The sequence below is a fragment of the Nannobrachium achirus genome (assembly GCF_963921795.1).
Source record: "Nannobrachium achirus genome assembly, chromosome: 16".
Lineage (NCBI taxonomy): Eukaryota > Metazoa > Chordata > Actinopteri > Myctophiformes > Myctophidae > Nannobrachium > Nannobrachium achirus.
The window spans coordinates 61,743,230-61,887,408 of NC_137823.1; the positions used below are offsets into that span (position 1 = coordinate 61,743,230).

General features: G+C 42.2%; 5 protein-coding genes across 6 annotated transcripts in view; 3 read left to right on the forward strand and 2 right to left on the reverse strand.

Moving 5' to 3' along the window:
- Positions 1 to 14,620: 14,620 nt before the first annotated feature.
- Positions 14,621 to 25,212, forward strand: katnbl1 (katanin p80 subunit B-like 1). Its single transcript, XM_080745108.1, has 10 exons — positions 14,621 to 14,746; positions 16,336 to 16,463; positions 16,578 to 16,615; positions 17,406 to 17,691; positions 19,630 to 19,745; positions 19,843 to 19,893; positions 22,333 to 22,422; positions 23,213 to 23,317; positions 23,912 to 24,005; positions 24,756 to 25,212. Exons 2-10 carry the CDS (start codon positions 16,347 to 16,349, stop codon positions 24,786 to 24,788), a joined length of 930 nt encoding a protein of 309 aa, XP_080601234.1. The 5' UTR covers positions 14,621 to 14,746; positions 16,336 to 16,346; the 3' UTR covers positions 24,789 to 25,212.
- A 2,495-nt stretch (positions 25,213 to 27,707) lies between these two features.
- Positions 27,708 to 33,557, forward strand: emc7b (ER membrane protein complex subunit 7b). Of its 2 annotated transcripts, XM_080745110.1 has the most exons (6): positions 27,708 to 28,100; positions 29,778 to 29,897; positions 29,998 to 30,136; positions 31,503 to 31,583; positions 32,596 to 32,747; positions 32,778 to 33,557. In XM_080745110.1, coding segments are annotated over exons 1-6 (753 nt in total). In that variant the 5' UTR covers positions 27,708 to 27,840; the 3' UTR covers positions 32,779 to 33,557. The 2 variants fall into 2 exon arrangements, with proteins under 2 accessions (XP_080601236.1, XP_080601235.1); XM_080745109.1 differs by having other exon boundaries at positions 32,596 to 33,557.
- Positions 33,558 to 42,718: 9,161 nt separating this feature from the next.
- Positions 42,719 to 44,248, reverse strand: chrm5b (cholinergic receptor, muscarinic 5b; the record flags this gene model as incomplete). Its single annotated transcript, XM_080745083.1, has 1 exon — positions 42,719 to 44,248. The coding sequence occupies exon 1, from the start codon at positions 44,126 to 44,128 to the stop codon at positions 42,719 to 42,721; it is 1,410 nt and encodes a 469-aa protein (XP_080601209.1). The 5' UTR covers positions 44,129 to 44,248.
- A 1,270-nt stretch (positions 44,249 to 45,518) lies between these two features.
- aven (apoptosis, caspase activation inhibitor) lies at positions 45,519 to 100,231 on the forward strand (the record flags this gene model as incomplete). Its single annotated transcript, XM_080745084.1, has 6 exons — positions 45,519 to 45,788; positions 50,132 to 50,306; positions 93,288 to 93,358; positions 96,318 to 96,413; positions 98,118 to 98,466; positions 99,555 to 100,231. 6 exons carry the CDS (start codon positions 45,519 to 45,521, stop codon positions 99,809 to 99,811), a joined length of 1,218 nt encoding a protein of 405 aa, XP_080601210.1. The 3' UTR covers positions 99,812 to 100,231.
- Positions 100,232 to 103,209: 2,978 nt separating this feature from the next.
- Positions 103,210 to 144,179, reverse strand: part of ryr3 (ryanodine receptor 3) — a gene marked incomplete at both ends in the record, with an annotated part of 321,079 nt that continues 280,109 nt past the window's right edge. Inside the window, 24 exon segments of the mRNA XM_080745085.1 lie at positions 103,210 to 103,305; positions 104,666 to 104,717; positions 104,838 to 104,938; positions 107,259 to 107,323; positions 108,945 to 109,101; positions 111,286 to 111,420; positions 113,426 to 113,572; positions 114,629 to 114,689; positions 115,793 to 115,920; positions 123,557 to 123,599; positions 124,608 to 124,738; positions 131,188 to 131,409; positions 132,982 to 133,068; positions 133,178 to 133,333; positions 133,851 to 135,124; positions 135,463 to 135,544; positions 136,154 to 136,258; positions 136,936 to 137,064; positions 138,251 to 138,339; positions 138,790 to 138,903; positions 142,009 to 142,082; positions 142,259 to 142,335; positions 142,857 to 142,936; positions 143,918 to 144,017. Of these exon segments, the coding sequence (XP_080601211.1) occupies positions 103,210 to 103,305; positions 104,666 to 104,717; positions 104,838 to 104,938; positions 107,259 to 107,323; positions 108,945 to 109,101; positions 111,286 to 111,420; positions 113,426 to 113,572; positions 114,629 to 114,689; positions 115,793 to 115,920; positions 123,557 to 123,599; positions 124,608 to 124,738; positions 131,188 to 131,409; positions 132,982 to 133,068; positions 133,178 to 133,333; positions 133,851 to 135,124; positions 135,463 to 135,544; positions 136,154 to 136,258; positions 136,936 to 137,064; positions 138,251 to 138,339; positions 138,790 to 138,903; positions 142,009 to 142,082; positions 142,259 to 142,335; positions 142,857 to 142,936; positions 143,918 to 144,017 (3,705 nt within the window).

Here is a 144,179-nt window from a genome sequence, read left to right on the forward strand (position 1 = left end):
ATCTCTGATTGGCCCATAGGTTAAGTGTGGAGGAGTGGGGTGGACCCCCCCCCCCTCCCCCCCCACCTGGGTAGACCGCAGCAGAAAGATAGGCAACAAGGGACGCGACCGCGTATTTCCCGGTGAACCTAAGCGCAACGGTGGGGGCTTGGGAGTGTGGGGAACACGCACCACGACTATTGCTGATGATGGAGAGGTTAATTCTATAGCTTAGCCTTTATGTATTGAGAATGAGAGCCGAGGCACTCTTGCCGATTTAGTAAGAGACTCGTCACCAATTGCAAGATATTTAAAAGTTATTTGGGGCCATGATGATAACCTTTTCTTCCCACAACTAGACTAAGGATTTATATTGTCTGTGTTATTGTTTACAACCAAAATTATTCACGTGTGGCAAGATCGCGGTTCCACTAGTTTTTAGTAGGCTATAGTGTATGCTTAGAAGCCTTTTCAGAAGTTAATTTAATGTTTTCCATTTAATGATGTCCTTTATTAGTTGTTTTTCATAAGCTCGCGACCCTCCTTGCCCATCGGCCCCCACCTTTGCGCACAGGTTCACCGGGAAATACACGGTCGCACAAGGGACAGGGTTTTATAAGAGGAGATTGGCCTCATTTTCAGTTGCCAAAAGAGCCCGAGGCGATCTGTTCACCCCAAGTTACCTCTCCAAACAAACTGCGTGTGGTAAGAAAAAAAAGACACAGTGTACACACTAAGAAGATTCCTATAACAGACTGATGGCATCGCTGGACCCTAAGTGGTCTCTGGTTAGTCTGGAGGCCCCTGTGGTTGTTTGGTCTCGGTGGCGCGGAACCTCCAGACTGTGTGTCAAATGACAGAGAGGTCAGAGCGGAGGTCGATGGGCCGAGAGGCTGAGTGACCATAGTGAACTGAATCATACCAGTGGTTCTCAACCTTGATGAGATGCATCAGGCCAGCAGTTTTCAACCTTTTCTCATATCAAGATCCATTATTTAGCCCCGTGGTTCTCAAACTTTGAAATTTGAATGTCTCCCCTTAACTTTGACAGTGTACAAATGGAACCAAATGGACACTGTCAAAGTTACAGACTTGTAAAGGGTTAATTTAGACCCCCATAAAGGAAACTAGAGAGTCCCCGAAATCCACTTTGAGAACCATGATTTAGCCCAATCTGCATTTGAGAACTACGGTACCCCCATATGGGATTTAGTCTCTCAGACCCAAAACGTAAAATATTTGGTTGTTGTTGGATAATAACTCCATGATGTATTGATGTGGTACATAGGAGAGATAACAGTGTAGATTTCTTGTAAATTAAGTAATACATATGTTTAACTCATTCTGTGCCTATCCCGAACATGTTCGGGATATGTTCAATCCAAAACATTTTTTTTTTTATTAATTGACTTACCCTGAGCTGCTTGTAGAGCCGTGGGTGGTCCTGGCTCGTCCTACGCTAGCCAGCTAGCCATTTTACATGGTCCGACGATATATTCCATTAAAAATGGTTTAAAATACATTTTTGAGACCCCCAATGTTCACCGAATGTTCAGCGCCGCTTCCGGAACGTAGTCCAGTGTGCCTATCCCGAACATGTTCGGGATTTTTAATGAAATGAATAAAATGATCCGAGGCCTTCTGAAGCCTGAGCCTAAATTTAAAATCCAGTGGTCCAAATCCTGGGGAAGCCATGCCGGCCGTGAGCCGCGAACGTAGCCGCGAATCGCCGCCGAATCCAATGAAAAACCACATCTTTGGAGGCCCATATCTCTGGATTGTGTTTTTAGGGATGTGGCGCGAGGTTTATTTACGGCGAAATCGCCGAAAAATGATCTTTAAAATGACAAAATGGGAATAGCTATTCTGTTAGCATTATCATCCGGGACCTTTCCATGACGTGCACGAACGTGAGCACGCGCGTCACTGCAACGTGAGCCCCCGGATGCTAATGCAGTCCCCTATGGGAGAAAGTCTGGCATTCTTTGGTGCCCTCTAGGGGCTGGCACTGGAAGCGTTAACAATGATTTAACTCTTGAGAGCGTAAAATGAAACCAAATGAACCCGTAAAGGTCCGTTATGGTTTTATTTTACCCTCTCAAGATTTAAAGATCTTTAAGTGTCCATTTGGTTACCAACTCTACATCATTTAGCTGGAGACCACCTGGAACCCCCTCAGGGACCACTGGTGGTCCCCAGACCACTGGTTGACGCAATGTTTCATCTCTGGGACCACAATCTACAGTAAACTGTAACATTGTCAATGATAGTTTAACTCCCAGAGTTGCAGTTAGAGTTAACCCATTCAGAACGCGTACATATTATTGTGTATCATTTTGTTATGCTTTAACTATTGAAAAATAGCAGATATACAAGCTCACACTGCGAGCTTGTAGATCTGCTATTTTTGAAAAATCGTGAAAATTTGAATTTTGACCCGAAGTGTCTTTTGAATCCTTCTAAGATTCTTTTAAAAACCTATGTTTCTATGTCAGCAATCTGGCCAGCCATCGTCAAAGAAAAGGTCCTTTTCACTTAACTGGAGCTCAGTTAGTCTGTTCTTGAGACACTACTATGTCAGTGGTTCTCAAACCTTTTCATGTGAAGGACCCCCCAAAATGATATTTATTTGGCCACGGACCCCCATCTCAAAATATCTAGTTCCAGGGACCCCACCAGAAGCAAAATCTTAGTTACAAACGTTCGCTTTGAAAATACATATATTCAAAGATTTGCACACATTCTCACGACTTTTTCAAAAATAGCGGATCTACAAGCTCGAGCTTGTAGATCTGCTATTCTTCACTGGTTAAAGCATTCAATAATTCTAGGCCTAAATGGGTCCATTTGGACCCCCGGTGGTTCCCAGACCCATCAGTCTCAACATTGGACACCCTTAACAAGAGGCAGAGATGGTCTGCTCGCTTTCACGTGAAATAAAAGAAAGTGGTCACACTGGGTTTTTAATATGAACAGGTCACCTGTCACACTAGTATATACTCTATGTTCCTCTGTGACCAGCAGCACTCTGACATCACGTTCCTCCACCACGTTTTCCCCTGGCCTGGCTGTGTGTGAGGCACAGAGGCAACGTGCACACGTGCACACACTCTATAACACACTGTGTGTGAGGCACAGAGGCAACGTGCACACACTCTATAACACACTGTGTGTGAGGCACAGAGGCAACGTGCACACGTGCACACACTCTATAACACACTGTGTGTGAGGCACAGAGGCAACGTGCACACATTCTATAGCACACTGTGTGTGAGGCACAGAGGCAACGTGCACACGTGCACACACTCTATAACACACTGTGTGTGAGGCACAGAGGCAACGTGCACACGTGCACACACTCTATAACACACTCCATGGAAACTAAAATCTGCCTCCGAGGTGAGTTGCGGGTCTACTTTTAATGCCTTTAATGCAGGGCCCATATGGGCAGCTTCAAACTGAGACCCCTGCTCTGCTGTGCACATTGGAGAGAACCTCACCCAGATGAACCCCCTAGCTCTGGTCCAGAGCGTCAGCTGCAATGACGCTCTGACAGACTGCTGGCTAAAAGACTAGACCAGGATTTCTGTTCCCCTACGAGGGCTCAACTTCAGTCAAAATAAACAAAACTACTTTATATATACTCACCTATCCAAAGGTAGTTTTCCATTGTTGAAAGTCTTTTCTCCGCACTGGTAAATCTCTCAGCACCCCATCCACTCTGTAAAATACATTATTTTTGTCATGAAATAAAGCGCATCCAACTCGACCGTCACTTATTTCCGGGTTGTGTCTGCGGTGGCCACTGGGCGGCTCGAGGTGGGTGCGTTTTATATCATGACAAAAATAATGTATTTTACAGAGTGGGTGGGGTGCTGAGAGGTTTCCCACCGTGGAGAATAGACTTTAAACAACACAAAACTACCTTTGGTTTGGTGAGTAGTGAAGTAGTTTAGTTTATTTTGACAGAAGTTGAGCCCTCGTTGGGGCTGAGAAATCCTGGTCTAGTCTTTTAGCCAGCAGTCTGTCAAAGCGTCAATGCAGCTGATGCTCTGGACCATAGCTAATGACCCCCCAAAGAAAATGTCTTAACAGCGCCACCCTCTTTCCAGACAGTGTGTATAAGAGACTCCCACCACGGCTGAGAAAAACCTGCCCCCATCGCTGAGATGTGCAGAGGGACAGAGGAGCATTAAGCGTTCGTTTCGGTCTGTGCGATGACCTACTCCGTCCGCTGTGGCTTGCCAACTCTGAAGGCGTGCTCGTTGCATGCGTGCACTCGCTTGCCTTGCGTAGCCTAACTGCTCGGGCTCGGGCATGCCTCCCATTAAGCCTCAGGGCCTCGGTGTCTGCGTGCCTGCCTTGTTGTCAAGTGGTTTTAAAAGGTCATGCATTGGCTGTGAAAACCTCGCACATACGCAGGATGTTGAGTGCACCAAAACAAGTGCTCCCGTCCTGAGCTCAACCGTGTGTGCGGTTGGGAATCGCTTACACGCCTCCAGACAGGATGAGAGGTAACGCACACTGAGACGCTATTTTTGGTCAATAGCATGCCCTTGAGTTATGGCCGACCAAAGTACAATTTTGGCAAGTCTGAGCAGCCCAGGAAATATGATATAGAATCCTCAGATGAAAAACATACAAATTAAACAGAAACCCTGCCTTTTTGTTATTTGGTTAACACACTTGCCGTGAGAGTCCATTAGTAAATTTTCATTGGCCAGCGTTTGTGTTTATGCTGTGGTTTGCTTATTGTGACCACGTATCCTTCAACCGTGTTACTATTAACCATGTTAGTCTGCTATCAACCACAGGTATGTTTTTGATTATGTTATTTTCCCCAGTAGCTATGTAAGTGGTCAATAGGTATCCGAAAGGAGGTGCAGATTAAGCAGTGATTGATTGATTGATTGAAGACTTTATTAGAAGTTTGCATAGGAAAAGGTACAGTTTCATGACGGTACAGTTCACTGGTACAAGGTCTACTAAAAGGAGATCCATGAAAAGACTAAGCTTATTTCCACAGGAAACCATTGAAGTATCTCATATAACATTGAATGACAGACGAATAGAACACAGTACTATGCAGTAGATATGTAAAGAAAAGAAAAATGAGAGAACAAAAAAAAGAGTCTAAACAGTAAGTAAGTAAGTAAGTATATACAAAGAAGGGGCAGGGGAGGGTAGGGTTGGGCTAGGTTCGTTTTTTTTTTTACCAGTTGCAAACGGCTGCTGCCTGTAAGTTTTTCAGGGCAATTTTAATAGATAGTCACTTGGTTTCCTGGGGGGAATAAAATGAAAAAAAAAAAAAACATGGAACTTTTTAAACCAAAGGAGGCTTGAGTGACAGCCCGAGGTCAAAGGTGAAAGGTGAAGGGGTCAGCTAAGGTTCAGGGTTACGGTGTAAGAGCATGCTCGTGACAGAGATGAGATGCTGTGTTGCTGTAATTAGATTACAGACACCTTTTCCCCTTCGTCATGCTACTGTAGAAAGGCCAATGGCGGACGCTCCCATCAGACACACAGCATGCAGCAGGTCAATTTCACAGCTTCTTGTTCCTTCCAAGAAGATCAGCGCAGATGTAGCCGTCAACGTTACGCTTTGCATGCTGCAATACAAGTTTATCCAATAGCTTTATGATATCAGTGTAGATTTTGTCGACTAAAACTATGACAAAAAATGTTCGTCGACTGCATTTATTTTACTGACGAAAACTACATAAAAATGAAATAAAAACTAAGCTAGGATGACTAAAAATACCACTAAATATTAGGGATGGTCCGATCAGGTTTTTTGGAACCGATCACCGAGCACCGATCACAAAAGTTTGATCACCCGATACCGATCAATCACCGATCCGATCAAGTTATTATTTATATATTATTTATACTTTCTAAATGTTAATGTTTTAACTTTAATTAATTAATTCACTCATGAATTCATTTATATATTTGCCTTATAGTTATTTACTAGCATTACTATGTATTTATTATCATAGCAGTAACTAATTATTCCTTCAGCACTGTGGAAATCAATACCCCAAAATGGCCTCAAGTGGGCATACTGAACGGCTGGTTGATCGGATGCATCGGTGAATTTACCTTTTGATCTAAACCACCGATTATCGCCGATCACGCTTTGATCGACCCGATCCGATCCATTGCCGATTGATCGGTAACATCTCTACTAAATATATTGACAATTTTGTCAACAAAATAGAAACTAGACTAAAATGTTAGGGAGGGACTAGTGGAGAAGAGTCATTTTATGTTTGGTTGCTCTCAGGTGTTGCGTGTTGAAAATAGCAGATCTACAAGCTCACAACGTGTCGCGAGCTTGTAGATCAGCTATTTTCAGCACACAACCAAGTGTAAAATTAGTCATTACGATGCCATCAATGCCTGCCAAAATACATTTCAGTTGACTAAATCAACTGTAGATTTAGTCGCCTAAAGTCTTATATTTAGTCAACTAAAATTAGACTAAAACCAAAACTTTTCAGGTGACTAAATTATGACTAAAACTAAAAGACATTTTATTCAAAAGACTATGACTAAAACTAAATCAAAATTTTCTGTCAAAAACAACACTGTATGATATGTAGACCTTTTTTTATAATTAGTACAGTCCCAAAGGCACACAAAAAGATTTGTTCAAACCCCATAAAGAATTGCTGTCTATAGAAGCACACATCATAAAAGTCACCTCACAAGCGAGGATCACATTCACAGCGTGTCTGGTAGTATACTACGACCCATTCTCTTTTTGCTCCGTGAATTACCGTTCTCTGTGAAGAGGTTGTAGGTCCTCGGGGACGGAGACTCTGGCAGCTTCCTGACTGTATAAAACCCTCAGTAAGACCATCCAAGCCTGTCTGAATCCCGCAGCCACTGGGCAATAAGACTCCCAAGCAGGGGTGTCTGTCGCACCAAATTCTGGGCCCTGGGTACAAGGATTCACTCACATTTTGTGCTTTAACTGTTGAAAAATAGCAGATATACAAGCTCGCAGCGCGGCACCGAGTGCCGCGCTGCGAGCTTGTAGATCTGCTATTTTTGAAATAATCGTGAAAATGTTTGTCTTTGAATATTTCAAATCCTTCTAAGGTTTTTTGATAAAACCATGTTTCTATGTCAGTGGTGCTCACACTTTTTCATGTGAAGGACACCCAAAATGATATGTATTTGGCCACGGACCCCCATCTCAAAATATTTAGCTCCAGGAACCCCCCAGAAGCAAAATTTTAGTTGCAAATGGTCGCTTAAAAAATACATATATTTCAACGATTTGCACACATTTTCACGACTTTTCAAAAATAGCAGATCTGCAAGCTCGCAGCGTGGCACTCGGTGTCGCACTGTGAGCTTGTAGATCTGCTATTTTTCAATAGCTAAATAATGAAGGCCCCCCCCCCACCTTGGGCCCTAGTAACTCAGTTCCACTTTCCCCCCCAGTGTGACACCCCTGCTCCCAAGGCCAAACGCCAAGCCATGGTAACACGACAGATGTAGAGCGCCATCTAGCGGGAGCAAATGATAAACGTTTGTGTACAGGGAGAGGATGAAGCAGATGCATACCTTTCAGCATCTGTTTGCTGTAAAAGGGCCAGGCCACCTACATGGAACGCTGTGTGTGCCAACTCCATGCAACAGCATGGGATATGCCCCTCAACTAACCACCCCCCACTCCCTATAAACTTGAGGCTCAAATAAATCAACGCTTCATCCCACACTTACAAACAAACTTGGCAGAAAAACGAAACCAGGCTGTCCAAGGGACATGCGACACTCACTGTGAAGAAAAAAAGAAGGAAAAAATGCATCCTGTGCTTTGTGGCATTTTCGCACATGTTCTGAGGCTGAATACCTCTGTGGGTGATGATTGAGAATGCATGGTTCCTAGAAAGGCTATTCCCTCTGCATTTCTAGAAAGGCTATTCCCTCTGTATTTCTGGAGGCAGATTCATAAATCTGTCGGATGCATAAACTTTTCATATTTTGTGTTGCATAATCTGCCTCTTGTTCACATGACGAATTCCATTAATAAAATCAAAAGCAGTCTCTAATTGTGTACAGGCATGCGCTGCATGGTAGCTTTGTGTCCACTTCCTCCCAGAGGATGGAGGAATGAGACTTGAGAATAGAATTTGTCGTCAGATAAACATCTAAACAGGGGCCAAATCTAAACAGCTTCAACTCTCAACTCTCTGATCATTTGACGAAGGCTAGAAACATTCTCACAGTCAAACAGATGCCTTGTGTGTGTGCTGGACAACATTGCCTCGAAACAAATATTTCAGCAGAGTTGTGTGTAGAAGGTGTCCTTGACGTAACCTCACAAGAATTCTCTAAATAATTGCTTACATTTGTACACTAGTGTAGAGCAGCATATCTCTGCTGTCAGGCCAAAACCTCCTAACTCCAAAATGTTCATTTTTGGGAAAATGTGCTAATGTGGAGTTAGGAGGTTTTGACCAAAGGGCGTTTAACTACTTTTCATTTGTTCAATATTATTTTAACCAACACACAGATATAAAGGGTGTTCAATAGCCCTGATTTATGCCAAAAAAAAATCTAAAACCTCAAAAATGTAGGCCAGACAGTGACGAAAAAACGGTGTCTTTATAAAAGATTTACACAAAGAATAGATGATTTATTGGTTTTGAATTGTGGACCCAGCCAGGTAATGGTCCCTCTGATCACTGCTCAGTGGGACAGAGATGGGGCAACTCCCTACTTCTGGGATTCGGCTTCTGACTCCAATGGCAGGAATATTAATAAGATCCCTGCCACCTTCCCCTTTGCAAGGTCTCTTTGCCAACCTTTTGATTTCATTAGCCCTTAGTTACAGTTTACAGTTTAGGCATTTAGCAGACGCTTTTAATCCAAAGCGACTTACAATAAGCAAATAAACATCACAATAATAAACAAGATTAAGTGTCAGTACATCAACAGCAATATAACAAATGTAAATGAATATCTATCTAGAAGAAAAACTATATAATCCGTAAAAAAAGGTTTCTAAAAACCTAAAAAACAAATGCTAATTAGCTTCATGTATGGTCATTGATTTTTCCAGTAGTGCTAAGGGTTTAGGTGGAGTCTGAAAAGGTGAGTCTTCAGTCCTCGGCGAAAGCTAGCGAGTGAGTCCGTTGTTCTAAGTGCGACAGGGAGTTTATTCCACAACTTGGGGGCCAGGAGGGCAAACTATCTCGGACGAGTGGATTTTTGCCCTGGGGTTTTTAGCGGGGGGTCTGTCAGCATCCCTGTGTTGGTTGATCTAAGTGCACGGGTGGGGATGTAGGGGTTGATCAGGTTTTGGAGGTATGGAGGAGCCATACCTTTGGCTGCTTTGAAGGTCAGCATCAGAGTTTTGTATTCCGTGCGGGCCGCAACCGGAAGCCAGTGGAGGCTGCGGAGAAGGGGAGAGACATGTGAAAACTTAGGCTGGTTGAAGACCAGCCTAAGTTCGTGGCCTCAAGTCCTCCATCATCACGGCAAAGAGACTCTCAAAGAATAGAGTCTGTGTGTGCGAGGCACCTCTCAAGTAGCCTTATGTAATGTAAACACAATCACCAGTATTAAGCTCTGACGGCAACATTGCTATCATTATTCACTGCTGTCTTGATCTTAGGTTTGCAAAGGGATTTAGCTAAATAAGAGAGGGGAGAGAAGGAGAGAAAGACGGAAAAGAAAGATCAAGCTAGCTAGGGCAAAGTTGATTGCCTGCAGGGGTGGACTGGGGATCTGGCATACCGGGCATTGCCCGGTGGGCCGACAATAAGTGGGCCAGTGTGCAAATTATTTTTTCCCCCGAACAAAAGAGGACAGATCCGAGCACTCAAAAAGGTTTAAAAAAGGAGGAGAGCGGGTGTAAAAACTGGGTACTTTATTTCATAATAATAAGAGCCAACATGTTTCGACCTCTCTGGGTCTTCATCAGGGCATATATATGCTTATTTTTGCCCCCGTTTTAGGATAGTTGTAGTTGTAGTCCTTTTGGGGCTGGGCGGCCGCTAAGTGGAGACGGTCAATCCTTCAGTAGCACCGGCACACAGAGCAGAGAGACATAACATGATTGGCCCACTGGCTTGTCTATCAGTTGAATATTGGCCCAATCACAGGCTACTGTGGACCAGGAGTCCCACTCAAATATATAATAGCTGATACAAGCCCACAACGTGTTGCTGCTTCGACGTGAAAGAGAATCGGAGCAGCAGGAGCGGTTTTGCAGTCGCTAAATCGCACTGTTGTGAAGAAAAAAGAGTTGGGCCGGAAGGCAAAGCTCTCTGTCTACCGAGCAATCTTCGTTCCTACTCTCACCTATGTTCATAAAGTGTGGGTCAAGACCGAAAGTATAAGGTCGCGGGTGCAAGCGGCCAAAATGGGTTTCCTCAGACGGGTGGCTGGTATCTCCCTTAGAGATAGGGTGAAGTTCAGTCACCCGAGAGAGACTTGGAGTGGAACCGCTTCTCCTACACGGAGTCAGCTTAGGTGGTTCGGGCATCTACGGATTCCCCCCGAGCGCCTCCCTAGTAAAGGTCCTCGATGCACGTCCCACTGGGAGGAGACCCCGTGGCAGACCAAAGACCAGATGGAAGGATTATATCTCCAGGATTATACCTGTATCTCCAAACTGGCTCGGTATACTCCCTGAGGGAGTGGAGGAAGTTGCTCGGGATAAGGAAATCTGGAAGTCTCAGTTGGAAATGTTACCCCCGCGACCCGATTCCAGATAAGCGGTTGAAGATGGATGGATGGATGGATGGATGGATGGATGTTGGATTCTCCCTGGTCGTTGTGGGCCGGTCTGGACCAAGATGCCAGGGACGAATTTATGTCCCAGTCCAGCCCTGATTGCCTGCATGTCCAGTGGTCTCCCTTGAAAAAGAAGGCATTTATCATAGTAGTGTGTCTGTCCCTGTGTTGTGAGCTCCTTGCTCCAATAAGCTAACAACTATTGTTCTTCCACGCTTGTAAAGTTCTTCATTACTACATTTAGATCCTCATAGATCTGAATCGCCGACCAAAGGTACATTTTTTGCAAGACTGAGCAGCCCATGAAATATAATCAGATGATTATTGTTATCAGATTAAAAACATATGAATTAAACAAAAACTCAACCTTTAGTTCCATCCCTGCTTTTTTGTTATTTGGTCAATACCATATAGACTGTCTGTAGTCAATACACGTGCCGTGGGGGGTGCATCAGTACATTCTCATTGGCCTGGACTTTACTGTGATTAAAAGTACATGCATGCCAAGATTGCAAAGTTTGTTTTGAAAGGTTTCACTGCAAGTCGTGGTGCTTAGTAGTAATCACATCCTGCTTACAAAGTCTTAGCCTTGCCTAAATATGGAGGGAATTTACTTCAGAGACTTCAGAAAGGAAAATCCAGCTCTATTTGAAATACTCTAACAAGCATTCTTTTTTTGTTGTTTAGTCTTTTCGTCTGGATCAAAACTTGCCATAGCAATCCTTGTTAATCAAAATCTCCTTATACTCTTATGGACTTCCAGGCGGTTGCCTTTGTGCGAGAAAATCTAATGTAACAATCTGTGTTTGATTCTCAATTTTATTGAAAATCTTTTATTGTAAGACATTCCTCTCATTTCATGCATTTTGCAATGTTGAACTCATTATCCAACAAGGCAATCTAATTGCTACCGAATGTGTGAAATCCTACAGGAATCAACATCACTTTGACACTACCATAGTATGGTATAGACAGCAAATTATGTATAAATTACATTAAAACTGTAGTTTGTATTATTGGTTATTTTTAAGAATGGTTATGTCTATCGGTTTGTCTATCCTGCAATCACTATCATCCCCAAAATAAACTACTGATTGGATTGCCATTGAACTTTCTGTGCACCATTATCAACACCAGAGGATGGTGATTTCTGGAGACCTAATGCATGTAGGCTATGCATACTACCCGGAGGATTGCCCCTAATCATTTTTGTGAGCCAATAGCTTTTCCTGTCAAGCCAAATAGCACCCTCAGGCCAGCATTTCCAAAGATACGGATCTCAAAATCTAACAGACAGACAGATTGTCATGAAACATAATGTATTTATCAAGGATTAATCCTACTGATTTTGCTGACCCTAGTATGGCGTTTACTTTAAGGCAGATTCGAGGAAGAACCACATTTTGATGATCCCATGTTTTTTTCCCCCTCTAGCGCCACCCATTGGCCAGTTTCCAGTTGAGTGTAAGGAGCAGCCCAGACTCTAGTGACAGGCTGACAGCTGCAGTAGCAAGGCTTTTAGACTCTTGTCTTGTTTTCAACTTGAATTGATGTATTAAAGTACCCAGAACATCTTTTCTGAAGTGGTAAATATTACTTGCATCTGCCCTGTCATGTGTTTGTTTAGGCCTATTTGTGCATACATTTTATATCCACATCACATTATATTATAAGATAGTTTTTATAGCAACTTTCTTTTGACTTGTCTCCATTGAGTATGGTTTAGTATGGTTGCTATAGGCAACAAACTATAGAGGGTATGCGCTTGCTTGACATCATACCAGGAAGTTATGATGGAACGCCTACTTAGTGGCAAAGAACTACTTTCTGGCCTTGACAGCCCATAGGCCTACATCCAAACAGAAAAGTCCTATCTGATTGCATTAAACAACATTAAATTATGTTAAACTCATTTTGCCACTCACTTCGCCACTCGATTTGCCACTCAATATGCCATTCACTTTATGCATGCGTAGACCCTCTATTGTTCTCAGCGACTCGCATCAGTGCAACCACACTTGCACTGGAAACAAGCCCTTAGCCCTTTGTGTTATCCTTTTAGCATCATAATCGTACCTCTGTACTAATAAAGCATTAAATCAAAAATATCAAACCCAGTATACCCAATACCAAACATAGGCTACTAGAAGTCTTAACAGAATATGGGAAATATCTGGGTATCAAATTAATGATTCAAAATCTGAAGCAATGATGTTAGGACCTTGATAGCTTGCTGTTTTTCAACAATAAAGATTTTTTTTTAAGCCAAGCAAAATGGAAGAAAATAAAAATAGATTTGTAAACTGCCTTCAAATCTAGAAAGAACATTATGTTTACCATGGAGGGAGAGATTAAGGAATCTGATAGCCCATCTAGGGCTCATCTGTGACATGACATAGTGTTAAGGAGAACTCCTTATAACTCGGACTATGGACCAGAGCTAAGGATACAGAACCTGCACAGGAGTGACTGTATCCAGCCCAATGTCTTCCATAGTTTCTTGAAGGTCATGTTAAGAAACATATTGATCCTGTTAGAATAAGGATTTTGTGTTGCCTGTGTCTGTGATGCCCTCTGTAATTTTCTGTAAATGCTTGATCTCTGTTAAATACGGGATGCAATTTTTGTTTTGTGTGTGTACATGTGTATATGTAGGCCTGTGCCCATATAAAAATAATTACATAATGGATGAAAAATGGAAATAAAGGTAAAGTGCAAAAAACAAACAAACTAAAAAAGGTATACCAGCAGATGGCAGCATAATACAAATTACTCTGTTGTCTGCACCAATGTACCAGCCAGCATGTGTTTGATTGATTGAAGACTTTATTGTCAGTTTGCATAGGAAAAGGTACAGTTTCATGACGGTAAAGCTCACTGGTACAAGGTCTACTAAAAGGAGATCCATGAAAAGACTAAGCTTATTTCCACAGGAAACCATTTAAGTATCTCATATAACATTGAATGACAGATATGTAAAAAAATAAAAAAATGAGAGAACAAAAAAAAAGGAAAACAGTAATTCTAAACAAACAGTAAGTAGACCTATATACAAAGAAGGGGCAGGGGAGGGGAGGGTTGTGCTATGTTAGTTTTTTTTTACCAGTTGCGAATGGCTGCTGCCTGTAAGTGATTTTTCAGGGCAATTTTAAAGGATGCTAGTGATCCACACTCCTTTATGGCCTTCGGTAAGGCTTTCCACATTTGCTTCTGTCTTGCCCATATGAAGACTCAAGAGATACCAGACCAATTAATGTGTTGTATGATGATCATTGCTTCAGAAAGGATATACTGTAGCTGCATAGACATATTGTGTATTTGAGCCCTTTCTGCCTAAACCATGTTGTTAAAAAACTGCATTGGACTAAATCAGCACTGAGGCATTTTTTTCCCTTACAGTATTTTTTTATGGTCAAAAACTCAAAATCAATTACTAAGTAGTTTCTCAAAGTGGGGTCCGGGGACCCCCGTGGGTCCTTGGAGTTCCAGGGGGTCCCTGCGTAACGATAGTATGGAACCAAATGGACCCTAATGGATCCATTTGGTTCCATTTGTACACTCTCAGAGTTAAATTATCATTGATTTTACAATAGAAATTGGGGTCCCAGAGATATAAATGCCATTAAATGTAGCCTGAATGCATGTCAAACTGGGGGTCCTTGATTTTATTTTTAAAATGATTGGGAATCACTGCTAGAGCCGTAAAATAATATATTCTCTTATGGGGGTCCCTGGCATATATTTTCCTAGACATGAAAAAGTCTGAGAACCACTGCACTGCCATAAATAAACCGCTAGATGTCACTAAAGCTCTATATAGCTCTGTGTCATCACCGTCCGTCATCAATCTATCCCACAATTCCTGTTGTGTTCATTTGAATGGCAAAAAGTCGGAAAAGGGCCAAACAACAACTAGCCTAGAGGAGAAGATAGTATTTACCGTTGTTCACTCGCATTTTGGATTAACATACACCAGAGGAGACTGCACGGCATTTCACAAAATGAGACGGTTAGTATTATTAGTCAACGGCATTTAGCTGAAATTGTTTAACCGTTGGCCTAAAGGAAACGGCACTGTTGAGAGAAAGCATATGTTTCCTGGCTAGGATGCTAAGTAGCTAGCATCACGCACTACAGAGGCCTCCTCCTGTGTTTATCCTTCATGGTTGAACTTGCACAGCCAGATTGTCCGGAATTAAAGTTCAGTCTGGCTTCGAACACGAGGCTATCAGATATGTCACACATTGCAGAGTTAAACTTGGTTACACCTAACATTAAATAATAATACAAAAATAATCAACAGCCTGTGGAACTATTAAGTGATATTTAGGTGTAGCTCGGGGGCTAATGCAGGTTATGATGCAGGTCTAGCAGCAGACCAGCAGTAGCCAACGCCTCCTGCGACTAAAGTATTTATTTGCTTTGTTTGTTTACTAATGTTTATGAGGTAATATTTACTTTTAGGGAAGTATTTTAAGCGGTTCCGGCAGGGCACCATCATTATACCCTGGCCAGCAATAACTGACATATTAAAGGCAACGTTAGGCCAGATCAAGACGTATAACTTATCACTTTTGGGTGCAGTGCTAACCAATGGTGTAAAGTAGTACATTTACTTATGTACTGTAGGGCCTACTACAATTTTGAGATATTTGTACTTTACTTGAGTATTTCCAATTTCCAGTACTTTTACTTCTACTCCACTATATCTTCTTGGATCCAAATATTGTACTTTTACTCCACTACAATTGTTTGAAAACTATAGTTAGGCCTACTAGTTACTTTGCTGATATAAATTATGATATTTTAAAACATACATAAACTGCACTTTAGCCCTATTTTATACCTTGGCTATTTGAAAATAGCCGATCTACAAGCTCACAACCCGTGTAGATCTGCTATTTTCAAACATTTTGTACTTTTACTTTTAGTACTATAAGTACATTTTGATGCCAATACTTTTGTACTTTTACTCAAGTACATTTTTAATTCTGGACTTGTACTTGTAACAGAGTACTTCTACAATGCAGTATTGATACTTTTACTTAAAGGGGCACTCCAACCCTTTTCAACCTATCTTCATATAATAGGTCCTCATGATAAAAGATCACAATTTTTTTCTACTCAGTTTGGGTCTCATAGGAGAGCTGTGGGTGGGTCAAATCCTTCTACCAGTGACATCATCAATGGGAAATGCAAGCTAATAGAAACTGCAGGCTTTCTATTCCTGAAAAAGTTGCAATGTTAAAGTGGAAGCCATTGTTCTCGTGATAATAAAAATCTAAATATTTTTTTTCAAAAATATATATATATATATATATTTTTTTGTCAAACGATGATGTCACCGGTAGAAGGATTTGACAGCTCTCCTATGAGACCCAGACTGAATAGAAAAAAATTGTGCTATTTTATTATGAACATTAGTGAGGACCTATTATATGAAGACAGGTTGAAAAGTGGTGAACTACTCCTTTAAGAAGAGAATGTGAGTACTTTTTCCACCACTGACGTTAGGCCAGATCTCTAGACGTAACTTATCAGTTTTGGGTGCAGTGCTAACTAGAAATTTGCCTGTGACTTCTTGTCTGTCCTACAAAGCGTCCCCTATTATGGCCGCAGGAAAGTATAATGGGCTACAGAGGAAATCCCTTGGTCCCAACCAGGACACATCCCATGCCTTTCTGCAACCCGGCCTGCATCTTGATGCCAAGAAGAACATGAAGGAGGTGGGCCAAATCTGAATAGAAAACATTGTTTTACTTACTATTGTTATGCCAAAAAACCTTTGAAGTGGAATAGAGACTGTTAGTGTGTCTTTATGCCCTATCCTTTTGTTTTAGGTGGATAAGTTAAATAAGGAAGAATTAGATAAAGACGGGTGAGTCTGATCCACACCTGTGGGGATCGTCTAATCATAACATTCATAATCACCATCTGTCTGTGTCCCGCAGATAATCACTTTGTCAGTCACTGGTCCACCGAGGCACTTTTCCATAAGCATACGCACCATTAGGGGTGGGCGATATAGGAAAAAATACAATATCACAACATTTTTCCAAGCTGTATCACGATACATGATCTTATCACGATTCTTTTTCCATGTTGGTTTTTATGGTTATTTTTCAAGTTACCTAACAGTACCACCACCTACAAGGAAAGTAAAGCTAAAAGAAAAACCAGTAAAGCTAAAAGAAAAACCAGTAACAGACTATTTATACCAGTGGTCCTCAAAGTTGGGTCCAGACACACTCTGGGTTCCTTTTGGGAGGTGTAAATTTGACCCTTACAAGTATGTAAAAGACCCTTTGGGGTCCTTTTTGGTTTCATTTGTACACTGTCAGAGTTAAGGGGAGACCTTTTTGGGAAGTTCGGGAACCTACTGATTAAGACCAAAATGCAGGTTTAAATGGATTCTGCAATGAATCTCTGTAGTAACAATTCAACAGGATTTTTTCATAAGGCTCCCTCATTGTATCACGATATATACGATATCTCTGAAAAGGCATATCGTGGAGACATTGTATCGTCTCAATGATATTTATCATCACCATATCGCCCACCCCTACGCACCATGGCAATGTCTCTGGCATCTTCAAATGTTCTATGTTCTATATTTTGTATGTATGTATAATTTCAGTTTCTCATTCGGTACGTCTTTGACTTGATAGGTTTGGAGCGGAGTACAAAGTACACGGACCAGGCAAAGTGAAAAGAAAGTCATTGTGCAAGAGGAGAGGGCGTACGTCTGCGGTGGCGAGTACGGGGCTTCGCCGCCAAACGATTCATACGGACTCTACCTCTGACACCGGCATGGCCAACAAGGAAAATGAGCTGACCTGCTCCGAGGACGTTCGGGCCGTACACTACAATGACAACTGCGCCTTTCCTGTGATCTCTGCCGAGACTCCCAAAATGGCAGGGGCTGGCTCCAAGTATGGTGACTACTTTGCAGAGGTGAGACACATTTTGACTGAAAAGAATGTTTTTATTTGGTATCATGAATCAGCAGAGTATATTTTTTGAAGGTGTAAAAAAAAAAGAATTGATTGCATATTTAACTAGGGCTGACCCCCAAAAATTGAATATTCGAAGCTTCGTTCGATGGCACAGGATTCAAACTTGAAAAAGAGAGTTGAATAATCGGCCGTTTTTCCTTTGGGGGGCTGCGGGGCCTTACCTTGCGCCTCACTCCACTCCAGTGCAGCGTCGACTCCTCCTCTCACACGTGTTAACATTAACAACAAGCTGACAACAACAAGAGCAAGCATGAAGCCATGAGAATGGTCACCGATAATTAAAAAATAGAAAAGGCAGCGCGCTATCACAGATAAAGCCCCGGACACCAATGTCTAAGTAACATCACCCATGCAACTACATGCGATGCTTTCACACATCTGTGTCAGCCTCCAACAACAATGTCGGTGTAACACCCATGCATGCAACTGTCCTCCACAGGACACAGCTTGTTCTTTATCAGGAAACGACAGCGAAAATTGGATTTCACAAAACAGACCCCGTCACCCGTCGATCCCGCTTTAAAGGGAAAAGAAGAGCTTAAAACCAACTTGCTATTGTTACGTGATGTTGATGACAGGTTTATATCCGATCTGCAAGCTCAAAACCTGTCGAGTCCGGCAGGTTTTCTGGCTGTGAGCTTTCGGTTGATGAGTGGAACTTTATATCAGCCGTCTTTACACAGACACACTGCAGTGCAATTATTTACTATAAAATCTACTATTACATTTGTGTGTTTACACATTGGGAGTTAATCTGTTCTAGGGCTCGCGAGTCGCGCTGCTGCTGTTGCATGATTATTATGTCAATCCTACCATACTGCAAAAAACACATTTATTATAGAAAACATTTGTATCATATTCTTGTTCTTCCTTGTTGTTTTCAATGTGCAAATAGGGAGCTTTATTATGGGGAAAAAACAGGTGTGTTTTCCCTTTTTTAATTGGGTAAAATAGCTAATTTTTTAACACATTTCCTTAACGGTTATCCCCCCCCCCCCCCCCCCCCCCCTTTCCCCGTCGCCAACGTTCGATCGTTTTTTGGCTTATAAACTTCGACTTTAATAAATACAATCGAAGGTCAGCCCTATCTTTAATGTGTCTGGTGGGACAAGTACATTTCTGTTCAACTTTTCCTAAAAAAAACATCTGCTTGTCCCAGATTATCCTCAATGTCCACCATGTCCCTCATTAACTCATACCTCGCGATCCCCATAGAGACCGTAGATTTCCCGCTGTACCGCGCTGCCATGCCCGTAGAGCCCGCAAAGTTTAATTAGCTTTAATCATTATGAAAGGATTAAAAGTATTAGCGCAGATTTTCGCTGATTCTGGCTCTTTAGGCCCGCCCCCCTAACTGTATCCGGTCATTTCCGGTCTGGACCGGATCCAGCTTTCCGTATCCAGTCTGAGCCTGGGCCATAGTCCCGCCTCCATTGGTTTACTGTGTAACAGAAGTGGAAGCTACTGGGCGATGGAACTCTCGTTTTTCAATCGGATTTTTGCGTTTGGAAACTTTGATCCAGTCTCTACACGCCTGGATTATGATCCCCGCACATATCGTGCGTTTTGTGCGCGAACGTGTCCACGTGTTACCATAGCGCACAGTTGGCTTTTTTCAATGCTTTTTCATGTAAACACTGGCTGATAAGCAGAGATACAGCGTGGCAACGGATATGTCTTTTTCAATGGGGTTTTTTGTATTCGAAAGCTTGTCACCGAGTCTAACGTCTACTAGATGAGTCGCGCACAGATTGTGCACGATGCGTGCGCGTGCCCACGTTAAAAGGTAAGGACAATTTGGCAGCTGCTTACTACAGCTATGTTTAAAATGGCAGAGAAAAAGTTAACCTGTGCATTGTTTGTTTTACTTCCAAAGATATCAATGGACCATGAAGCTATGAATCATGTTCTTTTTGAAAGGAAACTTCGACTAAACGTTGCTCTGACTTTATGGCGACGAAACGCCAGTGAATTAGTCGCTTATCTAATCAGGTAATTCATGATGTTTATCTTTTTCTTCTTTTTTTGTGATGTTTATCCTTTAGACAATTAACTTGCTTCATATTCAGTTTTTGTTTCCTTTTTACAGAATTCAAGACACAGGTGTTCTCCTCGATTGCCTACCTGTCTTAACAAAGAAGTAAGTCTGAGCTCACTTTAATAATGTATGCTTTCATGTACTATTGTAGCTCTTCTATTTTTATTTTCATTGTTTCATATTAAATTGCCATCTCCCGTACCCGGCACTGATGCAAAAACTCAAATCCCCATAACCTCACAACCTCATAACTTTTGTTATATTGTGCATGTTGAACTCTCCTTGCATCTCACTGTATTCAGCATAAATTACTTATTGTAAACTACATTAAATGTTGTTGAACTTTAGTTGAATCTACGGTTATACAGCTTCATGGACATGATTGATGTCTTGTCCAAATGTTGTTCTTCATATATTTGGTCCTCACTAAGGTGCCGGCTACACAGAGCTGGATATTTCTGAAGCTAGACATTTGCTAGACATTTTTTTGTGCTGTTGGGGCTTGCAGCCACATGAAGCTGGATATTTTGGCCGTGAAGCTGGATATTTTTGAAACCGGATAAATAAGTGGAGACATTGAAAAATATCCGATTCACTCAATCCGTGTAGACATGGAATCCGGATATCTCTGCAAACTTTACTGTGTGTGTGCTTGTCCCCTAGTGGAGGTCTGGGGACTCAGATTATTTTAGACCTAGATATCTTTGTCGTGTGGATATCTGAAAAAAATGGATATATGAAATATCCAGCTCCGTCTGGCCTAGGCCTAATGCTCTGCTCAGTGGACAGTTCAGAAACCTAAATCCAAGCTAATCGAAACGGATTGCTTTCTATTCCTGGAAAGTTGGCAAATTGCCTAATGATGATGTCACTGGTAGGATGGTTTCTGAAGTGTCCACAGCCCTCATACCGATATAATATTTTCTGGTTTTGAGCGGTGCTCCTGGAACCAACATCTGGCTTTGTCCGGACCCCCAAAAATCTCTGGTCCCCAAAGAATTCCGGGCTCTGAAGCGTGGCCTACATCTGGCCTAGATATGGCCTTAGATATGGGTTAGGGTTAGGCGCGTGAGGTTTGTGGCAGATAAATCATTCTTTTTTCGCGGAGCAAGGAAAATACATCTTGATGCTTGTTGTTGTTGGTATTTGAAGAAGTGTGGGGAAGGGGACACTGCTGTAATTTTCCAGCGTGTTTGCAAGCGTGAGTGTGCCACGTGATCACAACATCTTGGTATAATAGGGGCAGGTAAATGAATTCGGTAGGCAAGCAGCTGTGGTGTAACTAACAGTCCGCCGCGTGATCAGCAGTGCCCTATAGTATAGGTAGTGTAGCAAATCATTTTGCATGGAATTATACCATAATACCATTCTATGCTTTATTTTTGATACACTACCTGTCTTTGGACATTACTCATAGGAGTAAGATACTCATTATTGTACTGAATGACTTATATAGGCCTGGAAATTGGTTTAAATATTCTGGAAACGTTTTGGAAATTCATTGATAAAAATGTGTGCTGTGAACCCTGCATTGATCATTGGTCACTTTGATTGGCAGTTTTGCCGAATGCTACGAGGGCTGCTGGGGAAACTAGACGACAGGTATTTCTGCCTCAGTGCCTAATTGACCCCATGGACAGTCATTAGGGATCAATATACTGTTTGAACATGATGCTCCGTAAAGCTTTAAACCAAATGAAGTATGAATTTTGATTAGCACAACTGTTACTGAATAGAAACCAGGCTATACTTACTTTTATTTTCAACATATTGACATTGAAATAAAACTGGATTTTTTTATGTCAGTATTTTCGAATCAAAATGTTGTAACTGTTGTTGTCGATTAAAGGGGTACTTGAATTCAGCAATGAGGAAAAAGGGGGTACTGACTGAAGCCCAAGAAGTTTGAGAACCACTGCTTTAAGCATAACCATAATCATTATCACTCACCGATTCAGGCTACTACTGTAGCATTTTGATGTTCTTTTGATTGGGAAGATATGCAACACAAGTCCTCAGCCATGAATTGAACTCGGCGTGTATTTCATTTTGATATTTTGTTTGTAGTTGATAGGGCTGTCACGATTATGCCATTTTACATGACGATTCATTTTCTCTCAAATAATTGCGATTAACGATTTAATTGTGTTTTTGTCGTTGACAATTACATTTCTGTTTGGCTTTTAGGCTTTGAAGTTACACATGGTAGATATGACACATAAGCTAAATATACAAAGAAATTACTTGACATATTTGACAACTTTATACTTAAAAAAGAACATTGATAGTGGAAATAGCAGATCTACAAGCTCACAACACGTTGCATCGCTACGCGTTGTGAGCTTGTAGATCTGGAGACATTATTTTGACATGGAAACGATTATGACGATTATGAAAAATAATCATGATTATGTCAAATAATCATGATTAGACGATTATGTAATAATTGTGACAGCCCTAGTAGTTGATGCATAACTGTCTGAGCCACCGGGGGGGGCTTAATAATATTCTAACTTGAGACTTGTGTTGTTGCCTCTCCAGCCTTCAAGATGAAGCACCGTGTTTATCACTAGGCTGCTGTATCGACCTGCTGCCACAACTGAAAGTGATTCTCGGCAGTAAATATGAAGAGTAAGTCTATTCCATGTGTTTGAGTATGTGTCATCAGCGACTTCCTATACTGTAGCTTAGTTTGTTTTGATGAGTTTCTCTATGAAAACTGTCACTTCTTGTCTGCATATCTCTGTAGGTCACGCCTGACACTGTGGTTCCCCTGACACATCACTGTGACATCACAGGTCTATGGGTTTGTCGCTCTGACATCACTGTGATGTCAGGGGAACCACTCTTAACAGAATGGGTTAGCCGCTCTGACATCACGCACTGGCTTCACTGTGATGGAACACTAACAGAAACCCTTTTATGCCCATATATGAAGTTCCCGGATGTCACCAATATTAAGCCCATATCTAACAGGACTTCATATTGGAAAGCCCATATATGGAGGAAACATCGGCCACATACCACACTAACAGAAACCATATATGGCCAAGACAGCCCATATCTGTGTGGCTGGTTCTACAGACAGGGATCTCCAATTTTAAAACCTTTTTTTGGGGTCCCACTAGCTGCTAGCACCTTCTATCCTCACAAAGTCATATGTGAGGATATGACTATGACATCGACACAAAGTCGATGTCATAGACATCATATGACTTTCACATAACAAATAACTGAGTAAGCATGTTTGGGCTCTCTCAGCATATCTCCATATACAGTACATGGATCTCCATATATGGGTACCAGGGGTCTCCATATATGGATAACTGGTCCGATATACATCACTGGCCAGATGGCAAAGAATTGGCGCATGTAGCCCTGAGGCGTCTTACTAGTCTATTGTGTTTTGTTTGTTTGACAGACATATAATTGTTGGTTTACACTGGGTCCAGTCCGTCATCAGGAAATGGTGGCCTGAACTTTCCACAAATGGCAAAAGCCTGCAGGACCAAAGCTCAGAGGACAGGTAGGTTGTTTGTTTTATGCTCAGAGGACAGGTAGGTTGTTTGTTTTATGCTCAGAGGACAGGTAGGTTGTTTGTTTTATGCTCAGAGGACAGGTAGGTTGTTTGTTTTATGCTCAGAGGACAGGTAGTTTGTTTGTTTTATGTTCAAATATCACCAAAAGGTCATTGCACAATTTCTCCAAGAAGTTAATGGACCCTAGTGCTGATGGTCTGGCATATTGACAACAACAATAGTAGTTAGATTTTTGAGGTAACCAATGGAATCTGTTCATTTAGGCATAGCATGATAATTGCATTGCAAATGCATAGGTAATCCGACTAATTGCATTGATCAGTAAAAGTATTTTATCGTTGCAATTTAACCACTCAAATCCTAGCATCCTTATTCTGACCAAGTCATTATTTTGCAAAAATAGATGAAAATTCACAAACATTAAAGATCTACAATCTCACAATGCAGATTTGAAGTCTAGTCAGAAACAATCTCTGGAGATGATTGATTTTACAAATGAAATTCCACACATCTATGACTTATTAACAGCATAGTGTTTGTTCAGCAAACATCGAGTTAACATTTTACATTCCTGATTTCAGAAATCTTGAAGTCATGAAGCAGCGACTGAAGGACTTATGGACAGAGGAATCGCAATTGTGTTTAGTTCCAGGAACTACGGGGGACATAGCCAAGGTGAGAGCGTTACTCCTGTCACGTTATTTATGAAAGCTGTGTGATAACATAGTTCATACAAATTTCACATAGTCACCATCAGCTTTTTACCTGGAACCAAGCAGCTAGAAGTCACTCCTGTCAGTGGAAAACATTTGAGTGCTGCCACAATCCAAAACCATTGATGCATGTCCTGAATGACCTAAAAAACTGCAACATTTTATTTTTTATTTTTTAACATGGATCTGAATGTAAAAGACATGGTTGGTTTTGTAATAGGGATGGGACGATAAGCGATATTGTCGTTTATCGCGATAATCGCATCGTGGAGATTTAAGTTATCGTGATATCGTCCTCCATCATGCACTGGAATCAATTCACCTCTTATTTGCCGAGCTTCATATCCAGTACCGTTTAAATCCTCTTTGCCAAAAAATAGCCGATCTACAAGCTTGTAGATCGGCAGGATAATGGATTTTGATTATCATGATAATATCGCAAATCGCAATTTCTTTTGTCACAATAATCGTGATATAAAATGTTCATATCGTCCCATCCCTATTTTGTAATTGTTACAGATCATTTGTATAATTACGTGTAATGTTGTATGGTCTGTACATACAGTACAGTTAATCCTAACACATCATGACAAACGTATAGCTCGCGGCAGCTTTTCAGCATGTGTGTGCGTGCATGTGCGTGCGGGCCTGCACACACACAATTACATTTTACTGGCTGTAAAGATAACTCTCCCCCCCTTCCTCTTTTTAGGCTATTGAGTCTTACCTATCACAACTGTGCTGACAATTGTCAACGTAGCACTGAGGACGTGACCACTACTGCCTGAAGATGGCTGTCTTTTTTTAGCTGAAATGGACTGGTTCATTCTTCCACTCAGACCTCTTGCTAACGGGATTGATGAACTGATCACAATCAGCCAACTCCCTCGGTTGGAGAGGAAAACGATGAAGAAGCAGAGCCAGGGAGCCTTTCTGCAAAAACCAAGAAATCATTTTGCACAGTTTTGCACCTTGGTTCTTCTGACTCATGAACTTGAAACTGCACCGGTCTTAAGGTTTCTTTTTGTTTTGTTTTATGTTTTAGTTTATCTTTATTTTTTATCAAATACGTCAGTCTTAAGGTTTATTTTTGTTTTGTTTCATGTTGTTTTTGTTTATCTTTATTTTTTATCAAATAAATTTGATGAAAATCATTCATCAATCTTCAAGTGTGTATGTGGTTGTGTGTTGATCGTATTGTTGTGCTAAGCGGTGGTTGGACAAAGGATAAGGATAATGATGATTTGGCTGAGCCGTACATTAATTGTGGCAATGATACAGGACAGACATGACTGTACTGTGCAAATATTAAATGGCGACAGAGTTGTTGAAAGAGCCAAATGAAATGTCACTGACACAAAGACCTTGTAAAAATCAGCAGTGTGTTGCTGATGGACCCACATCACGTCACAGGATGGGGATCAGTATTTGATGCCATGTGAAAACCCTTGGAAAAACACATGGACAAACACACATGTCATGAATTGGAGTGGTTTGCAGTGCACCGCTCAAAGGTACAGGCAGAGTAGTTCAAGAGGAGAGTAGGGTCACGCTTTGATTTCGCCGCAGACCGGAAGTGTTGTCGTTGGAGCCTGGTGACATTCCTAACAAATGTCTGCTGCTCTTCAGCCTCGTCCACCTCCATTGTAACCGAGGCATTTTCACTCGCTGTTAATTAAGTAGATTAAATCACGCCTTTTCCCCCTTTTAACGCATTCACAAGCCTCTCCAAGTTATGCAACATTATTTCACGTATCGGCTCTAGTTAATGTTTCTCGTAAAACAATTGACTTTATTGGCTTTAAAATGTACTTGAATTAACTTGGAGAGGCCCGTTAATGGGAAAAGACTTTAGTCTACTTGCCAGCGAGTGAAAATGCCTCGGTTACAATGGAGTTGGACGAGGCTGAAGAGCAGCAGGAATATCACCAGACTCCAGTACGATATTAATGGTAACGGGGAGAGTGTTTTCTGCAGGTCTTTCAGTCCGAGTGTATCAAAGGGTGCGTTCGGAAATGTGCACCGGGTCTGGTTAGGGTTAGTTTTAGGCATAGTTTTATTGAGGTTAGGGTTGGGTTATGGCATAGTTTTACTGAGGTTAAGATTAGGTTTGGGTTTAGGCACTCACTACACAGAGCACACACCCGGTGCGCATTTCCGAACGCACCCTTTGATACACTCGGACTGAAATACCTGCGGAAAACACTCTCCCAATGGTGACGTCACGTCCGCTTTCCACACTTACGATGGGAGTCGACGTAAGTAAAGTGTCAGAACTCTCTCATTCTATGGGTCTGGGTACAGGGGGCCTTCAACAACGGGTCATTATGGGACCTCTGTTCAGACTTTCTGTACATCATCAGGCCTTACAGTAGTGACCTAGCCTAGCTCAGCTAGACATCCCCAGCCATGTCAAAACAAGGAGGGGATATACTGCAGTTAGTTAGCTGCATTAGTATATAGGCTGGCCCCAGGCTGGTAGTGACCTACCGTGTGCCAAAACAACCTGTTCTAATCTAGAGTATACAGAAGGTCCAGGGGCCTTGGGCATTGGGCAAGAAAGGACAGCAAAACTAAACATTAATTTTGGCCTGACCTATTCAAAGCAGCCCTTAGGGGCCCCTTATTGCTCAGGACCCTGTGTCTCAGTTGGCCCAATATAGAAGAGGGCCCCCCAGAGTCTAGATTAATAGGCCTACTACATTGATAGATAGGGCTGTGAACTAAACTCATTCGTTTTTATTATAATTATTTGTTAATATTATAATCCTAAAGGGGAGGGGACCGGGACGCATTTCATTTTTTTATAACTTGGTCTTTATTAAGGCCCATTCTCACTGGGCCAGATAAACAGAGAAGAAAATTACATTTCTCCATTCAATTGGATGGTAAGATACAGATAGAACAAAATATCTGTCACAGATATTTTTTATCGGTATCTTACCATCCACTTCAATGGAGAAATATATATATATATATTTTTCTGTTTATCTGGCCCAGTGGGAATGGGCCTTTACGGATTGCACTTTTATACAAAAGACATATCAAGACATAAATGGTAAATGGTGCATTTATATAGCGCTTTTAATCCAAAGCGCTTTACATAGATTGTGCATTACATTCACCCATTCACACACACATTCATACACCGGTGGCGGAGGAAGCCATGCAAGGCACCAACCTACTCACCGGAGGCAATTAGGGGTTCAGAGTCTTGCCCAAGGACCCTTCGACATTAACTCAGGGGGAGCCCGGATTCGAACTGGGAACCCTTCGGGTTTTATACCCTTCGTGCTCTAATACCAGTTTCTCTACCCCTGAGCTATGCCGCCCCAGACATACCATCCTAAGCAAATAAATACAATTAAACCACAAATTAAATTTGATAAAAATGAATCAAAATACAAACATAGAAAACGAAAAGAAAAGTACAACATTTACAGGGGTTCACATTATACTCTTTCTTATATTTACATCTCTCCTTTTTTGAATTTATACAAAAAACATTTCCCCCATCTTTTATAATAAAGTATTATAAACTTATTATAATGTTTTTGTCCCCGGCATTTTTTTCAATAAAGCTTTTTTTTTTTTTTTCATCAGTGACGTCATTACGCATTTTGGACAGATCCAGCTGATGCTGCAACACAGCTAGCAGAGCAGCTGCAGTCAGTCGGACTCAACCACAGATAGAGGAAGGAAAACAAACGGCCTGGCGTCGACACAACAGGCCTAATAGATGTTATATTAGTCACACATAACGGTTATTATTTGTGATAATACAACAAACAGCGAGGATGTTGCACCGGGCCAGAATAGCGCCGTTGTTGTGTCTTTTGGTTCAGTCTCTGGTGGGTCTGGCGTGCTGTTTCACCGACATGGAGCAGCCGGGGCCCGCTAGCAGCAGCAGCAGCACCGGGGTACAGACCAACGGAGGGCCGGGGGGAGACCGCTTCAAGATCGAAGGCAGGGCCATCGTCCAGGGCGTCAAGACGCAGGACTGGGTCTCCACGGCCCGGATCCTGGTGGAGGGCGAAGAATATGTGGGCTTCTTGAGGTGAGAAGAACCGTCGTATAGCGAACTACTAAACATCTATGCTGCTAGCCACCAGGCTAAGCTAGCGTTAGCTTCGTTAGCATTGTGTTGTGTGTGTATGACTGTGCTACTCTGTAGCAGGGCTTACTGTCTTTATTCATTCTAAATCAGTGGTTTTTAGAATTACTTTATCACACTTTTACATGGCAAGGACCCCAAAATGATACGCCCCATAAGAGACGATTTTTATGGCTCTAGCAGTGATTCTGGTTTTAATTTCAAGGACCCCCGTCCCCCAGTTTAACATTCGTGAGTAGCCGCAAATTGCAACACTAGATTATTTTATACTCGGATGAATCTAGGGTTGCAATACCTCCCATAGGGATCCAATGCATGAAAACAGTTTTTTGCTATCTGATTGTATTAAACGACTTCAAACTCACCAATATTGTGGCTCTATGGAAAGCTTGGAATTTACTCTTGCTATCTGCAAAGTGTTTGTTTCTGAAGATTCCACCGTGGAATTGTTATGATTTATTTTCTGTCAATAAAATCCGAGCAGCCATGTTTTTTTTTCTAAGTCTTGAATTTAGGAAGCGCTCGTCTTCTATAACACCACGTCCCGCTGCCTCCTGCATTAGGCTATGTGACAGAACCAGCTGGCACACAGGACTGCTGAGTGACTTCCCACGAGCGCTTCCAAACTCCAGCACTTAGAAAAAATAATCACCCGAACTGAATTTATTGACAGAAAATAAATCATAACAATTCCACGGTGGATTTTTCAGAAACAAACACTTTGCAGATAGCAAGAGTAAATTCCAAGCTTTCCATAGAGCCACAATATTGGTGAGTTTGAAGTCGTTTAATACAATCAGATAGCAAAAACTGTTTTCATGCATTGGATCCCTATGGGAGGTATTGCAACCCTAGATTCATCCGAGTATAAAAAAATCTAGTGTTGCAATTTGCGGCTAATTCGTGAGGCAATAGCTCCATGAAACCATAGCATGAAACATTCGTGAGGCAATAATAGCTCCGTTCATGGAGCTATGAGGCTACGGATTCCCTTGTGTCAGGGACCCCAATTTATGTTGTAAAATCAATGTTAATTTAACTCTTGAGAGTGTACAAATATAACCAAATGGACTCGTTGGTTCCATTCGTACCCTCTGAGTTACAGACCCATAAGGCTCCATTTGGGTCCTAGATATCATTAGCTGGGGACCCCCTGGAACTCCCTCAAGGACCCCACTTTAAGAACCAATGTTCTAAATATAAGATTGGCTGTTAGCCTTGGATCAATACTATCATAGATATCTTGACTTGCAAATGTCAAAATCGATAGGTCTTGATCCAAGGCTATAGATGTACATCTCTGTAACGCTGTCCTGTTGATTTGTTGATCTCTTGTATTGCCATTTTTGTTAAACTGTAATTTTTCTACCTATTTGATCAATTTACACTTCGAAAAAGAGACTTGAGTCTTAAAGTGGTTTTACTGGTTAAATAAACCCAGTGATATCTAATTCAAGAGTGTACAAGTGGATTCTCAAGGGTACTTTTGGTTCTTAAAAAACAAACAAGAAAAAAATATATTCAAAGTCATGCTTGCATAATGATTGCTTAGTGAGGATATTAAATTGTCATGAATCGTGACAATGAAACCTTTGTGGGTTTTTTATGTATTTTTTGCAGAACGGACGGGAGTTTTGCTGTGAACGATGTCCCTTCAGGATCTTACGTTGTGGAGGTTGTGTCGCCTCAATATAAATTTGAACCTGTACGTGTGGACATAACCTCCAAAGGGAAAATGAGGTAAGGCTCATATGCAAACGCAGACAGTCTGGTGTGTCATTTTAAGCTATTCTGCTGTATGCTTCAACGCAACGTGTCCCTAAACTGCAAGCCATTATAGGGCACGTATCGTGAACTACATCAAGACCTCTGAAGTCATCCGCCAGGCATATCCCCTCCAGGTCCGGTCCAATGGCCCACACACATACTTCATGAAGAGGGAGACCTGGGGTTGGACAGACTTCCTCATGAATCCCATGGTAAATATTGACATTGTATTTACTTTCAAGTCATTTTCTGTGTAGTTTGTATTGTTCATCAGTGGTGTAGAAACAATTAGATGTTCACATGGTCATGTTGGCGGAGGAAGGCTGTTCTCATCTTTGTCAGGACCAATACAGGGCCGGCGGCAGCCCACAATGGCTGAGGGTGCTATGCTTTAAGAGTGAAGGATACCCAACTCAAATCGGCCAGGTGAAAACAAAAGGCTAAATTTGCATACCAATGGGAGTGTGTGCCAAACCGGTTGTGGCCAGCCAATGCTGATCTACTGTATTATAATGTAAATTTCGGTTCCCTGGCCAAAATGAGGGTGCAAAGCAGGCCTCAGCAGCACCCTCGTAGAACCGGCCCTGGACCAATAGCGATGGGCAGTTTGATTTTCCATTGTGGTCTTGTAGAATACCTACCCAACTGATGTTACTGTTGCACTGGGTGCAATGCTTTTGCTTGATTGCATAGCAGTAACCCCTCCTTATTTTTTAAGATTGTACACATCTCAGCATTATTAGGTTATGTAAAGGAAGAGCAACATGATGGCAAGATCAGAGAGAGGGAATGATCTTCAACTCGGTTCTTGAACAGAATGTTTGAGCGGTGTGTCATTGGCCCATGTCACATTTATTTAAATGTAATTATAATTTGGCATCAGGGCTTGTATTCTAGCCTGTCACCAGCCCTGGTAGCAGCCTGCTACATTATGATTGGTTTTGTCACTTAGCTTCTCAGTCTGGCAAGCCTCCCACGTATTTCCGAACGTCACCTGTTATGTAGGTGACGTTGTTGCTGATTGGATGTTGTTCCAACGAATCAGAGTAGGGTTAGGGTAGCTACGTCATCAGCCAGCAAATACACAGTGGTGTATTTGTCCAGAAGCAGTGGTTTCTTGGAGATAGGACCCTTCCCTAGCCAGACTGAGAAGTGACGTGACAAAACCAATCCACTGAACGTAGCATACTTGTATTCATCAAGCACCTGAGAATCACTGTTGCTGAGCTGTGATTGGTGTAGCAGTGTTGGCTGAGCTTTGACTAACTGGTCTTGTTTTGGGGGGGTCTGTGATTGGTATAGCAGAGTCAGCTGTGTAGTTTGCTTTAGTAATTCATGTCACAATAATCGTGACATGAAATTTTCATATCGTCCCATCCCTTTTCTGCAAAGCCGAACACCAACAATAGATTAAAAAGTCTGTACTTGGAATATGATTTATGTAGATACATTTGTGTTGATTTTTCTCCTAGCTTGGTGTACCAGTTAATGTTGTCATTCTGTCGGCAGACTTGGCATGGATGCTCACGGTCATGCGTTTCCTGTTCGTCTAATTGCTTGTTTCCATTCCATCCACAGGTTATGATGATGGTTCTTCCACTGCTGATCATTGTCCTGCTTCCCAAGGTTGTCAACACCAATGACCCAGAGATGAGAAAGGTAAAGACCTCTTTGACTCGGTTATAGACGGCAGAGCAAGAGATGAGGAACGATCCGGAAAGGAAATAGATTTAGAAACAGATGAAGCACAAGGTCAGGTGCATGTCAGCTGATGAAAGACCTCCAGAATTTAGACACAAATGTGAAATTGATTGAAAAAACAGAACCGGAGTCAATTGATGGAGATGCAGATATGAATTCTGACAAGACAGCCAAGGAAAAAGCAGTTAGAATGGAGAAATTATGATAATGTATTTAGGGTTTGTTTACTGGCAAAACATACTTTTATGTTGAATAAAAAACAGTATACAGTATTTGTGCAGCCATAAGCCACTCCAACCAATCCCTGAAACGTGTCAACCTCGCAAATTGCTTTACCATGACTGAGGATTGCAGAATGAATGACTTAACGTTTAATAACTTAGTCTTCAATATCCTCTAACATTGTTATTAAACAGTCTTGATAGTCTTACATTTTAAGTGCTGATCTGAGACAATATTGCATACCTTTTTGGTGGAATCCTATAGAGATGTGCCGATTGATCGGTGAGTGATCGGTATCGGTCGATAATGCCTCTATCGGCTTTCATCGGTATCGGCTTTGCCTCTATTGGCTTTGCCGATCTACACGCTAGATCAGCTATTTTCACAATATTTATCTGTGGGACTGAATGTAACCTCAGCTTCAACTCTTATAAGTTGGATACTAAAGGACCTCAGCATGCAATCTCCTAATGTCTATACTTAATATGCAATGTCAATGTTTTGTAAGAAGAATCATTATATAAATGCTGCTACAGTAACACAATAAATAGAAGAATTTATGGATTTGACGCTGTGATCGGGAATATCGGCAGATACTGATTCCAGTTGATCGGTGATCGGCATCGGCCCCAAAAATCGCAATCGGAGCATCTCTAGTCTAGAATCCTATATTGCAAGCAAGCACAAGAGTACTTATATAGTGACTACAGTATAGTGATGGTTTCTTTCTTTACACCCTTCTCTCTAGGAAATGGAACAGTCCATGAACATGCTGAACCCCAACCCCGAGCTGCCCGATGTCTCTGAGTTCATGACCAAACTGTTCTCTGGTGGCTCAAAGGGCTCCAGCAAGCCTGGCGGCAGCAGCAAGGGAACCAGGCCGGCTGTGAAGCGGAGGTAGTAGTACTCTACCACCTCCTAGTTCTGGAGGTAGTACTCTACCACCTCCTAGTTCTGGAGGTAGTACTCTACCACCTCCTAGTTCTTCCTAGAGAAGCACTAGTCTTACCATGGAAAACATTTTGAAGATTTTTTTTTTTTTGCTTGGGTCTATTGTACAGTTTTGTTTTCATTTATTTTTTATTTTTAAAAGGGTCTTTTTCTTTTTTCCCCCGATTAGTCTGGGTGTCTAATATTAGAGAAAGAAAATTACTGAGCGAAGCTATAAGATGTTTTTGCACTGCACTGTAAACAATCTCCATACAAAAAGATACACAGAAAAATCCTGAATATTTAACTTTTTTTCGAGAATGTAGAATTGAGCCATGAAGGTCCATTTTTACACTCGTCGTTCATTTGATGTACATACTGTACGTTTGTAACTTTGACTCGTCCATGTGGTGTAACTCTCCAAGCTAACCTTTTGGTATGCATTCTCTCTGCTGCTGCCTGTCAGATTCATATTGTCAGTTCTACTTCAACTAGTTGAAAGAACTTATATTAATATTCAGATTCTTCTTCTTTTTTCCGAGTTGATAAATACGACTGTGAATGAAAGTTTATTGAATTTTAACTATAATTAAAAAGACTTATTTAAATGAGAAAAAATAAATTGTGATGCTATTACAGATGTGTTTTCTTTATTGACTGAGGTTACGGGCATGGATTTGTCTAAGTATAATACAATTTCATATGGGCTACTGCTAAGCACCTGTAAAACAAATTATTGGGAGTTGAATAAGGGGAAAAATAAAGAACTTTACAAATGTGTGTGTTGCCTGAGCAGTATGTTGATGTGAGTAACCACAGATATAAAAAGCTAGATAACTCATCCTGAGCAGTATGTTGATGTGAGTAACCACAGATATAAAAAGCTAGATAACTCATCCTGAGCAGTATGTTGATGTGAGTAACCACAGATATAAAAAGCTAGATAACTCATCCTGAGCAGTATGTTGATGTGAGTAACCACAGATATAAAAAGCTAGATAACTCATCCTGAGCAGTATGTTGATGTGAGTAACCACAGATATAAAAAGCTAGATAACTCATCCTGAGCAGTATGTTGATGTGAGTAACCACAGATATAAAAAGCTAGATAACTCATCCTGAGCAGTATGTTGATGTGAGTAACCACAGATATAAAAAGCTAGATAACTCATCCTGAGCAGTATGTTGATGTGAGTAACCACAGATATAAAAAGCTAGATAACTCATCCTGAGCAGTATGTTGATGTGAGTAACCACAGATATAAAAAGCTAGATAACTCATCCTGAGCAGTATGTTGATGTGAGTAACCACAGATATAAAAAGCTAGATAACTCATCCTGAGCAGTATGTTGATGTGAGTAACCACAGATATAAAAAGCTAGATAACTCATCCTGAGCAGTATGTTGATGTGAGTAACCACAGATATAAAAAGCTAGATAACTCATCCTGAGCAGTATGTTGATGTGAGTAACCACAGATATAAAAAGCTAGATAACTCATCCTGAGCAGTATGTTGATGTGAGTAACCACAGATATAAAAAGCTAGATAACTCATCCTGAGCAGTATGTTGATGTGAGTAACCACAGATATAAAAAGCTAGATAACTCATCCTGAGCAGTATGTTGATGTGAGTAACCACAGATATAAAAAGCTAGATAACTCATCCTGAGCAGTATGTTGATGTGAGTAACCACAGATATAAAAAGCTAGATAACTCATCCTGAGCAGTATGTTGATGTGAGTAACCACAGATATAAAAAGCTAGATAACTCATCACTGAGCAGTATGTTGATGTGAGTAACCACAGATATAAAAAGCTAGATAACTCATCCTGAGCAGTATGTTGATGTGAGTAACCACAGATATAAAAAGCTAGATAACTCATCCTGAGCAGTATGTTGATGTGAGTAACCACAGATATAAAAAGCTAGATAACTCATCACTGAGCAGTATGTTGATGTGAGTAACCACAGATATAAAAAGCTAGATAACTCATCCGACGCTGCAGTTCATTGGCGTGACTGGTAAAACAGGACTGGCGGAAGTGCGGAACTGTGGAAGGCACTCTGCTGCCCCCTGCAGGGGGAAAGAGGGAGTCCCGCATCTGATTGGCCTACCGAGCATCCCATTCTGTGACGCACAAGGAAGCGTCCTTCAGATTTCCGGAAGCTTGCCAGTCCTCTTTTACCAACGCCGCAGAGCCGGAGGAGGCGTCTACCTTTATATGTCTATGTGAGTAACTGTTTTCTAGGCTTTGTATGTCTAGATGTGAGTAACTGTTTTCTAGGCTTTGTATGTCTAGATGTGAGTAACTGTTTTCTAGGCTTTGGAGTATATATTGTTGTCAAAAGTGTCTTTCCATGTTTTGAAAGACTGCATTTTGGGAAAGTGTACATTTTGAGCTGTTATACTACCGGTATTTGCTATATGAGATGTTACCGATCAATCGGCAATGGATCGGATCGGGCCGATCAAAGCGTGATCGGCGATAATCGGTGGTTTAGATCAAAAGGTAAATTCACCGATCCGATCCGATCGGTGCATCCGATCAACCAGCCGTTCAGTATGCCCACTTGAGGCCATTTTGGGGTATTGATTTCCACAGTGCTGAAGGAATAATTAGTTACTGCTATGATAATAAATACATAGTAATGCTGGTAAATAACTATAAGGCAAATATATAAATAAATTCATGAGTGAATTAATTAATTAAAGTTAAAACATTAACATTTAGAAAATATAAATAATATATAAATAATAACTTGATCGGTGATTGATCGGTATCGGGTGATCAAACTTTTGTGATCGGTGCTCGGTGATCGGTTCCAAAAAACCTGATCGGACCATCCCTACACACAACCCTTATGTACCGTAATTGCCAGACTACAGTATATGCCGCGACTTTTTCCCCATGTTTTGAACCCTGCGGCTTATACAACGGTGCGGCTTATATAACGATTTTTACAGCTAACGGCCAGTTAGTTAGTTTTACAATGATCTTTAACAAGGATTTATATAGATTTATACAGCTAACAGCCACTAGGGGTGCTCTAGCGGGAAGCAGGAGGGACACCTGCGGCTTATAGTCAGGTGCGGCTTATATATGTAAACATTTGTTTTTTTTCTTCTAAATTTAGCTGGTGCGGCTTATATTCAGGTGCGGCTTATAGTCCAGCAATTACGGTACATATTTTGGGAACCCACTAATCATTCCCACAATATCTATATCTTGATATATGGTCATGTATAATATATTGTGATTGATTTTGTCTGTCACACACCCAGCCCTAGTATGTGTGATGAATTGCCTCCAGAGTGCAGTTGAGGAAACTCTTGGTTTCACACACAGGTGGAATGTTGCTGTACTGCACAGGGACGTGCTGGGCCCCTGATTCAACCCGGGAAAAAGAGTTGAGAGGCCCTCATTGCGCGCTATTGAGAGAGAGATCTCTCTCTATAGCGCTGCTGCTACTCAAAGATTTGCCATTTCAGATCATGACAAGTGACAAGCCAGTGGGCCAATTACATGAGTTATCTTTTGTCGTTGTCGGGTGGAAACCTTTTGTATTTATCATTTAAAAAACTAATTAAACTAGTGAAAACAGCCGATCTACAAGCACACAACGCCTCGCGGTGCGAGGCGTTGTTTGCTTGTAGATCTGCTGTTTTCACTACTTTTGTGCGAAGGCCTAGTATGATGAAGCAGGGCTTTGCGAAAAAATTTACACATTTGAAACTTGGAGATACAAGGTTTCTGCCCGACAGTGACGATTTACTGGAATGTGAAATGTTACTGTAATGCAGACCAACTGTGTACAAATACAATTGAGCCAAGGCTTAGGCTTAGGCTTAGGGTTAGCTGCTGTAGGATTCTCCAATTTCTCCTACAGGGAATTCTTTGCTCCACAACCTGGTTTCCATTTATAGTAACTAAGGCAGCACACTCCAATCAAGCGTGAATTACAATTGGTTGCAGTGAAAATAGATTATCTACAAGCTTACAGAGGCATTATGAGCGATACATAAATTGTAGATCTCGGGATCCACATGGTAACTGTTATCCCAAATGTGGATGTGGTCAGACTGTCATTTATGGCAGTGGTTCTCAACCTTTTCAGGCCGCGACCCCCAAAATAATCAAATTTGAACTGGGTACCCCCCACCCTGAAAAGCATTAAGAGATGAGGCATTACATTTTGCATAACACAGTTCTAATGTGAAAATAGCAGATCTATATGCTCACAACGGGCGTTGTGGGCATATAGATCGGCTATTTTCACAATTTCTGCCTCTTGACAATTTGGCCAATGTTTTAATTTGTCATTTCAGAGGTATTACAAAGTCCTTAAATTGTCACTTGTCAATTGTCAAACTTCATGTTGGTCTGTTTATCGTTGAATGAAAAAACAATGTTGCACATTAAGCTAATTATCTGGGGACCCCCCATAATAATTTGGGGACCCCATGGTCCCAAGGGGTCCCGACCCACAGGTTGAGAACCACTGATTTATGGAGTCGGGAGTCCTCTGTGATTTATGACTCGATATTTGTGCAAGGTTTCAGGCAGCCAAATCAGAGCCTTTTACTTCCATTATGAAATGAAAGTAACATATTTAAAATGTGAAAGGTTAGAGTTACTTATGTGGCCTACTGGCAGTGTTGTGCACAAGAATTTGCTGTTGATCGTTCCAGTGGCATGTGAGATGATTTGTGGACACGGACCCTTTTATAGATGGCTAGACTCCTGCCAGAGCCATGCCATAATAACAAAACAAGTATGCAATGCCTTCCAACTTTTGAATATAGTCAGTGTGACAAGTCTAATGATTTTTCTTTACTGTAATTCTTTTTAAATTAGCACACACACACACACACACACACACACACACACACACACACACACACACACACACACACACACAGTGTCACACAATACTATACACAAGAATAAAAGAATAACAAGAAATCACAAAACAATTATTAAACACTGAGAATAACGGGCAGAGCTCAGCAAGGAACATTTCTCTTCATGTTCTAAAGCAGTGGTTCTCAACCTTTTCAGGCCATGACCCGCAAAATAATCATATTTTAACTGGGGACCCCCCCACCCTGACAAGCACTAAGAGTTGAGGCATTACATTTTGTATAGTCTCGTGTAGCCAGACGCCGGGAGCATTTGCAAATCGCGGAGGCAACAGTCTGGCCACGCGAGACTACATTTTGTATAACATGGTTCTGTTGTGAAAATAGTAGATCTACATGCTCACTACGCCTCGCAATGCGAGGCGTAGTGAGCAATTTCGGCCTCTAATATTTGATGATTTGGTCGATGTTTAATTTGTCATTTCAGAGGTATTAAAAAGTCCTTAAATTGTCACTTTGGAAATGTTGAGAGAGAAAACAACATTGCATATTAAGTTAATAATCTGGGGACCCCCCAAAATAATTTGGAGACCCCCCTGGGGGTCCTGACCCACAGGTTGAGAACCACTGTTCTAAAGGACAGTGCAATGATGATACAACAGCTTCAATCGTCTCAGAATTCCCATTGCGTCATGGTGTGTGTGTTACTGCCACATAATTACAGTTCTGAAGTTACAGACACATTCCCAAAAGATCTAGTGATCAACAAACAATCATTGCCATCATGTTTCCAAGGTGAAACCGTAAACTTTGGACAGATAAGCGTTTAGTTTAGCCCTTCAATCAAACATCAAATGGAGTAGCTCAGGTTTAACATTGTATCACTGCAGACATAATAAAGAAAACATTCACAAAACACTGATATACACAAGGCAATGTTCATACATTTGAAACATAATTAGAAACTGAAAGGCTTTATTTCATACAGACATTGGGCACCACCACATCAAGTGGTGGTGTCAGAAAGAATGAAAGAAAACATGGTGCAAGTAAGGAATCCATGCCCCCTGCTTTTGATGTGCCTGTGTCATTTATTTTTCATCACCAGTGGGTCTATGTTTTAACCCCATTTCTGGACAGACTGAATTAAATACACTGTTTTTTTTGGGGTTTCTTTTTTACTACCGTACTTTAACCTTTTATCCCCACGATTTTGTAACCCATTTTTCACCCGGTGCCAATGCCCAGAGATGGGCAGTATTTGAAATACATGTATTTGAAATATGGATTTGAAATCCTTTTTGTCTCCACCAGCCGAAGGCAAGGGGAGAGTATGTTTTCGCCCCTGTCCGTCCGTCCGTCCGTCCTCCGACTTTGTGTACAGCTAATCTCCGGCGCCGTTGGCCCGGTCGCTGCCAAAATGAGCACACACACTCCCTGGATGCCAACAGAACCTCTGCCCCACATTTTTCAAATGGCCCTGTTCTAGCGCCACCATGAGGCCGATGTTTGCAAAACAAATTTCTGTACACTACTCCTACAGATTTTGACCAAAAATCACGCAAATCGGTAGACAGTGTCTCTACAGTCATGTGATCAACACGGATCTGTCTGATTGTCCATATTCCATCCTGATTGGCTGATATTGGCTTTCAAAGTGTGTAAGATTGGTCCATTTTGGACAAAATGCCTCAAATCACAAATGCAGAGTGCAATTAACATGAAATCGCTCACACACGTTCCCACTAGGCCGAGGAAGAAATGCCACTTCAAATTTTTGAAATCAGCCTCATGGTGGCGCTATAACAGGCCGATTCGTGGTTTTACCTATAACTCCACCGATCAGTTTCGAAACTTTGTAAGCGCACTCCCTGGATGCCAATTCAGAACCTCTGCCCCACATTTTTCACATGGGCCTGTTCTAACGCCACCAGGAGGCCAATTTGTGCAAAACTACCTTTTGGACACACATTCCCACTAGGCAGAGGAAGAAATGCCACTTCAAATTTTTGGAGCTGTGTGAAGCACAGGCTCCCTATACGTGGCTGTGTGGGTCTGTGTGTCTGTGTGTGTGTGTGTGTGTGTGTGTGTGTGTCTGTCTGTATGTAGCCTGAACTTCCTAAACTTCGGCACGCCACTAGTCCCACAGTTTTGCCACCACACACTCGCGCCATATGTCAAATCGACCGGCTTACTCGGGAATCGTGGGCTATTACTTTTCTAAGAGAAAGGTTCTATAGTTTAATTGATATTAATTTATTAGTGAATTAATTTTCCCCATTGACTTATAATGGGAATTGCAAAAACTCACATTCAATTATTTGTCTCTCGCAAACCATAGGGGCTAGAGTTTCAAGACTTGGAGAGGAGGTTCATAATGATTTCAAGGATTAAATAAAAAATACTTGTGTCATTTGGCCGCATGGTGGCGCCATAACACCCCACTTTACGTTTTGGCCTGTAACTCTTGAACCGTAGGTCGGAAAATTAAAAATATTTTTTCCCTGGATTCCTTGGGTCATGACGCATCTCCCCATATAGGCCACGCCCATTTGCGCCATGATAGATTTTCCGCCATCTTGAATTTTCTCCAAAACACACTTTTTGCTCCTTTTCCTACATATTTTCTTCAAATGTCACAAAAATCGGTACACATGATCCACACACACACACACACACACACACACACACACAGCTCCACTTCACACGGGTGTGATTTTGAAATCAGCCTCATGGTGGCACTATAACTATTCGTGGTTTTACCTATAACTCCACTGATCAGTTTCAAACTTTGTAAGCGCACTCCCTAATAGGCCAAGGAAAAACCCTTTCCTTGTATTTTTCACATCAGCCTTTTATAGCGCCACCAGGAGGCCGACTTATGTAAGACACATTTTTGGATATTACTCCTTCAGATTTTACCCAAAATTAACACAAATCAGAACACAGTATCTCTACAGTCATATGATCAAGATGGATCTGTCCCGTATTAAATATTCAATCCTGATTGGCTAAGATTGGCCTCCAAACTTTGCAGGATTGATCAGTTTCGAACAAAATGCCTCAAATCAAACACAGCGTGCAATTGTAATGAAATTGTGCACGCACAATCGCGAAAGGCCAAGGAAGAAATTACACTACAAAATGTTCAAATCAGCCTCATGGTGGCACCATGAAAGGTCTAAGATTGGTGAAGAACACATGCCACCCTTTTGACATTGGCCTATTATAGCACCACCAGGAAGCGTGGCCTGGTGGAGACATGTGCTCGGAAGAGCACTTCTTCTAGTTAGTATTTTGAAATACTATATTGAAACACTTTCTTGTATTTTGAAATACAAAAAGGTATTTGAAATACATATTTCAAAACACAAAATAGTATTTCAAATGCGTATTTCAAATACACATATTTCAAATACTGCCCATCTCTGCCAATGCCTAAACTGTAATCCTGGGTGCTACCTTCCCTCTGCCAACCTGGGGAGGGCCCCGATCTGAGCTCATGCTTCCTTCAGTGCACTGAGCAGGCCCTTCCAGGGCGCTTCTTATCACCTGACAGGGGGGAGTTTCCCCGGTAGGATGTAGTGCGTGGAAGCATCACGTTATTCCAACCAGTTCCATTCCCCTCCATCAGGCGCCCCGTCTGGCCAGGGGGAGGCAGTATAGAGACCAGGATTACTGCATGTTTTTGTGAGGGTGTCTACCCTAGGGAACACGGGGAGAACATGCAAACTCCACACAGAAAGGCCCTTTCGCCAACCCCACCTGTGGGCGCTGATGACACGGAGGAGAGAACACACCCCCAGCGCCCACAGCACAAATCGAACCCAGGACGATTTAGCTGTGAGTGCGATAGCGCTAACGAGTCACGACTACACCGTGCCCCCCTGTAATTATATTTCTTATTATTTAGTTACTAAATAATATATATCTAATAAATAATATAATTATTATTTCGTTTCTAAATAATAATAACTTATTATTATTTAGTAATTTGTAGTTTTTATTTTAGTTTCAATTAATTCATTTTCCTTTTAGTTTTGTATGATGCACTAAGGGCGAGAAGCGCACATGTTGACCAATATGTTTGATATTTACGTTTGATAATGTCACAATTCAACACTTTAATAAAAAAATATATTAGCAACATTAAGCCAGGTGTTCCTATTTTGGGCACATTTGTCAAAAAACAAACAAACATTACATTAAATTAAAGAATATTTAAAAACAAAAAGCAGATCTATAAGCTCACAACACATGACATTGCAACGTGTTGTGACCTTGTAGATGGGCTATTTTCACTATTTGTGGTACAAAGTAGTGCTTAAGTAGTAAACATAATACACCCCCCCCCCCTCACTTCCCCCCCCCCCCCCTTTTTTTTTTTTACAGATGAAACCCTGCATACAAGTACAACGATGAAAACTGAAAATGAGCAGTGGCTAAATCCAGGGTTCCCACGGTCATGAAATTCCTGGAAATATTTTGAAATTAGAAAAATATTTTTCCAGTAATGGAAAGGTTTTGGAATTTATAAAGGGTCCTGGGAGGTCCTGGAAAGAATAGCTATGCATTGTCTTTGGTTATTGATTTTGTTAATACCTCTGAAATGACAAATTAAACATGGGCCAAATTGTCAAATATTAGAGGCAGAAATTGTGAAAATAGCAGATCTACATGCTCACAACGCCTCGTGTTGCGAGGCGTTGTGAGCATGTAGATCGGCTATTTTCACAATAAAACCGTGTTATACAAATTTCCTCAACTCTTAGTGCTCGTCAGGGTGGGGAGGTCCCCAGTTAAAACATGATTATTTCGGGGGTCACGGCCTGAAAAGGTTGAACCACTGGCATACACTGCCTGTCTTTGGGCATTGCGCATAGGAGTAAGCGACCTGTTACTGAGCTGAATTATCGTTATATAGTCCTGGAAATCGGGTTAAATATTCTGGAAAAGTTTTGGAAATTAATTGGTAAAGATGTGTGGGAACCCTGTACAGATGAAACCCTGCATACAAGTGCAACGATGAAAAGTGAAAATGAGCAGCAGTGGCTAGAAATCACTCCAGTCCCGTATCAGTTAATTCTACTATTGATGTTGGGGTTTTGTCCACACCAGACCAGCTTGTCCTCTCCTCCCCTCTTCCGGCTCCACTGGCAGAGCAGCAGCATGCGGAAGGTCTTCTGGAAGGTCTTGTTGCACAGGGCGTAGCACATGGGGTTGATGGTGCTGTTGACGTAGCACAGCCAGTAGCCCAGGTGCCACAGGGACAGCGGGATGCACTCGGAGCAGAAGGTGGAGATGAGCACCATGATGTTGTAGGGCGTCCACGTCAGGATGAACGCCAGCAGGATGGCGCTGAGCGTCTGGGCCGCCTTCTTCTCCTTGATCAGCACCATCCTCTTCCTCTTGGTGATCTGGCCCGGGTCCATGGGCTTAGGCGTGGGCATGGGGGTACTGGAAGGGGTGGAGTTCTTGGCCATGATGTGCTCTGTTTCAGTGGGGCATGGACCCAGCCGTGTGGCGGCTGGGTCTGTGTCCTTGCCATTCGACGCAGGCTTGAACTTATATGATAATATGCCCTTCTTGCTGCTTTTTTGGGGGGGACCGGCAACATACCCGTCTTGTTCATATTCCGTTGCCTGGCCGTTCTTACTGCTCTGCCCTACTCTGTTACCTTGCTTTGTGAACGACCCCTGTTTGGTTTCTGTGGAAACATGATGCTCTTCCTCCTCAGACGAGGTGTAGCTGTTGAAGGACGTGGCCTGGTCGGCCTTGACCCACGCCTCCTCTGACCTGGTGGTGGTCTTGGTGGCGTTGCTCTGGTTAGAGGACGACCAGGAGGCCTGGTTCCTGTCCCTCCTGTCACTGGTGAAATGGAAGCAAGACCTGAGTTTCTGCGGTTTGGCCCCTCCCTCGGTGACGTCGGACGCGTTAGCGAGCCCCTGGAGCTCGGCCAGGTCCTTTGTGCGTCTCTCCGTCTCCTTGTAGATCCGGCAGTAAAGGATGGTCATGACGGAAACCGGGATGTAGAAGGCGGCGATGGCCGTGCCGAACGTGATCACGGGTTCGGAGAAGAACTGAATCTGGCACTGGTCTGGCGGGACCTGTCTTTCGCCCACGATGTACTGCCAGCACAGAATCGGCGGCGCCCACAGTACGAACGACACCAGCCACGCCAGGCCGATCATGATAGCGGCTCGCTTTGGAGTCCTTTTGGCTCTGTATGTCAGTGGCCTTGTGATGGAGAAATACCTGTCAAAGCTGATCACTAACAGGTTCATAACCGAAGCGTTGCTGGCCACGTAGTCCAGCGCCAGCCAGAGGTCACACGCAAGGTTACCCAAGGACCAGTATCCCATTAATATGTACGTGGTGTAAAGGTTCATGGACAACAGGCCTATGATTAGGTCTGCAAAGGCCAAGCTCAGCAGGTAGTAGTTGTTCACAGTCTTCAGTTGGCTGTTGACCTTGAAGGACAACATCACCAACACGTTGCCAACGATAGTTATCAAGCTGACGATGGCAGACAGCGTAGCTATGGTGATAACCTCCCATAGGCTGTGGGTGAGAGGCTGGTGGGTGCTTGATGTGTTGCCATCCAAAGTGGTGGTGTTTAGCAGACCATTGGTCACCATGATGGTGGGTTATGTTGTTACAGTGTGCAGGTTAGTGAAACTTCTTCTGGATCCATGAAGAATGTTCCCCGGTCACCCTGAAATAGAAAGAAAACAACAATGATTTAAAGTAGCCTACCACCAGACCTCATTTCCCTATCAAATGTACACGCAAGCAAGCAAGCATCCGCACACACGCACACACACACACACACACACACACACACACACACACACACACACACACACACACACACACACACACACACACACACAGTGGTGGAAAAAGTACTCGGATGTTTTACTGAAGTCTGGTATTACAAATTTACATCAAAATGTACTTAAAGTACCAAAAGTAAAAAGTACAAAATGTTTGAAAATAGCAGAATTGTGAGCTTGTAGATCGGCTATTTTCAAATAGCTTTTTAGCGTTTTATAAAATTATAATTTATATCTGCAAAGTAACTAGTAACTAAAGTTTAAAGGTAGCGGAGTAAAAGTACAATATATGGATCCGAGATGTAGTGGAGTAGAAGTAAAAGTATTGGAAATTGGAAATACTCAAGTAAAGTACAAATATCTCAAAATTGTACTTAAGTACATTACTTAGGTACATCTACTTAGTTACTTTAATTACAGCACTGCGCACGCACGCACGCACGCACGCACACACACACACACACACACACACACACACACACACACACACACACACACACACACACACACACACACACCCCCACACACACACACACACACACACACACACACACACACAATATATATATATATATATATACATCACTTGTGAGGACATTACATAGACTTCCATTAATTGTTATGCAAGTCCTGTGGCCTTACCCTAACCTCTATCCCTAAACCTAACCCTAAACCTAAACCTAACCGTTGTGGGGACCTACTATTTTGTCCCCACACTGTCAGAGGTCCCCTGCAGGTGACTGTGTGAACATGCGTTTAGTCCCCATAAGTATAGCTAGACAAACTCACACACACACACACACACACACACACACACACACACACACACACACACACACACACACACACACACACACACACACACACACACACACACACACACACGCACTGTCTTGAGCAGCCCATCTATCCAACGGAACAAAATAGGGCGCTAGCGTTTCCAGCAGGACCACATTCACAGTAACACCCATTCACAGCAGTAGCATTGTGGTGTTACAGTCTAAACCGTCCGCCTCCATCACCAGTGAGTTCCACAGCCATGGAGGGTCGGCCTGCCACGAGAGGAGGTAGAGGAGGTGGAGGTGGAGGAGGTGGAGGAGGAGGAGGAGGAGGTGGAGGTACACACACATGGAGGAGGGGAGGTGGAGGTGGGAGTGGGGGGAACGAGGGTCCAGGAGGTGGAGGAGGCCGTGGGAGAGGAGGAGGTGGAGGACACCACCACCACCGTGGCCGTGGGAAGAGGGACCATTACCGTGGCCGTGGACGCGGTGGAGGAGGAGCACCACCACATGCAGGACAACAACACCGGGTGAGAAGGGACTTGATTGACTTGTGCATTGGTGGGAAAAGTTGTATTAAATACTCCAATGTAGAAACACTCTAGTTACAAGTAAAAGTCCGGAATAAAACATGTGCTGGAGACTGGAGTAAAAGTACAAAAGTATTGGTATCAAAATGTACTTGAACTACCAAAAGTAGAAAGTAGGCTACTCATTATGTAGAGCAGTGTTCTCTGACAGTGTACAAATGGAACCAAATGAACCCCAACGGGTTCATTTGGTTCCATTTGTACACTGTCAGAGTTACATACTTGTATGGGTCAATTTAGGCTCTTGTGAAGTGGTTGATTAAAGACAGTAAAAGTATCAACAATACTCCAAGACAAGTAAACGTCCAGAATAAAACACTTGCTGGAGTAATTGACTTGTGCAGTGGTGGTGGGAAAAGCTTTATTAAAAGTAAAAAGTACCAATGCTCCAATGTAGAAATAGCCCTCTTGTAGAGGTATTTTATTTTGGGACGTTTTATAGAGAGAAAACTTCCCAAAATAAAATACCTCTACAAGAGTTGTGATTTATGGCTAATGTAGAAAGTAGAAACACTTGTTACAAGTAAAAGTCTGTAAAAGTATGTAGTAAATGTACTTGAACTACCAAAAGTAGAAACTCATTATGTAGAATGTCCCATTTCACAACTTTTCAAATGTATAAAATCTTCTGAAAAATACTAAAAAAAAATACTCCAGTAAAGTACAAATACCTCAAAATTGTGGTGCAGTACATAAGTAAATGTACTTAGCTGCTTTCCACCACTGGTTCTGTCATGTAAGTGGAGAGTGGACCAAAGCATACTCCTGTATCAGGGGTAGACAACTAGGCAACCTTACTGTATTATAATATATACAGTACTTTACTTACACAGTAGTCTGAATCAGATAAGTCCCAGTTGTTTGTTTGTATTCTTGTTTATTGTTTTCATTATAGTTTTGTTTTATGTGCAGCCCTTTGGCACACAAATTGTGATAGTGTTGTTCTCTAATAAAATGTGCCTTGACTTTTCTACTGTCTGTCAGTAATGTATGGAATACACCAACCCTAGAATTCTATGACAGGTATATCATTATAAATGCACTTAGAACAAGGACACCAGCACTCACTTTAGAACTAATTCTTCAAATGTATTAAAGGTGATACACCATGAAATTTCACTTTTCCTATTTTAAAACCTTTTTTTGGGGTCCCACTAGCACCTTCTATCCTCACAAAGTCCCATTTCTGACCGTTGTGTCTTTCTCTGGTTTTGAGAAGGCGAAGGTTAAAAGTATCCCACGGGTTCTCAAAACAGGCTATCCAGATTTGCTGCCGATTGTGACGTCATCATCGGCCGTTTTTGAACCTTTTGAAAAACGTTTTTGGGACATAAACAATATGACATAAATACTTTTTAAATGCATGGTGTATCACCTTTAAATGTTTCCCCCAGCAGCAGCAAAATATTGGAGGTTTCGGCCCAGTGGGCCTTCCTCAGCGTATAACTAACTCTGAGGAAGGCCCACTGGGCCGAAACCTCCAATGGTTTGCTGCTGCAGGGGGAAACATTTAATATACATTTGAAGAATTAGTTCTAAAGTGAGTGCCGGTGTGTCCTTGTTCTAAGTTCATTGTTTGCCTGAACCGTGCACCCAAGACCAATATATTGGTGAACTACACTTTGACGAGTGCTCCTCTTTCCTTTTCATCATTTTAAATGCACCATTTATCATTAATTACCCCACACCAATCGCAAATAGTGTGTGTGTGTGTGTGTGTGTGTGTGTGTGTGTGTGTGTGTGTGTGTGTGTGTGTGTGTGTGTGTGTGTGTGTGTGTGTGTGTGTGTGTGTGTGTGTGTGTGTGTGTGTGTGTGTGTTCACTGCTATTGTGGTCCATGTGGAGATAAAACTAAATACACAACACATTTTCTGTCTGAACCTTCAAATGGATACGATATGGCTGTGTTAGTGTATGAAATACATGAAAGATGTATGTACTGTAATAGCACAGCCATTAGGGCTATTGTGGAATGCACATGATGAGACTAAACATAACTTCCATGAGAATCTTCTGGGTGAGGAAGTGATCAATTATTTCCCTGACACTTGGTCAGCTGGTCAGTAAGATGATCAGCTTACATTTACTTACCACATGAATAAAACTCATGAATTAGGGTTGGGTTTATATATTGTGGATTACCTATCAGCATATTCTTGTTTTATGAGAAATCGTGGGGTCAGCCTCATTGTAAAAGTGCTCTCAGAATGAAGTCAAAAAATGAATTGATCACAATATCCAGCTATTGATTAAGAGAACCATGCGTCTTCCCTGGAGCATTTTACACGGCAGGGCGGCTTTTCCTTTTCCATCTAGCCCAGGGCTAATTGTGTCATTAATCATAGAGGATTGGCTCATTTGCTTGTTGTCTGTTAGCTGTGACTTGAGCAGCCCGTGGCTAGTTGTCCTCCTAGCCACATAATTCTATCAGGGCCTCCCGTTTCCAAGAACTCTAGAGTTTAGCCCTGAGCAGAGGCAACATGTAAACCAGTCCAATTAGCACTGAGACCCCAGACTGAGGTTTAAAGGGGTAGTCCACCCCCCCAAAAAAAAAAATCGAAATTTCTATCAATTACACACCCCATAAAGCATTGAATTCATGGATTTTTGAAGCGGTGAAAACCGCTTCCAATGAGTGGCTTTGTGTGTCCCACGCCCATATATGGTCATTTCAGTCCAGAATGAACAGGTTTTTTCAAAAACAAAATGTGTGTTGCATCCGTCCGTCCGTCCGTCCGTCCGTACGTACGTCCGTCCGTACGTATGTGTGTAGTGTCCGTCCCGGTCTGATGATTGGATACTTTGAGGATTGGTCAAGCTTCACATGACAATTCGGCCCTCCAGATAAAATCATTAATTCATTCAGAATATAAAGAATGTATAGATCACAGAGTTCATAACTCTAGAACACATAGAATAAAAGTTCACCGCTTCACTTCGAACCGAGGTTTGATTTTTTTCATTTTATTTTATTTTTCTTTTCGTCAAATTCCGGAGCCCCAATTTTGATGACTGGGTCATCGGTCACTGGGACTTTGATTCTTCTACTGGAGACTCCGCCGGTCATTAAATGATAGGCTTAGAAAAGAATGCTACAAAAACATAAATCTGGATGAATTCAAGGCTTCATGGGGTGTGTAATTGATAGAAAAGAAGTAATATTTTAGATGAACTACTACTTTTTAAGACGGGGGTCTTAAATGTTTTCAGGCCAAGGACCCCTTAGCTGATAGAGAGATGAAGCAGGGACCCCCACAACCTGTTAATAGAATCAATTTAGTTTCATTGTTTGACAGCACGATCATCAGTGTATTTTGGAATCATGTCAATTTCTGTTTTCAGATATTTAACCACTTGAACTGTCAATACTTAACACATCTGGTGCCAACCCCGAGTTTCCCGAGTTTGTATTGATACCAACGCTGTGCCAACCCCGAGTTTCCCGAGTTTGGGCCGTTTTAGAAAAAAAAAAAAGAAAAAAAAAAAAATCAAATTTTTTTTTTTCAAATTTTTTTTTTGGACCTCCAGAAATGTATTAGGCATGATCGCGATCGCGAAATTGCATGTTTAACCCCCATACCAACCCATTCTTTCAAACATGGCAGCCATGTTTGTTTACATCTGTAGAAAACATAATGGCCCATAAATCATGAATGCCTGAACGGATTTCCAAGCGGATTTTTTTGTTTGAAAGCTGTGAACAGCATCTACACACGTGGTGCATCATCTAGGCATGGGCGTGCACTTTTTACACAATTGCACAATTACATGGAAGTCTATGGTAACCATGGCAACGCGAGACATTGAAGAGAAAAAATCATTGCAACATAAGTGTTAATAAACTTGACCCTTCACTCTGTACTTAGTCTGCTCTTTTCCCCTCTACACCAAAGCCCTCTAACGCCTCGTGCTGCGAGTAGTGGCCAGTAGTGGGTTAATATAAAAAAGGAGAAAAAAAGTTTCTATCACTCAAAGATTTGGAGGACCCCCTGTAGTAACTCTGGGGACCCCCTAGGGGACCCACCGTTGAAGACCCCTGTTTTAAGATGTGTGGTTGGAGAAATAACACTTATTTAAACTTGAATGTTTAGACCCCCATGTCTGCCTTGGAAAAGATAGCCAATCTACAGCGTTGCATTGTAAGCTTTATAGACTGGCTATTTTCTGCAAAGAAATTAGGTGTAGCAGAGAAAAAAAGAGGGGAGCCAAGGATAGACTCATGGCGGTATATTAGGGTATACAGTAAGTGGTTTTAAGTTTTTGTTGTACTCGGTTCTCCGTAAGGGCCCGGATGACGGAAACGACGGGTGGCTGGAGGATGATGGTGTCGAGGAGACATTTTCCAGGAGGAAACTGGAGTCCAACTGGGATCGATACGCAGAGTCTGAGCGGGAGGAAGCTTCCGATGACTCTCCCACTCAGAGGGGAACAGACTATCATGTGCTGCTGGAGTCAGCAGGTAAGGCTTTATAGCTGGAGGACGACTTAAAGGTGATACACCATGAAATTCCACTTTTCCTATTTTAAAACCTTTTTTTGGGGTCCCACTAGCACCTTCTATCCTCACAAAGTCCCATTTCTGACCGTTGTGTCTTTCTCTGGTTTTGGGAAGGTGGAGGTCATCCCACGGGTTCTCAAAACAGGCTGTTCAGATTTGCTGCCGTCGCTGACGTCATCAACGGCCGTTTTTGAAGGGAATTATTATTATTATTATTATTTTTAAGATTTGGTGGGGGGGGGGGGGCGCAGTTCAGGCCAAAGGTGGTACTGCAGCTGAAAATGCTCTGAGAGCCATTCAAAATGAGAGAGGCTCTCTATTCAGGAGTGGTAATTTAGCCTCAAACCTTTTGAAAAACGTTTTTGGGACATAAACAATATGACATAAATACTTTTTAAATGCATGGTGTATCACCTTTAAGAGGTTTTGTTTGTTATGTCAACCACTCTTCTACCACACAGTTACATCCTGAGTGTTCATTTTATCTTGGAGAAGGTGCAAATGTAACCAAATGAAATGTCCATTTGGTTACATTTGTACACCCTCTGATGAATTAACTCTGAGGATTTCACTGTGTACCAGCAGTGTCTTTCCAAAGTACAATCCACAATATTGAGATGGGGAAACACAACCCAAGGAAAGGGCTGTATGCAAGAAGAATAGATCAGAGCACTCAAAACAATTGTAGGAGAGGACATAGATCTATTCTAAAAGGGTGTGTTATAACAAAACTTTTTTTGCTGTTATAAAGTATAACATGTTTTGAATGTCTGCTGCTGTGTGTGTGCGTGTGGAGCTCCTATTCAGTTTCTCAGTGCATTGTGTAAAAGAAGTAGGGTAATCTACTATGAATGGTATATGATGTCATGCACCGCATCTGCCTATCAAGCAGTGTTGGCCTTGTTCTACTCTTGTACGTCATTTGGGCAAAGTGAAATGGCTGTAGTAGCGTATTACCCTTGATGGAAGTTCTCTAGCGCAAATGTAGTTTAATTTAATTTTTTTAATTTTAATATATTGACAGAATCTGCTTTGTTTGCACTTGTGTATGTGCTAAACATCATACAATGAAAATGCCTAATCCTTAATTATGGTCCCTCACTCATGGAGCACACTCCTACCCTACGTGGCCACACCCACTAGTTCATTAAGTATGCCTGGTTGTCAAGTGGGTGGTGACCCTGCTGAAGTTAGCCACACCCACAGTGTTGGGTGAATGGTAAAAGGGGAGGGGATGGTACTTTATGATGTCATTAAATCTGTGTATTTCGACTGGGCCTTTTGACTCGGAGGCTTTCAGCTTTCAGGAAGTAACCAAGAATACACAGGGAAGACAAGTCTGTACATTATAACCACAACCGGTGGTAGGGCTGTCACGATATGACATTTTACATGACGATTAATTGTCACTCAAATAATTGGCGATTAACGATTTAATTGTGTTTTTGTCGTTGATAATTACATTTCTGTTTGGCTTTTAGGCTTTGAAGTTGCATAGGTAGATATGACACATAACCTAAATATACAAATACATTACTGACATATTTGACAACTTACTACTTAACTCATTGAGTGCCTATCCCGAATTAGTTCGGGATATATGATCGTATCACAGGGTGCCTATCCCGAACAAGTTCGGGATATAAAAAAAAAAAAAAAAAAAAAAAAAATTTTTTTTTTTTTTTTTGAAAAAATTTTTTTTGAATTTTTTTTTTTTTTTTTTGGACCCCATCAAATCTGGTGAACATGATTTCAATCGCGATTTTGCATGTTCCACCCCCATACAACCCCATCTAACATACAGGGCAGCCATTTTTGTTTACATTACATGTAAAACATAAGGGCGATTATCTCAAGAATGCCTGAACGGATTTCCAATCGGATTTTTTTGTTTGAAAGCTGTGAACAAACTGCACAAATCCACTCTGGATTGCATTGGATTTTTCAGAGCTCATTCTTCTCTGTTTTTTTCCCATGCATGAGGTGTGCAAGGTTTAATCATGGCTAAGTTGACGAAAATAAGGCTTCTAAAATGCTTGGTAGCCAATAGCTAACTTCAAGCTAACTTCATCCTCTTCCTGTACATGCAGTCATGCACAAAGGAAAGTGTTCAGGCAAGTCATGGCTGCAGGGCTTCTGCATATACCAGCATATCTCTATGGGATTTTCTCTGGCCACTGGGCGCCCTCTAGTGGTGAAAGGGGTGGCACTAAATGAGTTAAAAATAACATTGATAGTGCGACGCGTTGTGAGCTTGTAGATCTGCTATTTCCACTATTTTTGACTTTTTTTTTAATATATGAACATTTTTCAACATGGAAATGATTATGACGATTATGAAAAATAATCACGATTATTTAAAAATATCACGATTAGACGATTATGTAATAATTGTGACAGCCCTACCCGGGGGTCTATTAGAGTAATGTTAACCCCATAGACATTAGACACATACAAAACAGAAAAAGTACAAAACCACGGCACCACCTCTTTAAATGCTATAAAATGAAGACAACTCTGTCTGTCTGTCCTTGTCCATGTTCCCCCTCAGTGGATTGACCAATAGATTTGATATTGCACATACAGTACTGTTTGTATTGACCATTGGCATGCAGGGGCTGAGGAGGCAGATATTTAACTTTTTCCAAATTGAAGTTGTTTATTAGCATTTTTGTGAACTCTGTCACTCAATTGTCTCAACTGTCATCCATTCAAATGCATGTTTTAGGGTTTTGGGTTGACCAATCGATTTGACATTGCATTGGCCATGCATTGGCAAACGCAGGGACTGACAAAGCTGTTTTTTTCTTTCTTTTCCTTTTTTTTTTTTTTTAGCATATTTGCCACAGGCTAAGGGATCTGTAGTTACATAGGCCAGAATTGGTTGTTGATTTGCTGTCAGGGTGACAGTGGTAGGGGGGTGTGATTTGGACCCTGCTGGTGGTGGAGAGGGGAGGGGGGGGGGGGGGGGGGGCTCACGGGAGCAGTACCAGGGTTAATTGAGCAGCAGTTGTTTCCAGCCGTCTAATTGTACTCTCCTCTTTAGTAGCGTGCTGGACCTAGCCTCGGGGCTACACACACACACACACACACACACACACACACACACACACACACACACACACACACACACACACACACACACACACACGCAATGCCAACAGATAGAGGGAGAGAGCTGGCTCCAGGGACGTGCTGGGCCCCTGATTCAGCCCGGGAAAAAGAGTTGAAGAGGCCCTCTTTGCGCGCTATAGAGAGAGATCTCTCTCTATAGCGCTGCTGCTACTCAAAGACTTGCCATTTCAGATCATGACAAGTGACAAGCCAGTGGGCCAATTACATGAGTTATATTTCCTTGTTGTCGGGTGGAAACCTTTTACATCCAAAACCGTTTGTTTTGTATTTATTATTTTAAAAATGATTTAAACTAGTGAAAACAGCCGATCTACAAGCACACAACGCCTCGCACTTGCGAGGCGTTGTGTGCTTGTAGATCTGCTGTTTTCACTCCTTTTGTGCAACAGCCTTGTATGATGAAGCAGGGCTTTGCTTTGCGAAAAAATTCACGCATTTGAAACTTGGAGATACAAGGTTTCTGCCCGACAGTGACGATTTACTTTGTTGGCCGCCCAGCCCCCAAAATGGAACGAAGGACGACATTTTATTTAAATCTTTTTCCTAATGGCCGGCCTGGGCCGACCGGGAATGAACCGGCCGTTCGGGAGTTGTCCCGCTTTTCCCAATGGCCAGCACGTCCCTGGCTGGCTCCAAGGTACATCTGTATAGGAACGGACTGATTTCAGTGCATAGCAAACAGCAGACCCAGCAAGGCTGCGTTATATTTGGCACACCGCTATATGGTAATACTGTGTTGTTGTTCATGTACATGATGCGTGGAGTCAATAAAGTGCAAAAGCTTTAATTAACAGACTGGTCAATTGTTATGGCAATATAGAATCGACAGTAAAGCTGGTTGCACACTGCTGCGGGGAGAGAGAGAGAGATGGAGAGCCCAGTGGTCCGAAAATAAAATAAAAATTTGCAGTGTGCAAACCTGATTGACATTAGCTCCTATATTCGGACGAAAAAACGCAGTAATATGCAACGACCTTAACACTCAATGTGCTCATGCTGCAATGACATAATGACCAGTCGGTAGACAGGGACATTTACCGTATACAGTAAGGTGGTCTTTCTCATGGATGTGTCTCCTCAGTAGGATGGTCAGTCCATATAATGTCTCCTCAGTAGGATGGTCAGTCCATATAATGTCTCCTCAGTAGGATGGTCAGTCCATATAATGTCTCCTCAGTAGGATGGTCAGTCCATATAATGACACATGGGTATTGGCATATTATGCACAGCAGGGATTGATGGAGCAGAGTTTTCACTTTTCCCAAATGTACTTGCCTTTTTGCCACAGGTTAATATGTGATCTGTGATCTATGTGATCTGCAGTCATGGTCCCACCAAGTCTGCAGCTCTGCATGTAGTCTTGTGCACACTACTATGTATTAACCTCGCCTACCAGTCTTTCTGGGGAGAAAGCCTGGTGTTCGTTCACAACGGACCGTTTGGTTTCCGCCTAAAGCGCGGAAACCACTAGAAGAAGCGGCATCGATTTGATTTAGTTCCCCTCGTTTGTTTCCCCAATCACTATTAAAATGCTCGAGAAGCCTAGTGTAGTCTTGCCAGTCGCTATGAGTTGGACTAAAATATCACATACCAAACGAATTTTTCGAAAGCAAAACAACGCTGCATCAAGGTGTTTATTAGGTAGGCCCTAAAACTATGTCCTTGGGTGCAGGGGAATATTTTGGGTTAAAACTGAATCCGGTTGATAGTTCCGGCCAAAGTGTAGTCCGTCTAGGACTACAACATGACGTAAAGTGGTTTCCGCTCCCGACCGGATCAAACCACGTAAAGTGAAGTGATCCCAGACTAACTATGTATGGACTATGCCCAAGTAACTATCATACTGAAAACTAAACACCTTCAGAGAGCTATTATAAAGTACAAAAAGATGAAAAGCCTGTAGTGATGAGGTGCAAGCTAATCAAGAAAGACTAGCATAAAAGTGTATAAAAGTAGCCACACAATGTAGCTCTGATCCAGTAATTATTACAGACTCGATGGAACGTGTTGTCACTGTCAGTATTTAGGCCATCTGATTTGTGTAAGGTTGCATGATTTGAAAAAAATGCCCATTTCTAAACTTTTTGTTCTCACTTGAAGCCCCTGTTTTGTTGTGTGGGGAAGGTATTTCATAACAAATAGGATCTCTCACCATCCAATTGGGGTGGATATTAGCAAGAATCTCACGATGCAATACGTATCACGACACTTGAGTCACGATGCAATAGTATCACGATATATTGCGAATCTTTGCAATACGATACTATTGCAATACTATTGTGATATATCAGCTTTAAAAGGGGAAGGGAAGGCGCTGCTCTAATGTTGTTGTTTTCATCATTCGCAGCCATTTTCTCAAGAGACCTCACTCACTGAACTGTGGGAAGGGGAAGTAGCTACTATAGTACAGAGACATCTAGAGGCAGTGAGTGTCAGGACCGGACTTCAACCATTGGTTCTTATAGATGGGAACATATTTCATTTTCCTCAAAGTATCGCGATACTACGGCCTAAAGTATCGATACAGTATTGGCAAATAAACTATCGCGATGTATTGCCATATCAATTATATTGCCCACCCCTACCATCCAATGAGAGTGGCATAGTCACTAGTTTAAATCCAGAATCCAGGGCATCATTGTGACTTCTTTACAGACTTTACAAATGCATGATGCTGACAGCTTCTATTTTTGAAACATTTTCGAGTTTTTCTTCTCCTCAGGAAGAGTGGTTAAGCAATTAAATGTGTACCTCTAGTAGCATCAAATGTGTGAGTGGTTTGACTCCTGTCTCCCTCGTCCGTCAGAGTTTTGCCCACTTGTTAGATTAGTCATGCTGTACAGCGTGTGTCAGGCGCTCCCCCAAGGGCTCTTAATTGTACGTGGGAGGGAGATACACTCAGGGGGCGTTTGTTTTCCTGACCACTTGAAGCCGTGGAATCAGGAACTGTCCACCGAGCCTACATCAGCATTTTTGCTTGTATGATTGTGTGTAACAGTGGTTCTCAACCCTTTCAGGCAGTGACCCCCAAAATAATCATATTTTAACTGGGGACCCCTCACCCTGACAAACGAGTTGAGGCAATACATTTTGTATAACACGGTTCTATTATGAAAATAGCAGATCTACATGCTCACAACGCCGTAGATCGGCTATTTTCTCAATTTCTGCATCTAATATTTGACAATTTGGCCATTGTTTAATTTGTCATTTTAGAGGTATTGTCACTTGAGAAATTTACATAAAACCTCTATTGCATGTTGGTTTGTTTACCGTTTAGTGAGAAAACAATATTGCACATCAAGTTAATCATCTGTGGACCCCCCAAAATAATTTAGGTTGAGAACCAATGGTGTATAATACAGTACTATACAAGGCCCTTGATGGTGTTTGAATAGCTCTTGCTTTTGTTCAGTTTGGCTAGATGATGCAGTCGCTCAGACAGGTTAGAGACTGCTTGGTTTATCCTGCCAGGATTGGTTAGGTTCAGCTGTCGTCTATTTCAGGACGGTGGATTTCAAAGCTGGGGGGCGGGGGGTTGGGGGTCGCGGGGGGCACGGCAGGTAGCATCTGGACTGGAGGGACAATTTGAAAGCAGAGGGAAAAGAAAAGGGTAAAAAAAGAACAAAACTACTTGTTGGTGTAAGAAGTGAGCAGTCAGAAGACGTGCAGCGTTACCACTAGGGGTGGGCGATATGGTGATAATTATCGTTGAGACGATACAATGTCTCCACGATATGCCTTTTTAGACGTATAGTATATATTGTGATACAATTGAGGGAGCCTTGTAAAAAATCCTGTTAATACAGAGGTTCATTGCAGAATTCAATTTAAACCTGCATTTTGGTCTAAATCAGAAGTTCTCAAACTTTAAAATGTCAAGGTCTCCACGTAACTCTGACAGTATACTGTCAGAGTTACATACTTGTAAAGTTCAATTTAGACCTCCCAAAAGGAACCCAGAGAGTCTAGTTTTTGTCAAGTACCTTGAAAAATAACCATAAAAACCAACGTGAAAAAGAATCTTGATAAAATCGTGTATCGTGATACAGCTTGGGAAAATATCGTGATATTGTATTTTTCCATATCGCCCACCCCTAGTTACCACTTGCCACAGTGATGGTCGGGGAAAAAGAATATCTGTCGAGCCGAAACCTCCTAACTTGGGGAAAATGAGCTCAAGTGGAGTTAGGAGGTTTTGACCGAAGGGCTTTTTACTACTTCATTGGTTCAATATTATTTTAACCAACACACAGACGTAAAGGGTGTTCAATAGCACATATTTATGAAAAAAAGAGAGGGCCAATCGGGTGGAGTTAGCTGGTTTGGCAGAAAGTGTGAAGTTAGGAGGTTTTGTCCCAAGCACTTTTTACTACTTTCCATTGGTTCAATATTATTATAACCAACGCGCTACTGTAAGGGTGTACAGGGTGTTCAATAGCCCTGATTTATGCCAAAAAATCAAAAACCTCAAAAATGGATTTAAGAGGTTTTGGCCTGACAGTGACGATAATATAATAATGCAAATGCCTAGTCTTCCACGCTTTTTAGACACCTGTCACTAAGCATCTATTGTGGGGACAGACACCATGTGGGGACAGACACCATGTGGGGACAGACACCATACGGAACTTATCCATGACGAAGACCCAATCTGTGAATGACTATCCACTGCCTTTGATGGGTATTCTTTAGATGTTACATTACGGATGTCGTGAGATGGGGGCTTTTGAAGGTTGTTGCTTAGTAACATTTACTTGCTTTGTAAGGCCTATTTTTTAACCTTAGTCATACCTGAAAGATCACAACCTATCTATCTAGTATGAATTAGAATTTATGCCATGGCTACACAGAGCTGGATATTTCATATATCCCGGTTTTTCAGATATCCACATAGAAAAATATCTAGGTCCACACGGAGCTGGATATTTCATATATCCCCTTTTTTCAGATATCCACATAGAAAAATATCTAGGTCAACACGACAAAGATATCTAGGTCTAACAAGCACACACACAGTAAAGTCTTCAGAGATATCCGGGTTCCCTGTCTACACGGATCCAGTGAATCGGATATTTTTCAATCTCTCCACTTTTTTATCCGGTTTAAAAAATATCCAGCTTCATGTGGCTGCAAGCCCCAACAGCACAAAAAAATGTCTAGCTTCAGAAATATCCAGCTCCGTGTAGCCATGGCCTTAGACACTCAATCCTGTAGTGTAGCTCATCATCGTCCCATGGCTCCTAATTGGTGTGGTTGCTATAGGCAACACACTATTTATTGCAGCCACACTTGCACTTTCCCAGAATTGCACCTTTCTAGTTAATAATGGCTTCATAATGTCACAGAAAATGGAAATAGGAAATTCTAGTAGTTAGAGCTGTAGGTCAGTGATGGACTGCCACTCTACAGGTCCAGTTGTACATTCTAGAAGTTAAATTAAGACTGAGAATGAGTATGATGATGATGATGATCATCATCATGAAAGAGGAATGGAGGTTGAGATGAGGTTACTTGACTTATCACACAACAGTATTTCCAATACTTTGCAAATCAGTGGTACCCCTATAAACTATCTTTTGAAAGATGTCGGAGCAAAGTTTGCCCACATTGCAGTGGAGGTACTGCAGGCGCTCGACTGGAGCATCTCTGTAGGCTTAAGTTATTTCTAATGAAGCTGATCCGTTCTCGTTTCCAGCTGATTCTTCTGATTTCAGATATTTGTATGGTGTGGCTCTGCAATAGTAAAAAAGAAAGAAAGTCCGCACACCAATTTCGCTGTTCCCAATATAGAGTTCTACTGTGACCACAGTAAAACTCTATATTGGAAACGGCAAAATTGGTGTGCAGACTTTCTTTCTTTTTTATTGTTGATTGTTGCGACCAAAGGTCGCATTTACCCTGAAAAACCTTGTCGCTTGAGTGACCTTCCTTCCTTCCTTCCTTCCTTCTGTAACCTTCCTTCTGTACAGGAAGTGATGCTAGCGAGTTGTGACATCACTTCCTGTACGGGGTGGCTACACAAGACTAAGAAAGACAAAAAAAGGAGAAGGATACACAAGACTAAGAAAGACAAAAAAAGAGAAGAATAAAAAAGAAAAAAAGGAGGAGGAGGATAAAGATACCAAAAGGAGAGAGAAGAAAGGGTGGATGAGGTACAATGTGCAGTCGGCAGTCTCAGAAAAGAAAATTAAATAGGAGGTGGCAACGGGCGTCAGATAAAGTTATTAGGCCTGCATCCGACTTTAAGTCGACGCACAGGATTCCAGAAGTGTAGCGCTTATTCGCTCTTGTATCAAACCGGTACTCGAAACGTTCTTAGAATTTAACATATTTTCTAAAATAAATATGGGGGCGGCTGTACACCTTCTAAGCCGCGGCAGAACCCCCTGAACCCCGGTACTGCCGTGCAATCAGCGTTTTATTTATAAACATATTTAAAAAAACAAACACACCAAATGATAAACAACGCGCGCGGGTCGTTCAGTGCAAGCCAGCAGGACGTGCACACACTACGTGTTTGGGCGGCCACTTACTTAGAAGCTGCTGCTGGCTGTATTTCTGCCGTTCATTTGCATGGAGCGAGATGGGGTAATCCGCGAGAAAAAACAGCGTTCGAAAGTACATTACGTCCTCGTCGCACGCACATCGATCTAATTCCATGTATTCCACTCATTCCGAAGCCTTGATTTCGCTGTCCGTCTGGTCGAAAAACACGAGGGGATGGGCTAAACCAGGCTGCAGCACACACAGTGAAGGGGAACGTAATGGCCGCTCGTGGAGCCAGTGGCAGAGCCAGCCGATGACGTCATCACGTTTCTGACGTGATCCGATTGCACAACATCTCTTAAAGAGACAGAGCACGACCTGCGACTGTATTTTTCAAAAAATTATGATTAATTTCATAAATTACGGCGAAGTACGGGAATAGACGATTGGCTGAGGGGACCCAGTAGGAAGTCCGAGGGAGTGCGGCCAGGCTTAGAAGGTGTTAAGAACATTTAGTCAAGCTCCTAAACATGGAGATGTGGAGAACACTATATATTGAGATAGTCCAGTCCATCATGTCATCATGTCATATGGGACTACCGTCATAGACAGTAGCCATTGTTAGGCCGGAGTCAATGGCTGTCTGTCTGTCTGTACAGGAAGGGATGTCACATGACATACTTTTTATGCCCATATATGAGTCATTCTGTACCACATCTCCATGTTTAGGCCAAACAGGTTCGCTCCATTTCTCCATGTATAGGTCCAAATGCCCAACGTTGAGCTTGACAACGAAACGTTCTTAACACAGACGAGGGTGACGAGGGTAAACATGGAGATGTGGAGAACACTATATATGGAGATAGTCCAGTCCATCATGTCATATGGGACTACCGTCAGAGACAGTAGCCATTGTTAGGCCGGAGTCAATGGCTGTCTGTCTGACTGTCTGTACAGAAAGTGATGTCACATGACATACTTTTTATGCCCATATATGAGTCATTCTGTACCACATCTCCATGTTTAGGCAAACTCCACACAGAAAGGCCCTATCGCCAACCCCACCTAGGCTGTGGGCGATAGGGCCTTTCTGTGTGGAGTTTGCATGTTCTCCCTGTGTCTCCTAGGGTTGATACCCTCCCAAAAACATGAACAAACTCCCCCCAGCATGACAACAACTAGAATCGTCAGAGAAATGCTGTGGTTGGCCAGACGGTCAAGAATTGACGCGACCTCGCCCTTTAGGGCGAGGTCGCATGTCACCCTCAGGTGTCTTACTAGTTACCTTTAGTCCAGCACCCAGCCTATATGGCTCTGGATGTGCATGATCTTCTGGCTGTTTGTCAGCCTTTTTCTCCATGTGGCTCAGCAATAGGGCATAGCAGTGGCCGTGGTTTACTGGTGCCACTAAAAAAAAATCATCATTTAATTTTTCCCATCGAGATTTACACAAATATTTAGATCAATTATTTTACGTCTACTCTAGAATCAAGCCAACAGGATCCTGGTGACCATAAAACCTTTGATTCTGTGAAAATAAGTACATAAAAAGAAATATTTAATTATATGATATACTACATTTAATAAATACCCTCAGCGGTTTTCAATTCTTTTCACAGAATCAAAGGTTTTATGGTCATGATTCACAGGCATCCTTGATTGCTTGATTCTGCTTAAAATAATTGATATAAATATAATTTGTAAATCTCTATGGGCACCACAGTAAGGGAGTGTTTTCTGCTGGTGTTTCAGTCCGAGTGTATCCAAGGGTGCGTTCGGAAATGCGCACCGGGTGTGTGCTCAGTGTAGTGAGTGCCTAAACCCAACCCTAATCCTAACCCTAACCTCAGTAAAACTATGCCTAAACTCAACCCTAACCCTAACCCCTAACCCTAACCACACCCGGTGCGCATTTCCGAACGCACCCTTTGATACACTCTGACTGAAACACCAGCAAAAAACACTCTCCCACCACAGTAAACCATGGCCAGTGAAATCACTCAGATCCACCTAGCGCTGCCGTGTAGTTGCAGTGTTGCGTTGCGAAGCGAAGCGGTTATGATTGCCGCTCTGCGTGGATTCGTCCATAGGCTAGCCATCTATGACCGGGTGTGTGTGTGTGTGTGTGTGTGTGTGTGTGTGTGTGTGTGTGTGTGTGTGTGTGTGTGTGTGTGTGTGTGTGTGTGTGTGTGTGTGTGTGTGTGTGTGTGTGTGTGTGTGTGTGTGTGTGTGTGTGTGTGTGTGTGTGTGTGTGTCCGAAGCCAATCTCCCAGACCACTGGACCGATTATTAGTGCCAAACTTTATGCACTTTACTTTATTACACACAAGTTTTATACATTTTGAAAAATGTAACTTTCATTTTATAATGGAAGTCAGGGGGGCTGTGATAGATGAAACCTTTCTCAATTTTGAGACACATTGTGGACGACATTACTACATGATGTCCGAGATCCACATCAGAACAATGACGTTTCTATGTAGATAACCCCAGATCCACATCATTTCCTAGTTTAATTTTTTGTGTTGCTAACTCTGCTCCTACATCTGGATTTGTCTGTATGTACTGTATGTACTGTATGTCCGACCGTCCCGCAGAGCTTGGCATTGGCCAAGCTTCAGGGGACGCTTAATGAAATCAACTCCGCTCACTTCACACTGGGTGTGATTTCTTCCACCCCCCCTTTCTGTGATTGGTGATGTTGCTGATGATTAATTAAAACTGCACTGTTGATTGTGTTTTAATCTTAATACTAACGTGGCTCTGCATGTTGTTGTTGGTGTGGTTGCTGTAGGCAACCAGACCATTGTTCCATGTTCATTTCACCTAGAGCAGGGGTCTTCAACGTTTCTCAGGCCAAGGACCCCCTTAACTGAGAGAGAGATGAAGCAGGGTATAAATGCGTTATGCAGATTTTCATGGACTTGTTTGACAGCGCTGTCATCAGTCTATGTTGGATTCATGTAAACGTTTTTCAGACATTTTGCCTCTTCAATTGTCGATACATAGTAAACTTGACCTTTCACTATGTACTTGGTCTGCTCTTTTTTTAACTCTACACCAAACCTATTTACCCCCAAAAATAGCGGTTCTACAAGCTCTCAGCGCCTTGCGTTGCGAGGCTTTGAGATTTAAAAGAATGATCTTATCACACAAAGATTTGGCGGCCCCCCTGTAGTAACTCTGAGGACCCCCTATGGGTCCCAGTCCCGGACCCCCTGTTGAAGAAGACCCCTGACCTAGAGTAACCCTTTTTACCTTTCTGTAACCCCAAAGGTCCACAAACTGGGTAACGGAGGCTGGTGCCCCCTTTTTAGTTAAATACTTTAACATCTTATTCCTAAGTAGTAATGTTAAGCCTAACTGAAGTAGATTTAATAAAAACGCCATGGCATCATTTCAACAGTTTTTCCAAGGTCAGTGATCAATCTAATGGATTGTGATGTTGAAAGAAATGGCAAAGCACTGTGACTAGGGATGGGAACATGATATTATCGTTTATCGTGATAAAAAACACTTGCGATAATCTTATCGTGGAGATTTAATTTATCGTGATATTGTCCTCCATCATGCACTGGAATCAATTCACCTTTTATTTGCCGAGCTGCATATCCGGTACCACTTAAACCCTCTATAATTGGTTAAAAGTACTTATAATATATTCTTTTCACTCTCTATCAAATGTCTTTGCCCAAAAATAGCCAATATACAAGGTCAGCAATTTTTTGGCAAATGTTCCGCCCCAGGATAATGGATTTTGATTATCGTGATGATATTGTAAATCGAGATTTCTTTTGTCACAATAATTGTGATATGAAATTTTCACATCGTCCCATCCCTCTCATTCAATTATCCCAAATAGAGCAGGGCGATATGGACAAAATCAATCATCACAATATGTTTGACCAAATAGCTCTATTAATATTGTGAGGATAATAAAAAAACATCAAAATGGCTCATCTACAATCTCTCAACGCATCACCATGCAGTAAATTGTGAAATTGTTGATGGGCTATTTCTATTTGTGCTATTATTGATATCATAATATCAATATAATATTGATCTATTGCCCTAACCCCTTACCCCAATACTCTGTGTTTAATGAGAAAAGAAACCCTGAACTGAAGGCTATGTTATTTCTATCGTTTGGTAATTGGTAGTCACTGAATGACTGTTGTGTACCTAACTAACCCCAGTGTTGTATTGGTGATTTCATGATTGTGGGCTCGCCAATTTAAGGACTTCACACGCTTAACACCTACACTGACAGGAGTTAGCAGACCATTGACATGCATCCAGATTCCAAGCTCGTTCCTGTGTACATGCCCCATCTGTAATGCGACGAGTATTTCCCGGTGAACCTAAGCAAAACGGTGGGGGCTTGGGAGTGTGGGGAACACAGCTTAGCCTTTATGTATTGAGAATGAGAGGCACTGAATTTCCCCCTTGGGATAATAAAGGTATCTATCTATCTATCACTCTTGCCGATTTAGTAAGAGACTCGTCGCCAATTGCAAGTTATTTAAAAGTTATTTGGGGCCATGATGATATCTTTTTCTTCCCACAACTAGACTAAGGATTTATATTGTCTGTGTTATTGTTTACAACCACAATTATTCACGTGTGGCAAGATTTTAGTAGGCTATAGTGTAGGCTTATGCCTCATTCACACTGTAAGCAGCAAAGCTAATGGTTTGCTTGGTAATTCAATGTAATCTCAATGGAAACCAGCTTCAAAGCTTTCCAAGCTTTGTTCTCAGCATCTCCAGCATCTTAAAGCTGGTTGCCATTGAGATTACATTGAATTACCAAGCAAACATTAGCTTTGCTGCTTACAGTGTGAATGAGGCATAAGAAGCCTTTTCAGAAGTTAATTTAATGTTTTCCATTTAATAATTGTATTTATCGTCTTCTTCCGCTAATGCACGCAACTGTTTTCGCCAGGTTTTAAGGTCTTATTTTAGTTGTTTCTCATAAGCTCGCAACTCTCCTTGCCCATCGGCCCCCACCTTTGCGCACAGGTTCACCGGGAAATACGCGGTCGCATCTGTAATATGTTCAGCAAAGGGATTTGGTGGAGACTGCCAGACTGGAGAGGGAAAACATTGTGTACTTTACTATACATGTGGCAACCATGTGCAGTATCAACCCCTGGGGGGTCAGCGGTCAATGAAGTATTGTAAACGTTGCTGAGGTGTGAACTTAAGGGTTGTGTTACATCAATGCATGTGCGTGCGGGACGGTGCTCCTGTTCAAAAAGATTTGCGTGACACCACCAATACAACACTGTCTGCCTAACCCTAGTGCTTATCCAAACACTCCCAAGTGCTTCCAGCCAGCGTCTCTTGCTCCATTCTGAATGCCCATAGTATTATATAAGCCTTTCATATCAAGCCAGAGCTGATATATTTATAAATATTTATATAGTGTTGTTTTTCGCTTGCATCGATTGAAGTTATTTAATCACATGAAACCTAGAGTCTCTATTCTGGGCACGTTGTAGGAGAATATTCTGTGAGAACATTTGGCGAAAACAGAAAATCTACAAGCTCGCAACGCGTTGAGTTGTGAGCTTGTAGATCTGCTATTTTCAGCAAAGGGATTTGGTGGGGAGGAAAAACATTTTATACTGTACATGTGGCTAGGGCTGTCACGATATGACATTTTACATGACGATTAATTGTCACTCAAATAATTGGCGATTAACGATTTAATTGTGTTTTTGTCGTTGACAATTACATTTCTGTTTGGCTTGTAGGCTTTGAAGTTGCACATGGTAGATATGACACAACCTAAATATACAAAGAAATTATGGACATATTTGACAACTTTCTACATAAAGGATAACATTGATAGTGGAAATAGCAGATCTACAAGCTCACAACGCGTCGCGATGCGACTATTTTTTACTTAAAAAATATATATATATATGAAACATTTTCAACATTCACAATTATGACGATTATGAAAAACAATCACGATTATGTAAAATAATTGCGATTAGACGATTATGCAATAATTGTGACAGCCCTACATGTGGCAACCATGTACAGTATATCAACTCCTCGGGGGTTACCAGTCAATGAAGTATGAGTGTAAAGATACAAAAAAATCAGTTAAATTTTTCATTCCAGAAATACTGGTGTCAAAAGGGCGTTTTGAAGATGTCGTGTGGTGACGCGTGCTTCTGAGAGGAAAGCTTGTTCCAGACTGGAGAACTTTTTGTCAAGAGTGGAATTTTAATTGACCATGACTGTATTGCTTCCCCTGGCCGTCCTCAAGCTGCCGCAATGAGCTGCCTTCCTTCCAGCTATTGTGTCAAGTCTTGTCTGTCAATCAGCTGGAGGTTGATTCTGCTGTTATTGCTAGTGGTAATGCACACGCACGGCAGGCAGTGCACACACACACACACACACACACACACACACACACACACACACACACACACACACACACACACACACACACACACCGCCTTTGCCCTCGTCTCTGCTGCTGCCCGCGGACGTGGCCGCATGTGTGATTGTTGTTCTGGCTGGGGAGTTGTTGAAGAACCAACATCATGTTACGCACATTAAACCCATTTAGGGTTAGGGTTGTTGAATGCTATTGAACTGTTGAAATATAGCTGATATACAAGCTCACAGCACAGCACCGAGTGCCACGATGTGAGATTGAAGATCTGCTATTTTTTGAAAAGTCATGAAAATGTGTGCAAATCTTTGAATATATGCATTTTTAAGTGAACATTTGTAACTCAAATTTTGCTTCTGAGGGGTATTTTGAGATGGGGGTTTGTGGCCAAATACATATCATTTTGGGGGTCCTTCTCATGAAAAGGTTTGAGAACCACTGACATAGTAGTCTCTCAAGAACAGACTAACTGTGCTCCAGTTAAGTGAAAAGGACCTTTTCTTTGACGATGGCTGGCCAGATTGCTGACATAGAAACATACGTTTTTCAAAAAACCTTTGAAGGATTTAGAAGACACTTACAGAATCGGGTCAAAATATTCAAAGACGTTGCACACATTTTCAAGATTTTTCAAAAATAGCAGATCTACAAGCTCGCAGCGCGGCACTCGGTGCCGCGCTGTGAGCTTGTATATCTGCTATTTTTCAATAGTTAAAGCATAAAACAATGCGTAATAATTTGTACCCGCCGGCCTAAATGGCTTAACACAGGGATCAATCCAACTCCCCCGCAGCCGCAGTTTACCAGGGCCACTAATGGGCTATCAGGGCTAATTCATAATGAGACGAGGAAATCACATTAGAGCGCTCAGTGATTCACCTAACTAGATTGACAGGTACAATGGTTGTTTCCCACCCCCTCCCCGACATACGGATGAATAGTCTCAATCTAGGGCTGTCACAATTATGACATTTTACATGGCGATTAATTGTCACCCAAATAATTGCGATTAACCATTTAATTGTGTATTTGTCGTTGACAATTACATTTCTGTTTGGCTTTTAGGATTTGAAGTTGCATATTATGGCAGATATGACATAACCTAAATACACAAAGAAATGACTGACATATTTGACAACTTTCTACTTAAAAAGTAACATAACAAATAGCCGTTCTACAAGCTCACAACGCATCGCACCGCGACACGTTGTGAGCTTGTAGATCTGCTGTTTCCACTATTTCTGAAAATGTTCGAAAACGTATGAACATTTTTCAACATTCACAATTATGACGATTATGACAAAACAATTCCAATTATGTGAAATAATTGCGATTAGACGATTATGTAATAATTGTGACAGTCCTATCACAGCATTCTTTTTTAACTTCTAGCCTTGTTATTATGGATACAAGTGTTATTATGGATACAAGTGTTATTATGGATACAAGTGTCCATTCCAGAGTGGAAGAAGGAATTCATAACCAAAGCACAGCATGTGTTCCTGTGTTGGGTTTGACTCGTTATAATTATGCAAATTACGCTCGTACTGTTAATTGGGCTCCCGTTTCTACCTTTGGTACAAGTCAAGGTTGTTAACCCCTTAGCCCTATTTTATACTTTGTAGTACAATGGTGTTGCACAGTGACAATAGCCGATCTACAAGCTCACAATAATGTCACATCACGTAGGGCTGTCACAATTATTACATAATCGTCTAATCGCAATGATTTGAGCTGATCGCAATTATTTTGCAAATCGTCATAATCGTTTCCATGTTGAGAAATGTTAATATAGTTACAAACACTTTAAAAGAGTAGTGGACATTCCACTATCAATGTTCATTTTTAAGTATAAAATTGTCAAATATGTCAGCAATTTCTTGTCAATGACAAAAACACAATTAAATCGTTAATCGCAATTATTTGAGTGACAATTAATCGTCATGTAAGATGTAATAATGGTGACAGCCCTAACATCACGACGGTGAGCTTGAAGAACATTTTTGAAGAAAAATAATTTATAATATTGAAAATGTTTAAAGATTAGTTTTTAAAGTTCCCCTAAAATGACATGCCCAAAATGTATATGTATAGATAGATATTATAATATTACTGTAAAATATACAAATCTAATAATATAATAAACCAAGGTTTATTAGTTCAATTAAAACATATAGTCAAATAGAGAAAACACTCACCCCTTTATGGCTCCAAAAGCATTGATATAACAGGATCCTGCTGCAACCGAGGGATGTTGTCTTTGTCTTGGATTAACTGTTTTCCTCTGCTTTAGTTCAGTACAGTGGCTCCTTACTCCTTCAGCCTGTGTCCTCCCTGTGTTAGCTGAGCTCCACACTCTCCTTGGCTCCGTTTGTGTCCTTCCCTTATTCTCTCTCTCTCTCTCTTTGTCTGTCTCTGTGCGTGTGCCTCTTTCTCTCACTGAATCATTTCCCATCAAACAAAGCTGGAATCCACAAGTGTCCGTTCAGGTGTGTTATATCACACAGGATGGTGTGATGTGATCACCCCTCCCAGACCTTGAGCATTTGCCATCCTTAGGTGAAGCTGTCTTTCAGCATTTTTTGTACCATAAAACCAAGCGACCAGGTTGATCCTTTGACTGAAGGCTTCACAGGAGTCCAGAAGAAGAAGGAGTTCTTCGTCCCCGGGGTCCGGTACTTCTCCGACACCTTTGTCTCCCCAGCAGGGTGGGTTAACCACAAAAGCAGCATCAACGTCCTCATATCACCATCTTCTCTATCTTATCACCATCTTCTCTATCTTATCACCATCTTCTCTATCTTATCACCATCTTCTCTATCTTATCACCATCTTCTCTATCTTATCACCATCTTCTCTATCTTATCACCATCTTCTCTATCTTATCACCATCTTTTCTAAAGAACCAGATTTAACATCATTTGTAAAGTTTGCGCCCGGCCCGGTGCTCCTGCTCCACACGTGGGATGACGTCCTCTACCTGACTTCTGTGGCATTTGGCTTTGCTGCCTTGGTGCACGGCCACACGTTTGCACTCACCACAGCGTGTCACAAATACATGGAGCTGTGAAGAGAAACTCCCACAGGGCCTGAAGGCTTGTCATGTATCAGGAGGCACCGAGCAACATGCGAGAGAGAGAGAGAGAGAGAGCAGAGGAAGCATAGAAGAAGAAGAGGAGGGGTAGAGGAGGATACAAAAAGACAATGCTGGAGGGAGCGGAGGAAGAGTTGTGGGGGTGTCTACAACAGTTCTGTGTGTGTGTGTGCGTGTGCGTGTGCGTGTGCGCGTGTGCGTGCGTGCGTGCGAAAGGACTATGGGGAGTGGCAGTGAAAACGATGGCTTATTACAAGCTCCTAGTATTTGAACAGCTTTTGGTTTGCCTCTACTTGTGCATTCACAAATATTCTAATATCAAAGTCACTATTCGACGTTGTTCACCAAAGACGAATATTCGCTTATTTTAAGCGTGCGTGCGTGCGTGCGTGAAAACCCCATGGGTTGTGGCTTATACAAGATCCTTTGATTGATTGAATACTTTATTAGTCAGAAATGTAAGACCTGAGGCCGATTCTACAAATGCCTTCTAAATCAGTAGTTCTCAGGCTCAAGATTTTCCAAAATGATCAAAAATAGCAGATGTGCAAGCTCACAGCGCAGCACGAAGTGACGCACGGTGAGCTTGTAGATATGCTATTTTGGAATAGCCAACGCAAAAATCTAAAATGACAGATCTTTTAATGGGTTAAAGCTAGAAGAATTAACACAAAAAAAGTCCAGGGAACAAGTATGGCTTATTACAAGCTCCTGGTATTTGAACAGAAGTTGCTCTCAGCTGCCTCTTCAAGGCTGTTTGCAAACCAATTGTGCTTCATCCATTCAGTCGTGATGTAACAATCGTGACAGCTATGCCTGAAACTTTCCTGTTTGCTAGACCTGCGGTCACAGCTTTTGATTATTTGTGCACTGCACATTACAAGAGCAGTCAGTCTTTCAGCCAGCCGGGGTCAAGTTGAGACTAAACGTACATCATTTGATCCTATATACATTTTGTCCTTCCTGGTTGTGGAAAGTGTAGGAAGAACATCAGCAGTGTTGATTTCGTCAACTAAAACTATGACGAAAAATGTTTGTCGACTGCGTTTTTTCACTGACGAAAACTAAATAAAAACGAAGCTGTGATGACTAAAACTAAGACTAAATATATTTACAATTTCGTCAACAAAATAAAAACTAGACTAAAACGTTTTCAGCACGCAACCAAGTGTAAAATCAGTCATTACGACGCCATCAAGGCCTGCTAAAATACATTTCAGTTGACTAAATCAACTGTAGATTTAGTCGCCTAAAATTTTATGATATTTAGTAGACTAAAATTAGACTAAAACTAAAACTTTCAGGTGACTAAATTATGACTAAAACTAAATTACTTTTTATTCAAAAGACTATGACTAAAACTAAATCAAAATTTTCTGTCAAAAACAACACTGAACATTAGCAAAATGTCTGTGATATTTGTGTTACATCATACATGTGGCCTTTGAGTTGTTCTCCTTACTCAGACAATGCGTCTTCAATTCAGTCAGGGACAGGAGAAGAACAATGTATATTTTATGCACTGTTGATGGGTTGTTTTTAAAAGCACATCGTCACTGTCTGACCAAAACTCCTTAACTCAATTTTTGAGGTTTTTTGATTTTTTTTTTGGCATAAATCAGGGCTATTGAACACCCTGGGTGTTGGTTAAAATAATATTGAACCAATGGAAAGTAGTAAAAAGTGCTTGGGAGAAGACCTCCTAACTCCATACTTTCTGCCAAACCAGCCAACTCCACCCGATTGGCCCTTTCTTCTTTTCATAAATATGTGCTATTGAACACCATTTACGTCTGTGTGTTGGTTAAAATAATATTGAACCAATGAAAAGTAGTAAAAAGCCCTTCGGTCAAAACCTCCTAACTCCACTTGAGCTCATTTTTCCTGAAAATGAACATTTTGGAGTTAGGAGGTTTCGGCCAGACAGCAGAGCTATATTGTATATACTTGATAGATCTACCCTTGTGACTGCATTTAATTCAATGTTGTTTGTTTTTAATGTAGATGTGATCTATATTTTGCGATGGCAGAACAATGCTTTCCCTTCCGGATCCATTTAGGCTCCTTAATGAGTTGTGTGCATTAACATCATTATAGGAATGAGCATGAACATGCATGGAATAAATAGATCAATACCTAGGGAGAGATCAATCTGATATTGACAGGGTTTGGTCAAAGATGATGGCTTGTGTACATGCACTGCTTATGGCTACGTCCATTTCAGTTTCATAATTGTATTAGTGGGTGATCTTTTCATTCAGTAGCTACGTGGTTCTCAAACTTTGAAATTTGAAGGTCTCCCCTTAACTTTGACATTGTACAAATGGAACCAAATGGACCCATTTAGGGTCCATAGACTCCCATAAAGGAACCTAGAGAGTCACTGAAATCCACTTTGAGAACCACTGGAACAGATCAATACCCAAGGAGAGATCAATCTGATATTGACAGGGTTTGGTCAAAGATGATGGCTTATGAACATGCACTGCTTACGGCTACAGCGTCCATTTCAGTTTCATAATTCTTATTAGTGGGTGATCTTTTCATTCGGTAGCTGTTTCACCTTTCAGACGACCAAGCAATGTCCAGTGTAGTTGACAACAGCTGGACCAATGCTCCTCCTGACACAATGAGACCATATCCCCAGGGTCACATGTTACACAACATGGCATCAACGTCACATAGAGTTGTCCAGGTAAGATCAAGGGCCAGGGTTAATGTTATGTTGGCCAGCAGTGTCGCAACAAATTCTGGGTCCTCCTGGGTACTTAAACTGTTGAATAATAGCAGATATACATTAAGCTCACAGCACGGCACCCAGTGCCACGCTGCGAGCTTGTAGATCTGCTTTTTTCTTTTTAATCTTGAAAATTTGAATATTTCAAATCCTTCTAAGGTTTTTTGAAAAACCTATGTTTCTATGTCAGTGGTGCTCAAACCTTTTCATGTGAAGGACCCCCAAAATGATATGTATTTGGCCACGGACTCCCATCTCAAAATATTTAGTTCCAGGGACCCCCCAGAAGCTAAATTTGAGTTACAAAATTGTCTTAAAACATACATATATTTAAAGATTTGCACACATTTAGACGACTTTTCAAAAATAGCAGATCTACAAGCTCGGGAGCTTGTATATCTGCTATTTTTCAATAGCTAAAGTATAAAATAATGAAGGCCCCTCCACCTTGGGCCCTGGTAACTCAGTCCCACTTTCCCCCCACTTGTGACTCCCCTGATGTTGGCTCATCTCGCCCACTGTGAAAGATCTAGAAGTTTGTTATTCTTGTAATTCTCGCACTGAAAGAAACCATTCTTGGATGTGAATAATGCGTGTTATGTGAAGCAGTCCCAGTGTTTCCAACATGCCAAGGTCACAAGCATTCAGTGTAGTCACGAATTTGCCACTGCGTTATTCAATCGGTATAATGGAAGATTTCTTGACAGTAGCTTGTCACATTCCCCTCCCCCACACCCCTCTGTATTGATCAAAGCTTCACTATTTGTCTGCACTCCTTTTTAAAGCTACTGCATGTTAGGGATGGGACGATATGAAAGTTTCATATCACGATTATTGTGACAAAATAAATTGCGATTTACGATGTTATCACAATAATCAAAATCCATTATCCTGGGCGGAACATTTGCCAAAAAATAGTAGATCTACAAGTTCACAACGCGTCACAACGCGTCACAACGTGACGTGTTGTGAGCTTGTAGATCGGCTATTATCTGGCAAAGACATTTGATAGAGAGTGGAAAAAAAGACTATCAGGTATGTAAATTATAAGTACCTTTAACCAATTACAGAGTGTTTAAGTGGTACCAGACATGCATCTTGACAAATAAAAGGTGAATTGATCCTAATGCATGACGGGAGGACGATATTGAAACCTCCACGATACGATTATCGTGAGTGTTTCTTATCACGATAAACGATAATATCGCGTATCGTCCCATCCCTACTGCGTGTCTTGCCTCAGCGGCTGTCTGCTCTGCATACGATTGAATTGATTGAGAAGGTGCAGCGCTTCATGTTTATGTGAAAATCTTTCTTTCGTGCTCTCACTGTCTTTATGATGATGACTCTTGGAGGAGGCCGGAAGACTGCCTGGAATGGACTGGAATGGACCCCCAGGCCAGCAGAGAATAGTTATTGATCACCAGGAGAATGCAGTAGAGGGGATATGAGGCATGCTCTATGGACCCCTATGGAAGCTAGAGTAATGAGACGTGCAAGATAAATGTCCACAGCTCCACTTCTGTCCATTAGGTACATCACAGGCCTCCACCTACGCACTTGGCATCTGTGACGCAGCAAATGGTAACCTGGTCCTTTTAAGCACTATCCCTTGGAATGGTTCGGGTGGCACGTTATAGGTCTTAAAGGATACTGCCTATGTTTTGTTCAACTTAGTCCAATGATTTTATTAAGTAAGATAAATATAAACAAATACAAAGCCATACTTTATGACACTGTAATCACTCCTGTGATTACAATGTGTTTGTCAGTGGGAATGATTCGTGGGCTGCCCCAAAGAGATGATGAACTGTCGGGTCGATAAGGTCAAAGTCAATATTATTGTTGTTAATTAGGCAGATGTCAGGAATGGAGAGACGTGGAACAGAAGATGCTGGTATGGGCAGGGTTTGCATCCCTGTGTTTTATTTTATTATTGCGACCGTAGGTCGCAGTTAACTATGAAAACCATCACATCTTGTCTGTCCCTGAGTGAGTAACGCCTCAATGTCTATAGCTGCTGACCTGCTGTGACATCACATTGTGACATCCTTGTCCCTTGTATGCCTGTTCTATGGCCATATATGAAGATCCCTGATCTCCATATATGTCTATAGCTGACCTATGAAATCACATTGTTGTGACATCACATTGTGACATCACATTCCGTCCTTGTCCTTGTATGCCCATATATGGATATTATTATTGTCATCAATATTAAGCCCATAGCTTGGAATTCCCATATATGGACATATTGTTTGAGTCTCATGTGGTCTATAACATAACATCAATGATGTCAGACGTCACCAGTCATCCATAATGTAGGAAAATATTTTGATTTGATTCGTAATTGTTTGTCTGTTTTTTCCCATTTCCCAATAGTGTCTAGTTAGTTTCACCTATTCTAAGTTAATCTACCTCCTTCCCGTAGACTCTGGTTCCAGAAGATTTAAGAATGAAACCACTGTTGAGTAATCATATTACAGCAGGGGTCTTCAACAGGGGGTCCGGGACCCCTAGGGGGTCCTCAGAGTTACTACAGGGGGTCCTCCAAATCTTTGTGTGATAGAAACCCTAGCGTCCATATTCTGAGAACTTTAGCCGCGTTGTGAGCTTGTAGATCGGCTATTTTTGGCAAAGAGGTTTGGTGTAGAGGGGAAAAACAGATTAAGTACAGAGTGAAAGCTCAAGTTCATTAAGTATTGATGGTTCAAGTGGTTAAATATCTGAAAACAAATTGACACGAATCCACAATACACTGACGATTGTGCAGTCAAACGATGACACTATATGGAATCTGGGGGTCCCTGCTTCATCTCTCTCTCAACTAAGGGGTCCTTGTTCTGAAAACGTTGAAGACCCCTGTATTACAGGTTTCAAATGGTGTTCAATCAAAGTTGCTCTTATTTTGAAATCTGCCCCGGTTTTCTAGACGCTGGTCTGACATAAACAAATGAACAGACATAGATTAAGCATAAGATTTTGGAAGAACTTGGATCACAATGTACAGTTCATACTTTGGAAGTGCATTCTCTTTAAAACTTAAAGCAGTTAGCTTTAAGTTGTTATCCAGGTATCGCAGTTGTTGTCTTAAAGATGCAGGAAGTTATATTTAAAATAAGTGCTAAAAAGTCTATATTCTGATGGGAGAGTGTTTTCTGCTGGCGTTTCAGTCCGAGTGTATCAAAGGGTGCGTTCGGAAATGCGCACCGGGTGTGTGCTCAGTGTAGTGAGTGCCTAAACCCAACCCTAATCCTAACCCTAACCTCAGTAAAACTATGCCTAAACCCAACCCTAACCCTAACCCTAACCTCAGTAAAACTATGCCTAAAACTAACCCTAACCCTAACCCTAACCAGACCCAGTGCAATTTCCGAACGCACCCTTTGATACGCTCGGAGTCTCGGACTGAAACACCAGCAGAAAACACTTTCCCATATTCTGATAGTAATCATTGCTATTGAGTGTTTGTTAGTTTATATATAAAACAAATCTTTGTATATTTAAAATGCAGTCCTTTGTTCCATTGGACCCGTTACACAATCACACACAGAACTTCACAATCACACACAGAACTTCACAATCACACACAGAACTTCACAATCACACACAGAACTTCACAATCACACACAGAACTTCACAATCACACACAGAACTTCCCGCAAAATCACAGACAAAATCAGTCATTTACTGGCAAGGTTTGCTTTAATTAATGATAATTGTGGACGTGTGCTCCAAACCTCCCACACTGCCTCACTTGTCTTGTGGTAAATAACAATATGTTGTGCTTGATAATGGCGGCCCATTAACCCTTTTAGGCCTAGAATTATTGAATGCTATAACTATTGAAAAATAGCAGATCTACAAGTTCACAGCGTGGCACCGAGTGCTGCGCTGCAAGCTTGTAGATCTGCTATTTTTGAAAAAACGTGAAAATTTGTGCACATTTTTCAATATATATATTTCAAAGCAAAATTTTGCAACTCAAATCTCTGCTTCTGGGGGGTCCTTGGAACAACATATTTTGAGATGGGGGTCTGCGGCCAAATAAATGTAATTTGGGGGGTCCTTGACATGAAAAACTTTGAGTACAGCTGATTTAGAGGAAGGATTTAGAAGTCGGGTCAAAGTTCGGGTCAAAGATATTCAAAGACTTGCACACATTTTCATGGTTGTGAGCTTGTATATCTGCTATTTTTCAACAGTTAAAACATAAAATAATGGTTAAAGTGGTTCAAATCTAATGCGACTCGGGTGCGTTCCAGGTATTTGAGAGTTAGTCTCTCTAGTGGAATGCATGATTCCTAAAAGCCTTTTTCGATCCATCACAACCGTTGTCCACCTCCAGCTTTTTATCACTTTACAAATGGCGTTCGTTGGTCTCAAATGGCTCATTAGCTGTGGCCGCCCAAATCAAATGTAACATGTTTCAATAATCAAGTAGCCCATGCCAAAGCTCTGTGGATTAATTACCCCGATGGCTCTGCCATATAACGTTAAATCGATCCCTCCGGTTAAATATTTCTCTAGACGTCCTATACATACAGCTTCTTGACCATGTCAAGCTCTATACTATGGCATTTCCTGAACTGGCCCAATTAGACAGTGTGGCTCACCTTTTGATAAGCCCCCAAGCGGCATAGCTTCACAAAGGAACTTGACCGTAGAATGACTTAGAATCAAGATGGATAACAATTATTAAAGGCCTGAACTAACAGCAAAAGCCCAGTTAAGTCCGAGCCATTTGTACCCGACATCTTCACAGCACAAGACAGCCACACTACAATACAGTTACTAGCTCCCCTAGTGGAACACGGGCTCGGCAGTAGGGATGTCACGATTATTGTGACCAAAGAAATCGTGATTTACGATATTATCGCGATAATCAAAATCCATTATTCTGGGGCAGAACATGTGCCAAAAAATAGCAGATCTACAAGCTCACACAACGCGTCGCAATGCGACGCTTTGTGAGTTTATAGATGGGCTATTTTTTGGCAAAGACATTTGATAGAGTGAAAAAAATACTGTATCAACTACGTTATAAGTACCTTTTACCTATAGAGGGTTTAAGGTTTAAGTGTACCGGATATGCAGCTATGGCAAATGAAAGGTGAATTGATCCCAGTGCATGACGGAGGATGATATCACAATAAATGTAATCTCCACAATACAATTATCTTGAGTGTTTTTTTTATCACGATAAAGGATAATATCACTTATCGTCTCATCCCTACTGGGCAGCCATTCAAATGTATTCAGCTCTTGTTTGCATCCCCTTGATTGCCCTGCAGTGCATGGCTCCTTCACTGTATAAACACAACACGTCACTCACAAAGACATACGGAGGTAGCAGTGTGTAATGTGTATAGAATTGGACAAAGAGTTGGAATACATTTTATAATTGCTGTTTACTTGGTCATACAATTCACTTCAAGGCCGTTTATCTGCTTTCAAGCCAGCTATTAATCACCCAGCAGCTGTCTGCCTTGACCTACTGTACTCTCTAGCCACAGGCAACGACATTCATCAAAACTGAAATGTTTCCTTCAGCTCTACATGTCATAGTGTACTGCCATACCCTCAACACTCTCTACATGTCATAGTGTACTGCCATACCCTCAACACTCTCTACATGTCATAGTGTACTGCCATACCCTCAACACTCTCTGCTCTGTGGTGTAGGGCATTCACCAAATATTCGAATATCAAAGTCACTATTTGACGTTGTTCACCGAAATCGAATATTCACTTTTGTTTTTGTTTTTTTGTTTTCTCTTTAAAACATATATAGTTTATAAAGCTTGGCTAGATAGGAAGTCATAAGAATGAGTTGTCAATGCCCCTGGTGGATGCATTTGTTAATGCTCTATACCAGGGCTTCTCAAACCTTTTTAGGCCGTGACCCCCAAAATAAACATATTTGAACTGGGGACCCCCACCCTGACAAGCACTTGGAATTATAGGTATTAATGTGACTCGGTTCCACAGATAAATATTGTGAAAATAGCAGATCTACATGCTCACAACGCCTCGCGTTGCGAGGCGTTGTGAGCATGTAGATCGGCTATTTTCACAATGTTTGCCTCTTGCTTACTTAATATTTGCCAGTTTGGCCAGTCCTGTCGAATATTCGACTATTCGAATACTTTGAGGTCGAATAATTGCGACCATAGGTCGCATTTACTATCAAAACCTCCACGGGCTGTCGGTCTGTCCGTCCGTCCGTCCGTCTGTCTGTCACACGTCACACTTTTGCCCTGCTCATATCTCCACAACCGTTGCCCCCATCCATGCCAAATTTTGCACACACACTCCTTACCTGCCAAACTACAACCTCCAAGGACCCCCGGAGCTCCAGGGACCCCCAGGTCCCTGGGGGACCCCCAGGTGTAAAAAATTACCAAATGTGCAAAAATGACCACCCCAACGGGGCTGCTCACGGGGAATTCCTGGGGACCACCCACTCCTGGTGCTCCAGAACGGATGCAAAAGTGGTGGCGCCCCCAGTGGAGGACCCCCTCCACTGCAGCTTACATAAAATGCCGTAACTCGGGCTAGGAGCGTCCGGGAGAGCCGGGGCCGGTACCTATTCGTCCACCAAGGCAACGCGGAGACCCCACCCCTCATTTCTCACATGGCCCTCTTCTAGCGCCACCTTCAGGCCGATTTTTAAAACACATTTTTGGACACTGCTCCTACAGTTTTTGCCCTAAAATCACGCAAATCGCTACACAGTATGTCTACACTCATCCCATCAACATGAATCTGTCCCATATAGCGCCACCTTCAGGCCGATTTTTAAAAACACATTTTTGGACACTGCTCCTACAGATTTTGCCCTAAAATCACGAAAATCACCACACAGTATGTCTACACTCATGTCATCAACATGGATCAGGAAGATTTTGGAAAAACACATTTTTGCCCTATTTGTGGAGATAAGTGACCTACGGTTGCTTATCTCCCGATTAGGGAGTCTTACTGGTTCGAATACTAAAAATCACTATTGGTGAATGCCCTACTGTGGTGATGTTTCTAGAACAGGGAACAACCTGTGGGCTGTGAGGATATTGTACGTGGGCCCCCAAATAAATAATTTGACAAAACACCAAGATTTTATTTATATATTTTTTATATAACGTTGATTAAAAAGTTGAACACACGTAGGTGTTCAAAGAGTGGGCCGCTAGGGGGCCAAAGGACAAGAAAATACAAAACGTGAGCTTGTTCGACCGCCAGGTCGCAAGTTACTATGAAAAGCTCCTCCGTCTGTCTGTTACGTCACACTTTTGTCCCTACTCTATCTCTGGCACCGTTGGCCATATCGATGCCAAACTTTGCACACACATTGCTTGGATGGCAAATCACCACCTCCAGATTTCTCACATGGCCCTCTTCTAGCGCCACCATCAGGCTGATTTTTGCAAAACAAAATTTTGGACACTGCTCCTACAGATGTTGGCCCAAAATCATGCAAAGCGGTACACAGTATCTCTACAGTCATGTCATCAACATGGATCTGTCCCATTTCCCATACTGTATTCCCTCCTGATTGGCTACGATGGCCTTCTAAAGTTTGTGCATGCGACGTGACAGTAGCTTATCTACTGGTATATACTGGTAGATTTACTATTTTAGCTATTTTCACTATTATCATTTCTTTCTTTCAAGGCAAAGAAGTTTAGGGATAAGGGGTAAGGCACTGACGCAGATGGCAGTGTTTTTGGGGGGGTTTTCAAGAAAAATATGTGCCGCATAATACTAACTGTATTAGTAAGCTACAGTAGTTTATGCAGAGAGCTGTCACATCGCCAGAGTACTTGTAGACTAAATATTATTATATCGGTTACATTCTGCAGTCAGTTAGGATCAAGTGTTATTGTGTGAGAGTGATTTGTTGACTACTAGGGTTCACATTTTTCTTTTCGAGACCTAATCATACTGTAACTAGGACATTAGTAAACTAGTAGACTGTAAACTTGACTACAAGCTGTTTCCCTTCCGGCATTTATTGGCTCTTCTTTTAACCACTTAAACCCTATATACTTGACAGTATGATGTTCCCCCGGACAGTGTGCCATCCTTGGCCCTCTGCTTTTCTCCTTCAACACCGAAGCTCCTATCACTGCGTGTTGTAAGCTTGTAGATCTGCTATTTTCGCAGAATGTTTGTATAGTTTTACAAAATGTTCGCCTATTAATTACCAGTAAGACTCCCTAATCGGGAGATAAGCGACCGTAGGTCTCGCTAGAAGAGGGCCATGTGAGAAATGAGGGGTGGGGTCTCCGCGTTGCCTTGGCGGACGAATAGGTACCGGCCCCGGCTCTCCCGGACGCTCCTAGGCCGAGTTAGGGCATTTTATGTGAGCTGCAGTGGAGGGGGTCCTCCACTGGGGGCGCCACCACTTTTGCATCCGTTCTGGAGTAGCAGGAGTGGGTGGTCCCCGGGAATTCCCCGTGAGCAGCCCCGTGGGGGTGGTCATTTGGTCATTTTTGCACATTTGGTATTTTTTTTACACCTGGGGATCCCCCAGGGACCTGGGGGTCCCTGGAACTCCGGGGGTCCTTGGAGGTTGTAGTTTGGCAGGTAAGGAGTGTGTGTGCAAAATCTGGCATGGATCGGGGCAACGGTTGCGGAGATATGAGCAGGGCAAAAGTGTGACGTCTGACGTGTGACGGACGGACGGACTGACTGACTGACTGACTGACGCACGGACACCTGGTGGAGCTTTCTGTAGTAAGTGCGACCTACGGTCGCAATGAGAGCACTGAAATGTTTAATTGGGCTATAAAAGTAAGGAAACGCAGAGAACATAATAGGAGTTCATAATGGCTTTTCTGTAAAGGTTTTTTTCTGAGCATTTCCATAATTCTGGATAGTTTGCTAGAAAACCTTTTTTTAATATATATATATATTTTCTTCCTTTAATGAGATGTATAGTAGATAGTGAAGAGAAACACTGAGTGACATGCACGCAACACAGGTTGTCATGCACGGATGTGGTATGACAAGACAATGCCCCCCCCTGTGGGTTTGTGTGGTGAAGTTTGTACGTAACCAGAGCTCTGTTTGTTTACAGGAGCTACAGTACCTCTCTGTCCTCTCTGGGGACTGTTTGTTTGTCAGGCATTCAAACACTGCTACTTTGTTGCACTACAACAAAGTACATGGAGTTCCTTTTGAGTGTTTGGTCACTCACAAGTGGTTAGGGGTGGGCGATATGGTGATAATTATCGTTGAGACGATACAACGTATCCACGATATGCCTTTTCAGACGTATCCTATATATCGTGATTCAATTGAGGGAGCCTTGTAAAAAATCCTGTTTAATCGTTAATACAGAGATTCATTGCAGAATTCAATATAAACCTGCATTTTGGTCTAAATCAGTAGTTCTCAAACTTTAAAATGTCAAGGTCTCACTTAACTCTGACAGTATACAAATGAAACCAAATGGACCCATAAGGGTACATTTGGTTTCATTTGTATACTGTCAGAGTTACATACTTGTAAAGTTAAATTTAGACCTCTCAAAAGGAACCCAGAGAGTCTAGTTTTTGTCAAGTAACTTGAAAAAAAGAAATAAACATAAAAACCAACGTGAAAAAGAATAGTGATAAAATTTGATGACACAACGCCTGAAACGAATAAAAAAATCAACTGATATGGCCTTGATACAGTCTCAGCTATTTGAAAGGACAGAATAAATACCTTTGCTTGTCTTTATTGTCTCGCCTTGGTTGTTGTGGATCTTGATTGCAATTAGTGCAGGTAGTGATTTATTGACAATGTAGCAGCTTGTGTAGGATGATTGCCTCTGCCTCTCTCGCAGCAGGAGAAGCTTCGCACACTGAGCTTATAAAAACACCCTGTTGAAGGTTTGGGACTGTTTTGTCAGATCTCTCTCGTAGGGATGGAAATCGGAATCGGCCAATATAAAAAATCGGCAGGTATGATATCAAACCGGCCGAATCGGTGACCGGCAGGTCACTGACATAAATACCGGTTTTATGCCAATTGTGTCTATGGCACGGCACAGCATGATGCTCTGGTCTTGTGACTAAAGTAAACATTAGCAAGTAGCAGCCAGTCTACTTAGTGGCAGCCTGCAGAATACAGATGGTGCTGATTACCTTTGCAATGTAAGGATATATTCCATAATCCTGTGTCAATGTCATCTCCAAAAAGAAGGGGAAAAAAAGCATGCGTCACCTGCTTTACTCCTGCCTAGTCCAGACGGTCATATTGGACTGGATATTATCTGTGATTTTGGATATTGTACTATTGTGATTGATTTGGCATTAGTGTTCTTCTAGCTTATTGGTACTCAAATTGAAGTATGTCTTGTAGGCCTACTTGGCCTGAAAAAAGGGTATTGGAGCAACCCTATTTTCTAGTTCTTAGCTAAAGTATCGGTATTGGAAAAATCGGTTTTGGCAGGTCAGACCTTCATAAAACCGGTGGATCGCTATCGGCCAAGAATTTTGCAATCGGTCCATCTCTACTCTCTCGTCTTCCTCCTACCGCCTTCTTTCTTCTCCTTTCCTCCTACATACTCTCCTTTCCACTCTTCTACCATCCTACTTTGTTTCATGTCTACGGCCTTCTTTTCCTCAGTTGTTCGTGTCTCCTTTCTGGTTCTCTCCTCACCTTAACCCCCCCCCCCCCCCTCCCCTTTCCTTCTGCGTTCCTCTCCATGTCCTTCTGTGATTCAGCTTAGATGGTTTGACATCAATGAAACAGTTCTTATCAGTTATTTCTTACCTTTGCCTATGATTAAGGAATGATTATAAAAAAAAATGTGAAAATATCTGATCTACAAGGCGGCTCACAACATGTCACAATGCGACCATGAGCATGTAGATATTATTTTTTTCTATTTTTGCATGCCACCGTTGTACAACAAAGTATAATATAAGTGGTTAATCAGACTAATAGATGTAGTCGAGGATAAAAAAAACTATTAAAAGTTTTGTTGATAAGGGGAAAAAAACTTGCTTCTCGATGACTCTATTAACCTCAGGGTTTCCTGCAGCACTTTACAGGCCAGGCGCCCCGCCCGGCCTGAAAACCCCCCCGCCCCCCCAAGGGTATAAAAAAAAAAAAAAAAAATGTTCTCAAAAAAACTTTTTGGACCTCCAACAATGTACTAGGCATGATCGCGATCGCGAAATTGCATGTTTAACCCCCATACCAACCCTATCTTTCAAACATGGCAGCCATGTTTGTTTACATTTGAAGAAAACATAAGGGCTGGTATCTCCTGAATGCAGGAAATACTCAAGTAAAGTGCAAATACCTGAAAATCTCCTTTGTACAGTATAAGTACAGTACTTAAGTAAATCTACTTAGTTACTTTACACCAATGTTTCTTTTTTTTTACTGTGCTGTAGACTTCTATTTATATGGCACGAGTGCTGGTTGATTAACCTGGGGGAAAAAAACAAGTTACACTGTCCTGTGAAAAACGTAGTTATTCAATGTTGAATAAATGTGAATGATAGCATGTAGTTGTGTTTTCCGTCATCATGGGCACATTCATGTGTTTTTTATAGGGCAAAAATAAGAATTAATATAAAAAATTAAGTGAATTAATTACTCGAATTAATTAATGAATTATCAAAAAATTTCGGCGCACGCGCTTTGCCCGTGCGCCATGAGATCCCCCCCTGGTCAAGACTTTTTCCTGCAGGAAACCCCTGTATGAGCAAGATTAAGTTGATGAGATGAGATATACTTTATTAATCCCCGAGGGGAAATTGAAGAAAGTTGGTTCTTTATAGGTTCTAAATGTTGGTAGCTTCGAGGCATTAAAGCGTGATCTGTTAAAGTTTTGATTGTGTGGGGAAGTCAAGGGGACAGACTCAAGTCACGACTCATGACTAAAAATATAATGTGGAGAAGTGGTCGCAACCACAACACATTCATTTGGACTGTGAAAACAGTGGAAAAGCATATAAAAATAACTAGTTAGTTGGTAATATATTTTCCACTACTAGTGTGTGTGCGTGCGCGCGTGCGTGCGTGCGCAATGCATGTGTGTTGCCATTTCATGGCAGCAGATGCAGTAACACTTATGAATGGAAGTGGGATTTAACTGCTGCCAGGGTTCCTCCTTGAAAAGGTGGTGTTTTGCTATACATTTTGTTTGTCTACCTGCTTTGCCTGGTCCGACCGGTCGTTGCTTCAGGGAGCTTCATTCCAGATCTGAGTTCATTCCACGCACCGCAGCTCTGTTCCCTCAGCCTTACACAGCTGGCAGCCTGCCAGCAGGGGAGCTTTGCTACTGTTGGTTAGTCTGTCCCTATCAGCCAGTGAAGTGTGCACTTTTAAGGCATGGTCAAGTCAACATGGGTGTGTGTGACTGTGTGCGTGCGTTTTCCTGCATGCCATGTGCCTGTGAATTTGTCCTCAGACATTCACAGGCAGTCAGGCACGCGCATTCATAACTTCTGTTGTGTGTAGGGCTGTCACGATTATGACATTTTACATGACGATTAATTTTGATTATCGATTTAATTGTGTATTTGTCATTGACAATTAAATGTCTGTTTGGCTTTTAGGCTTTGAAGTTCCACATGTCAGATATGACACATAACCTAAATATACAAAAAAAAATGATAGACATATTTGACAACTTTATACTTAAAAACTAGCCTTGATAGTGGAAATAGCTGGAATACAAGCTCACAACACAATGCGGTGTGACCTTGTAGATGTGCTATTTCCACTATTTTTGAAAATGTTTGAAAACATGAAAATGTTCAACATGGAAACAATTATGACAAAATAATTGTGATTATGTCAGATAATTGCGATTAGACGATTAGGTAAAAATTGTGTGTGTGTGTGTGTGTGTGTGTGTGTGTGTGTGTGTGTGTGTGTGTGTGTGTGTGTGTGTGTGTGTGTGTGTGTGTGTGTGTGTGTGTGTGTGTGTGTGTGTGTGTGTGTGTGTGTGTGTGGACAACAACGGCACGCTGTCACAATCAGGATGTCAGTGTTTCAGGCGGGGCCACACCCCCACCACCACACAGGAAACCAAGGTTGACGTGCTTGTCTGCACCTGACTGTGTGTTTCACATGATGTTGCTTGATCTTTCAAGGGCCTCCAACATGCAGTAGTCATTGTAATCCTCTGATCACATGCTTCGTTGACCAGTCAACCCTGATGTGTCTGAGAGTAGCTTGTTGGTAGAGCACTAGCCTGTGGACCAGTGTTGATTTCGTCGACTAAAACTATGACTAAAAATGTTTGTCGACTGTGTTTTTTTCACTGACGAAAACTAAATAAAAACGAAGCTGTGATGACTAAAACTAAGACTAAATATATTGACAATTTCGTCAACAAAATAAAAACTAGACTAAAACGTTAGGGAGGGACTGGTGAAGAAGAGAGTCATTTTATGTTTGGTTGTTCTCAGGTTTTGCGTGCTGAAAATAGCAGATCTACACGCTCACAACGCGCGTTGTGAGCTTGTAGATCGGCTATTTTCAGCACGCAACCAAGTGTAAAATCAAGTCATTACGATACCATCAAGGCCCGCCAAAATACTTGAGTTGACTAAATCAACTGAAGATTTAGTCGACTAAAACCTTATGATATTTAGTTGACTAAAATTTGAGTAAAACTAAAAAATTTCAGGTGAGTAAAATTATGACTAAAACTAAATGGCATTTTATTCAAATAAAAATTTGCTGTCAAAAACAACACTGCTGTGGACCACAAGGTTCAGTGTTAGATCCCGGACGCTGCCAACCCAATAGGTAACAACGTTGTGGGATAAGTAGTAGCCTATTGCACTCCACCTCAACAATCCATCTGATCTCCCAGGGATCTAGCGTTTCCCAAACAGTAGGTCGGGATCCATTTGTGTCGTCTAATCGCAATTATTTGAGGTAATCGCAATTATTTTGCATAATCGTCATAATCGTTTCCATGTTGAGAAATGGTAATATAGTTACAAACATTTTCAAAAAGTAGTGGAATCGCGACGCGTTGTCAGCTTGTAGATCTGCCATTTCCACTATCAATGTTCTTTTTTTAAGTATAACATTTTCAAATCAGTCAGTAATTTCTTTGTATATTTAAGTTATTTGTCATGATTGCCATGTGCAACTTCAAAGCCTACAGGCCAAACAGAAATGTAACTGTCAACGACAAAAACAGAATTAAATCGTTAATCACAGTTATTTGAGTGACAATTCATGTAAAATGTCACAACAACGTGACAGCCCTACCTGTAAGTTATGCAGGAACGCCTGTTGAGTGTCTAAAAACGGGGAGACCGTAGGAGTCAGGAGGAGTTTCCCAACGAGTGCTTCCAAACTCAATGCCTCATGCTGCTTTATGTTTTGCCACTCAGTCTAGATGAGTGACATATACAGTACATAATACCCTCTATAAAATCAGTAAGTCAAATACATTTCCATAAATACATTTTAAAAAGCCTTTAAAGAGGTGGTGCCATGACCCCCCCCCCTATAAAACAAGATTATCAGGTATTATGATTATACTAGGAGGAAGATTTTTTCCAAAAAAGTATACAGAAAGAGTTAAAATTGGGTTTTTATATGGCCACACCCCCAGTTCATTAAGTATGCATGGATGGCATGGTGGGTGGTGACCCAGCTGATATAGCCACACCCCACAGTGTTGGGTGAATGGTAAATAGGGGAGGAGTTGATACTGTGACACACTTAGTATCTGTGTTTTTTAACTGACACTTTTCACCACAAGGTGGCAGCCTCCAAGAGAAAACAAACAAATACTAAGAGAATACACCATTTCTCAAAAAAAAAAAACACACCAGGGGGTCTAATGAAGTACTTTCAACCTCCTAGACACATGAAAAACAGAAAAAGTACAAAACTATGGCACCACCTCTTTAAGAAGTATTGAAAATGGCATATCTATAAGTTGAAGCGAGGTGTTGTGACTATATAGATCTGCTATTTCCACTAGTTTTAAGTTCTGGGCAAACGTCTAATTCATCTTTTCTCCAGCTAAAATGATCTGGTTCAGTGTAAGGAAGGAGCAGCCCAGCCGGGCTTTTATATATTTTTCAATCGTGTTGTAATGACTTTACTTGTAATCTTGTCACAACACACAGTATTTTGTAAAGTCCCTGATCCTTGTTCAAGGACGGCCAGATATTGCAGTTATACAAGCAGCTGGCATGGCTTATCTCTGCCTTCCTTCTGTGTGTGCCAGCTCTACACAGTAGCTCTTAACCCATTTAGAACGGGTACACATTTTGTGTATCATTATTTTATGCTTTAACTATTGAAAAATAGCAGATATACAAGCTCACGGTGCCGCGCTGCGAGCTTGTAGATCGTAGCTTGAAAATTTGAATTTTGACCCGATTCTATGTGTCTTTTGAATCCTTATAAGACTTCTTGAAAAACCTATGTTTCTATGTCAGCAATCTGGCCAGCCATCGTCAAAGAAAAGGTCCTTTTCACTTAACTGGAGCTCAGTTAGTCTGTTCTTGAGAGACTACTATGTCAGTGGTTCTCAAACCTTTTCATGTGAAGGACCCCCAAAATGACATGTATTTGGCCACGGACCCCCATCTCAAAATATTTAGTTCCAGGGACCACCCAGAAGCAAATTTTGAGTCACAAACGTTCGCTTTGAAAAAACATATATTCAAAGATTCGCACAAATTTTCAAGGCTTTTTCAAAAATAGCAGATATACAAGCTCGCAGCGCGGCACTCGGTGCCGCGCTGTGAGCTTGTATATCTGCTATTTTTCACTGGTTAAAGCATTCAATAATTCTAGGCCCTAAATGGGTTTTAAAAGCAGAACAAGGGCCTCCCAAGGCCAGGGTTGGAGATGAGCGATGATTGGGTGAGAAGTGAGAACAACCGTGGTGTTGAAGTGCAGCAGGAAAATGGCAGTGGTGTGGAACATAAGGGGCGGGGAGCAAGGCCAGTGGAGATGGAAGAACATATAAAACACAATATAAAAATCAAACCTCGGTTCGAAGTGGAGCGGTGAATTTGAGCAGCTGTACCCCATGCAGTGTTGCCGTGGTCTTGGGTCGCGCGCCCCCGACGACCCATATCTTTTTTGAGCCGGGGTCTCGCACCCCCCAAGGTCACACCTCGACAACTGTTTTAACAAAGAAACTAGCCTATTTGCATATCAATAGACCTGTATAGTAGGTGTTGAGCGACGTTCGCGACCCCCCAAACATTGAATCACCACTGCACCACTGACCCCATGTGAGTGAGTGAGTGTAAACTGTGCCTGTGAGTGAGTGGTGAGTGTGCCTGGCATGCACAAAACAGCGCCCCTCCTTTAACTAGTGTGTTGTGTGTGGCCACTCAAGGTATTGCCAGGCTACGGACACGGCCAGCCAGCCACCCAGCCACCCACCCAGCCACCCACGGACATACCCACGGATATACCTGTTTATTGGGAGCGCTTTCACCGCTCCAAAAACCGAGAGGAGAGATCAATGTTGCAGAGAGCCACAGATAAAAGCTTCCAGGCTGCTGGTGAAACCAAATCGGTTTCATGTGGGTGGTGTTGTCGGCCCGCAATATGTCAAGAGATGGGACACTTCACTGGAGTTACACAATGCCAGGGCCGGATCTACAATATGGGCACTTTGGGCACGTACCCAGGGGCCCTTGGCACCAGGGGGCCCTCCAAAAAAAAAAAAAAAAAACGTTGAGAAAAAAAGAAAGAAAACCCCCAGCAATTTAGTTATCTAATCCAAATGAATTGATTTAAATTATGCCCCCAAGACCCCCAATTTGGTGGTTACAAATGGTATTTTGTCATTTTTGGGGGGAAGGATATGTCTTGTTTTGACCATATATTAGTACTATAATAGTACATTGTTATTTATTTTGATTGTCAGTGGCCACACTGCCACTGTTTCTTACCTCAGACTGTTATCGTCTTAAGTGTGTTCACTGGCTGCTGATATCGTTAAGTTGCTTTTTAAAATATTGAAAGCGGTTAGTCTGGAGCCCTGTAGCGCGTACGCAGAGGGGGGCCCTTGGAGCTTCAGTGCCCAGGGGCCCTCAGAGGTGGTAATCCTGGCCTGCACAATGCTAACTTACTGCTCCCACTTGGCCTGACTACTAAGCATGACTAATGGTATTTATCCTCAGTATGAATAGTTTGCTGTTGCCATTAACTCACTTTTACAATAATAGCATTTCTCAAGGGACCGACTACAAAACGGGCCTAGTTGTATACTGTTCAGTGACATAACTCGGCACAAAAAGAAAGGAAACTTGACTTCGGTCTGTTATATCTCCCCTTTAATTTTGCCAAATTGTTTTGTGTTTGATATCATTGTTATCGTTGATTTGTCACCTTCACAACAAGGTACATACTGTAAGTGTAAGGATCTGGCATTCGTGGAATGAGCAACACAGCCAAACGTGTGGGTAGCGCCCCTCCGAAAATTGTCAAAATGGCCTGGAAGGCCTTCATTACCGTTCTTTTGGTGTTCACCTTTGTTGCTTGGTTCATTGAATGATTGCACTCTCCCACAGTAATAAGGAAAAAACACTCAGTGTCAGGGAAGCCCAAAACGAGAGTAAATGCCAGCAGAACAGTATATTTCAAGCCATTTTGGCAACATTTTGGTCGGCGCAACCCACACGCTTGGCTGTGTAGCTCATGCCTCGAATGCCCGATGCTTACAAGCTGTACCTCGTAAAGGTGACGAATCAACAATAAGAATGATATAAAACACAATACAAATTGGTATTATTAAAGGGGAGATATAATGGACTGAATTCAAGTTTCCTTTCTTTTTGTGCTGAGTTTATGTTATGTATTCTGAAATAACATGGGGCACACGTTTAAGATCCATTCAGCTCACATGAACTCTTTGAAGTCACGCGATACTTAATCTGGTGGTACACGTAAAGCTTGGTACAGCTTACTGTATGTTTCTACACTACACATGTGAAAACATGTTGATACGTGGCCTTTACTTAAGGTCTGACATAATAAGACGACAGACGGAGCAGGTTTTAACCAAGATCAGACAGAGGATTTAAGTCACTGAAGTCTGCTTTGACCCACAGGCACACGTCACAACTTTTATTTTTCATCTCTCTCTCTCTCTCTCTCTCCCTCCCTCCTTCCATAGAGCGCTATAACAGAGGCTTCTCTTCATTCCTCCTGGCAGGGGTTGGCATGGTGGCGTCAGCTCCTCTGAACCAACCTGCATGGCATTTGCATGAGCACAGATCAGGTTGACGCTGCATGGGCTCCGTGTGGCAGGAGTTTAGCAGATCACCGTCGTCAGCAGTTCTGTGCTGTTTGTTGCCTTACATTGTGAAGGTGGACCAAGGTTGAGGCAGATCTTATACGGATAGGGGTGTCACACCAAATTCTGGGCCCTGGGTGGGTACAAGGATTCACTGCGGGCTTTAGTGCTTTAACTGTTGAAAAATAGCAGATATACAAGCGGTGCCGCGCAGCGAGCTTGTAGATCTGCTATTTATGAAAAATCGTGAAAAAGTCTTTGAATATTTCAAATCCTTCGAAGGTTTTTTGAAAAACCCATGTTTCTATGTCAGTGATGCTCAAACGTTTTCATGTGAAGGACCCTATCACAACATATTTAGTTCCGGGGACCCCCCCAGAAGCAAAATTTGAGTTACAAATGTTCGCCTAAAGATTAAAGAATACATATTCAAAGATTTGCACACATTTTCACGACTTTTCAAAAATAGCAGATCTACAAGCTCGCAGCGCGGCACTCGGTGAGAACAGGAGTGGGAGAGAGAGAGAGACTACAATGGAACATGAGTTAAATTATTATTACTGTGTGCGTCTGTGACCAATTATAGTCCACCAAATCTAGAAATGACAGACTTCCAATGATGCAAAGGAAAAGAAGAAGAAAAAAAAGAAGTCTTAAATGTGAGTCCATATTTGGGCATGGTTTCAGCCCAATCACACTGCCATTGACTTTAATTCTACAATGAATGTCAGTGTTTCAAAACGAATTATGTTTGTGACAAATCAGTGGACCTGTTTCTTTGGCCTCCTGGCCAGTGGTGTGAGATTAGCCCCAGACAGACAAGTTGACTGTTCTTCTAAATGGCTCCTACCTGTGAAATCTTTACTTTCTTTATTAGGATCCCCATTAGCTTCAACAAAGTGGTCGCTAGTCTTCGGGGGGTTTACACAAAAATGTATACAATAAAAATAAAGAGTAGTTAAAATGAAAACTTTACATGATCTCCAGTGATTTCTTATCCCTCTATGGAGATTTCTGCTTCACAAGCATTACAATGAAGAAATGTTCTTTTGAATGGAAAATGTCCACAAAGCCCATCTCCAAACTTAGTTCAGTATCACGTTTTCAAACTCTTATTTCTAGCTTTGAAGGAAAGTTGAATAGTATTAGTGAAAAACACAGATTTACCCACTTGTGAAATAAAAGGAAGAATTTAGAATTTAGATTATTCAGTGGATTTCCACTGTAACAGCCACATAATCCAGATCTCATTCTTTCCTAGTTAGAAAGAAAAACGGCCGCTGATCGCACCAGAGCAGAACACCTTTTTCATATCAAGCCTGCAAAGGCCATAGCCCCCCCACAGCCACCACTGAGACAAATGTCATATTCCCATTCACTGTCTTATCTGTCTGCCGGCAGTCCTTATCGCCTTCAGCCATACAGTACAGTACATCCTCCGCCCTGTGCTGTATTGACATCATGAACACGGCCTCGTGCAGCCTGACCTCCTCCTTGGTCTAGTAGTGCAGTGGTTCTTAAACCTTTACATTTCACAGACCCTGGAACTGGAAAGGGTACATTTTGGTACCATTTTGTATACAGTACTGTCATGGTTAGACTTGTAAGGGTCAATTTGGAAGCCCCTCAAGGAACCCTTGAGGTTCCCAGGACCCCACTTTGAGAACCACTGCTCTAGTGCAGTGGTTCTCAACCTTTTCAGGCTGTGACCCCCCAAAATAATCATATTTCAAGTAACTGGGGACCCCCCACCCTGACGAGCACTAAGAGTTGAGGCGTTACATTTTGTATAACACAGTTCTATTGTGAAAATAGCAGATCTACAAAACGCGAGGCGTTGTGAGCACACCACCTATCTCCTCTGATAGGTGGTGTGCTTGTTTTGATGAAAGACCACAGTGAACCCTACAGTAGCATCCACTATTCTGGGCATGTAAATAAATAGGTATAGGTTTGTTGGAAAATCTACAAGCTAACAACCCACCGCAACGGGATGCGTTGCGAGCTTGTAGATCGGCAAAGAGGTTTGGCATAGAGAGGGGTCTTCAACGTTTTCAGGCCAAGGACCCCTTAGTCGAGAGAGAGATGAAGCCCAACCCATATATACCATATAGTTTAATCGTTTGCCAGCACAATCATCAGTGTATTTTGGATTCATGTCAATTAGTATTTAGATATTTAACCGCTTTAACGGTCAATACTTAATAAATTGACCTTTCACTCTGTACTTGAATTTGTACTTTTCCCCCTCTACACCAAACCTATTTGCCGAAAATAGCCGATAGTAGTAGTAGTAACTCTGAGGACCCCCTAGGGGTTCCGGACCCCCTGTTGAAGACCCCTGGCATAGAGGGAAAAAGGAGAGGGCCAAGTTTAGACTCCTGGGGGACACCGGTCAGCAAAGCACGTAGGGTTTAAGGGGTTAATTGGTAGCGTTGTTAAAGTTTCTTCATGTATGACAGATAAGGTCCTCATGGCCTTTATCTTCCGTATTGATCTGCACACTTATTGACCACTTTTCAGTTAGCAGAGAAACAGTGACTTGTGGTTTCAGACGATGTTAGAGAAGACATTTATTTCCCTGAGCATTGAAAGTGGGTTGATCAAACAGCCTTGACTGCAAAGTTAATACATTTTGGCCGGGGTCCACTGTTGGGCTGCGAGGGTATTGCAATTGGGCCCCCAAATAATTGTGAAAAGATTGCTGTCATCAGTAAATGAATTCAGGAGTTTGTCCCCAACAGTGATAACTCACCATGTGTTTCTCTCTCTCTCTCTCTCTCTCTCTCTCTCTCTCTCTCTCTCTCTCTCTCTCTCGCCCAGGGGATTCTTTCACCCAGTTCCGTTTCTCAGAGGAGAAGGATTGGGAAATGGACTCCTTGGTGGCCAGTCAGGTAAATGTAGAACACTGCAAACTGATTCTTTGGGATTATTTTTGGTTATGGATGCAAGAGTTTTCAAACGAATTAATTTAATCGATAATTCTTTTAATTGATAATCATAAAACAAAACTAATTATGATCAGTCCCATGTTGAGCATGTCATTAAATAAAAAATCAAACCTCGGTTCGAAGTGAAGCGGTGAATCTTAGTATAGAATTGTCTGGAGAGCCGGTATGACAGCCGGTATAATAGGTTTTAAAAGAATATATAAAAAGTCCTGCTTGCTGGTCTCTTAGTTGTTTGTCAACTGCATCCCTCTATAATTATTTCAGTTTCTGTTATCTTTGTGGCCTACTAAATTCTTCAACTTCTGCTAGATTTTCAATGTATTTACTCTTGTCCGCCTTAATGCTCCTTTTTACCATTCTGTTAGCATCTGTATATTCTTATTGTGCCTTTGCTTTTGCTCTTGTGCGGCTATTTGTCATTGCTGCAATAGGTGAGACCTATTGCATGTACAAAACCTGAAGGCCAAATTATCATGTGAAGCTTGACCAATCCTCAAAGTATCCATTCATCTGACCGGGAGGGACACCGCACACATATTCTGGACGTACAGGACAGATAAAGCCTATTCATTCTGAACTGAAATGACCATATATGGACATGGGACACACATTTTGCTTTTTGAAAAAGCCTATTCATTCTGGACTGATATTTTGCACGTACGGGACAGGAAAAACCTGTTCATTCTGGCCTGGAGTGACCATATATGGACATGAGGTGACATACATTGTGTTTTTGAAAAACCCTGTTCATTCTGGACTGAGATCACCATATATGGTAATTAAACGGACATTCTGTTTTTGAAAAAGCCTGTTCATTCTGGACTAAAATGACCATATATGGGCGTGATACACACAAAGCCACTCTTTGGAAGCGGTTTTCACCGCTTCAAAAATGACAAAACATTTCATGATTAGTGTAAATGGCTGATCTACAAGCTCGCATCAGACGTGTTTTGCATTTGTTGAGTTTGTAGATCTGCTGCAGTATTTACACAATACAGGTGTTATTTTATACATTGTGTTATTTGTAAAAAAAAATAAAAAAAAATAAAAAAGCTCCTTGATTCATCGAAAAAGTAAACGATAGTATAATCGCTAAGAAAATAATCGATAGTATTTCTGATCAGGTATTTGAATTTTGAAGACCTCTCTAAAGCCCCTTTTCGACTGCTGCTTTAGCACCACACCACACTGCACTACACCGTACCACATCAGAATATCTACATTTTCCATTACACAAAAGTACCACTGTCGGTAAGAAACAAATTGACCCTTTTAACTGTGATTATAATACAATATAAATTTGTATTACAACTATCCTAAATTATAATACACTATAATGGATTATAATACACTATAAAGTATTAATGTATTACTATGATAATTATAATACACTACAACTATATCCTGGTGGTCTAAATGAAAAGTCAGTGATTGATCAGTCATTATGAAGTGTTTGGCCTAGCTCAGACCTACTCTAGATTGGATACGTTTTAGTACCACGTTTAGTACCACTTTCACACCACTCTACCCAGGTCCTTGTAGTGGAAAACCTGGCACAAGTGGGCGGTGTGGTGTGGAGTGGTGTGGTGTTGGGCCTGTGGAAAAGGGGCTAAATAATTTAGGATTATTGTTTTGCCTGCTCCTGGTGTTGTCACAGCCATGTTGCTGCCATTTTGACCTTGAACTGTGCATGGAGAAAAGTGTTGAATACACACTTTCAACTCGTTAACTTTTTACATGAATCTTATCTTTACACTGTGAAGAGGATGGGAACATCTGACTTCCTAAATGCATCCTGTGTGTTGATAGCTGGCTCTCAGATGGTCTGGGAAGTCTTTGCCAGCCTGCATACAGTACAGTACAGTACAGAACAGTACAGTACAGTACAGTACAGTACAGTACAGTACAGATGTGTGAAATGCAGTCACTTCACATACAGTAGGCTGGCAGTGATTTTCCAACACCTTTTTTGAGTGTGAGCTCTCCAGACAAGATACATTCAGAAGCGTTTTCTCATCCTCTTCAGAATAAACACATTATTGGCACTTAATTAAACAATGAAGTTGTCTTTTTAATGCGAGAAGATGGCTTGCACTACCTTAAGTTTTGAGTGTGCTTTTTTGAAATGTGTACATTTGTAAAAAAAATAATAATAATAATAATCAAAGGTGAAATAAGATAAAACTCGATTGATCCCTGGAGGGAAATTAATGATGTTATATACAGATCCTTCTCAAAAAATTTGAATATTGTGTGAAAAAGCATTGCAGATGCCCTAGCACCCCAAATCATAACTGACTTCGTAAAACTTCCCACTGGACTTCAATCAACTCTGACTTCAGAAGGTTGACATTTCTATTATAAATCCTTGTTTTGAGTGGTCTCCTGTAATATTGTAATATTTTGAAATATGGACTTTTGATATTCATGAGCTGTCTGCCATAAAAAAATCTAAAATGTAACAAAAAAAGGTTTGGAATAATTCACTGAATGTCCAATGTATCTAGAATAATGAAAGTTTCAAGAAATATATGAAAGTTTACTTTTACACAATATTCTATTTTTCGAGAAGGATCTGTATACCATCCTCATGCTACTAAAGGGTTATTCACACCTCTGCAATATTTCTCCACAATGTCCTAATCCTTAAATGTACGTATGCTCCATCATACGACATTGTGTGGTGAAAATAGCAGACCTACAAGCTCACAATGACGACGAAGCATACATCACACTTAAAACGGTCGCATATCATAGGTTTGAACTAGGCTTAAAGGAGTAGATGGGGAAAGTTTTGTATCAGCATTAGGATTCTGTATGTGTATGCTCTTCTACCACTGTGTTGTGTAAAGGATTCTGTGCTCTTATACCACTGTGTTGTGTTGTGTAACTGCTGCAGATGTCAGCGGTGTTTCTGGACCTTCCAGCGCTGGCTCAGTCTCTCCAGGAAATGCCTCTCCATCAGAGACTGAACCTGGAGGCGGAGCTTGTACAGGTATGTCAACCAATTACAACTGCATATCTCTGCCGTCGGCGTCGGGCCGAAACCTCCTAACTCCAAAATGTTCATTTTCGGGAAAATGAGCACAAGTGGAGTTAGGAGGTTTTGACCGAAGGGGTTTTCATTACTTTTCATTGGTTCAATATTATTTTAACCAACACTCAGCTGTAAAGGGCGTTCAATAGCATATATTTATGGAAAAAAAGACAGGGGCAATCAGGTGGAGTTAGCTGGTTTGGCAGAAAGTGTGGAGTTAGGAGGTTTTGTCCCAAGCACTTTTTACTACTTTCCATTGGTTCAATGTTATTTTAACCAACACTCAGCTGTAAAGGGTGTTCAATAGCCCTGATTTATGACAAAAAAATCTAAAACCTCAAAAAGGTAGGTTTTGGCCAGACAAGTGACGATATAGGACTACAGTTCAGAAGGTCATGTTTTGTCCATGTACTGTTGGAAATGTGAGTTTCTAGTTTCTACTAGAGCCCAACCCATATATCGACCAATATTTAATGTTGACGACATCGCTATTGGCAGTTAACTCATGGGATGCCCACAAGGTGCCCACGCGTCAATCTCTTTGATGTCGCTGGAGGCCCACGACGCGTTGACGTGTTTACTGTATTTACAGTATTAACTTTATATCTCACCGTTAGGTTGGGGCTACGCATGGATGTAGCCCATTAGCCGCTAGTCGCTTCGAGTCGACGCTGAGAGCATCGCGCGGCCGTTTTCCTCCATATACTCCAATGCATTCCCCCATCTTTAACGCCCTTTATCTCTGATGTTTGTTTTATGGCTAAAACGGTGGCGGGGTGCGGCAAAATGTCCAAATTTTGATCGGCAATGAACAGTTATGATCATTGGTCCATACAGAAAGTTACACAACAACATCCTGTCTGCGCTCATGTGACCAAGTGACGTCATGACGCATGCATTGACGCAGCAGGGCCGGATTCAATACAATGGTGGTGGGCCTGGGCAGCGAGAGGGGATAAATGGGGCTCAATCCAGGGGCACCCGATGTGTTAATGCAGCCGATGTGTCCGGAATTTTCTGAAGTTATTGGAATTTTCTGAAGTTATTTGCAAGAGTATCGGCACCAGGCCCAAAACTCTGGCATCGGTCGTAGCTCATGATGATATTCTGTCAATATCTGCAATTGTTCTGGCACTGAGATAAAAGCTCACTGCTTATCCTGATGCAACTGCAGCAGGCATGTGCACACATAGAAATCAAAGGGGGCTTGAGCCCCTGCCCTTTCATCCGTCTGTAAAAAGTGCCCTCTCCAGACCATGAATGCAGTTTTTTTATTATGGTGAAAGAAATGCAAATGCCCTCTTTCCATGCCATACCTGAAGGCAGCATTCAAGAGAATTGCCTTCTCCAAACTCTCCTGAACTTGAATGCAGCATCTTATGTTGAAAGAATTGCCCTCACTGTGTAGAAATCCATGCCGTTACACCACATCTCCAGTATTGACTAAATTATACTTTGTTCAGTGTGTTATCAAGCACCGAAAATAGCCGACCTCCAAGCTCACAACGCTTCGCAGCGCGACACGTTCTGAGCTTGGAGGTCTGCTATTTTCAATATTTTCACCAAAAGGCCCTTTTAGAAATGTCAGCCCCTGCCTCTCTAACATTCTCTGCACGTCCATGAACTGCAGCAATGTAATTTACACAAGCCTTTGTGTTTCAGGTTTCGACACCAGTAGAGCTGCCTATCTTGACCATGCCACCAAAACAGGACCTGGCTATGGCTGCCTCCTTCACTCCACCTGCCTCGGCTTTCAAAAGACTCAACCCGGGCCAGGGAGTTTCCCAGCTTACAAGCTCCGTGTCGAGCCCTTCCCTACAGGAGTCTCGTAAAGCAGCCGAGCAGCCCATGGATGATGGGGATGAGGAGCTAGACCAGCTGCTTGGTTTACAGAAGCCACTATCGGTCTCCTCCGGAGCTCAGCCTGTGGACGAAGAGACTTCTGCTCCAGATGGAGTCGATACGGAAACGCACGCATCTCCTCCTTTATCCCACAGTCAACAACGTGCAGGTACATCATGTTTCACTGGCTTGAATTCAAAGCAAGCGATGACCAATCAATTGACTGACATAACGCATAACATAACGCATAACATTTTTATATGAATCTTTTAAATATACCAGGCCGGAAACAGGGGGCGGGACAACAACCCCCTGTATCCTGTCTCCGAACACATTCACTTCCCTGTTACGCAACACCAGCGTGCATGCAGACACGATCACTTATGAACTATGGAGGGCTGTTGTTTTTTTTTGTTGTTGCTTACCACACAGCATGATCGTAGAGCGAACGTGATCTGTGAACTGTCGTGCACACGCCCACGTTAAAGGTAAACAAAATGCCGGCAGTTTGGAACATTAGAAGGGCAGTCAAAATGGCAGTAAATGACTTTTTAAGAAGCTTAGCCAATATCTTTATCCTTTTCCCATCTTTACAGTACATTAGCCTGCATAAGACCCGCATTTTGAATCTAACCCTAACCCTCCTCAGACCATTTTTATTTCCATTTTGCACAATAGACCATTTGTCTATCGCTCCCCAAGTTATGCCCCAGACAGAGATTTGGTGCCTTATAGCAGGGGTCTTCAACGTTGTCAGGCCAAGGACCCCTTAGTTGAGACTTGAGAGATGAAGCAGGGACCCCCACAACCTTTTCATAGATTCCATAGTTTCATCGTTTGACAGCATAATCTTCAGTGTATTTTGGATTGATGTCAATTAGTGTTTTCAGATATTTAACCACTTGAATTGTCAATCCTTAATAAACTTGACCTTACACTCTGTACTTTTTTTCCCCCTCTACACCGAAGCTCTTATAGCCGATCTACAAGCTGTGAGGCGTTGTGAGCTTGTAGATCTGCTATTTTTGCCTTAAGTTCTCCGAATATGGATACTATGAATACTTTAAGTGGTTGATATAAAAAAGGAGAAAAAAAACTTTCTATCAATCAAAGGTTTGGAGGACCCCCTGTAGTAACTCTGAGGAGCCCCTAGGGGTCCCGGACCCCCTGTTGAAGACCCATTTCTTATAGAATTACCTTTTTTAAATGCACACATTCATGCAATAATTATGCAGCGGTTGTGGTCTTCTTCATCAGCAGAGCCTGAAGAAGTGGTGGAGGCTGTTCCAGAGGAGAAGATGGAGGAAGTGGCTCCACCCTCCAAGGCTGTTCCAGAGGAGAAGATGAAGGAGGTGGCTGCTCCACCCTCCAAGGAGGAGAAGATGAAGGAGGCTGCTCCACCCTCCAAGGAGGAGAAGATGGAGGAGGTGGCTCCACCCTCCAAGGCTGCTCTAGTCAAACAGGAGCTAACAGAGGATGACCTGGAGGACTGGCTGGACAGCATGATCTCCTGACCCTCAGCACCACAGTTCATTCACAGAGAAAATACTTACATTTCATCAAGATAATTAAAAATAACGAGTTTCCTTAAATGAATGCATACAGAGATGGGACTGGAGGATCTGAACGTTATAAAACAACCCACAGAAGAATTCCCAGTTTGTCCTTGTGAGACGTGAGACGTGGAGAGTTGGGCTCTACAGTCTACACCATGACTGGATCTCAGCTGTGTTGTGTGGTTGAACAGGTATTGTTTTTATATCTGGTGTCTGGGTGGCACAGGGGTATACAGTTCCTTCCCATCACTGCAGAGACTGAGGTTGGAATCCTCTACGGCAGTGGTTCTCAACATTTTCAGGCCGCGACCCCCAAAATAATCATATTTTAACTGGGGACTCCCTCACCCCGACGAACACTAGGCATTACATTTTGTATATCACAGTTCTATTGTGAAAATAGCCGATCTACATGCTCACAACGCCTTGCGTTGCGAGGCGTTGTGAGCATGTAGATCGTCTATTTTCACAATTTTGGCCTCTAATATTTGACAATTTGGCCAATGTTTAATTTGTCATTTTAGAAATGTGCAGATACCCTCTATACACTTAAACTTTATGTTGGTTTGTTTACAGTTGAGTTAGAAAACAATGTTACAAATTAAGTTAATCATCTGGGGACCCCCCAAAATAATTTGAGGTCCCCGACCCACAGGTTGAGAACCACTGGTCTACACCCTCCCCAAGAGGCCAAGACCAAACAGTAGGGACGGGAACTATACTCAAGGGAGGGTCAGTCACCGTGTGCTGTCAATAAGCTCTGTGCATACAGTAACTGTAGTCCGTGGTTGGTGGCGTAGCCGTGTCCTGGTCGGTTCTTTTTCCCCCATCGGGCTCGGCAGCAATCGAACGAGCCAATCAAAACTATCGGAAAATGAACCAGAGCAGTAAACGTGTATGTCACCTTCAGGAAACAGAGGCAACGAGAACGGCAAAGTATAAATGAAGGCTCAACAGTCCATGGACAGATTAGAACACATCTGGTTTATTGCATCGGTTACTTAATTCATTTCAGCCCCCTCGTCAAAAGAAATGCTGTTTTACTAAAGCTACTACATACATACAATGGCCATACAATAGCATTTAACCAGTTTGTCTCAAAGAAGTATTCAATAAATCCTTTGAACCAAGGTTTTTTTGTTCAGGTTTTCTTTTCCTTTAGCATGTGGTTTTTCTTTTCTACTGTGGAAAGATGTGCAGGCAGACAGGACACCACAGCTAACAAAATCAAACTAAGCAACATTTACACAAAGATCTTCTAGATTTTATACAACAAAGTATTGTTTTTTTTTCTTGTACTTAAAAGCCACAAAACTTGAGCTAAATATCGTGGCTGTCGAGCAGAAACCTTGTTGGAACTGTGTTCCAAATGGATCTAATGTCGTTATTTAGTCACAGGCTCTTGGTTAAATATTTATAAAACCGAAAGACCATCTTAACACATCGGATGCCCACGTTATCTCTGACGTCTAATTTGCTGGTGCCCATGGCAACGCGTCATTTTACCTACCGGCGAGAGTACTGGCGAGAAAAGTAATCCGAGTAAATGTAATCCGAGTATGTCCTGTTTATTTCGCGAAAATCTTTTCTTTCAGTCAGGACCGTTTTTTATCATTTCTAAGCCACAGTGTTTGTGTTACGGCATGTAGAAGAGGCTGCCGTTTTGAGAAAAAAATGAAAAAAGGAAGAGAATCCGGAGAAAACAGCACTTTTGTGCAGCCGGTAAACAGGAAGTCAACGAGCCACACAGCACGTCCGGGTGACGTAATTGCGCGCTGCATGTTGGGAAATGGAGTTGTTTCATCACCGCGGTAGCCAAGTGCAGTAGCTACAGTACAGTATAGTTTACTGTACAACGCGTCAAACGCGTCGTTGGGCACCCGTAAAGATCAAAGAGATTGACGTGTAGACACCACGTGGGCACCCGATGTGTTAACAACTGGTGCTCCATTTTTGGGCAAGTCAGTAAGTAGATCAAGTTTTCAAAAATGTTTCACAAATTGCAAAAAAAACAGCAAATCTACAAGCTTATAATTCATCGCTTCACGATGTGGTGTAAGCTCGTAGACGGGCAATTTTCACAACCTTTGTGCGACGTTGTAGGACATTCATTTACAAAAAAAACAAAACAAGAAGATAAAATATTGGTAGATTTAAAGGTTTCGGCCCGGCAGCGACGTTAAGCTAGTAACTAATCCAGTACTAGATCACTACAGTGTGTCAGGAGGGACAACAAATGTTTTTTTTTGCATAGTTTCTCATAAGGCACGTTGGCACTTGATAAACATCTAAATTCCATCAACTCTGGAAGAAGCATCTTCATTGATTCCTCGTTTCATCCAACAGGTTTAGACCAGCTTTGTTGAAAAGGCAGAACGGGTCTTAAAGGAGAATTCCGTGGTAAATCGCTTTTCTGCCTTGTTTTCCTGTTATTTAGTCGTCAAAAAACTGGTCCGGGTGTTTGTTTTTTTTTTTTTTTATCCAAAAAAGCGTTCTTGTCAATTTCGGCCGAGCCGCAACAGGCTTGTAAAGTTCACAACGGCAGCCTTGGGCCATAGGCAATTCTGCTTATTTACATCGCTCCTAAATCCCTATATGAGACGAAAAAGTGGATTTTAAAGCTATGTAAATTTGCGGAATTGCCTATGGCCCACGGCTCGGCCGAAAATTTACAAGAATGCTTTTTTGGATAGCAAAAAACCCACCCAGGACCAGTTTTTTTGAAGACTAAATAACAGGAAAAAAAGGTAAAATGCGATTTACCAGCACAGAATTCTCCTTTAACTCATGTCTCGTTTTACGTAATTGGATCATCGTTATGATTATTGATTATTACCGGCAGCACGCTTCCATTCAGTGTGTTTGGTAAGCAGTTACAGTAACATCATGGCATTCATCTTTGTGCAGAACCAGACATTCACTCATTATGCCGTAACCCTCCACACGTATCAAATGTCTACACACAAGTTGTGCAACAGGTCAAGGGGTTAAGCAAAGTGAGAAGGCAATGTGTTGTAGAGTCAAAAGAACCATTTTGCATAAAAGGGCTATCGTTGGCAGGTGACTTGTTTTCGGTAAGAAGGAAAGAGGACTTCGATGCCTTGCACACGTACGTACAATGTGCAACCATCAAACGTTTTTTGATCAGTCTTGAGATTATAGTTGAAATAATGTTCCGTTTGAACCGTTTTTTAGAAATTCTTAAGAATGAGTTTTACTTGCTGTCGTTTCAACACGGCGTAGCAGCAGAGCAAAGTCCCGCCAGTGTTCAGGTTTGGTGTTCAGCGCTGCATGTAGATACGGTAGATTAGGGTGTTTTGGGGCAGAAGTAGAAGAGCGCCGCGTCCGCCCACTCTTTAGCCCAACTGGTCCTCATACTGTTTGCGGAAGCAGTCTCCGGCAGGGAAGAAGTCCCAGCATCTCTCCTGGTACATCTTCCACACATATGACTCCTACAGGGGAGAGAAAAGGAGAGTTTTAGCTACACAAATGAACTGGAAATGAAGTGCATGCCATGGTCATTTCTTGTTTTAAAGCAGAGCTAAACAAAGAACACAGTGATTCTTGCTTCAGGTAAAATGTTTTTTCCAACCCACATCAGGTTGAAATGTTGCACAAGTAAAGATCACCATGGTGGGTTGAAACATTGCATAATGTTGCTGTCAGGCTCAAACCTTGTATCTCCGTGTTTCATCTTTTGATAAACAAATGACCTATTTTATATCAAATAGATATAACGTACTGAGAGCTTGCAGCTCTGCTATTTGGGAAGAATTTGGAGAACCTTTCGCGTATAATAATGACATGTCCAAAATTGGGAATTAAAGGAGCTATAGTCAACTTTTTCATTGTAGGGCCGACACTTTGTTTACATCCTAGTCTATAGACTAGAATGTAAACAAAGTGTCGGTCTGACAATGGCCAAAATGATTATTTTATCATTATTTTTATTTTTTGGTGGTCATTTTTGAATGGAAACACATATATGAAGCTTATTTTTTTATAAAATATTTTCGAAACATTATTTTTATTTTAGCACCCGTTTTTCAAGAAAAAGTTGACTATAGCTCCTTTAAGTCTGTCTGTGGGTTTTATACAGATTTAACCAATAAAGCAGGGGTCTTGAACGTGTTTAGGCCAAGGACCCCTTAGTTGAGACAGAGATGAAGCAGGGACCCCCCACTACATATCGTATAAAATTGTGTTGAAGATTTAAAATGTATTACATGGATTATTTCTTATACAGTTTAGACTTGACAGCACTATCATCTGTGTAGGTTGGATTAATGTGTATTTTCATTTACAGTATTTAACCACTTGAACTGTCAATACCTACTATATAGTCTGCTCTTCTTTTCCCTCTACACCAAACCTCTGTGCCAAAAAAAAATAGCAGACAACGCCGAGGCGAGGCGCTGTGAGCTTGTAGATCTGTTATTTTTTGGGCTAATGTTCCACTAAGAATAGGGATTCTAGGGTTCAAATGATCAAACACGATCACACAAAGATTTGGCGGACCCCCTGTAGTAACTCTGAGGACCCCCTAGGGGTCCCAGACCCCCTGTTGAAGACCTCTGCAATAAAGTATATTAAACGGAATAACTATATTGGATCAATTGGCGACACAGGTCCTTTTCATCTATTTTCTGAAAAAGTACCAGTTTTGGACATACAAGGTTTTCACCCAACAGAGAATGACTGCGTCATTGCATTGTTTTATCCCTTTGTTCTCTTAGACAGCCCAGAGTGGACCTTGGTGTTTGTTTTAAGACTAAGAAAAGCTCGTTATATGAAAGCGCGTGCCGTACGTACCTGACCCGTGTGTTCAGTCTCATCCTTATTGATCAGGTACATCAAGAAGAACCTGGAGGAGGGGAGAGTAGTTTTGAGACAAATGAATAACACATGTTATACTCAAATTCATCTTATTTGGTTTAATGTTGAATCATTTTACAGTAGCTGCTCGTGTGCATGCTATGCTCACAGGTAGTTAGCGAGGTTGTGCTCTTGTAAGGTGTGGGTCTCGAAGCCGTGGGGCACCCGATCAAAGTAGTCGTTCCCGATGCCACAGATGAAGCACTTCGTCTGAGAAAGAAAACATAACATTTCTTCTTAACATTTTTCAGGCACATTTAGGGCTGTCACAATTATGACATTTTACATGACGATTAATTGTCACTCATAATTGCGATAATTTAGCCTTTTTACGTTGCACATGCGACACGTTGTGAGCTTGTAGATCTGCTAATTCCACTATTATTGACTTTTAAAAAAATATTATGAACATTTTTCAACATGGAAACGATTATGACAATTATGAAAAATAATCGTGATTATGTCAAATAATTGCGATTAGACGATTATGTAATAATTGTGACGGCCCACACATTCTCATGTTGTTTATGCTTAGATTTTTGGTTTACTCCCCCTGATTCTTGCTTCCTCGTATCGTTTTCCCTTGTGGTTATGACTGGACAATATGTCAATATTACATCAATATCAGGGATCCAAGACTAGATATCCTTTGGATATCGTATTTGTGATATGGATTTTGTCCCTATTGCCAAGCCCTACCTTATGGTGTCACCTCCAGTATGTACCATGCTTCATCTGCTTGGTTATTGGATTATTCATTTCTGTTACTTTAGTCTCACAGCCTTTACATATCACAATTTGTGCATGGAGTGATGACTAGATACAGTTTCTTGTGCAGACATGTCTCCTTTCCGACACTAACCCTATCTCTAACCCTAACCCTAAACCTAACCTCTATGGAAGTGTTGCCACTCCGACAATAAGAAGTCACTGTCGGAGTGGCGACATGTCGGAATGGAGAGCACCCCCTCTTGTGCATACTAGCAGTCATAGGGTCACAGGATGTAGTAGTGTTGTGCATACTAGCAGTCATAGGGCCACAGGATGTAGTAGTGTTGTGCATACTAGCAGTCATAGGGCCACAGGATGTAGTAGTGTTGTGCATACTAGCAGTCATAGGGCCACAGGATGCAGTAGTGTTGTGCATACTAGCAGTCATAGGGCCACAGGATGTAGTAGTGTTGTGCATACTAGCAGTCATAGGGCCACAGGATGTAGTAGTGTTGTGCATACTAGCAGTCATAGGGCCACAGGATGTAGTAGTGTTGTGCATACTAGCAGTCATAGGGCCACAGGATGTAGTAGTGTTGTGCATACTAGCAGTCATAGGGCCACAGGATGTAGTAGTGTTGTGCATACTAGCAGTCATAGGGCCACAGGATGTAGTAGTGTTGTGCATACTAGCAGTCATAGGGCCACAGGATGTAGTAGTGTTGTGCATACTAGCAGTCATAGGGCCACAGGATGTAGTAGTGTTGTGCATACTAGCAGTCATAGGGCCACAGGATGTAGTAGTGTTGTGCATACTAGCAGTCATAGGGCCACAGGATGTAGTAGTGTTGTGCATACTAGCAGTCATAGGGCCACAGGATGTAGTAGTGTTGTGCATACTAGCAGTCATAGGGCCACAGGATGTAGTAATGTTGTGCATACTAGCAGTCATAGGGCCACAGGATGTAGTAGTGTTGTGCATACTAGCAGTCATAGGGCCACAGGATGTAGTAGTGTTGTGCATACTAGCAGTCATAGGGCCACAGGATGTAGTAGTGTTGTGCATACTAGCAGTCATAGGGCCACAGGATGTAGTAGTGTTGTGCATACTAGCAGTCATAGGGCCACAGGATGTAGTAGTGTTGTGCATACTAGCAGTCATAGGGCCACAGGATGTAGTAGTGTTGTGCATACTAGCAGTCATAGGGCCACAGGATGTAGTAGTGTTGTGCATACTAGCAGTCATAGGGCCACAGGATGTAGTAGTGTTGTGCATACTAGCAGTCATAGGGCCACAGGATGTAGTAGTGTTGTGCATACTAGCAGTCATAGGGCCACAGGATGTAGTAGTGTTGTGCATACTAGCAGTCATAGGGCCACAGGATGTAGTAGTGTTGTGCATACTAGCAGTCATAGGGCCACAGGATGTAGTAGTGTTGTGCATACTAGCAGTCATAGGGCCACAGGATGTAGTAGTGTTGTGCATACTAGCAGTCATAGGGCCACAGGATGTAGTAGTGTTGTGCATACTAGCAGTCATAGGGCCACAGGATGTAGTAGTGTTGTGCATACTAGCAGTCATAGGGCCACAGGATGTAGTAGTGTTGTGCATACTAGCAGTCATAGGGCCACAGGATGTAGTAGTGTTGCTTCTATGAACTGGTTCAGGTTGGTTTTAAACAAAGTGATCCTTCGTTGAGTCATCACTATTCTGTGTTGATTATTGGCATTTTTCTTGGTGTATAGAGGCTTTCACAATGTGGTCCATGAGTCGATGAGTCTTATCTGTGTTGACAAAAGGGACTCAAGGCTTACTTACCTCCATGTCCTCCTTCACCTGCTCCTGCTGGTCTCTCAGCTCGCCAAAGGCATCAATGATCAAACCTGTGGGGTCAGAGCAGCTTTGAGCGAGAGCCTTCAGTAGTTTAACAGCCTCAAGCCAATTGTATCTTAGTACAATTGGAGTATGCAGCATGTACTGTAACATGTACTATATCGTCGTTGTCGAGCTGAAACCTTGTATCTCCAAGTTTCAAATGTGTACGTTCTTTTGTAAAGTAAAGCCCTGCTTCATCATACAAGGCGGTCGCACAAAAGTAGTGAAAACAGCAGATCTACAAGCACACAACGCCTCGCGGTGCGAGAAGTTTTGTGCTTGCTGTTTTCACTAGTTTAAATCATTTTTAAAATGATAAATGCAACACCCAACAACAACAATATGTATATATATTATACACACACACAAAGTAGAAAATCATTCCTGTAGAGCTTAACCACTTAAACCCTATAATACTGTATTGACCGGATCCCCCCGGTTTTTATGCTTGGCCCCCTCTTGTCTTCCCTCTACACCAAATTTGTTGGCTGTTATTAGTCTTCCCGAAATAGTGACGCCAGGGTTCGTTTGGTTAAAACCCCCGTCTCTGGAACCCTTTGAACCCCCTTGCTGAAATAAGACAGACTAGGCTCCCCTATGTTAAGGTGCCAGCTACACAGAGCTAGACATTTTTTTGTGCAGTTGGGGCTTGCAGCCATACAAAGCTGGATATTTTGGTTGCGAAGCTGGATATTTTTGAAACCGGATAAATAAGTGGAGACATTGAAAATTATCCGATTCACTGGATCCGTGTAGACATGGAACCCATGATATCTCTGAAGACACACACTACTGTGTGTGTGCTTGTCCCCCTAGTGGAGGTCTGGGGCCTCAGATTATTTTAGACCTAGATATCTTTGTCGTGTGGACCTAGATATTTTTCTATGTGGATATCTGAAAAAACGGGATATATGAAAAACCCAGCTCCGTCTGGCCAAGGCCTAAGTCAACCTCCAGATGTTGTAAAATAATACGCTGTAAACCACTGTTTCTCCAAGTCTGGTCTGGTTCAAACGGACACCGGTCTGTAACTGAGTGAACAGAGGGAATCTTGTTGTAATCATCCCAAGTAAAATCCTATAGTACACTCCAAGAGTTACAGGTCCCCTGGTGGTCCGGGGACCACCCGTTGAGAACCACTGCAGTAAACCATACACAGCTCCACTTGGATTACATGGTTTACATCATGGGTCTTCAACAGGGGGTCCTCAGAGTTACTACAGGGGGTCCTCCAAATCTTTGAGTGATAGAGAGTTTTTTTCTCCTTTTTTCTATTAACCACTTGAACCCTAGTGTCCATATTCTGAGAACTTTAGCCTGCGAGGCGTTGTGAGCTTGTAGATCTGCTATTTGGTGTAGAGGGGAAAAAGAGCAGATTAAGTACAGCGCGCAAGGTCAAGTTTATTAAGTATTGACGGTTCAAGTGGTTAAAATATCTGAAAACACAAATTGACATGAATCCAAAATACACGGATGATCGATCGTGCTGTCAAACAATGACACTATACGGAATCTATGAAAAGGTTGTGGGGGTCCCTGATTCATCTCTCTCTCAACTAAGGGGTCCTTGGCCTGAAAATGTTGAAGACCCCTGGTTTACATGACGCGGGGGGTCACAGCGTCACGCACCCTGAATGATGGCCAGGAGGATGACGATGACGAAGAAGAAGAAGGTGATGTCGAAGAGGATGCGGTAGAGCTCGTAGGGGTCTCCTGCCGGGTCCTCCAGCTCGTCACCGATGCCGCCTCCGGCCCTCACTCCCACGTACATGTGGAACAGGTAGCACTGAGGGGGAGGAGAGAGCAGAGGACACGTTTAACCCATTTAGACCGAGTACATGTTATTATTTTATGCTTTACCTATTGAAAAATAGCAGATGTAGATCTGCTATTTTTTTTTAAGCATGAAAATTTGAATTTTGACCCAATTCTATAAGTGTCTTTTGAATCCTTCTAAGGTTTTTTGAAAAACCTATGTTTCTATGTCAGCAATCTGGCTAGCCATCGTCAAAGAAAAGGTCCTTTTCACTTAAAGGGCCAGTTCACCTCTGGGACAACCAGATCTCATTTTATTGTTGTTTGGGACAACACAATCCTGAGTTATTTTTTGTGTTCAATCTGTGTTTTGAGATATTTTAGTATTTCAGCATGACTAGTGATGCATTTTGCATCGTATGAGTCATCATGCTGCACCATGATACAAAATGCATCATCATTCAAACTCAGGATTGTGTCCCAAACAACAATAAAATAAGATCTGGTTGAAGGTGAACTGGCCCTTTAACTGGAGCTCAGTTAGTCTGCTCTTGAGTGGTTCTCAAACTTTTTCATGTGAAGGACCCCTAAAATGATATGTATTTGGCCACGGACCCCCATCTCAAAATATTTAGTTCCAGGGACCACCCAGAAGCAAAATTTGAGTTACAAACGTTCGCTTTAAAAAATACATATATTCAAAGATTTGCACACATTTTCACAACTTTTTTAAAAATAGCAGATCTACAAGCTCGCAGCGCGGCACCAAGTGCCGCGCTGCGAGCTTGTAGATCTGCTATTTTTCAATAGTTAAAGCATTCAATGATTCTAGGCCTCAAGGGCTTAAAAGGTCTGATTCACCAGCGCTGTGAGTCATAATGTTCTGAAAGCTACGAGATCGATTGGTTAATGGATTGTTTGTGCCGAGGTTAATGAAGAACATGGGTCAGATGGTTAGTCCACTCCTGAGACACCGAGGGCAGCAGTGGATCAGGAGGTAGAAGTGGAAGGTTCCTGGTTCAGATAGATGGATCCCTGTAAGCCAAATGATGTCATGATGACAAGCTAACGTCCTCCGGTGACTCCGGTGACATTCAGAACTAGCTCTGATAACAGACCATATGGGGATGACGTCATATGGACTTATGGATTATTGTTATTTTGTTTGTAATTGTGGGCTCGCCTGAAAGGTGAGAACACTATGTTATCTTAGTTATTTATAGAGTTACGCTGCAGACAGTACAAAGGCAAGGAGGGCCCTTAGCCAATGAGGCGCAATCGAGGTGTGGAAAATCTGGGAGTGGTGTTAGCTGGAGTATTGATTGAGCTTCACATGACAGTTAGCACACTGTAGAATATAGTCACGAGCGAGCCCACACTGTTTCGTAGGAACAGTATCTCTAGTGTTAGTTGAAATTTGAGCATGTAAGGTTATATTCTGGGACATATCTGACTAGTTATGATATTTATCTGGCCTCGATCGGACCCTCTCTGATTAATCCAGGACGTCCGTTTTGGTGGGCAGGATTTATGTTGGTTGAAACCAGGTGATATTCTAGACCAGATCTGACTAGTCATGGTTTGACTTGATCTGGCCCCAATGGAGACGTCACTGATTGGTCCAGGTCCTGGCCGTGCTTGCTGGGATAGATACCTTTATTATCCCAATGGGGGAAATCAGTCGCCCAGAGGCAGCACAGCAGTTAAGGTTACAATGTGACAGAGAAGTAAGAAAAGAAAAAAGTACTCTGCCTGGGTTAGTGTCCTTGAACTGCTCCCAATGAGCAGGTTGCTGCCTTAGGGTGCCCTCAGACCAAAATACCTATGAGAGTGGAATCCGCGTTCCACCAATGCATTTCAATGAGAGTGAAGCAGTTTCATGCCAGCAGAGGATTTCTGCAAAAAACGCTCCCTTCTCATTGAAATGCATTGGCGGAACGCAGATTCCACTCTCATAGGTATTTTGGTCTGAGGGCACCCTTACATGGTTTTCTCCACTGTCAGTGGTAAATGTACTCCTCATTGTAAAGCGCTTTGTATAAAAGGCTCTAGTCTATATAAATGCATTTTTTATCATTTTCTTAGAATTAGAATATCTGGAAGGACTCAGAATGGGAGTTATCATTTTTGCTTTGATTTATTTACGCTCCTCATTAGTCTTGAAGAGCGTGACGTTGATTAAATGTGGTCAGAGCTTGTGGCCTGGGGGACTCACCGTCATCATGTCGTCACATTTCATGTCGGGCTCGTCCTCGTCCTCGCTCTTGTTGTAGAACTTGCGGAAGAAGTTGAAGGCCACTACGGTGTAGAGATAGACCACCACGGCCAGAAGGCCCACCGTCAGCACCAGCTGTGAGCAGAGAAAACCCCCCGTCAGTAACGTGAAACAGGACCAAGAGGACCAACTGTACCCAGTAAAGTCCTCTCTGTTAATTAGTTTCCTGTGTAACTAGTGAGTGTGTACACGTGTACACGTTCAGAGTTAAATGAACTGTTATTGAATTTGACTGTGTAGGGCAGTATTTCTCAAACTTTCTCAAGGTTATACAAATGGACCTGTTGGTCCATTTGATTTCGCAGTTAGACTTGTATGGGTCAATTTAGACCTTCCTAAAGGAACCCGCAAAGTCCCTGGAATCCACTTTGAGAACCTACTGGTGTAGTAGGGAACTCTCGCAGCATGGAATGTCCTTGGGAAGTATAGTACATGTGGGAGATTGAGAGGTTTGCATTCACACCTAAGACCCCAAGGTGTGAATCCATGTTAAAACATGTAACCTTCCTTGTAAAGTGTTTCTCAACCTGTGGGTCGGGACCCCTAGGGGGGGTCCCCAAATTATTTTTGGAGGTCCCCAGATGATTAACTTAATGTGAAACATTGTTTTTTCACACACCAGTAAGCAAACCAACATTAAGTTTAAGTGTATAGAGGATATCTGCACATTTTTAAAGTGACAATTTAAGGACTTTTTAATATCTCTAAAATTACAAATTAAACATTGGCCAAATTGTAAAATATTAGAGGCAGAAATTGTGAAAATAGACGATCTACATGAGCATGTAGATCGGCTATTTTCACAATAGAACCGTGTTATACAAAATGTAATGCCTCAACTCTTCGTGCTGTCAGAGTGAGGGGGTCCCCAGTTAAAATATGATTATTTTGGGGGTCGTGGCCTGAAATGGTTGAGAACCACTGACCAAGTAGAACCTGGGATGTCTGTCATTGCTTGCTCACTTAGCAGTTGTCTTGTCTGCCTCCACAGTGCACTTTTAACCACACGAATCCTAGCATCCCTATTCTTGCGAACATTCAGCAAAGAAATATCTACAAGCTGTGTTGTGAGCTTGTAGGCTATTTTCCGCAAAGATATTTGGTGTTGAGAGAAAAAAAATGAGCAAACCTAGTTTGCTTTGGGCTTTAGGACTGTGACTAGGATTCTTGGACTTGGCTCTCAGGTGTCGTCTCTTAGAGTCTTATTGTATCTTAATACAATCTTCAGTCTGCTTAGAATTTAGTCTGCCCTTGAGGGGATTGAAGTCACCGAAGTATATAGGGTTTAAGTTACCACTGAGGATACGTATCAGTTGGTAAACCTTCCAGTTGCACACTTTGCTTCAGCTATTAAATTACCATCACCTCAGTTAACCTTTGTTAACAAGGGGAGGACATACTGTGTACAGATTTAAATAAACAAACATTTAGTTTAATATTTGTGTCTTTATTATTATGCGCCATACTGATGTTATAAGGTTGTTCTGTATTTTGTCATACTGGCAAAGCCGTGTATTATCTATTCCTCTTTGAGAGGCATAGATATTACACAGCTTGGCCAGAGGCCCTCTTGGCCAGTTCACACTCGTAAAAGAGACTTTGTCTCAATGTGGTTTCATACTAGTTAAATAAAGGTTACAAAAGAAAATACTGTCTGCACTCTGCACACTGGTGATGCTGAAACAGCTCCACAGTATTTTGTTATTACGTCGTCAACGTTTCAACCAATCAGATCTTCATCAGGACATATATGTATGGTATACCTTCCTCATGCGTAGATAAAAATGTGTGGCTTATTTATAAATGATATATTCATTTCTGACAATGCCAAGTGTGGTCAGACAGTTAGACACTCTAGCTAGGCTCTATTTCATCATTCCAACTGGATGAGCTACTGTATGTGTATGGCTTTCACCACAGCCTTCCTCTAGGCATTTCTCACAAGGAAGAAGGGAGGTAATAATAAACAGGGAAGTTGTTTCTGCAGAGATACAAGTCATTCCCTATTCCCTGGATATACAGCCTGCCGGACTGTGGTGCTTTGTCTCCCTCTGGTGGTGGCCAAGGGTTCAACACTCACCTGTTTGCCGTTGTGAGTGACAGAGGACAGGATGGTGCGGAGTGGCTTCAACACCATGGCGATGTCCAGCAGGTGGGCGGCGAAGAAGAAGTTGTTGTAGTGTCCGAAGGAAGACATGCTGGTGTACCAGATCAGATACAAGAAGTACTGCAAAGAGAAAGAAAGGCTTCGTTATCAGGCACGTTCACACATAGATATCAAAGGGGGCTTGAGCCCCTGCCCTTTTATCTGTCTGTAAAAAGTGCCCTCTCCAGACCATGAATGCAGTTTTTACTATGGTGAAAGAAATACAAATGCCCCCTCTTTCCATGCCATACCTGAAGGCAGCATTCAAGAGAATTGCCTTGTCCAAACTCTCACGAATTTAAATGGAGCATCTTATGTTGAAAGAATTTCCCTCTCTGTGTAGAAATCCATGCCGTACGCCACATCTCCAGTATTGCCTTTTTTATGCTTAGTTCAGTGTAGTATCAAGTACTGAAAATAGCCGACCTCCAAGCTTGGAGGTCTGCTATTTTCAATATTTTCACCAAAAGGCCCTTTTAGAAATTTCAGCCCCTGCCTCTCTAACATTCTCTGAAAGTCCATGAACTGCAGCATTGTCATTTACGCAAGCCTTTGTGTTTCAGGTATCGACACCATGCCACCAAAACAGGACCTGGGTATGGCTGCTAACATTCTCTGCACGTCTCTGTTTGTTATTGTGAGTGCTGCCCTGTTCCGTATGTCAGTTCAATTCAGTTTGATCTTACCTCCCATTCTTCTCAAACATCTTAAATGTTGAACAATTATTTTCAGTGAATGTCGTGGTACATGAACTATTTCCATTGGCAGTATTTGCTTTATTTAGATTAGCTGGAAACGGAGAGCTGAGGACACAGAGTAGTAAAGGACTTGCAACACACGTGTCCAGTTGTAATCGAACCCAGGAAGTTGTGTTGGTTTGATATACAGTGCTATCTGCCATAATCACTGTGTATCACTGATATCTGTCATGTTTAATAAACACTAGACATAAAGATGACACTTTGGATTTACTATACGCAGGACAATAATATCAAAGAACCCTTCTCTTAATTGTGTCAGTCATCTAATTTACTTAATCCTTAAAATAAATAATTATATCTATTCTTTTCTTTTATGTAGCACTTAAAACAGAATTTTAAAGTTCTTCACGCAGGGTAGAAATGTGGATTTACTTACGTTGTCTGTCAAAACCACACCCATTTTCCACCAGTGGTACTTGGTATCGATGGAGCTCAGCCTGTTCAGAACATAAAACGCTTGTGAATTAACAACCATGTACTGCTACCACTATCATGTCACTCATGCATTACTTTACTTTAAATAGTCTACAGTTACACGTTTGTTATGGAACGGTCTGCTCACTGCCATCTGAGGCAGTCCAACTTTCACTTGTTTTAACAAAATTTCCGATTATAAAAACACCTTCTAAATCCTGGCCTACGTTTTCTGAAAAAATATTTATTCAAAACTTACAAATAGCATAGCAATAACAACCGCAAAATAGGTTTCCGGATTGAAAGGTATGTATAATTAAATATAGGGGTTCCTAAATGCCCGGGTTAAACTCAACATAAAAGATTGGCTACGAGAACATCAATCATGAGACAGTTTAATTACCAGTAAGACTCCCTAATCGGGAGATAAGCGACCGTCAGGTCGGCCCCGGCTCTCCCAAGCGCTCCTAGCCCGAGTTACGGCATTTTATGTGCGCTGCAGTGGCAGGGGGTCCTCCACTGGGGGCGCCACCACTTTTGCATCCGTTCTGGAGCACCAGGAGTCGGTGGTCCCCGGGAATTCCCCGTGAGCATCCCCGTTGGGGTGGTCATTTGGTCATTTTTGCGCATTTGGTCATTTTTTACATCTGGGGGTCCCCCAGGGACCTGGGGGTCCCTGGAGCTCCGGGGGTCCTTGGAGGTTGTAGTTTGGCAGGCAAGGAGTGTGTGTGCAAAATCTGGCATGGATCGGGGCAACGGTTGCTTCTTTCGCAAAGCAAAGCCCTGCTTCATCATACAAGGCCGTCGCACAAAAGTAGTGAAAACAGCAGAGCTACAAGCACACAACGCCTCGCTGTGCGAGGCGTTGTGTGTTTGTAGATCGGCTGTTTTCACTAGTTTAAATCATTTTTTAAAATGATAAATGCAAAACGAACATTTTTGGACATACAAGGTTTCCACCCGACAGCGACGCTATATTTTAGGCCTGCTTTTAGGCTAGCTGTGGTTAAAACAGTGTGTGAGTAGGGGAGCTCGTTACTAACCAGGACAGCAGTGAGGCCTCCTTCTCCACAGTCTCTATAGTGTGTATTAAAACAGTGTGTGAGTCGGGGAGCTCGTTACTAACCAGGACAGCAGTGAGGCCTCCTTCTCCACAGTCGCTATGGTGGGGTCAAAGTCCAGGGCACTCTTATCCAGACCCAGCAGCTCAGCGATGCGCTCAGCACCGTACATGTCTCCATACTTGTTGATCACCTGCACCCAGCACAGCACAGCACAGCACAGCACAGCACAGGACAGCAGAGAGTCAGCTCTGAACCCACAGCCTCACTTCATTCAGTTATGTCATATTCAATCAATCTTTATTAGCGGACTCAGGTCCATAAAACAGGGTACAAGACATAAAACAGTGTACAAGACATAAGAGAAACACGACAGGCAATAAAAATCAATAGGAAAATGTAAAATAAATAGTACATAACTTAGCCCACAGGAAAAACACACAGGCATTTTAGCTAGTGTACCCTTAGTCTGGATGTATAGCGTGAACTGCTCATAAGGGGGCTTGAAAGCGCCACAATAATGCCGTTAGTAGATACATCCAAACTTTTTCATAAATTTGAACATTAAGTTTCTTAAAAGTGCTTTAAAAGTCCTCACTCCAGCAGTGACAAACATCTCACTAGCACTGCCCCCTCAGGGTTTTGTAAGGAGTATTCTCATAGCATCATTATATGCAACTTGCAGCCTATGCATACTAGATTTCTTATAAGATGACCATAGGTGAGCACTGGGCAGTATAGAGCGGTGTGCAATGTCTTAAACAATGACACTTAAACTTTAGTAGAACATTGACTGAACTTACGAGCAATGTCTAATTTACTAAAAGAAAATCTACAATTATATATCAGTGGTTTTCAAAGTTGGGTCCAGGAGACAGTTCCAAATGGACCCAAGAGGCTAAAAATCCATTTGTATACTCGTCCTTCAAATTAAAATGTTTCAGAACCACTGTTCTATACAGACCATGATACTTACTGATATATTACTGACCACGATAATAATGACATGATGCTGACCATGATACGATACTGACATGATCTGAGAAGAACTGACCAGCTCCATGAGTCTGGCAAAATAGACAAACCAGAACACCCATGGCCAGATCTCAATTTTGGGGATGAGAAAGGGTTCATATATTTTCAAATGTATATGTATATTCTAGAGTATAGAGTAAAACAAACTGAACTTTTGTTGTGTTCATTAAAACAATAGAATAATAAATCCCCTCCACATGGACTCTGCCTTGTCGTGGCGTGGAGGCTTGTGTGCTTCTGTGATCCTCTGGGTTCACCAGAGGACTGCAGAGGCCTGACCAAAGAGTCCTACTTCATAACAGCACTGCATTGTGATCTAGTAGCTATAGACTGGTCCCAAAGAAAATTGCACAGTAGGCATTTTTGAGGAAAAGTTTCTATATGATTTTTATGCTCTGAATCCATTTCTGCCGTCTGCTAAGTGATACGGGTCACCGTTTTGTCATAAATTGAGATAATGCGCAAATGTAATATCACTGAAACCCAAAGAAACTGATACAAGCACTTGATCAGTTTCTATATGATTTTTATGTGCTGAATCCATTTTTGCCGTATGCCGAGTGATACGAGTCACCGTTTTGTCATAAATTTTTAAAAAAATGCAAATGAGCAAATGTAAAGAAACTGATACAAGCACTTAATGTGTTGTTTCTATATGATTGCTTTTCATGTTGTCAGAGGAATTATAAAAACAAAAACAAGACTTTTTTTCACCGACATAAAGTGGATTCTTATTCATTTTTCATATTTCAAAAAATGCTGACTGCCGACTTTTCCTCAAAAATGCCTACACAGTTCACCTTTTGGGCATTTAGGGACTTGCTTAGTCCATTCTCCACCTCTCCAGGTTAGAGTTAGCAGCAGTGTGAGTTGATTGTACATCTAGTAGCTGTCTTAGTCCATTCTTCACATCTACGGGTTATAATTGGACCAATGAACTACTAAACTGTTAATGGCCGCCACTGAAGACAGAGTATGTCCGTCAATTAGTCTTTTCATTGTTTTATATTAAATTGCCGTATCTCGTACCCCGGAGGGACTCAGTTTCCCATGATGCTTTGGGTGATGACGTCATCCGCATATCCGGATGTCCGTTCAGGCCAATGGTAGAGAATTCAGAAAAATGTATTTATCTAGGATTCTACTCCCAGATTGTGTCGATCGCCAAAAAGGCGTTTTTTTCAACGGACCATAACTAAACAATGGAGCGTCGCGGTAAAAATGTTCAGCCATCCGTGCTTTTGTTATGGTCCGTAGAGAAGGGCTTGTTTAAAACAAGAACGTGATCTGGAGATGGATTACAAGATACATCCATTTTCCTTCACAGCAAACCATTGCAGTAAACTGAGGTTTTCATTTCCGGATGACTACATCTCCCGAAGGATTATGGTAATTTGAGTTTTTGTGTCAGTGCTGGGTACCACAGACCGCATGCCACGGTTTACAATAGGAAAAGCACCCGACAGTCAGATTTGAAATCCCGACTTTAGTCAGGATAGGCATAGGCACCCTGTGTGTTAATACCTGACCATCATTGTGTTAATAATAATAATGATGATGATGATGATGATGATGAATTATACTGAATGACTTTTCTCTTTCACTGCTGTACAGTGTGACTGACTCTGCTGCCCCCTGCTGTCCTGACTGCCTTCCTGAACAACATGGACGTGTCACCAATGTAAGTCCCTCATCAAAGATACACAATGCTGGACCCCATCCACTGTACTCTAATGCAGGGGTTTTCAAACTTTTTCGTCTCAGGGCACCCCATACATATTTGTTTTAATCCCAGGCACCCCTACATTATAATCTTCACTCCCAGCACCTTATATTTATAGCATAAATCGTCGTTGTCGGGTGGAAACCGTTCGTTATGTATTTATCATCTAAAATATGTACTAAACTAGTGAAAACAGCAGATCCCTGGACTTCTGTCACGGCACCCCAGGGTGCCCCGTCACCCACTTTGAAAACCCCTGCTCTAATGGATCCACTGTGATCCACTGTTTTCCAATGGATTCAACTGAGTTATGTTTATACTGAGTTACATTTATATAAGTCATACATCCACATAGTCATTGTTATAAGGTGATCAAAGGAATAGGCTGAGGCTGAAAGCTTATCCTACGTATTCATGGAGTAAAATACATTGATCAGTTATCCACGAGTTTCCAACGTCCCATCGTGCGTTGTGCAGAAATGCTAATTTTCGCGGAAACAGGTGGATAGAAGAATTTTAAACACTTCTATAACTGATCAATGTATTTTATTCTATGCATACGTATGTAGGATAGGCATCCATCCATAAGCTTTCAGTTTCAGACTATTCCTTTTGATCACCTTGTAACAATGACTATGTGGATGTTTGTAAAAGAAGTGTTAAATAACAATACATTCTGATAGTAACAAGGACACCTGTTACTGAACAAACACTCCATAGAAATGATTACTATCACAACATAGAGCTACTGTATTTAACACATATCCTCTAATTAATAGAGCTACTGTATTTAACACATATCCTCTAATTAATAGAAACAGAACACAAACAAGGATGAGACAACCTGATAAAGACACTGGTATGGAACTCCTGGTTTACTGGGATGGGGTTCAATTCCCCACGGTGTCCTATCTGTCATCATCTATCACACTAACTACTATCTTCTATCATAACTACTATCTTCTATCATATCTATCATATCATGTTAACTACTAAATCGGTGTCCTATCTGTCATCACTACTATCATATCATGTTAACTACTAAATCGGTGTCCTATCTGTCATCACTACTATCATATCATGTTAACTACTAAATCTTCCATCTAAATCTACTATCATTTCATGTTAACTACTAAATCTACTCCTCTTCTATCATATCATGCTAACTGATATCATCTCATCTATTGCAAATCTCTCTCTGTCCCTGGCTCCTCCCCTTCCTCTCTCCGACTCCGCCCCTAACTACTAAATCTTCCATCTAAATCTACTATCATTTCATGTTAACTACTAAATCTACTCCTCTTCTATCATATCATGCTAACTGATATCATCTCATCTATTGCAAATCTCTCTCTGTCCCTGGCTCCTCCCCTTCCTCTCTCCGACTCCGCCCCTTCCTCTCTCAGACTCCACCCCTTCCTTTCCTTGGCTCCTCCCCTTCCTCTCTCTGACTCCACCCCTTCCTTTCCTTGGCTCCTCCCCTTCCTCTCTCCGGCTCCTCCCCTTCCTCTCTCCGACTCCACCCCTTCATTTCTTAGCTCCTTTCCTTGGCTCCTCCCCTTCCTCTCTCCGGCTCCTCCCCTTCCTCTCTCTGACTCCGCCCCTTCCTTTCCTTAGCTCCTCCCCTTCCTCTCTCCGGCTCCTCCCCTTCCACTCTCGGACTCCTCCCCTTCCTCTCTCCGGCTCCTCCCCTTCCTCTCTCAGACTCCACCCCTTCCTTTCCTTAGCTCCTCCCCTTCCTCTCTCTGGCTCCTCCCCTTCCTCTCTCCGACTCCACCCCTTCCTGTCCCCGGCTCCTCCCCTTCCTCTCTCTGACTCCTCCCCTTCCTCTCTGCCTCTGTTAAGATTCCAGCCGGTTGTGTATGTTTTTGCTATAACCGCTGCCCTGTATTGTCTGGAAACCACGTGGAGGACACGGCCCCCCACGCGCCCACTGCTCACGCATTGATGGGTAATTTTCAGGACCCGACACGGGATTTGAACCAAGCGGTGAAGCCTGTTGCTACACACGTCAAGGTATCCTGCGACACTAGTCTCTAAGACTAGTCCGCTGCGCCACTGGTCCCGGCCAATTCACACTGCTTTCTGGGCTGCTTTTAAAGTTGTTCTTCTGGAAATCAGTTCTCAAAGTAAAGAGATGAGTGGGGTTTGAACCCATAACCTCTTGGTCATCTACCCAGTGCTCTAACCCACTGAGCTATTTGCTGGCTTCTAGAACATGGTTTTCCATCCTATTAGAGGAACTCTGGAAATCAGTATTCAAAGTAAAGAGATGAGTAGGACTCAAACCCATAACCTCTTGGTCATCTATCCAGTGTCTAACCCACTGAGCTATTTGTTGGCTTCTAGAACATGGTTTTCCATCCTATTAGAGGAACTCTGGAAATCAGTATTCAAAGTAAAGAGATGAGTAGGACTCAAACCCATAACCTCTTGGTCATCTATCCAGTGTCTAACCCACTGAGCTATTTGTTGGCTTTTAGAACACGGTTTTCCATCCTATTAGAGGAACTCTGGAAATTAGTATTCAAAGTAAAGAGATGAGTAGGACTCAAACCCATAACCTCTTGGTCATCTACCCAGTGCTCTAACCTAGTGAGCTATTTGTTGGCTTCTAGAACATGGTTTTCCATCCTATTAGAGGAACAACAAACAATGATACAAAAGAAAAAAAAAGAAAAGGAAAAGAAGACTTTTAACAGCATACTTTTCTGTCATTTGTTGTGCTTTCTGTGCTGCTTTTTAAGTTGTTCTTCTGGAAATCAGTTTTCAAAGTAAAGAATTGAGTGGGGTTTGAACCCATAACCTCTGGATCATCTACCCAGAGTTCTAGCCTAGTGAGCCATTTGTTGGCTTCTAGAAGATGGTCTTCCATTGTATTAGAGGAACAACAAACAATGATACAAAAGAAAAAAAAAGAAAAGGAAAAGAAGACTTAACAGCATATTTGTCTGTCGTTTGTTGTGCTGTTGCTTGCCTTGTCTAGATGTTTTAATATTTAGGAACCACAATTTTAGTGTCATTATCCTTATACACATAGTAAAGCACAGTGGTTTACTGGATTAAGAGCCTGCCTATAAAACAGAAGTTTGCAGGTTCAATTCCTAGCCTTGTCAAAATGTCCTCTGATCGTTTTAAATATGGGGGTCTGGGGCCAAATACGTCAATTTGTGGGTCATTGATCTGCCATGTTAGCAGCAGGCCACATGTTCAAAACTTTTCCTAGGTGTCATCAACACCTTTAAAAAAAATACAAATATTTCTTATGGGGCTCCTTGGCACTAATTCTTGTCACATGGGGGTCTGCAAACAAATTGGTATCAATGACATGAACATTTTTTTTTGAGGATCAATCTGACTTTTGAAGGGGCAGTCATAGCTCAATGGATAGAGTGAATGCCTAGTAAGCGGATGGTTACAGGTTCAAGTCTCGGCTCTGGTGGCGTGTCAGAGGCATGCCCTCATCAAAGATTATAAAATGATGAAAATAATAAGATAAAGCACTTGATGGTGACAGACGCATTCCTGGTTCAAATGGACCCTTATAAATCTGTGACTCTGAAAGTGTACAAATGCAACCTGCTCGGGCCTCTGGGATTGTTTTCTCTCTCAACAGTAAACATTGTGGGTCCTTGACATGAACATGTTTGAGGATCACTCTAACTTTTGAAGGGGCAGTCATAGCTCAATGGATAGAGTGAATGCCTCGTAAGCAAAAGGTTACAGGTTCAAGTCTCGGCTTGGCATGTCAATGGCATGTACTCACCAAAGATTATAAAATGATGAAAACAATAAGATAAAGCACTTGATGTTGAAAAAAGTGAGGATTCTGACAGACGCATACCAAGGAAAATAAAGAAGTAATGTTCACAATCTGAGGGGTGTGTCACAAACAGAGGTATTGCACATGTGCTGTACAATCTGTCCTGCACCTACACAAAGGCTCAGTAGATGGCAGCGTGTGACCATTAAATGGTAGTGCCTGCTGGGGAATTGCTCTTGGCTTAAATTAAATGTTCTTATGCCACAAAACAAGTAGGCTTATTTGGTGCCCTAATAGGCACAACTATGTGTTGCACATCCCTGAATGAATATTAGCTCAAAGTTATAGAAATCCATCGGATTCTCATCTACTGCTGTTTTACTGATATTGTGTGTGAATTGAAGTGCTTATAAATAAATGAAATGCAAATTAACAGCATAAGAAATTGTGATTTAGTCTTAAGGCATTAGGTCCCGATACCAGTGTACAATTTCCACATATAATACTGTGTAGTCCTGGCAATTCTCCAGTAGACTACATTGTGCGGTCTGTTGAATTCTTTTGCACCATACATTAGTCTGACTACAAGTATGGCACACAGTACAAGTTCTAAGAGATAAACTTCAAAGTACAGGATTATATAAAAGCATCCCTCGAAGACCAATTATTTTCCACAATTGATTGATTTAAAACTTTATTAGAAGTTTGCATAGGAAAAGGTTGTTTCATGACAGCTGGCACAAGGGGTAAGGCCTCCAAAGAGCCTTGGGCTTGTTTCAATTGGGGTCCATTTTTAAAATAAAACACAGCACTATGCAGAAAATATAAGAAAATCTGCAGCTGTTTAGGCGCTTAGTGGAGAGAACAAAACAAACAAACACACACCTCGAGCACTTTTATCTAGCTCCTCTGCTGGAACACTCCACCATGGCAGCTCCAGTTATACTGCGCATGTGCAATACCCCCGCACATTTTGTGACACGCTACTGGATCTCTTCTCCACCAGTCCCTCCCTAACATTTTACTCTTAGTCATCATAGCTTCGTTTTCATTTAGTTTTCGTCAGCGAAAAAAGGTAGACAAACATTTTCGGTCATAGTTTTAGTCTAAAAAATGAACACTGATCCACACAAAGGAGAGCACACAAGGACACACATTATTATAGGTGCAGTGAGGTTACAAAATCATGGTATAATAATATGTCTTCATGATACAATAAGCATGTCACTCAGTACTCTATAACAGCGTCTCCGCCATATGGGGCGGCTGCCAATTATTGCAGAGATGGCAATGCACACACACACTCACCTTACGCTTGACAAACTTGTCCCAATAGTTGCTGGGGAAAGACCTAAAATGGAAGAGGGGAGACGAAGAGATCTTAAGCAACTCAATTACGTAATGACCTTCTGTGTTTAAGAATGGCCACGCTCTATCAGGCTAGTGCAGGGGTCTTCAACAGGGCCCCCCTAGGGGGTCCAACACATTTTTGTGTTTGTCCTTTTTTATATTAACCACTTGAACCCTAACGTCCATATTCTGAAAACAGCGGATCTACAAGCTCACAACGCCTCGCAGCGCGAGGCGTTGTGAGCTTGTAGATCGGCTTTTTTCGGCAAAGAGCTTTGGCGTAGAGGGGAAAAAAGAGCACACTAATTACAGAGTGAAAGTTTATTAAGCATCGACGGCTCAAATGGTTAAATATCTGAAAACACAAATTGACATCAATCCAAAATACACTGATGATTGTGCTGTCAAACGATGAAACAATATGGAATCTATGAACAGGTTGTGTGGGGGTCCCTGCTTCATCTCTCTATTCAACGCACTGCACACACACACACCGAGCTCCGCCTTCCTCCCTCAGCCCTCTCCTCTCGTTCTCTCCTCTCAGTCTAGCCGGCGCAGATCCATCCTATCAACTTATTATCAACGTTGAATGTTTGGAATAATGTAAACGCAGAGAAATAACTAATAAAGGGCTGTCGTAGTAGCCGCACCAACAACGACCTGCAGACTGGCAGCTCAGCGTCTTGGGGAATGAATGGCTTGGCTTTTGGCTCGTTCTGTTTTGGTTGTAGGCTACGTCATTGTATTCATTCAGACTCAGCCCCGATTTGTGAAAATATTAAACCAGTTTGATATTCTAGTAACAGAATCTGGCTCTCAAGTTGGGGTAAAAATCGAGTCGGAACACTACCTCACATTTAACGATTGAATAACGACCGAATCACGGGAGCGCGCCGCAACTTTATTACGACTGAGAAATCTTTTCAAAGTTGTTAGATGTAGGAGGGCCTTAAGGGGTCCTTGGGCTGAACACGTTGAAGACCCCTGGGCTAGTGTAACGGTGACTCACGGTGTGTTGATGACCAGCCTGTCCCACTGGCCCTTGATGTCGTCCTCAGAGGGCTGCTCTGTGATGTAGAGGCCGTCAAACTCCAGCTTCCTGGCAATGTCCTTCTCCCTCTTGAACACCACCAGAGGAACCTGGAGAGAGGGCCAGATCATTTAGGACCTACAACCCTCTTGAACACCACCAGAGGAACCTGGAGAGAGGGCCAGATCATTTAGGACCTACAACCCTCTTGAACACCACCAGAGGAACCTGGAGAGAGGGCCAGATAATTTAGGACCTACAACTCTCTTGAACACCACCAGAGGAACCTGGAGAGAGGGCCAGATCATTTAGGACCTACAACCCTCTTGAACACCACCAGAGGAACCTGGAGAGAGGGCCAGATCATTTAGGACCTACAACTCTCTTGAACACCACCAGAGGAACCTGACGCCAGCGGGGGAGAAAAGTGCTCACGTTTCACTGGAGTAAAGGTACCAATACTGCAATGTAGAAGTACTCTGTTCAGGCATTGACACTAAGGCTTGCCCACCTGCCCCCAGCAGGTAAATAAAACATCAGGGCAGGTGAAGTTTGGTTTCAGGTTGCCCGACCGGGCAAGTTCTCATTTGAGTGGGGACGCAACTGTCTATAAACACAACACGAGGTATCTGTCTAAACACCTGAACGTGGCCAGCGTGATCTGTCTTCTGGTCTGTGGAATGTAAAATAAGAGCACGGTTTACCTATAATGTGCTGTTTTTACTGTTGCTACACTTAAAAATATAAAATAACAAGTGTGAAACCATAGACATATTTAATCATAGCTAAAGTATTTGGTATTTTGGACTTGGAGGTATTTTGCCATTTTTTCAGAAAGTAAAGAAATAAGTGTTAAATTGAACGGTAATTAAAATCTTTACCCATCATTTTATAATGGGCGATTTACTTTTCAGGCAAGTGGGCATGACCTTTGGGCAAGTAGAACATGACCTGTACTTGCCCGATGGGCAAGTGCCTCTGAGACCTTAGTGTCAACCCCTGCTGTTACAAGTTAAAGTCCGCAATTCAAAATGTACTTGAGTAAAAGTATGAAAGTATTGGCATCAAAATATATTTTAAGTACCAAAAGTAAAAGTACAAATTGTTTGAGACAAGTTGTAAGCTTGCAGATCATCTTTGTATATTCAAGTGATTTGTCATAGCCCTGTGCGATGTCACTTTCTATGCTTTATATGTAATTAGTTATTTAGATAGACCCACGGAAGCCACGATCGTGTCCAAGATGTTTTCTTTCAGACGGAAAAGAAAAAATGTTAACGCGGCCGTCCGTCGCTTAGATACGGGCCGTTGGCCCGCATTTCTCGCCGATCAATGTGATTTGGAGAAAGATTCCGAGATAAAGCCATTTTAGTGCAGAGCGATGCATACAGTAGAAGCCAACGGAGATTATTCCCTTCCTGATGATGTCATCACCGAAAGGATCAGTTTTCTTTCACCTGCGGGTCCCAATGACCCAACGCTAGTGTTATTTAATTACCAGGCCTAAAAGCCAAACAGAAATGTCATTTTCATTCATGCTCCATTTTTTCAACGACAGAAAAAAATTCTGGGCCCTGGGTACAAGGATTCACTTCAATTATTGTGTGCTTTAACTATTGTAAATAGCAGATATACAAGCTCACAGTGCAGCACTATTTTTGAATAAACGTGAACGTTTGTGCAAGTCTTTGAACATTTCAAATCCTTCTAAGGTTTTTGAAAAAAACTATTTTTCTATGTCAGTGGTGCTCAAACCTTTTCATGTCAAGGACCCCCAAAATGATATGTATTTGGCCGCGGACCCCCATCTCAAAATATTTAGTTCCAGGGACCCCGCCAGAAGCAAAATTTGAGTTACAAATGTTTGCTTAAAAAAACACATATATTCAAAGATTTGCACACATTTTCACGACTTTTCAAAAATAGCAGATCTACAAGCTCGTAGCGTGGCACTCGGTGTGTGGCACTCGGTGCCAAATCTGCTATTTTTCAATAGTTAAAGCCATCAAATAATTAAGGCCCCCCTCCACATTGGGCCCTAGTAACTTAAGCCTCTATCAGAGTCCAGGGTGAAGAGCTATTCAACGCAAATTTTAGGTGATAAGCTATCCACCTAAAGTGAGAAAACAAGTGGAGGCCATCATAGTCAGTCACGGTGAAGTCCTAACACTGTGACTGACTGGTCTAGATCGACCAATCAGTGAACGGGGTGATGGGCCGATCTGTCTGATAGTAAAAACAGAGAGATGAGTCGGGGTTCGCGGTGGATAGCTCTTCACCGCGAGTAATGGCGTAATGTTGTAGTTTTATGACTTAAAAAGACTACACCGCCTACTATGATAGGGGCTTAAGTCCCACTTTCCCCCTGCCTGTGACGCCCCCTGGTCATGTGTGTTCTCCAACTGATCCAAAATGCAGCGGCACGACTGGTCTTCAACCAGCCTAAGTTCTCACATGTCTCCCCTTCTCCGCAGCCTCCACTGGCTTCCGGTTGCGGCCCGCACTGAATACAAAACTCTGATGCTGACCTTCAAAGCAGCCAAAGGTATGGCTCCTCCATACCTCCAAAACCTGATCAACCCCTACACCCCCACCCGTGCACTTAGATCAACCAACACAGGGATGTTGACAGAACCCTCGCTAAAAACCCCAGGGCAAAAATCCACTCGTCCGAGACAGTTTGCCCTCCTGGCCCCCAAGTTGTGGAATAAACTCCCTGTCGCACTTAACAACGGACTCACTCGCTAGCTTTCGCCGAGGACTGAAGACTCACCTTTTCAGACTCCACCTAAACCCTTAGCACTACTGGAAAAATCAATGACCATACATGAAGCTAGTTAGCATTTGTTTTTAGGTTTTTAGAAACCTTTTTTTTACGGATTATATATATATATATATATATTTTTTTTTCTAGATATATATTCATTCACATTTATTATATTGTTATATGTACTGACACTTAATCTTGTTTATTATTGTGATGTTTATTTGCTTATTGTAAGTCGCTTTGGATTAAAAGCGTCTGCTAAATGCCTAAACTGTAAACTGTTCCTACCTTCAGTAGGTAGTAGCCCACCAGACAGAGACTATGTGTGTTCCTACCTTCAGTAGGTAGTAGCCCACCAGACAGAGAGACTATGTGTGTTCTTACCTTCAGTAGGTAGTAGCCCACCAGACAGAGAGACTATGTGTGTTCTTACCTTCAGTAGGTAGTAGCCCACCAGACAGAGAGACTATGTGTGTTCCTACCTTCAGTAGGTAGTAGCCCACCAGACAGAGAGACTATGTGTGTTCCTACCTTCAGTAGGTAGTAGCCCACCAGACAGAGAGACTATGTGTGTTCTTACCTTCAGTAGGTAGTAGCCCACCAGACAGAGTAAGGAGACTATGTGTGTTCCTACCTTCAGTAGGTAGTAGCCCACCAGACAGAGAGACTATGTGTGTTCCTACCTTCAGTAGGTAGTAGCCCACCAGACAGAGAGACTATGTGTGTTCTTACCTTCAGTAGGTAGTAGCCCACCAGACAGAGAGACTATGTGTGTTCTTACCTTCAGTAGGTAGTAGCCCACCAGACAGAGAGACTATGTGTGTTCCTACCTTCAGTAGGTAGTAGCCCACCAGACAGAGAGACTATGTGTGTTCTTACCTTCAGTAGGTAGTAGCCCACCAGACAGAGAGACTATGTGTGTTCTTACCTTCAGTAGGTAGTAGCCCACCAGACAGAGAGACTATGTGTGTTCCTACCTTCAGTAGGTAGTAGCCCACCAGACAGAGAGACTATGTGTGTTCCTACCTTCAGTAGGTAGTAGCCCACCAGACAGAGAGACTATGTGTGTTCTTACCTTCAGTAGGTAGTAGCCCACCAGACAGAGAGACTATGTGTGTTCTTACCTTCAGTAGGTAGTAGCCCACCAGACAGAGAGACTATGTGTGTTCCTACCTTCAGTAGGTAGTAGCCCACCAGACAGAGAGACTATGTGTGTTCTTACCTTCAGTAGGTAGTAGCCCACCAGACAGAGTAAGGAGACTATGTGTGTTCCTACCTTCAGTAGGTAGTAGCCCACCAGACAGAGAGACTATGTGTGTTCTTACCTTCAGTAGGTAGTAGCCCACCAGACAGAGAGACTATGTGTGTTCCTACCTTCAGTAGGTAGTAGCCCACCAGACAGAGCAAGGAGACTATGTGTGTTCCTACCTTCAGTAGGTAGTAGCCCACCAGACAGAGAGACTATGTGTGTTCTTACCTTCAGTAGGTAGTAGCCCACCAGACAGAGTAAGGAGACTATGTGTGTTCCTACCTTCAGTAGGTAGTAGCCCACCAGACAGAGAGACTATGTGTGTTCTTACCTTCAGTAGGTAGTAGCCCACCAGACAGAGAGACTATGTGTGTTCTTACCTTCAGTAGGTAGTAGCCCACCAGACAGAGAGACTATGTGTGTTCTTACCTTCAGTAGGTAGTAGCCCACCAGACAGAGAGACTATGTGTGTTCTTACCTTCAGTAGGTAGTAGCCCACCAGACAGAGAGACTATGTGTGTTCTTACCTTCAGTAGGTAGTAGCCCACCAGACAGAGAGACTATGTGTGTTCCTACCTTCAGTAGGTAGTAGCCCACCAGACAGAGAGACTATGTGTGTTCCTACCTTCAGTAGGTAGTAGCCCACCAGACAGAGAGACTATGTGTGTTCTTACCTTCAGTAGGTAGTAGCCCACCAGACAGAGAGACTATGTGTGTTCTTACCTTCAGTAGGTAGTAGCCCACCAGACAGAGAGACTATGTGTGTTCCTACCTTCAGTAGGTAGTAGCCCACCAGACAGAGAGACTATGTGTGTTCTTACCTTCAGTAGGTAGTAGCCCACCAGACAGAGTAAGGAGACTATGTGTGTTCCTACCTTCAGTAGGTAGTAGCCCACCAGACAGAGAGACTATGTGTGTTCTTACCTTCAGTAGGTAGTAGCCCACCAGACAGAGAGACTATGTGTGTTCATACCTTCAGTAGGTAGTAGCCCACCAGACAGAGAGACTATGTGTGTTCTTACCTTCAGTAGGTAGTAGCCCACCAGACAGAGAGACTATGTGTGTTCCTACCTTCAGTAGGTAGTAGCCCACCAGACAGAGCAAGGAGACTATGTGTGTTCCTACCTTCAGTAGGTAGTAGCCCACCAGACAGAGCAAGGAGACTATGTGTGTTCTTACCTTCAGTAGGTAGTAGCCCACCAGACAGAGTAAGGAGGTCCTGTGTGTTCCTACCTTCAGTAGGGTTGGTGTCCCCCAGGGATCAATAGTAGGACCAATTCTGTTTTCTCTGTTCATAAACGACCTACCTGATGTATGTAAAGATGTACATATCCAGATGTACGCAGATGATGCGGTTATACTGACTCATGGAAAGAGCTATGCAGAGGTGTCAACGGTTTTAACTTCTGTTCTGACCAGCGTTCAGGACTGGCTTACAGACTCATGCCTGCTCCTGAATGCAAAAAAGACGGTCTGCATGGCTTTTTCCAAAAGACCAGTTGTGATGGAGTCATCAAATGTGTTTCTGGGTGGAGAGGAACTTGAACTTGTGTCAGAGTTCAAGTACCTCGGGGTCATGTTAGACTCAACCCTAACCTTTAAAAAACATGTAAAAAAGGTTACAAACACAATCAAGTTCAACCTTCAGAACTTTAAACAAATCAGACCTTTTTTGGCAGTTAGTGCTGCTAAATCTTATCTCCAATGCATGATCCAATCACACATTGAGTACTGTTTCACAAACTGGTCTTGCACAGGTATAACGATTCTCAAACCCATTGAACAGCTATATAAGAGTGCGCTTAAGGTATTCGATAGGAAACCCCGCTCATATCACCATTGTAATATTCTTCAGAGGTACCGTTTTTTGAGTTTCGCTAATTTTAAGGTATTTAAACAGGTCAGTATCATATATAAGACCCTAAATGGTCTATGCCCACCTCCCCTAAAGGAATTCATAAAAAGGAAGCCCGATAGAGGACTCAATACTAGAGCAATCACTAGAGGGGATTGCGAAGTACCGTACCGGGTAACCGCTTTTGGAAAAAACACCCTTTCAGTGCAGGGATGTTCAATCTGGAATGACCTACCTCTAACAATAAGAGACTGTTTGTCATTTCCATCCTTCAAGTTCAATCTAAAAAAATGGTTAGTTGACAATCAAACCTGTGACCATGTATAGTTTTAAGAGTACAGCTCATGTCATGTACGTATATTTTTAACTTTTCTTTTCTAATGTAGGGTACTGTTAGTAATATGTGTTGTTTTGTTGTTTTCTCTTGGTTGAGGAAAAATAGTATTTGTATGTATGTTCTTAGGCGCCCTCTCCTAATGTAGGGTTACTGTTTGTTGGTATGTATTGTTTTGTCTTCATGTGGGGACTACGGATGAAATTTAGCATTCTTGCTAATTCCGGCTTATTTACATTGCTTTCATGTAGTGTTCATTAATATGCATTGTCCCGTCTAAATAAACAAATAAAGTAAAGTAAAGTAAAGTAAAGGTAGTAGCCCACCAGACAGAGAGACTATGTGTGTTCCTACCTTCAGTAGGTAGTAGCCCACCAGACAGAGCAAGGAGATGATGGTGTGGCTTATGGCCAGGAAGCGCAGAGCTGGTTTCATGTAACCAGAGCTCTCCTGCAGGACGAACTCGTCCATGTCGAACAGAGTGTTCTCGGCGTCCGTTTCGTCGGCGATGGTCCAAGGGTCGTCCACGATGTGGATCTCCTCGTACAAATCCTCCTCCTCCTCAACCTCCGTGACCTGCCGAAAAGAAAAAAAAACACACGTTTAACCTTCATTGAACCACTTAAAACTGCATCTTCTTCGTTTGACCGGGTTACCCAGGGACCTGTAGAAGATTGGCCGATCTGCAAATCAGATATTTTCTGCCAACTACTATGTGTTTTAAAGCGAGCGTGAAGAACAGTGTTCTATGTTTTGTTTTTTTTTGTTTTTTTTAGGTTTAGTGAAAAACTTTCTGAATTCTGGCAGTGGCAGAGTACACTATGTTTTATCTCTGGGAGTTAAAAGAGTTAAACTAACTACCAACTGAAATGGATGTATTATTTTCGCTGTCCGATTGTAGCGTTTATGCTGATTCTTTAGATATTCCTTCTGAGCACGTTTTAGGTCATATTTAATCAAAGAGCTTCAAAAGTCACCAATTACAGTTTGGATTGTTAATAGAGCATCGCAGTGAGGTGTCGGAAGTCCATTTTCCATTCATTTTCACCATAGGGTTTTTCATTATCAGCCACAAAGTCGTAGCAATTCAATGTACACTCACCTCTAGGCTGGTGGTTGTAAAATGGTTCTATATGCTCCTGTAGAACCCCCGAGTATGTATGCAATCAATCTAGTTTTAGTAAAAACACGTTTTAATCAAGATCGCACGGAGAAGAACTGCATTTCCCATACTGCTAAACATGTACATCCCCTGAAATCGACGTCTGTGATTGGTCTAGCAGCTTCTTCTTCTTTCACATATCTTGCGGTTACGGCGGAAGTAGCTACTGCCCCCTGTCTTCCCGGCGGATTATTGCACTTCAGCAGAACTCCGTGAGCGATCGTCTTTCTTTTACAAATATGATGCACTATGTTAAGGATGACGATAAGAGCGTCCACAGAGATGACAATCTCTACATTTCAGGCCATATGCTGGCCTGGATAACTAAACCGAGCGTGATTTAAGGGCTATATTTCAGGAAACAAGTGTCATTCGCAATGCATTCTGGGAGTGTAGTTTCCGCAATTTAAAAAAACAATGATGTACACAGTCTTGTACCCTGCCCTTTTTTTCAGCTTTCTAATTAATCTTTGCATTCAAAAAAATGTGAATATTGACATGATTCCTCTCCAGCCGAGGTGGCTTTGTCCAAGGCTTAAAAACGTTTAAATAAATACTTTATGAAATGTCTATGGAAGAAATGAATGGGGAAAACGCTTCCGACACCAGAGTGAGGACGGGGTGGGGCTTCAACTGCGATGCTCTATATGAATATGTGTATTTGCCCACAGCAAACTGAAGTGTACCGTGTGGTCTTTTACGTATTTGCATGGTTCAGTTGTTGGACAGTGTATTTCCCCCTTTCCCACAAATAAAAAAAGGAGTGGCAAAAGTATGTATATGAATTATTTGGTGTTATTAATCCTAAGCATAAGCTTGATTTTAATATGACAGATGAATGAATAGTGGGCTGTGGAATTAATCAAACAAAATATTCTTCAAACAGAAGAATATTTGGGTCCATTTGACTCCATTTGTGGGGAGACCTTGAAATGTAAAACGTTTGAGAACCATTGGTCTGCAGAACAGCAGTTTGTTGTGGTTACCTTGTAGAAGAGAAGAATGAAGTTGATTGCGAAGCAGATGAACAGAGCCAGGAAACGAAGGTTGTAGAAATTACGAGCCAAGGAGTTCTGCAAACACGAGCACAGTGACGGCCAGATGATCACTTGGTGTATTTATTTTTTTATTTTTTTTCAGATTTACATCTATGAACAAATTAAAATAGAAAGAGAGACATACCACCATCTTGCTGACGACCGCTTGCAGGAATGCAACGATGTAGGACATGATGGTTGGTGACGGCTCCTCCGCAGGCACAGCCTCAGACTTTGGTTTCTCCTCCGCCGGCGGTTCCTTGGGCTCCTCCTCCTTCGACTTGTCCTCCTTCTCCTGGTGCTCCGTGCTTTAGGAGGAAAGGAGGAGATTACATCCTGGTCCATTTTGTGCGAGGCTAAATTATTTTTTACAGAGGTGATATCCACTCAAGCCCAGTTGCTGGACAAACGGCAATACATAAAAGAATAGAGTCCGCAAAACACTGGTGAATACTCACCTCCGTTTATTGCTTCAACGTTTGGATCCGTTTGGATCTTTTTCAGGAATAAAATCATAAAATAATTGTATTCCTGAAGAAGATCCAAACAGATTGAAACGTTGAAGCAATTAAACGGAGCTGAGTATTCACCAGTGTTGCAGACTCTATTCTTTCCTAAATTATTTTTACACCTCAGTAATTTTCACTCACTCTGCTTTCTCTGGTTCGGCCTCTTCTTTCTTGGCAGCAGCAGCAGCAGCAGCTTTCTGTGTGTGTGTGTGTGTGGGGGGGTTGGGGAGAGCATGAGAAAAACGTGTGTGTTGTGAGGAATGGAAGATGTCAGAACGTCACAGGTCATACAAATCTTAAAATACCGACCTTTTTTTGCTCAGCAGGGGTTTCGCTTAACTCGGAGACGTCGCCCAGTCCGGCCTCTGATGCATGTTTCCCTTCCTTCTTGACGGGATTCAACAGGTCAAGCAGCACGTCCGTATCCGCCTTGTCACCCGGGGGTGCCATGGCCATGTCCATGCCTCCAGCACACTCAATAGAATCCCTTTTCTCCATCTCCATCACATCGCCGTGGATGCCGAACTGCGTGGGGTCAGGCATGTTGCCCAGGATGTCGGTCACCTTGATGTTCTTGGCGCCCTCGACCAGCCCCCCGCCGAACATGGACGACCAGATGATGTGGAAGAAGCCGAAGATCAAGCCATAGATTCCCTTGAAGAAGCCTGTGAAGAGCATCCAGAAGAAGGAAAAGAAGCCCACAATCATCTCCTTGTAGCTCAACTTCTTAAACTTCTTGTAGCGTTTGCGCATGCTGCCGAGGGACAGAGCGTGGCGGACTTCCAAGAACTTTGCCTTGACGGAGCGGCAGGCGTTGGTGAAGGCAGAGGCGGCCTCCTCCTCAGCTCCACCCAGCTCGTCCAGGAAGCTGTGCATGCCCTCCTCCTCCTCCTCCTCCTCTGGTTTCTCAGGAACGTCCGGCTCGGAGATCTGCGACGCCAGCTGCATCTCAAAGATGGTGTCCTCGCAGAAGTTGACAAACATCTCCATCTTCTCGCTCTCGCCGCCCTCGTTCACCACGTCGAAGATGAACTGCCGCTTGGACTCCTTGACCTGCGGCTTCTCCCACTGCTCGCGACTCGACTCGCTGATCTCGAAGTACACGCGCTCGATGCGCTTGGCGCTGCCCATGATCTCGATGCGTCCCAAGTAGGGCTCAAAGTAGGTGAGCGTGCTCTCCGCCAACTCCAGGAAAGGGGCGAGGCGGGCGTCGTGAGGCATGTGCTCCGACAGGTTGGTCAGCAACACGGCCACGTTGAAGCCGATTTCTTTGGCGGGCTCGTGGAAGCGCTCCACAAACTCCTGGTAGTTGAAAACGTCGTTCTCGTCGGGTTCCACGCATAAAAGCAGGAAGTCGATCTCTGACTGGGTGTACTGCATCTGGCTCTCCATGGACTTCTGGAACTCCTTCTTGGAGATGAGGCCCTTGTGGTCGGGGTCGTACTCCCTGAAGTTGTCGGAGGTGGTCAGGTCCTTCAGCTTGAGGAACATGTCGAAGAACTTGAGGATCATCTCCACGTTGTTGGACGACTCCACCAGAGTGTCTACCATCTGCTTTCCAATCATTCCATTCACCACGTTGCCTATGGAGAGAATACGCAGGCTTGTGGGGTTGGCTTAAATGTAGCATTTCATACAAAAGCTTTGGCTTAGCGTAGGTTGCTTTGTAATTACTTGCTTTGAACGAGTTCTTTCCTAAACAAGTAATACACCATTACAATGTGACACACCATCAACAATGCACTAATTAATCAATGCTGAAGTGAAAGTGAAGTATATCATAACATATTAAGCAGGTGATTCATAAATTATAAATAAAATATGTATTTTCAATAAGAACTATTATAAGCCAGATATTCCCAGCTAGATAGTGCTGTAAAAATACATATTTTTATAGTTTCATTGATGGCCTCAAGCTTACCCTCCAGTAGTGACAGCATCATGACGATCATGTCCTTCTGCAAATCCATCAGTTCCTTCAACAGCTCAATCTGACTGGAGTCCTGCCAACAGATCACAGAGTATTCACTCAAACGTATTGTCATTGAACATGCAACTAACCTGCGTTCAACCTGAACCTTTTCCATTTACTTTTATTACTATTACTTTTTCTTTCTAAAAGAAAAAACTGTACACCATTTCATAGCCTCTCTTGTCCCTCTTCTTTTTGCCAGACCCATGAAATGGGTAGGCCTACATAAGCAAATGTCTGTCCGGGTTTTCTATATAAAGGGTATATATGATGATGACATGATGATGACATGCCTACAAAAGGCATGATGTCATAAATGATGATGACAGACAGGGGGTTGGCAGAACCGGGGTCTGGCACAACCAGGTTGACCTGGTCTAGTTTATACAAATATGCTAATTTATGAATGATACAAATTCATATTGAAAGTCTTTATGGCATGGCTCTGTAAGAGACTCTGTAAGATCTACAAGCTCACAACGCTTTGAAATATTTGGATATATATGTGGAACATTTGAAAAAACACAAACGTTCTCTTATGCAGGCCCGGGCCCTTCCTTCTTTTCAGATGGGGGTGCGCTGCCAAGTACATATCAATTTTTGGGGTCCTCCATGACATACTGAAGCTGACATACTGTACCTGAGAAAGCTTCATCTGCATGTTGGCGAACACATGTAGGAAGCCCACCACTGCATCCCACAGTCTGCTGTGGGCCAGACTCTGCTGGTTCCCAATACACGGGCCCTGGAGAGAGGAAACCAGACAGGAAATAACGTACACACACAGCAAAGATAGACAATGCATTTGATATGGATTATGTTAGCAGAGTCATAGTTTGAATTGTTAAAAATGTGGACATAAGCCTAGGGGGACCAATTTCAGCCGCTCAAACCGGGACACGAACCACTGTTGCCTAAAACCGGGACCCTCAAAGCAATGCGCACGTTACCGCGCACGCGCGTGTCCATTCTCTAACGTTCGTGCACGCGCACATACACACCGCAGGGTTGCATACATGGCAGTGAGTGATTGACAAACAGCCTCAGCGTTGAATTCAGACACGCAATGAATTTGTTCATGTTTTCTGATTGGTTAGGTGAGCATGTTTTCATGAAAATGTTAAATGTCTTTGCAACCACTGAAAACAGCTACTATTATTTTAATTGTGGTGAAAACCGGGTCAATTTTGTAGTGAATGTTGAAAACCGGGACATATTAGTGTTTTAGAGATATTTGTCGGGACACCGGGACACGCAACTTGAAAACGGGACTGTCCCGGGTAAAACGGGACTGTCCCGGGTAAAACGGGACGTCTGGTCACCCTACATAAGCCCCAGTGCGGACATTTTCATCCATAGTTTCCAGTTTGTATATTTCATTATTGCTGCTGGTGGACATAAAGTATGGCACCCAGGTGTTACCTGAATGTACTCAGTCAGTGAGTTGAAGATCTGCTTGGCCACAGCTAAAGCCTTGGCGAAGTTGACCTGTCCAGTCTCATCGATGACGTCCTTCCCAGAGTAGTACCAGTAGAAGTCACTGATAGACTCCTAAAGAACAGGATCATGTTGGATTTACCAGATTCAAGCAGCAGCCGTCGGGCAGAAACCTTGCAATCTCCATATTTCAACTTTTTATGTATGTCGATTCTTTCTATTGAATATTAAACAGATGAAAAGTTTTGACAAGAGAATAATAAGCACACTGGATCCATTGGACTCTTTTCCATTTCCTGAAAAGTAATGCTTTTGGACACACAAGGTTTCCACCTAGCAGTGATGTTATGTTATACTTAGGAAACCCCAATCCAATGGTAGGACATAAAAGCACTATGGCTGTGTGGAGTAAATAGTGTAAAAGAAAAGAGCTTCTACCACTTTTTCGAGTCACGTGTTCAAATACTGGATTCTGATTGGCTAAATTCCGGAGGTTATGAGAGGACAACTGCCGCAAGGTTGTGAGGACTTGTCCGAGATCAATGCGCCTCAGTGTACATCCGGGGACTTCAGGAGGTAGTCGGAACACCTTTCCCCCAACCAACAAATGAAGGTCGCAGCGGTCCTATGTTTACTAACGTGCGTACTATCGTCGCCGATTTATTTGGATCCAATGCAATCCGCCAACTTTAAAGCCCCTTTTCTCTGAACCTATGCCTTTCTGGAAGCGAACAGCCTCTATTTACGGCCGGAACGGTGCTTTTAACTGACGTTAGCTTAGCTGTAAGCTAGACGCATGGATTAGTATGGAGTTGGCGCCATCTGTTGGTGAGTAGAAGATGTTGTTTGTGGAACTATCTGCTGTCTCGCGGAAGTTTTATAGGCAATAATGATTGTAACTTAAGATCCTTGCAAGTTACAACTATGTGTTTTCTTTCATGTATACGGGAAAAAGTGGTAGAAAAGCTATTTACCACTCGGGGTCGGACATTATGCTCTCATAATGTCCTGAGTGAGGGTGTTATCGGACTCGGCTGCGCCTCGTCCGATAACACCCTCACTGCGGACATTATGAGAGCATAATGTCCTCTCACTCGGGGTAAATTGCTTACTTAATCATTTAAGTCCTATACTGTATATTTTTATCTACGATCAATAGAAAACTGGCTGTTTTGTCTAGTTATTTATATTTATATACAGTATACAGATATAATTGCCTATAATATAAGCAGGCTACCTAATGTACAATGATTAACCATGTGTAGGTGTGAGCTTGCATGCATGTGTGTGCGTGTGTCACCTGAAGGCGGAGTAGATAGTCAACAGTGCTGATAATGATGTTAACCGTTGTTGTATTCCCTGTTTGAGTTCTCAGGAAGTTCTGGAAATCTAACATGAACATTAGAGAGACTCTTAGTAATTATGGATGCCCAAGCGTGAAATGCCAAATAAAGCCCCTTTTCCACTGCAAGGTGGAACCAGAACTTTCAGGAATCTGAACTTATTTTTTTGGTTCTGGTTTTGTTTCCATTGTGTACGGCCCGGTTCCAGACCAGGTTCCTGGAACCTTTTTTAGGTCCTGCTCCTGAGGCAGAACTAAACTGTTCTGGGAACCTATGGGCGGGGCCAGCAGCGCTGCTGCTGTTTTTTGGGGACCTTCCCGGTTAGGTCTGGTTATATGGAAACATAAGCAGAACTTGGTCCCGGAACTTCACAGGTTCTTGAAAGTTCTTGGTTCTAGAAAGTTCTAGTTCTGTGTCGGCCCTACAGTGGAAATGCGGCACAGCTCCTTTCATGAGTTGTGTGTGGATTTCAGGGTATTTTCAAAATTGTTCTCACCTCCGTTGTGCCCCTCACAGAGAAGTTGCAAAAAACGGAAAAGGTCCTTGGTAAACTCGTCGTTCTGCAACACCTTGGTGCCTTGGGAGACGGAAGACAACAGTGTGAACGCAGCTCTTTCATTCCAACACGTTCAATCGCTATCATAACATGGTGTAAAATAAGACATGAAACTCCACCCGTCTGAGACGCGCAGCACAGTCGGAGGGGTTTCATGTTCTCATTTTAGATGTCCACTGGGCCTTTAGATTTGCAGCTTCGAAATCTGAATCCAAAATGCTGATAGTAAGAAAATGCTCTTGATATTAATCGAGTGAATACACCAGGACATTTCAATAAGCTGGGGTTAGCCTGGTAACTTTCACATGTAGCAGAATGTTGCCCTTTACGAGGAGAAAACAATGGGGTGGATCGTTTCAGAAAGGCATGATTCCACTACCCGCTTTGATGCCAAACGGTAGGTAGTCCATTCAGTAGGGCTACACCATGTGAAAGTTAGACGTGTCTACGCTCTATGGGAAAACCAGCTTTCTGAAATAGACCCCCCCAAGTCAAGCAAAAAAAGCTTTGCTTATAAGGGGCTGTGTACACCGAGGCGTTTCTTTCCTGAATGCAGTGTGCTGTATATGTTCAATCGTTCTCAATGGGAGCGCTGCAGTGTGACCAGGCGTTAAAGGACAACTCCTCCCTAAATCACTTCTAGGCTAATTTTCCTACTTATATTGATCCCAAAAGACTGTCTCCCATGGACAGTCTTTTGGGAGACAGTCTATTAGGCAGAAATTCCCCTGTTATCCAGTTTCCCCAGCAGAACCCAGCAGCCTTTATAGCATAGCGATAGGCTTATAGGCTCCACTCTATGCTATCAGAGTTGCTGGGTTCTGCTGGCGAAACTGGACAAAAGGAGCATTTCTGCCTAATAGACTCCATGGACAGTCTTTTTGGATCAATATAAGTAGGAAAATGTTGTCCTTTAAGCATCTATCCTGCGCTCCACGTTCATGTAGTATGGAGTTTTTTTATCAGTTCGTTTTGAACTGAAATATTTTCAACTCTGGCCGTTTGGATGACAGCACATTGCGTTTTCAGCTGGGGAAAAAAACGGTTTGGTGGACACACGGCCTAAGCTGTAAAAACCTTTGGTCCAAATATTTGTGGAGAGATGATGTTTTTGTGAGCCCATGTGTTTTGGTTGGAGTAACAAGATTTGCATTAGTAATGTTAACATGAAAACGGTTACCACATGGACAGGTAATGGATTGTGGAGAATCCATTTATCCACTCTTTAGCTACACTCTAAACAGTCACCATGCATCTTAGGTCCCTGCACAACAGAGTCGATCGTTAATGCATTTATAGTTAATGCATTTAGGATAGGATAGTAGGTGGGGTAGTTGAGAGGCAAGAGCTATATTGAATAAAGCATGGAAGAGAGTGGGCCACAGATGATGGTGGACACATTCAGGGTGGGAGCATGAGGATGATCTAAAGCACAGATTTGCTATTTACCCCGCTCAGTTCGGCCTGCCATCGATGAGTTTTTTAAATGACCGGGAAGGAGACAAACGAACAATAGACGCAGACATAAGCAAAAAGAGAGTCATTGAATTACAACATGAAAGATATGGAAGACATCGGGTGAAAGGAGGACAACATCATGCAGTTAAGGAAAACAATCGTTTTGGGGGAAAAGAGGGTGGGTGGTAATATTATAAAATGCTGCTCTGAGCTTTATGTTATGATGTATTTTAGCAGCATGTGATGAGTTCAGAGATGTGAGATCAATAGGGTCAAAGGGCCAATCTAACTCTAACCTAACCGTAATAAGAGAGACACAGAATATCAGTCAGTGAATTGTTAAAGACAGCACTCAGTGGAAATGTATAGCAACAGATAGAATGAAAAGACAAGACATTTTATGGTGCGTGCATGTATGTGTGTGTTGTGTGTTTGTGTGTGTGTGTGTGTGTGTGTGTGTGTGTGTGTGTGTGTGTGTGTGTGTGTGTGTGTGTGTGTGTGTGTCTGTGTGTGGCTGGGGGGGGGGGGGGGGGGGGAGCTGTAACATAACCTCTGCACAGGTAACGTAAACTCTGCTTTGATTGATTATTAGACAAGTACAGTCAAAAGTTACACTTAGGGATCTATTTTGAGTACCAGCTCTTAAACTTAAAGGCCTGTCCATACTGTCTCCGACCACCAAACTTTTTGTCAGAAAGATCCGGTTCAACTACAAAATGACGACACTCGCATCTTCTGAAAAGCATTAACCCGAATTAGAGTTCGGAAAGCTGCACGTCAGAAAGTCGGAACTCTCTGACGAAAAGTTTGGTGGTGGCTTTAAGGCCTTTAAGTTAAGGCATAAGAGCTGGTACTTAAGACAATCAAAATAGAGCCCTTAGTATAAAGGGATTTACTCCAAAAAGGTCCTTGCGGTCTTGTTTCCATTGGGGTCCTTGGTAGCATCATCAAAAACAATCAATAACATCACAAGTATGAAAACACTATATGTACAGGGTAGAAAAAAGGGTGGGGGTAAAGTAAGGGGAAGGGGATCACTTTTCGCCACTACCTCCACCTCTGGCCTCATGAAAGGTACTTCAAGTACTGACAGAAACCAATCAAAGACTCCTGCTCTGTGAAACAGGATACAATTATGCTCTGGGATTACAGGTTGTTTGAAAAGCGCAAATGCTTCTCTTGTGTCCACATTTTCCCTCGACAACAATGACATAATTAGGTAACACTTTCTATGAAGCCCACATGTATAATGCATCATGAGGGCATTCGTAATGAGTTGTGTGTATAGGTAATCATAATGTATTACAAGCAGTCAGTCAAGAGTGCATTATAATGCACTATGAGTGTCCTCATAATGCTTTAGATGTGGGGTTCATAAGTATTCAAGAGCATCCATAGAACACTTGGACTTAGGTAATTGGAATTCATTATAATGTTGTATGACAGTTGATATAGCGCATCATAAAGCATTATGTGTGTTAATGAGTGTAGTTATGAAGCATTATGAATGCATTATAATGCATTATGAATGCCCTCATAATGCATTATAAATGTGGGCTTCATAGAAAGTGTTACCCATAATTATTATTCAATTGTTACTGTGGCAGTAATACTGATGTACTGCCACAGGCACTGAATTCCAAGACTAAAGGATAAGACGACGTTAGATACTAAAATAAGGATGAATCCATCTTCACTTACTTGCGCCATCTTCTGTAACCATACCCAATCCCTCTGCTTTGTTCTGCCTCTCAAATGCATTCAGGTCCAAGACACTGTAAAATAGACATGTCAAATATATGAGCTGTGTGTGTGTGTGTTTGTGTGTGTGTGTGTGTGTGTGTGTGTGTGTGTGTGTGTGTGTGTGTGTGTGTGTGTGTGTGTGTGTGTGTGTGTGTGTGTGTGTGTGTGTGTGTGTGTGTGTGTGTGTGTGTGTGTGTGTTCACAGTACCTGCAGGACTGCATCAGCCCTGACAGACTCTTGAAGAAGCCTGCGTCTCTTTTCTCTTTGAGGTAATCAAGCATTTTCTGCAATGCGGAGAACAAGGACAATCATTAAACAAATGTGCACCAGTCAAAATGGCTGCATTAAACATAATCCGTTACAGTACATGCATTGTCCAGTTTACAATGCCTAATTTGACCACTATGTGCACACAAACATGGGCTTTCGTCTACATGTGTTTGTCCGCCAAAGCAACCAGATTGTTGTTGCATTCACAGGGTTTCTTAAGTGAACAACAGATGATAGAGCTTTGATGATTCAGTTGTCAAAGCAACACCTCAGTAAACAAGAAACACAGATAGAGTACAGGTTAACCACTACAACCTTAGCATACCTATTCTGGGGGGAACATTTGCCAAAAAATAACCATAACATATCATAACACGTCGCAACGTGGCGTGTTGTGAGCTTGCCTTTTGTGTACAGGGGAAAAAGAGAGGACAAAGTGCAGAACCATCTCAGGTCCAGTTTATTAAGTATGGAGGGTTTAAGTGGTTGAGAGTAAGAGATATACTACAGCCCAAGTAGAAGCTGTGACTCTGACCTGCTGAACTTGCACGTTGCCTCCATTCAGGATGGAGATGCCCAGTTTGAGGGTGCAGGTCACCATGGGACCCAGGTGACCTGGGAGAACATACAGTAAGAGGATGAAGGTTGGTCATAAGAGAAGGGCATGCAAGTAAAAGAAAATAGAAAAAGAATAGGCATACACAGAACACAGTACATGGCAGCATGTCAAACTGAACTCTATTTAAAGAGAGAGAGACACACACACACACACACACACACACACACACACACACACACACACACACACACACACACACACACACACACACACACACACACACACACACACACACACACACACTCACTCACTCACACACACACACACACTCACAGAGTGAGTGTGTGTAAGTGTGTGAGTGATCCTTCTACTACAGTATGTACTAAATTGAGCATACATTTTGAATCATCACCTATCAAAATTGTGTGTGATTTGTTAACATTAGGGGTGTAACGATACATTTTAACAGCGATACGGTACGCATCACAATACATGGTTAACGATACGATACATGGACAATATAGTAACTATTTAGCAAAGAAATGAAATCTGTGTAAAACGTGTAAAAAATCTATTATGGAAGTAAACGCTGTGATTATCTTGCAAATACATGGACATTATATTTCAATACATTATGGACAACCCCACCTTGACATGAACACAGAGATTACACACATTTATCGATAGATCAAGAGTAGCGATATGGAATGGAAAGGTAATTGGCCTCTTTTTCATTTTCCTTCTTAAAATTGCCAAATACAAGGCACAAATACTTAGTTTCCATACAATCAATTATTTGCATTGCAAAACGATTCGATACCGATTACCGCATTTTAAAACATTACGATACGATACAAAGCCAAAACGGTATGATATTTTGCTTTTGCAAACGATATAGATCATTGCAAATTAAAATACATTTTTCGATTCAGTTACTATATTATTAAACCCCTAGTTACCATGTGTGCATGCATGTTAGTTAAATGGGTCCATTTGTATGTGTAGAACATCCCAGCCAAAACCATTATAACCGTCACCTTTACTGGCACTGATCATCTGCAGTACCATCTCAGCTGCCCCGCGGGCATGCAACCTCGCCTGCTGATACAGGATCTTCTGCTTCTCCATCTCTTTTTCCTGAGGGAAAACACACACACACATGAACACACACGCACATGCATACACAGACACACACACACATGAACACACACACAGGCACATGCATACACATACACAGACACACATACACTCACACACGCGGTCGAGACATGATGATCAACACACACGGATGGGATCTTT

Bases quoted from the DNA above. Each gene is read 5' to 3' on its own strand.
- katnbl1 (XM_080745108.1), top strand. From the start codon at position 16,347: ATGGCCGCAGGAAAGTATAATGGGCTACAGAGGAAATCCCTTGGTCCC. The intron at 16,616-17,405 runs GTGAGTCTGATC...TTGACTTGATAG, and splicing joins GAAGAATTAGATAAAGACGG to GTTTGGAGCGGAGTACAAAG. The intron at 19,746-19,842 runs GTAATTCATGAT...TCCTTTTTACAG, and splicing joins TTAGTCGCTTATCTAATCAG to AATTCAAGACACAGGTGTTC.
- emc7b (XM_080745109.1), top strand. From the start codon at position 27,841: ATGTTGCACCGGGCCAGAATAGCGCCGTTGTTGTGTCTTTTGGTTCAG. The intron at 30,137-31,502 runs GTAAATATTGAC...TTCCATCCACAG, and splicing joins ACTTCCTCATGAATCCCATG to GTTATGATGATGGTTCTTCC. The intron at 31,584-32,595 runs GTAAAGACCTCT...CCTTCTCTCTAG, and splicing joins ATGACCCAGAGATGAGAAAG to GAAATGGAACAGTCCATGAA.